The 144,179-nt window shown below is 40.3% G+C and overlaps 1 protein-coding gene across 1 annotated transcript; it reads left to right on the forward strand.

The window, feature by feature from the left end:
* Nucleotides 1-55,726: 55,726 nt before the first annotated feature.
* Nucleotides 55,727-89,269, forward strand: FGF9 (fibroblast growth factor 9). The gene is made up of 3 exons (XM_008692136.2): nt 55,727-56,843; nt 65,301-65,404; nt 85,872-89,269. The coding sequence occupies exons 1-3, from the start codon at nt 56,567-56,569 to the stop codon at nt 86,115-86,117; spliced, it is 627 nt and encodes a 208-aa protein (XP_008690358.1). The 5' UTR covers nt 55,727-56,566; the 3' UTR covers nt 86,118-89,269.
* The last annotated feature ends 54,910 nt before the right edge of the window (nt 89,270-144,179 follow it).

Below are 144,179 nucleotides of genomic sequence, written 5' to 3' on the forward strand. Positions count from 1 at the left end.
TTTGGGAAACTTGATTATTTTCAAGTCAGTTACAGCATCTCCAAAGTTCTGCATATCTTACCAAGAAAGAAAAATAACACTTTTCCTTCCTTTGCCCCCTTTTAACTGTAAACCATCTATTTCCAGCAAATCAAAGATAACGAGTGGAGGAGTTAAGAAACATGGCATATCCAGATGAGCAAGGGGAAGAATGTGGCAGGAACTAAAAAACCTGATGAAATGTTCCTTGATCCCAAGGTTTCAGTAGAACTTTTCAAGTCCATGATGTAGATTCATGTGCATCAGGACATCCGGAATATATTAGCCTCTCTTCAACTGTGCAAAAGATGAAGGCATTAAGTCAGCACAAAACTTCACATTTTCACTGTTTCTTAAAAAAACAAAACAAAAAAATTTAATTTCCTTATGCTTTTCTTTCCCCCAAGAGTAATTCTGTTGGTTCTGTCTTTAGGCCACCAAACCATGTGAACATGTGGTAGCAGCACCAGTAACCCAAGGTGATTTGTGGAGCGGAGGCCAGCAGGGCTGGTGGCTGGTCAGCTGGCAGCCGAATCTGAGTTCCCTTCAGAAGCTCCTTTTTCCAACCGACCGGGTTGCCCTAGTTTGTTTTGTGCTTCGGGGACCATGAAAAAATACTTTGAGATAGTCACTATTCAGTGGCTCTCCCAGAGACAATGATGATCGTGAGGTGTCGAGAAATGTTGGCACTCTGGCAAGAAGGGTGAGGGCAAGGTGTGATAGGGGACCCTCTGATAACTCATAGGGTGGATACCTGTGCACCTTGTACACACGCAGAATGATGGCTGGGATGTTGGTGATCTGCTGCTTGCTTGGCTTGCAGGGAAGTGATGCAGATGGCCTTGAGGGATGAAGGATTCAGTGTGGCGTACTTCCTGGCCACGACCTCAGTGGCCTCTCCCAGTTGTGAGGCCTTTAGCAGCAACCTTTGGTGCTTGGGGATTGAAGGTGGGACTTCAGATGAAGAGAAAAGCCTACAGGCCCAGAAGTTGTTGTCCGTGACAAAAATGAGCTGTGCAGAAGCTGGGTGGCTTTTGAAAGCCAGCAGTTCCTGCCGCACAACAGGGGACTTGTTCAGAAGTGGAGCCAGTACAGGCAAATCTGTGAAGTCAAGTGCAGAGTGACATCTTGTTTGGGGGTGGGCTTCAGTAGGGGGATTTGGGTTTGTAGACAGTCCAGTGGAGTGATAGGGCTGCTTCTGGACTACCTGGGGTGAAGGGGTGACCACTGGAGGTCTGTCTTCAAGGAGCAGCCACATGGCCCATCTGGCCTGTTCCACCTAAGTCCAAAACTCGAGCACTCGGCCTTAGTGGCCAATTTGCAGGTACACTTTGGAAGTCCCCTAGGCCCTTTCAGGAGCTTGAGATGTTTTGCAGGGCTGGGCTGGCTGAGTGGGCTGGGAGGGCTGTTCCCCTCCAGTAGGAAAGCCTGAGTGGAAGCCATGTTTAGAACTAAGAGATCAAGTGAATGGAAACACCAGGAAACGAGAGTGTGAGCACTGAGCAGGGGCCTGAAAGGTTTGGAGGCCACTGTACCTGCTGCTGGTTTGTGGAGTATTGGTGAGGATGGGAGCGTCCTGCCAGGGGCAGGCAATGCTTTTGCAGCTTCTTCCAGGGCTGTGGCAGGGTTGCTGGCCATTGGCTGATCTCTGCTGCTCACACGCAACTGTCCCATGTGGATGAGCTGTGATCCCATGTCCTGGGCGTGGGGTGTGGTGAGAACAACAGGCAGTTGCATGACTGGCACTTCTGACTGCAAGTCCATAATACTGCCCTGATATTTATATCAGTTCTAGCCACCAGTTAGGGGAAGATTTTGTTAGTTTGACGCCTGAAATCTCTGACTTCCTTGATGTCATTCCCTTGTTCTTTCAAACTAATTGAGTTTGAAACTTGCCAAAAATATTCACTTCAAAAAATTTGAAGGGGTAAAGGGATGGGCAAAATTGGTGAAGGGGTGTGGGTGGTATAGGCTTTCAGTTATGGATGAATAAGTCATGGGGATGAAAAGTACAGCATAGGGAATATAGTCAATAATGTTGTATGGTGACTGATGGGAGCTACACTTGTGATGAACACAGTGTAACCTATAGACTTGCTGAATCACTGTGTTGTACACCTGAAACTGATATAACCTTGTGTTTCAACTATACTTCAATTAAAAAAAAGATTTTCATACGGGTTAGAAAATTTTGTGTTCAGGCTTTGAAAGTGTGTAGATAAAAGAAATTTCCTAGGTCACACTTGCATCATGATGCACTCATCTCCAAATATGGGTTTCCAAAATGTACTTTCCAAGGAAAAGTGTCTTTCAAACAGCAATCATTTTCTTGGTCAATGTTAAAGACATCACTTTTGCCTTTAAAAGATAGATTAATATATTTTTTAATTAATGGTATTACTAAACAGCCACTTGCAGAAGTGGGCAACAAATCTGGAATGCATCGTTTTGTAAAAGAAAGATGTGCAACTCATCTTTCCATGTGACAGTTGCTTAAATTACTTTGCTGTCAGTTGACTAGCCAACTGTTGTGTGATCCAAAAGTTTCATGATCACTTTCTATCTCATTTCAAGAGTATAGCAAAGATTCTATGATATGTCAAACATCTTAAGAAATTCAGCCTTGGGGCGCCTGGGTGGCACAGTGGTTAAGCGTCTGCCTTCGGCTCAGGGCGTGATCCCGGCGTTATGGGATCGAGCCCCACATCAGGCTCCTCCGCTATGAGCCTGCTTCTTCCTCTCCCACTCCCCCTGCTTGTGTTCCCTCTCTCACTGGCTGTCTCTATCTCTGTCGAATAAATAAATAAAATCTTTAAAAAAAAAAAAAAAAAAAAGAAATTCAGCCTTGGTGGTTTCTCCGTTTCAGCACCATTGACACTTGGGGCCAGATAATTCTTTGTCGGTGGTGCCTGTGCTGTGCACTGCAGCGTGTTTAGCAGTGTCCCTGGCCTCCACCGAAATACCAGGAGCACCCCCCTCCTAGTTGTGAAAGTAAAAATGTCTCCAGACATTGATGAATTGTCTTCCAGGGAGCAAAATCTCCCCCAGGTGAGAACCCATGCTCTAAAATGTCAGCTCCAGGAGGACATTGACTTTTTCCTGTTTTGTGTAACCATTCCATTATTCCTGGTCCCTAGAGCAATGCCTACCACATAGCAGGCATTCAATAACTACTTATTAAGTGAATGAGTATTATTGTAGTCATTTTTATTATAACAGCAAAAAGAAGGATTTTCTCATTGGGTTTTGGGGTTTCTTTGTTTTATTTTTAATTAAAAACTTTTTTTAAAGATTTTATTTGTTTATTTGAAAGAGAGAGCACAAGTAAGGGGAGTGGCAGGCAGAGGGAGAAGCAGGCTCCCCACTGAGCAAGGAGCCCCATTCAGAACTCGATCCCAGGACCTGAGCTGAAGGTAGATCCTTAAGCCACTGAGGTGCCCCATGGGGCTTCTGTCTTTGTGATTAACAAATCTCAGCAGGACCTCATGAACATTTATCTTTAAATTTAGTAAAATTTTGTTTAACTACTAGATTGAATATTGCGGAAAAAATTTTATTTGTGGAGGTTTACCTTCATGTTCTGGATAGTTCATTTTGAATTCTTATTTCGGCTTCATACCATTGATAGCTAATTATCTCAAGACAATATATATTTAGGATTAGGTTCATTATTAATGATAATGGATATAAATCCATTTTCAAATATTCTTCTTGATAATTTGTTTTGTCTTTACTGACTTTGTCTGATTAGATAGTTCTTTTCATCTCATTATAGGAAGGGAGAAGCCTGAGCCCTGCTATTTTTACCTTGTTCACTGGTATTTTAGTATTATCTTCTATTTTTGGCTTTTGCAGGAGTCTTTTAAAGCCGGTTATTCATTATCATCAGGCTTATTTTTATTAATGCTAGATAATGTAATCTATCCTGGATGTACAGACACCTGACAATGATCAACTATGGACATCCAGCACATTCCTTCAGGTCACAGAACTCTTAGTCTTTTGTCAAGATATTTCACATATTGTGATATGAGGCTATCTTACATAGTGTATATGTATTATTTATATATGGGTGTTACCGCTTATATGTATTGCTTCTATGTGTATGTTTTCTTTCACATAGAAGCTGTAATATTTTGTTTGTGTGTTATTTGTGGTATGTACATTCACCTGTGAGAATCACAGGTCTAGTACATTTTGGGGCAAATCCAATCTCCCAGCCTCACATTCTCAGTTGTGGCAAAGACAATGTTATAAATCAGTCAAATCTCATTGTATTTTCCACTTTCAGGGCACACAAGAAGTTGCATTTCCCAGCTTCCCTTGCAGCAAGGTGTGGTCATGTCATCATGTCTGGCCAACAGTATGTAAGTAAGGGGAGGTGACCTGATTTCATTCTGAGCTAAGGCAGTTGAGAGTCGGCGTACCTTCCTCCATGCTCTGCATCGATTATCTTCTGCAGTACTCCTGGAAGCCATGCATTCTGGATGGTGGAGCTAAGAGAAAGAGATCCCCTGCTGGAGGAGAGCTGCCAAGGAGAATGCACAGTCTACATTTGGCTTTGACTCTTCTTGTGTTAAACAGCCTAGACTTTGTGGTTGGATGTTAGAGTAGCTGGCATGAGTTGCCCTGTCTGATACACAGGTTCTCTGTTAATATTCCCTATCTAAATTCCCCAGTGTAGCTCTCAATTATTGACTTTCATTGACATCACTCCGAAGAATACAGCAAAATGAAACTCTCTGTCATATTGTTTAAAGAGTGTTGAAGTTGTAGCTCATGAAATCATATTGTATCTCCTAATGAGAATCCTGAGGGGAAATTTCTCTTAGTTCCAGCAATAAGAAAAGATCCCTCCCCGGTGTACCTGGTCTTCTTTTATCTCACAGACATGATCAGTGTCTGGTAACTGATCATGTTTTCTTCAGTGCCAACTTTGTGGCTTATGTCTACTAACGGTATAATATATATTATTCTGTTATACATTATTCATTTTTGTGATATACATTTTCCTGATTTTCTACCTTTATTTTCCTGTGCCACTATACTTTCTTCTATAACATAAAAATAAATGCCTCTTTTAATGTTTCTTTTAATGCCTCAAATATTTTTTGGCAAAGAAGCAGCTATGAATACATGTAAAAATATGTACACTTTTATTGTTATCTCTTTGGTCATATTTTTCAGTTAGAATACAAATTCCCTGAGAGTTTGTAACATGTCTTCTAGATTTTTGGTAGCTCTCCCAATTACATTTCATAAATATTCCTTGGTTGATTAATTAATAAAGATATTAGTTTATGTGTTGATTTAAAACCGTTATAAATTTAAACTGAATTAGATGCGACAATGGCACAAAGTTAAGAGAAGGGACATTACAATACTAAACAGTTAGAAATCAGACATAAAGTATAGATATACCTATATGGTGCACATGACTTTTATTACATTTATGCCATCTCATTTCAGTTCAAATGATCTCAGTGTGTATTGCACTCTTTTTGTAGGAACTATTTCATTTCTCGCTCAAATGTAGATATCAAATAGCTTATGATTTAGGCAGGAATATAGTGTTTACAAATTTCGTTAGAAATCTTTTAATGAAGTCAAAGGAGAAAAGTACTGAGGTAGCACATGGGACATTTTTTGTTAATATAAGAATTGCTTAGGTTTATTTTCTCTAGTGCAAATATACAAATTATCATGGCTGCAGTAAAACAGATACTGGAATACAGCATTGTGATTATCTTTAGAAGATGACAGCAATGATGAATTACATGTCATTGTGAGTGAAGATAAGGTGCTCGCGGTAGTGGTATCAGACAACGTCAGGTGGGAAGGCAGCAATGTTGTGCTAAGGTCAAGACTCACCAGTGCAGACTGTAGACCATTTCCATACTTCCCTAGATGTCTGTGCTTGTCCTCTGGGATAGGCTTTGAAAAATCACTGTGGCTCTGGGTCCTTATTAACTGGTAACTCCTCAAAGAACAGTCTGCAGCTTCAGAAAGATATACTATGTTTGAAAGCCTGGTTTTTATGGGTGAGTTGTCAGAAGATAAATATGTATGGCTATGTATATGTGTGTGTGTGAAAAAAATTGCTTATTTGTGAACAAACAAATGTTTGAATTTGTATAATGTCTCTTTCATAATATGATAATATGATATGTCTAGAGGGTGTAAAATTTAGGAATAAAGTAAAATATTACTAATCCATATGTAATACAGTATATAAAGTATTAAATTATATAGCATAGATCTGAAGCATTCTTGAGAGGAAAAAAAAAGAAGGTGGTCCTTTGTTAAAATTTCACAGTGCTTCTCTCTTTGTGAAGCCTTATCAAAGTTCTAAATCCTTTTCTAGCATGTGAGACTCTTCAAAAATACTTTCCTCAGAGATCAAAATTCTAAATTTCAGATTGGGTTAAATACATTTTATATTTTGTCCTGCAGCTGTTGGAGCTATAATGGAGTAAATTGAGAATTGCCTTTTAGGGCATATTTCTCAACAGAGCAGTTTTGAAAATGAAACCAAATCTTCATGCTCCACTTGACATTGGAATTCAAAGTTATTTTTACAGGCTGCATTGCAGTCACTATGTGAAACATTTAAAGGTATTAGAATATAGTAAGTTATTGTTAAGATAATTTTCTTCTAACATCTCATTCAGTAAATAAAAAACAGGAATACAAATTATATCTTGCTATCATGTTTCACAGGTTTTCATATTTACGCTTTGACCAAATAGCACATTTTCTTGTGTAAAAATTTTCCTCCCTTTTAATTATTGCCAGATTTGCTGCCTCGGCAGGTAGAGCTTTTATGAACTTGAAAAGTATGTTTGGTTTAAGTAGGGGATATGGGAGCAAACCCTTCAAGGAAAATCACATTTTGTCTGAAATGTGGTATAATATCTAACTATAGCCTTGACTAAGTCCCTAGAACATTGAGGTACCGGGAATTTTCCAGGTATTGCTACTGGGGACAGATCTACCTTCAATTTTACAAAGTAGTGACTGTATGAAGTCACTGGAGCTGAACAGAAAAAAAGGCTTCAAATTCATAGTAAAGCCCACAAAAGAAATAAGCTGAACAAAAGTGGGAGCAAAGGAAGAACTGTGTCTGTCTTCCTTTTCATATTTGACTTGAAAGGCCTTTGACCTTAGGCAGGACTGTGGAGTAGACCACTTTTGTTTTTGTCTTATTCCACTTCCTCCTTCCATTACACGCCCCTGCAAGTAGCCCGTGTATCATTCCTGGAGGGTCTTGTCCTGAGCTAACTGCCAACTAATCCTTGGTAAAGTAGATGTGAAAGGTTTCTTTCAGAAAATGGGGACTAGCTGTCTCGAATCTCCGCTGACTTTAGGGAACCAGGCTCAAACTACAGCTTAAGGATAGGAGGATTTAGGTTCATTTACAGTGGAGACTGGTAAATATCAGTTCCATAGTAATTCCGGAAGTCTTTTAAAATGAGAGAATTCCTCATCTGAGACAGCTTAAATCTTGATGTTAATCTGGCAGGCAATGAAGATGTGGTAGCTAAAAAGCAAATTCTGGATAACTGTATTATGGTGGAATGCATGATTCCAATGTTAGGCTTTTTTTTTTTTTTAATGTACAAAAAGCTATTTTAGGTCTGATCATTACTCATTTGTGAAATTCTGAAGATCCTAGGTTGGGAGCAACTAGTAGAAAAACCTCAATTTTATATATTTAAATGAATAAGTAATGAATAAAGCAGAAACAAAAACAAAATAACTGATACCTAACAAAATTAATAGCTTGCTGGAAGTTATATCACAAGATTATGACAAAGACAAGAATGGAAAATTCAGATTTTCTAGTCTCACTTGAGCACTCTTTCTATAGCAGTATACTACTTCTCAAATTTAAATTACGATAATTAATTAACAAGCTCTTCCCAAATAATTTAAATATCCCACAGAACATAATACCAGCTGAGGCCCAGCCTGTTACTATCTTTCTAACAAACACAAAATATGTATTGGAATCAGTGTGCACTATTCTGAATAGTTTAGATCAGTGTTTTTGAGACTGTAACGTGCAAACAAATGGCCTGGGCATCTTCTTACAATGCAAGTTGAGTTCCATAGTAATGAGGTGGCACTTGCATTTCTAACAAGCTCCCAAGAGATTCTGATGTGGCAGCTGGGGTTCAGAATAGGACTGGAAGACCCTCAGTGCCCTAAGAAGGGCACGGTTTCTGTCTTTAGAGAACTTGCACTTCAGATCCCAGGTGAAAAAAAGAAGGAAAAGCAAGATGACAAATAAATATATCTTAAATAGCTGGTTTTTAAATATGTATATTATTCTTTGTGAATGTTAGATTTTTCCAGTTACAGGAAAACCCCTCCTCATCAGTCTCTTTTTTACTTTTCATACTGTGTAGAAAACCACTCAGTACGTAGTGGCACTTAAGAAATGCCGAATGACTGTCATTATCATGGGTCACTGGAAATATCCAGGTGGAACCGGAACATTCAGTCTTGTGATAAAATCCTTTCAGTAATGGATTCTCAGAAGGGCTGGATGGTGGATTTCTTTGCACCTTCATTAATTCCCCCAAATTCTTGCCACTTCACAAAGTAGGGGCAGGCAGTCTTTTCAATTCCTGGGGCGATCCTGCAGGTTTCAAGGCTAAAGGACAGAGTGTATGTAGATGGATGGCTATTAACTGTTTCCTCATCAGACCGTAGTTTGAGGGTGATAGAGAGGGAGGTGGAAGCAATGAAAAGACTGGGGTTTCCTCAAAAATATCTGGAGCTTGTGCTGTCCCATACAGTAGGTGCTAGCCACTTGTGGCTGTTTAAATTAACTAAAATTAAGGAAAAAATGGGAACTCAGTTCTGGAGTTGCACTAGCACCATTCCAAGTGCTTGGTGATGTGTGGCCAATGCCTACGGCACTGGGTCGCCGTGCAGAGGCAGATTGTTTTTTATTGTCGCAGGAAGAGCTAGTGGACACGAGGGGCACAAAAGGACTGCAAGCTCGGTTTGAGTGAAGGCTGGAAGTTATTGAAGAAACGTGTAATTAGACAGTGATTGCTTGAAAACAGCATTCAAACTGGAGGAGAAGACTGATGCGAGGGAACGTTTAGTTTGGGGGAGGGGAGAGGAAGGGTAAAATTAGTTGCTCACATCATATCACATCATAACCAATTCTTTTGATTTATTCCTTTTTTTTTTTTAAATGAGCAGTGTGTACACACTACATTACTTCACAGATTCATCCCAGAACCCATCCTCTTAGGAAAACATTTTATTTACCTGATCACATAGTGCTTTCTGCAATGCTCTATACATATTTTATGTTATGCAAACTACTCTTGATTTTATGTCTCCCTGGTGGTAGACGTGTATTCTTGTGTTAGCTGAGTTTGTGAAAGTGCTTTACTCTGGTACTCAGATATCAGGATCAGAGGTTCTGCTTTTATATCTTATGACATTGTTTAGTAATTCTGTTTTCATTCATTCATTCCCTCAACAGGTATTTATTAAACACCTACTAGGTGCCAGGCATTTGTTGACTCTTCCTCTTTCTTCTCTTTTTCAGTGACAGGTTCTTTCTTCTAGTTGAGAGCTTTAACATAATAAAATGAAATTACCCAGGCTGATACCTCAAAATGTTTTCTAAGTAGAGCAAACCACATTGTTTAGGAATCTGGGCCAGATGGATTAACTTCTATCTTGGGAGGAGAGAACTTTTATAGCTTTTTCTTCTTCAGTCTTAAGATCCCCTCTGACTATTCAATAGCCTTCGACCTTGTGTCTGTTTCTTGGGGCTGCCATAACAAATTATCACCAATGGAGTGACTTAAAACAATAGAAATGTGTTCTCTCACAGATCTGGAGGCTAGAAAGCTGAAATCAAGGTGCCAGTAAGGCCATGCTCCTTCTAGGGAAGCATCCGTTTTTGCCTCTTCCCACCATCTGGTGCTTGCTGGTAATCCTTAGTGTTCCTTGGCTGGCAGCTGCCTCCATCATCATGTGGCTATCTTTCGTCTGTGTGTTTCAGTGTCTCTGTGTCCAAATTTCCTTCTCCTTTCTCTTATAAAGACAGTAGTCACTGGATTAGGGTCCAATTTAGCCCCCTATGACCTCATCATAATGATTACATCTGCAAAGACTATTTCCGTGTAAGGTCATGGTCACTAGTACCAGGTGTTATGATTTGAACATCTTTTTGGAGGACATAGTTCAACCCACAACAGCCACTATAAGTATATAAGCACACGCATGTATACACAGGTCATTGATTTTAGCCCCAAGAAAAGTAGCAAGGAAGCAGGACTACAAGGAGAGCCCGAGGCTCAACAAGAGAAGAAATAACATTACTCTGACCCTTGGTCCTTACAGCTTCTTCAGGGAGCAGATGGGGTGAGCCGTGAGAAAGATCAAAGACAACCCGGGACCAGAGGGCAGAGTGATGAGTATACTGGACACCAAACGGATTATAAATCACTTCTAGTCCTTTTAAGTTACTTCTTATGCCTTTTATTCTCTCCTACCACTCTTCCTTCTATTTGCCTCTTTTCCCTCTCCCCCCGCCCTTCCATTTTCAATTCAGTCTCTCTGTCATCCCTTTCCTTTGAGCCCAAAAGCAAAGAAGAAATATATTATGTGATCAAAGAACTTCCAAAGGACACTTGCATATTCCCCATTAGGTTATAGATGCTTTATGAAATTTTATCTTTTCCAAACAATACAACCTAAATCTAGCATTCTGAGGACTAATGATAGGACAAGGTTTGTAAATTTCTTTTGCTTGATGTCAACAAAGTTTTGTTGAATCGGTTTTCTAAAATCCTTTGTCTGTTTTATTAATTCCCAGGGCACACAGTAAAAGTATATAATATCTTGTTAATCAATATGTAGACATAAAAACAAAGTAAGAAAACAGGTAGGACATCTCTTAACATTTCCTAAAGAGCCGACTCATGTTATAGGCTAATCTACTCTGATCTTCCTGAGACTATTGTTCATTCTTACTGCAAATATTTATAAAGTACCCACTACGAACAAAGAATTTGCCTAGAATTGTAAATGATGCAGAAATAAATAGGACACAATGCCTGCTTTCAAGAGGTTTCCAGTTTGGTGGGAGAAAGACTCATATATAAATAACTCATAAGGTAACGTGAGATAAATGCTGCAGACAAGTTCAGAGTATTTGGGGAGTATTTGGGGAAAGAGGGATTAATTATAACTGGGAGTGTTCTTGGTAGAGGTAATGGAGTTTGCAATGGGAATTCAAGAATGGACAGTTAGGTCAACTAGCAGATATTCCTTGAAGAACATTACCATCAGAATACTGAGCAAAGGTGTTGAGGTGGGACACAGTAGTGTATGTTCTGAGAGGACACCAACAACTATAGGGTATGGTTAAAGGGAAGTGAAGTAGAAAATAAGGCTGAAGAGAAGTTTAAAGATCCAAAAGTGAAGGGTTTTCCTTTAAATTCTAGATTGCAGTGTTTGGACTTCATACTGTGTTTAATGGAGACTCATCAAAATTTCTCGTTGGAGGACTGAAAGAAAGATCAGTTACGAAGCAATTGAAATCATCCAGGAGTCAGAACATAAAGATCTGACCAAAGAAAGGAGCAGAGGACGTAGAGAATAGGAGAATTTGAGGCACGAGTTACCAGGAGAGTTTAAAGAGCCCGCAGCTGATAGTATGTTGAAGAACATAGAGCAATGGGAATCTTGCCAGTGCCATGAAGGAGGCAATAGCAGTGGAGAAGGTTATGCAGGGAGAAGGGATGTGGTGAGGAAGGGAATAAGAATTCTGTTCTGCTCTTGTGGTATTTGTGAAACGTAGATGTAGGGAAGTCCAGCAAGTAGTGAAAATGCATGTTTGGAGTTTTGAAGAGCAGTCAGAGAGAGTATTTTTGAGCTCAGGGATGAATATTGTTAACTAAAGAATGGATTTTAGAGAGAAAGGGGATGACTAGCCCTTTCTCTGCTATGGACATACCATGTGTCCACACTTAAAGTACATTTATCATATTGGGAAACACTTAGAAAGAAAAACATTAGCATTTACTAAACATAACTGTGTCTAAAGAGGAAAACATATATAAAATAGAAAAACACCACATGGGATAAGAAAAGACTTACAGATTCCAGGGGAAAAAAGGGCCTAATTTAAAAAATTGTTTGTTGATTGAAGGAAGTCTTGTTATTGACAGATTTCATATTTTATAAAGGGTCATTGAAAGGTTGTAGAGTATATTTACATAAAAGTGTTAATATTTGAATGGGGCAGTCAGAATAGACAGCTGCGTGGGCAATTAACTGGACCATAATTTTGTCTGCTATGCTTAAGTCCTAATAAATTAGGAGGCATTTCTAGTTTTATTTAACTTGAAGATGAATTTCCCCACAGTAGTAAGTGTCCAACAATGGAACAGGCCTTCTCAGGAGGCCTTAGACTTCCCACTCAGGAAGTGTTCAAGAAAAGTATGATTGGCCATCTGTTGAGATATTTCAAAAGGCATTTTTACTTTGGGAGAGAAAGTTGGCCTAAATGTCACCCCAAACTGTATGAGCTCAGGGTTAGAAGTTAAAGATTGCGTTGGGCGCTTCTGGGTTAGAGCCTGGTTATTGTCTTCTGGTTCCGATGGCATTTCTGTCGTTGATTCTCTTGGAACCCAACGTCGAAAGGATAGTAGGAGATTGTAAATAATCTTAGTGTCTTTTCTCTTTCCTCGTGATTGTTTTCTAACCTTTTACCATTTTTAGTTCTTGGGTGTGGAGAGGAAGAATGGAGTCTTGTCTTATGGGATGTTTTGTTTTGTTTGAATTTTGAAGGCAGCCACAAAGAGAAGCTTTACTTTAAAATAGTATCTTAAACATTTTATTTCAAGTCAATTCTTGGAGTTTAAAGGGAAAAATTATCAAAGTATGTTTAGGTTGGTATAGTTAAAGGTTTGCTATTAATACAAAAATAGTTGTGAATTGACTATAACTGACAGTTTTGTCTATACAGAAGAGATGCACTTCATTATTCAACTTACTTGTTTTTTCATTTGAATCTTACACTCTTTTCTGTACTTGGAAAATGTGCTTATGCTTACTATGATTATAAAATTGGTCCAATTAACTATGGCAGAGAAGGGTGCCTCGGTGGCTTAGTCGGCTAAGCATCTGCCTTTGGCTCAGGTCATGATCCCATGGTCCTGGGATCAAGCCCTGCATCACTGGGCTCCCTGCTCACTGGACAGCCTGCTTCTTCCTCTTCCTCTGCTTGTGCCCTCTTGCTCTCTGTCAAATAATAAATAAAATCTAAACAAAATAAAACTATGTCAAAATGAAAATAGTGTTTGTAAATCTTAAACAAAAACAAAGATAAAACATAACTGCTTAGTATCCTCTCCCACTACATTAGTGTTTTTGTCATAAAATTGTGGTTCTATCATTTGGTAGTCTTAAAGCCAATTTTAATCCAATTTCTAGTCTCATTAGCCAGTCATATTCACATATATTTTTTCAACAATAGGTGGCACTAGCATACAAGCGTCTCATGTGTATTCAACCCAACAAACATGTTAATAGGTGGGAGGGAAATATAAGATATTCAAAATACCTAAAGAGCGGAAATTCCATTCTGATGAACATAGGTATTTTGGGGAGTTGTGTGAGATACACATAGTTCTTGAGCAGGGAGACACTTCAGAACATGAACATAAGCGCCTAAATGTATGAGGTAGTCTGGTCCCTTGTTGAGGAGAACAACAATAAAAACCAGCTCTCTTGGAGAATATCTAACCAGAAAATCTATCTAATTTCTCAATTCTGAAGAATGAAGGAAACCGGAGATCGTATTTGCACATCCTACTGCAACACTAGCAGGAGTAGAAGTGTAGAAGAAAGAGTGGAAGGAAAAAGAGGGAGAAGTTTAGAAATGGGATGATGATAGAATGCCTTAGGTATTTGAAACTTCAGAAAAAGGTACTGGTTATTTTTATTTATTTATTTATTTTAAGATTTTATTTATTTATTTGACAGAGACACAGCCAGCAAGAGAGGGAACACAAGCAGGCTCCCAGCAGAGCAGGGAGCCTGATGCTGGGCTCGATCCGAGGACCCTGGGATCACACCCTCAGCCAAAGGCAGACCCTTAACGACTGAGCCACCCAGGCACCCCTACTGGGTACTTTCTGCCTATCTCTTCCTAAAAAGTATAAAAAATGTGATGAGCACATAGAAACCTAAGAAAATGTCCTCTGGGGAGAAAAAAAGCAATGAAGATGATGAATTGACTGTAATTATTATAAGATGTTTGTACAGTTTACCTTCGAACTATGCAGGGGTTAGAGGCACCAGCCCCTGCGCAGTCAACATCCCTGTATCATTTTGGATTCCCTAAAACTTGACTGCTAATAACCTACCATTGACCAGCAACTTTACTGATAACATAAACAGTCAATTCCTACAATTAAGTAAGCTGGAGAACAGAAAATGTTATTAGGAAAATCATAAAAGAAAATACATTTACAGCACTGTACTGCAGTTATCGGAAAAAGTCCATGTATAAGTGGACCTGTGCAGTTCAAACCCATGTTGTTCAAGGGTCAACTGTAATCACATAATAGTTTTCCATTTGCAAAGCTAGCACACATGAAGCTTTACTTTTATTAAATTTCACTTAAGGAGCATTGCAATCTGGGTGTTTGTTACCAGACTGCTGCCAACCATAGTCAAACAAATGCCTCTTACTTAAATAAGCTAAATTTAATTTTATACCACCACATAAAAATCTAATTGCTATTAAGGCTTTTCTTTAAATTAACAACTTTATTAGAATAAGAGCACAACTATTAATGTGATCACATAATATCTCTGGGTCTCCTTTTCCTTACTGGTAATATATAAGGGCTATTTTATTTTTAATATTTCCCTACTGGTCTATGACATTGCATATAAGAATGACATATGATTTAGAGCAAGATTTAAAGAAATATAAACACCCAAATACTACTAAGTATTTATTATTAATGCTCTAATAAAATTAATCCTTTAAATTTTTTCCTTGTGGTAATAAGTTGATAAATTTATTTTGAATCTTTCCTATAGCTACAGGCTATAATATATTTCAGGTAGTTCCTGGATTTCCATGGTCTTTGGAGTAAAAGTATATTGCTTTGAATATATTTGCATTATTTAATATCTTCTGCTAATAAAATATTTCTCATCTACTTTTCCTGCTTGACTACTAAGTTTATGAATATGTTTAAAATTCTAATTTGTATCAAATACTTAAGATTAACAGTTCTCCTTAGTAATTCAATAGGCTACTTTGTAACCTACCTTTGACACTCATCAATGATAAAAACTACTTTGGAAGAGGAAGCATTAAAAAGGAAATTAAAAAAACCAAACTCTTGCCACTCATAACATATGGTGGTTTTAAGAATGAAGTAGAGTTCCACTTTTGTAAAATCTTTCCTTACATTCCTAGCTACCCAGCTTGACAGTGTTTGGTGATTGTTGTCTTCATATGTATATGTATCTCTCCAAGTAGGTCCTAAGGTAATTGAAACCAAACTATTTTCTTGTGTATTTGTGTATATATATATATACACACATACATGCAGAGGGAGAAGCAGGCTTCCCGATGAGCAGGGAGCCCGACGTGGGGCTCAATCCCAGGACCCTGGGATCATGACCTGAGCTGAAGGCAGAAACTCAACTGACTGAGCCACCCAGGTGCCCCAAGATTTTGCATTTCTAACAAACTGCCAGGTGGAGTGAATGCTGTTGGCCCAAGGATCAAACTTTAAGAACCACTGGTCTAAGTTAATGTCTTTAAACTCTAACCAAAATAACCATAAAGGTGCTTTTACTTCTAGTCATCGAAGACAGATTACATGCATACATTTACCTTCTCTCCATTCTGAGACTCTGCTGAAATGTAAACCCAAGTAATAATGAGACCAAGAGGAGTCCATCGGCAAGTAAGAAATCACAACAATATTCTGGAAGAAAGCAATTGGAGTAATGGTAGCAAAGTCCATGATGAAGAAAACTACAACCTTTGTGAAGTCAAAAGGCTGCTAATTATTCCTGATAAACCCTGGACAGGATCAGAATCTATCTAGCATCTCTGACATCAGACTAATCAGAAAAAAAGAGAGAGAAAATAGGGCAAATATATATATATATATTAGATTGAATTAATTTGGACTCTTTTTTTATTGCTTCTTTCTTTGTAACTTTTTAATCTTTTTTTCTTCTTAGTAACTTCTTAAGTATACACTTAAATTTCATTTTTTAAAAAAGATTTATTTATTTATTTGGGGGAGGCATGAGCGGGATGGGCAGAGGGAGAGAAGAGAGAAAATCCCAAGCAGACTCCGTGCTGAGTGCGGAACCCAACGTGGGGCTTGTTCTCATGACCCTGAGATCATGACCTGCACCAAAACCAAGGTTCAGACGCTTAACCATCTGCACCACCCAGGCACCCTTGTCTTTATTCTTTTCTAAAATAAGCATCTAAGTCTTTAAATTTTCATGAAGTACTGTTTTTCCTATACCCCTACAAGTTTTCAAATATGGTGTTTCTTTTTTTTTTTAACTTCATATTTGTTTTATTTATTTTTTTTAGGTAAACTCTACCCCCAGCACAGGGCTCAAGTTGCATGCTCTACTGACTGAGCCAGCCAGATGCTCCTCAAATATGGTGTTTCTATTATTCATTTATAAATATTTTAAATTTTCCACTTGATATCTTCTTTGACCCATTTTCAGAAGTTTTTCTTTAATTTCCAAATATAGGGACTTTTGTTTATCTTTTTGTTAACACATTGTCTTGTGCTTAGAGAATGTGACCTATGCGATATTTCTGTTAAATGTAGAGACTTGCTTTATTTTAATTTTTGTAAATATTCCCTTTGTGTTTGAGAAATTGTTCATTCTCTAATTATTGGATCCATTCTAGATATGTCCAGTAAGTCAAGATTGTTTGTATATTTTCTAATTCTTTTATAGCTATAGTTGCTATTTTTTTTTGTTTATGTGACTTGTCTTATTTCATGTTTGGGAAAAATATATTGAACTCTCCCCAGTCATACATATCTTATGATGGCAATTTGTCACTTTCTTCCTGCAGTTCTAGCAGTATTTCTTTGTTTTTTCATTTTGAGGCATATACATTTTGGAATTGTAGTAATTTGTTGGTGCACTGAATCTTTTTATCATCATGTAGTGATATATTCTTATTAGTGCTTGTGGTCAGAGAATTTCTTTTGTCTTTTGCTTATTAGTTTCCTGGAATTCTTTTTCCATATGTAAAAGTGAGTTAAAATTTACTTTAAAATTTTCCATATCTGTATGTTTTGCTTTTTTGTGAACACCATATGGCTGGGCTTTGCCTGTCTTTTATCTGAAAAAGTTTAGTTCACTAACTTTTATTGTGATTATACACATATTTAAATTTGTTTAAATATCTTACTTGGTGCCTTCTATTTGACTACATTTTCCTATGCTTTTTTACTTCTTTCTTGCCTTTTAAGTATTGATATTTTTTTAAAAAAGAATTGTTCATTTAATTCACTTTCTGTCTACAGGTTGGAAATGACACATTCTATTTTTGTATTTGAAATCTTGTGCATACTTATCAACATTAAAAGTTAATATTTTATCCCTCTTCTTTTGAACAGTTCAGGTCCTTAGAACACTTTAGGTCTGATCACTTTATCCCAATTTATGTGATATTTTTATTCAACATTTTATTCTAGCCTTATCTCTCCAAATCAAACATTATTATTGATTCAAAAGATTTTCCTGCATTCTAAGCAAGTTATTTGCCCACTGTTCCTTCCTGCATCTCAGTCCCTCCTTCTGAGATAATTTTCCCTTTTCCTGGATACATTTTTTATAAGTTCCTCTAGTGTAGTCTATTACTAGCAAACACTTGGCTTTTTCAATTATCAGGACATTATTTTAACTTTGTCTTGAAATACAACTTTTCTGGGTACACAATTCTGGACTGATAATCATTTATTCTTAGATTTTTAAAGATATTCTACTGCCTTCCTACTTCTATTATTGCTTCAGAGACCAGTTGTGGTTTCTTGGTGATCTGTCCTTTTGCTCTTAAGATACTCTCTTTATCTGTGTCAAACAATAATTTACTAAGATGCATCTAGCTGGGGATTTTTAGAACTTCCTCATGTTCAAAACATGTTTTGCTTCCAATGTCTGTGAATCCACGTCTTTCTGGAAAATTCTGTCATTACCTTTCAACTTCTGTCTTTTCTCCATTCTGACAGGTTTTGCCTTTTATTAGACTTTTACTTTCTGTTCTTCTATATCTATTAATGCTTCTTTCAAATTTCCCACTTTCCTATCCTTCTATATACATTCTGAGTTTTTTTTTTTTTCAGATCAGTGTTCCAGTTCACTGACTTCTCTTCAGCTTTCTATGCTGTTTTATTTTTTGGGTTTAAAATTTTTCAACAACTGTTATTAATGTATTTGTTAATTTTTTTATTGTGGTAAGATGCACTTACCATAAAATTTACCATCCTAACCACTTTTAAGTGCACAGCTGAGTGGTATTAAATACAGTCACATTGTTGTGCCACCATCACCACCATATATCCCCATAACTCTTCATCTTGTAAAACTGAAACTCTATACTCACTAAACAGCAACTCCCCATTGTCTTTTCCCCCAAGCCCTGGCACCCACCATTCTACTTTCTGTCTTTACGATTCTGCCTACTCTACATACCTCATATAGTGTATTCATACACTGTTTGTCTTTTTGTGACTAGCTTATTATTACCTAGCATAATGTCATCAAGGTTTATCCATGTATAGTGCATTGCAGATTTTTTTTTCCTTTAAGACTGAATAATATTCCATGGTATGTATAACCATATTTTGCTTATCCATTCATCCATCAATGAACACTTGGGTTGCCTCCACATTTTAGCTGTTATGAATAATGCTTATGTGAACATGAGTGTACAAGTATCTCCTTGAGACCCTGCTTTCAATTCTTTTGGGTGTATATCCAGTATTGGAGTTGCTGGATCATATGGTAATTCTGCTTTTAATTTTTTGAGGAGCTGTTTTCCACAGTGACTGTACCATTTTACATTCCTACCAATAGTGCACAGAGGTTCCAATTTCTCCATATTCTTGCCAATGCTTATTGCCGCCGTCGTCTCCTTCTCCTTCTCCCCCTCCCCTCCTCCTCCTCCTCCTCCTTCTTCTTCTTCTTCTTTAAATAGTAGCCATTCTTATGGGTGTGAGGTGATATCTCATTATAGTTTTGATTTGCTTTTCCCTGGTAATTAGTAAAGTTGAGCATTTTTTCATGTGCCATTGGCCATATCTTTCTTGGAGAAATGTCTAAGTCTCTTGGCTTTGACCTTTGAAATGTTTATTCAAGTTTCTATATATTCTAGATATTAATTCCTTATCAGATACATGATTTGAAATATTGTCTCCCATTCTGTAAGTTAACTTTTTACTCTGTTCCTAGTGTCTTTTGATCCATAAAAAATTTTAAATTTTTATAAATGTAACTTGTCTATTTTTAATTTTATTACCTGTGCCTCTGTGTCGTATCTAAGAAATCATTGCCAAATCCAATGTCATGAAGTTTTATTCTATACTTTCTTCTAAGTACTTTTTTTTATATCTTATGTTTAGATCTTTAATCCATATTGAATTAATTCTTGTATATGGTATTAGGTAGGATCCAACTTCATTGTTTTCATGTGGATCTCCATTTTTTCCTGCATCATTTATTGAAGTCCTATCCCCATGAAATGGTCTTGGCACCTTTGTCAAAAATCATTTGACCATATACATGAGGGTTTATTTCTGGGCTCTCTGTTCGACTCCAGTGGTATATATGTTTGTCTTTATGGCAAACATATATGTTTTAATTACTGCAGTTTTGTGGTAAGTTTTCAAATCAGGAAGTGTGAGTCTTCCAGTTTTGTTATTCTTTTTCAAGATGGTTTTGAAATAATTTTGAGATCTCTTGAGATTCCACATGAATTTTAGGATGGGTTTTTTTATTTCTGCAAAAAAACATTGAGATTTTGATAGGGATTGCATTGAACCTGTAGACCATTTTGAGTATTATTGATTGACACTTTAATACTATTAAGTGTTCTAATCCTTAAAGGAGGAATGTGTTTCCATTTATTTACACCTTCTTTAATTTCTTTCAGAAATGTTTTGCAGTTTTCATTGTACAAGTCTTTTGTCTCCTTGGTTAGGTTGATTCCTAAGTATATTATTCTTTTTGCTGATATTGAGAACGAAATCAGTTTTTGTAATTTCCTTTTCAGATTTTTCACTGTTCACGTATAGAAATGCAACGAATTTTTGTATGTTGACTTTGTATCCTGTTACTTTACTATTAGCTCTAGCAGTTGTGTGTATGTATGTGTGTGTGTATGTGTGTAAAATCTTTAGATTTTTTAAAAGATTTTATTTATTTACTTGAAAGAGAGAAGTGAGAGAGAGAACAGAGGAAGAGGGAGAAGCAGACTCACCACTGAGCAGAGAGCCTGACCTGGTGCTCAATTCCAGGACCCTGAGATCATGACCTGACTGAGCTGAAGGCAGACGCTTAACCAGCTGAGCCACCCAGGTGCCCCAAATCTTAAGTTTTTTTTTTTTTAACATATAAAAAGATATCACCTGGAAATAGACATAATTTTACTTCTTCCTTTCTAATTTAGACACATTTTATTTCTTTTTTTGCCCAATTGTTCTGGCTAGAACTTCCAGTACTGTGTTGAATAGAAGTGTGAAAATGGACATCTTTCTCTTGTTCCTAATTTTAGAGGAAAAGCTTTCTATCTTTTTACTGTTGAGTATGATGTTTGCTATGGAATTTTCATTTATGTCTTTAATTATGTTGAGGTAGTTTTTTTCTATTCCTAGTTTGTTTCATGTTTTTATCATGAAAGGGTGTTGAATTTTGTCAAATGCTTTCTCTGGATCGATTGAGGTGATCATATGGTTTCCCCACCCTCATTCTGTTGATGTGGCACATCACATTGATTAGTTTTCATATATCGAACCATTCTTGAATTCCATAAATAAACCTTACTTGGTCAAGGTGCATAATCCTTTTAATATGCTGCTGAATTGTATTCGTTAGTATTTTGTTGAGGATTTTTGCATCAATATTCATAAGGGATATTGGTCTGCAGTTTTCTTTTCTTATTGTGTCTTCGGTTTTGGTAGTGCTGACGTCATAGGATGAATTAGAGAGTGTTCTCTCCTCTTCAATATTTTGGAAATGTTTGGCGAGGATTGGTACGAGTTCTTCTCTAAATGTTTGGTAGAACTCACCAATGGAGCCATTAGGTGTAAGGCTTTTCTTTGTTGGGAGATTTAAAATTACCAATTTAATCTCCTTACTAGTTATAGGTTTATTCAGATTTTCTATTTCTTTGTGATTTAATGTTGGTAGCTTTTGTGATCTAGGAATTTATTTATGTCCTCTAGGTTATCCTATTTGTTGGTGTACAATTGTTTATAACACTCCCTTAAAATCCTTTTTATTTCTGTAGAATTGATAGTAATGTTCCCACTTCCATTTCTGAGTTTAGTAATTTGAGTTTTTTCTCTTTTTTCTTAGTTTATCTAGCTAAAGTTTTGTTAATTTTGTTGATATTTTTGAAGAACCAACTTTTGGTTTCATTGATTTTCTCTATTGTTTTTCTATTCTCTACTGTGTTTATCTTTGTTCTAATCTTTATTATTTATTTCCTTCTGCTAATTTTGGGCTTAGTTCTTTTTTTACCCTAGTATTTTAAGTTGTAAGTTTAGGTTGTTGATTTGATATTTTTCTTGTTTTTTAAATGTCAGTATTTAAAGCTATAATTTCCCCACTTGGCACTGCTTTTGCTGTATCCCATGTTTTGGTTTGTTGTATTTTCATTTGCATTCATTTCTAAGTATTTTATAATTTCCTTTGTAATTTCTTCTTTGACTCATTCATTGTTTAACAGTATGTTGCTTAATTTCCGCAATTTTGTGAATTTTCCAGTTTTCCTTTTGTTATTGATTTCCAACTCCACACCACTGTAGTCAGAGAAGATATCTTGAATACCTGTTTATAAAAATTTACTGAGACTACTTTTAAAACATGGTATATCCTGGGAAATGTGCCATATGCGCTTAAGACGAATGTGTATACTGTTCTTGGGATGGAGTGTTCTGTATATAAATTTTAGACCTAGTTGGTTTATTGTGTTATTTAAATTCTTTTTTCCTTATTTATCTTCTATCTGGTTGTTCTATCCATTATTGTGAGTGGGGTATTGAAGTTTCAAACTATTATTGTAGAACTGTCTATTTCTGCCTTCAATTCTGTCATTTTTTGCTTTTATGTTTTGATGGTCTGTCATTAGGTCTGTCACCCCAAAGTGAGGTGTTCATAATTGTTATATCTTCTTATTGATCGAACCTTTTATTAATATATAATGTCCTTCTTTGTCTCTTCTCATTGTTTTGATTTAAAGTCTATTTTGTCTGATATTGTAATAGCCACACCTGCTCTCTTTTGATTACTATTTACATGGAATATCTTTTTATGTTCTTCCACTTTTAACCTGTCTGTGTCTTTAGATCTCAGGTGACTTTCTTATAGACAGCAGACTTTTGGATTATGTATTTTTATCCATTCTGCCAATCTCTGTCTTTCAACTGGAGAGTTTAATCCACTTACCTTTAAAGTAATTGCTGATAAGAAGGGACTTACTACTGTCATTATGCTATTTATCTTCTATATGACTTATGGCTTTTTTGGTCCCTCATTTCTTGCATTACTGTCTTCTTTTGTGCTTAGTTGTGTTTTTGTTGTTTTTTTTTTTGTAGTGAAATGTTTAAATTCCTTTCTCATTTGCTTTTGTGTAAAATCTATATCTATTTTCTTTTTGATTACCCAAGAAGATTATATTTAATATCCTAAAGTTATAATATTCTTACTGAATTTATACCAATTTACTTTCAATAACATACAAAACTGCCTTTTACAGCTCTGTGCCCCACTTTCAATGTTTATGTTACAAAATTACAGCTTTATATGTTGTGTGCCCTAAAGTGTAAACTAATAATTCTCTTAAATACATTAATGTCTTAAATTAGCAATTGTTAATTTTAATTTTTTAATACTTTCTTTTTAATGTTCTCTTATTGCTTGCTCATTTTGGTGATTCCATTTAAACATTAAATACATAAGATTTTATAGTCTATGGTCCAGTCTATACTAATTTAGATATCTGAAGTCCCTAAGTGTCAAATTCTGTTGTTTGTTGTTTCTGCTGACTCTCATTTGTGGTGATTTATCTTTTCTGTTTTCATTTTGTGATTTTTGATTGAGAACTCATATTTGGTTGGTTAATATGTGGGAAACCTGGGGACTTCAATTGAGGATATTTGTTTCGTCTGAAAGATCAGGGTTTCATTGGACTCTTGTTGAGTCTCTGGCTAAATCTTCATGTGTTTATTTCAACTCCCATCCCTTCATGATGGCTAGGCTGATATTAATATTATTGCCATGCAATGCAACACTTCCCCTATGTTAATAGCTTGCTGCTTATTTTTCTTCCTCGTAAGTTTATATTACAAATCAGTTAGAATAGACTAGGCTACATTGTGCTAACAAGCAATTCCAAAAGCCTCAGTGGTTTAAAACAGTAAAAGTTCATCTCTCACCCACTTAAGGCCTGATGCAGGTCACAGTACCTGCCAAGGCACTGTCCTCCATGCTGTGACTAAGCAGCCCACATGACTTTGTTCTTATGGTTCCACCATCTCAATGTGAGGCTTCTGCTTTCATGATGTAAAAGGAAAAGAGAGCATAGAGAATTATATATGAAACCTTTACTCTATCAACTCAAAAGTGACACTTGTCATCAGCTCATATTTACTGGGGGAGTTATGTGATTCCTCCAGCTACAGGTGACCAGGGAAATACAATCTTCCATAGGCTCAAGAAGGAAAGGAGAAACATATTGGTAACCCTTAGGATTGATGACCACAACTTAATTCCAGAAAGCCCAGCGATGTGGCAAAAATGGCTTTTTATGTGGAATTGATTTGTTGCGTGGTGAGAGGGCCTTTCAGACGGTCTACACTGAAACTCTTCTGGATTGGAAGCTTCTAGCCCATTCTTATGTGCACTAAGATTTGAGAGCCACTAGATGTCACAAGTCCTACTATGAGTTTTTAAAAACTCAATTGACTAATTTTGTTAAGGTGTATGGAATAATGAGATATTGCCTAATTTTATTTACCCCAAAGCAAATACTTGTGTTCTTTAAATGTAGTGAAACAGAATATAGTGGATATGAGTTTGGATAGAGGTAGCACAGAGTATATGTATTTATATATAAAGGAAGATATTTGAAAAAAATGCAAGTCAAACAGGGTTGATAGAGGTGAATGATTTTTGGAAAACTTTATAAAGCACATATGCTATCATTTCACCAGGATCCTTTGAAGTAGTTGAATACCTTCAGATTCCTCTCTGGTAAGTACTGATAATGGTATTCAGGTGAAATGATCAATTCTAGAACGTTTAGGATGTGTAACATTAGTGGAATTGGGTCTTTTAATTCTTATTAGAATTATTACTTTTGTTACTTCTTTTATTGATAGCTTTCTTTTAAAGATGGTGTTATAATATGAAAATTATATATATATATTTATATATATATATATATATATACATATTTGTCTCTAGGCTCTGAAATAAGCTGGATTAAGAAGCATCATAAAGCATGTCAGGATCAACAATGTTAACTGATACATTTTACTCCAAACTCGAGTAAGATTTACCAGCATCTCTGTATCTAAGTCTAATGAAAATTCCAGAGTTTTGAATAATTGCAGTGTGTGCAGCTGGAAGAAACAATTTAAATAGGAAAGAAATCTATTACGTCACAACACTATTAAGGAAACAAATATAGAATTACTAGTGTTTAAATCTATTTTCAGTATTTTAAAATTATATGTTGCATGAAAATGCTAAACTCGAAGAAGCTTATTGAGTCTCTAGCTTCTCTGAGCAGCTGCCAAGGGCTAATGGTTATAATTATTATCATTACTGATAATAATAATAATTAATAGTAAAATCTACCTTAAAATGTGATGCTTTTAAAAATAATATTGAAGATGACAAAGTGTATATAAATTTTCCCTAATAAAGTTTAAAATTGTAAAACTACATCATAATTATTATTTCCTATAAAGCACATCACATTTTAACTGGGATTATTTCCTGTAGTCAAGATATTTAAAGAAAATACTTGGGAAAAATACATCAAGCTCTTTGGGAATAGAAGTGTTGTCTGAATGGGGAAAAGATATTATTTTTCTTATATTTGTAATAATGACAAGGGGAGAAGACCCATTTGTCCCTCATATACAGTAATATTTGAATGCCGATTTAATTGACCTTATAATAAGATGCTCTTTTTAATAAGTTTTGGTATGAGATTCTGCAAATTTCTTGTATGCTAACAAGAAGAACAAGTTTTTTCTTAGAAATTAAGTGTGGTGTGTTAACGGCCAACATAACTGATGCCACAGTGCCTGACACCTGACATCATGCTCAACATGTATGAACTCATTTAATTTCCCAGCAGCCCGAGGAGGCAAGTCACTACACTTGACTGCATAGGGGACAGAGAGTCAGAGATTTGCCCAAGGAGAGTCCTATTCTAGTCTTCCTTCTTAACTCTCGTGCTGTGCTCCCTCCCAGGGAGGAAGTCAGCCAACCACCCTACTTATATATTGCTTCTTTTAAACCTAACCCTCCACCAACTATCAGTGGGATAGTAGTTGATTTGTATACACACAATGAAAACAAGACAATATACTGGTAAATAAACTAGTGTTAATAAAAGTAAAAGGCGAAATTTGAAATCTCTTTTTCAAATAAAGGAATTATATAATTTTGGATTGGGAAGAAACTTTTGAAATTATTTATTAGCTCTTTAATTTTACAAAGGAAATCAAATGACCCCAGAGACTTGACGTTTTTGTGCTGGATCTAGCAGTAGAACCCAGGTCTACTGACTCCTAGATAAGTACTTTCTTCTAGGTAAAAACTTTTTGTGTGTTTTTTTAAAATACCATCTTGCTATTAGGCTTTAATAATTTAGCCTTCTAAATATCAACTAGAAAAACCAAAGCCTGCCATGTTGGGTTTAATGTTGCAAGTCTTGTTTACTTCTTACCAAATGATGATGAAACTACATTTCCTGCCTTCAACTCTTTCTTTTTTCTTACCTGTCTTTATTGATTAATTCTTATGTAACGTCCATCCAGTTTCTACAGATGAAAGGTGACCACAGGATGAATCTGCTGCCTTTGACTGACAATAAAAAATAGTGACATAAAAATAAATGCTCTATGTGTTCATGAAAATATCTTCAGAAAATGTTTTGCCTTGTGCATATCCTACTGGAAGGCAGAGCCAGATCAACTCCATAGCCTGTGGGCACCAACCTGGCATGGGCAACAATATTTCAGGGGCCAGCCTACACCTCAAACCTCCGTGTCAATCTAGTCAGTAGTGGCATTGCTTCTCTGGGCAGTATTGTTAGCAAATCCTCAAAGTGACCGTCACTGTCTTTAGCACCTGTTGCACACTGTTCTGCTGCAGCCCATATAGCTGCCTTTCTCTAGGACTGGTCTAACTCGCCTGGGACAGAAAGGTCTACGGTAATAGAAGCAGTAAGAGCAGTGTGCCTTGGGAAAAGGCCCAACTCAGATCTTGGGCATTACTAATGTGTGGACCAGTTATTTCCAGTAGTTTCGGAGCTGTGGGATCTCAGGAAGACCAATAGCTTTGCTAGCAGAGGACCAGGTGAAGAGAGGGAAAGTCATGCTTATGAGGTGCCTACTCAGTGCCTGGTTTGTGCTAGGGACTGCACACATTACCTCCTGCAGTTATTCAACCTAGATGTAAAATCTTCATTTTCTAGAGGGGGTCAATTCCATTCCTGAGAGGTCAGGTAACTTGACCACAGTTGCCCAGCTTATACGAGAAGACCCAAGACTTGCTGATGTCCATGTGGCCTGTTGGGCCTTTTTACACTCAGGTCCTCACTGCTGTGCTGAGCCTTGCAGGCTGCATTTCCCAAGCTCCCATGTCAGGTGGCTTCCACCCTGTTTGGGCCCTGGGTTCTGATAGCACACTTTCCCCTTTTAGTTCAGGGTATTGTTGCCAATCTCCAGATTGCTTCACTCAGCTCTTCCAAATGACCTCTGTAACACCTCTATTCCAAGTTTATTTGACTCTAAAGTTAACATCACACACAAAAAATCTGATTTAAGCCCAAGAGCTGTCACTAATTACTTACCTTCTTTTCTCTAAAATCCAGTTAAAACTTTTGCCTTCTTTCTCTCCTAGGATTGTTGGAGGCTCACATGAGACAACATAAGGGAAGATTCTGCAGTAAAGAGCTGTTTTATTATTGCGTGTTTCAGTCACTGAAATGGATTACTTATACAGGCATTGGGCCCCAGGATTTGGCAAAGTCTTTCCATCTAGAAAAGGCTTTCTGTCTGGGTGGGGTGTGGGAGAGGGCTTTAAAATTACTGCTGCTTGGGTCCCACCCACATGTATTCTGATTTCAGTTGTCCTGGGCAACCCAAGTTTTCAAAAATCTCCAGGTGGTTCTAACGCACAGTCTGGGTGAGACTCAAGCATAGCTTTCCATCAGTGGTTCTTGAAGTGTATGATCCTTGAACAGACAGCATCAGCATCACCTGGAAACTTGTTACAGCTGCACCTTCTTGTGCCACACCCAGACCCACTGAGTGCAAGACTCTAGAGGGGAGCCCACCAATTGCAAGTAACAAGCCCTCCAGGTGCGTCTGCTGCCCACTCAAGTTTGGGGGCTGCAACATTAGGTGACCTGGCCATACTTCAACCCTAGATGTTTGGCTGTCCCTGGCATTTTCTCTCATTTCACCTTTGCTCTCCTGTGGCTGGAAAGGGGGGACGTCTTGAAATCCTAACCACGACTCTTTGTACTTTCTGTTACCATGTGCGTGTATTGCTTATATGGCTCTCTTGCCTGCTGCTTCTAGCAAGCCACCTTTGGGCATTGAAATGGAATTTATTTATGTACACCTAGTTATTAAGCACACAGTATAGGCCAGAAGCCATGTGAGGCCCTGAGAGTGCCATGGTCGAAAGAGGAGGTGGTTGCTGACCTCATCACACAGTCTGGGGAGAGACCGCCAAGCAGCTCAACAGTGAACATCTATCATAATAAATGCTGGCAAAAGAGCTCTTATCCTAGCACGTAAGAACAGCACTATTATTTCTCTGAGGACAATGATTGTAAGATTTATTCATATCAGGTGTTCTTTTTCACATAATGAAGATGAAGTTAACGCACAATGTTTGATAAAGAGAGGGACCAGTTTCACTAGATGTGTATTTATAAGGCTGTGATGGCTTCAGTGTGTCCCAAAAGGGGAGGAGCTGATGTGAAAGCAGCAGGCGTCTCTATCAGCCAGGCCAGTTCTAGCTCTTATCTGAAATTCCAGCAGAGGAGGCACCTCCTATGTAGCCCCTCGTGGCGTTCACGGGGCTAAGGTAATGCACAGGTGGGCCTGCCAGAAAGTATTTGGGAGGCAAGACCTTTGCTTGTACAGAACATGAAACTCTGATGCCCCTGCCTAGTAGGATAAGTGTTTGCTTGAGCAATAACTAGGAAGGTGAACGTCTTTAAAAATGTATGTATGTATAGGTTTGGGACCCAGTTTGATTTGGATGAGTTTGAAGTGGTAGTGTTGGCTCTTTCCACAAGAGGGAGCCTATATTCTTTGTTTTTATTTTCTATCTGGAAGCAACAATTTATATTTTCCTATAGGCACACAATAAACAGTAGAGTGACCTATGTTTTGCTGTTTGCTGAGCTGATTTCATGTAAATTTTGACAGTTGTATTACATTCCAAACGGTTATAATTTTTTCCACTGGGACTTGGGGATATCAGATTAGGACATCAGAAAAACATGGGCTATGCATCTCCTAACAATATCCTTATAATATATAAGGTCTATTCTATTTGGATTATCTGTAAAAACATCTCCTTCATTAGTGCCTATGAACAAGACCTGTCAGTAAGATACTAGTCTCCAAAATATGTTTCTGCATATTTGAAAGAATATTTACATAACACAGAAAACAAGTGGTTGATTCATTTAAAATGGTGAAACAATTGAATGATACATTTTCTTATTATTCAGACAGTTACAGCACTATGGAGACGTTGCCATTAATAAGTTCAGACATGAGTAACATGACACTTTTGCAGATCGCACGCTGGAATAAGAAAGGGGCTGGCCGTCTCAAAGAGGGCTGCAGAGGAAGGAGGAAACATGTATACAAATACATGGTCCTTTCAGTGACCAAAAAGGGTGAGTGAAGATATCTGAAAATAAAAATCTGTGGCCTTTGATTTTATTGTGAAATTGCAAATAGATAGTGAAGTCAGCAGAGAAACGATCGAGGAAATAGAAGTTAAAATTTGATGATACGAAACAAAAGTCCCTGTAGCTCAGGGGTCCTGCTATGCCTAACGGTCTGGTACGCAGACACATGGGTGCAGATTCCATTTTTAAGTAGATTTGTGCGATTTTCTGCTCTTCTGCGAAATAATTCCCTCTCTCCCTCTTTGCTTGCCTGCCCCCACCTTTTTAACTCCTAAATGAATATGACTTGGGGAGCTGGGAAGCCCAGGTTAGACTTTATGTTCATACAGCTTTCTACAAAGGTCAGAGATATTAAAACTTCTGGGACTAATGAATTTGCTCACGTCACTCTGAGATTTTTCTTTCCTTGTAAGATGAAGAAAAGCTGGGGCGGGGGTGGGGTGGGGAACCCCTTTCTATACTACTCTGTTATGTTCAGCATTTTCTCAAGAAGACTTAAGTGTAGATAAAAGCTCTCAGCTTTTAAATTACTGTGACCCAACGTTCACATGGGCTGATGATGTGGACATGCCTGCCTGTGAGGAGATTTGGGGTCTGGGGTTGATTTCTGTGGATGTAATCAACAGAGAGCATGAATGGGAGGGATGGTTGGGAAGCTCTGAAAGTTTCTAGTGTGCTCCATGTTTTGTCATTATCTTGGGGTAATTGGAGTTGAGAGGGTAGGACCTCTAATGAGCAGCTTCTCTCCCCTAATGGATGGGGGACTGGAAATTAGCGCGGCTCCCGCTGTTCTACATGAGTGAACCGTGGCTGCCAGAGCCGCCAGCGAGTCCCTCCAGGAAGTTTTAGGCAACTGCCTAATGGTAGCCTCGCTAATGGCAACAATTACAGAATAGCCTTTTCAGTAAGACCCGTGTGCATCAGTTGGAGACTAATCTCATTGAGCAACAACAGGTCATGACAATGTCCATTCAGTGACTAGGACTTCAGCGTGGCTAGCTAGAAGTGGTTTTCGTGTCTCCTGAGAAAGCCACAACAGACATAATGTGACACTAACCTGTTCCCCTCTGCAAAACCAATATTGCAATAGCGAGCGAGGAAGGCAGCATGCCTACTGCCTAAGGCACTCTATTTAATAAGCATGGAGCAATAGTCAGAAGACAGAGCACTGGCTGCCCCCCAGCCTGGCCCTCAGATTGACCTGTAAACCTCTTGGAGGGAAGATTCAGAGACAAGGGGCAGAAGAGTGTTCTCGCAATGAGAATCCGTGAACACGGGTAGATTCCCTCTAGCTGTGAGTGAGAGCTGGTGAATGCTATTTAAAATATACACTGGAATATTACTCAGCTATCAGAAAGAACAAGTTCTCAACATTTGCTGCAACATGGACGGCACTGGAGGAGATAATGCTAAGTGAAATAAGTCAAGCAGAGAAAGACAACTATCATATGATTTCTCTCATCTATGGAACATAAGAACTAGGATGATCAGTAGGGGAAAAAAGGGATAAAGAAAGGGGGGGTAATCAGAAGGGGGAATGAAACATGAGAGACTATGGACTATGAGAAACAAACTGAGGGCCTCAGAGGGGAGAGGGTGGGGGAATGGGATAGACTGGTGATGGGTAGTAAGGAGGGCACGTATCGCATGGTGCACTGGTTGTTATACACAACTAATGAATCATCGAGCCTTACATCGGAAACCGGGGATGTACTGTATGGTGACTAACATAATAAAATAAAAAATCATTATAAAAAAATAATAATAAATAAATAAAATAAAATGACCAAACCGGTTTACTGCCACAGGTTTTAACACCTCCGGTGACAGAACTAGGGCTCCCAGGCCTGGCTGTGAGAGCCACCATATTTTAAGGTCACATGGCTTGACTTTCCTTCATCTGTTGGAAAGACCAGCCTTGTGCTGTTGTGGCAGCATTGACTTGACCCCAAAAGGACCCGGACTCTGAGAGTGAGCAAGGAGGCACTCCCCTTGAGGTCCCCTCTGGTGCAGGGTCAGCTCGTCAGAGTGAGGGACTCTCAGACTCTGTATCACAGGCCCCTTGTTTGCATCACCCTATGCTCAGCCTGAGAAGAACCATTCCACTTTTCTTGAAATGATGTTAATTCATTTATTTTTACTGAATTTATATGTTGGTAAATTTGGCATAATATGAACACAAATACTCCATCTCCTGTGTGGAAAGACATAGGTATTGAATGAGTTGCAAATGGTTTTGAATATAAAAACTGTATAAGGAAAAAAACTTAAGACAGCAATATGTGTACTGGGTAGATTTCAAGGTAAGCTAGGTCTTTTTCATCACGATAATTTTTCTTGAGCATCTTCGATTGACTCAAATCTGGACAGTTTTGTTTGGAAAAAAACCCGAGAGGCTTCAAATTTGTCTTAGCTTTCTGGGGTTTATTCGCATATGATAGCTGTTGATTTATCATCATAGAAAAGTGGAGATGAGAGAAAGTAACAGATACGTTTAGCATACTGAGTTTTAAAAAAGAGTTCTTGCTGTCATTTCCAGGGTTAAAGCGTTTGTTTCAGCCATAGCATGCAGACACAAAAATTGCTCGTAAAATGTAATTTCACTAGAAGATGATCCTTTATGCAGTCGGAATGAGGAGACAGTGCTGAATTCAGCTCACAGGTGACCAATTTAACTTAACATTATTTGTGCATGAAAATAATTGTAGGTGCAAGCAGGGAGGGAATCTTTTGAGCAACTGGCCTTAGGTGTGCTGGCGTAATAATGCCTGGTCAAGTTGAGTCCTGTAATATTTGTTCTCTGCTTTGGCTTTGACTCTGCAGTGACTTGCAGGGTTTTTGTTTGTTTGTTTGTTTTGGTTTTGTTTTTTTTTTGTTTTTTTTTAGAGGAGGAGCACAAGGAAAAATCGCAGACTTCACCTAATTTAAAATAAGAGTTTCCTATTGACTGATTTGACTCTTCTCATTGCAGAATTTAGAGAAAGCAAGCAGTTCACGAAGCACCTAATTCTGGTTTGCAGTGCAGGTTGTGGTTTCCCACTCGTGAGACATTGGCTGTATTTTTGAGACACTTTGCCTAAGAGTTGTAAAGTGCTTGTAAAGTCATGGTTGTTGGGAGTGTTTGAAAATCCCGTAGGAACTAATTTGTTGTTGTTTTTATTCTCCAACTAGAATGGGAATTGGCCTAAGATGTCAGCGACTTCCTGCAGTGATTTCTGAATCGGAAGTAGATTTAAGGTATGAAGTCACTTTTTTGTGTGACCTCTGGGTTAAGAAGGAAATTTCTCACTTTTTTTTTGTTTTGTTTTGTTTTTTTAACTTACGGCTTATTTATTAGGTTTTGAAGTAGTGAAATTTCTACTCTTTTAGGGGCCATGAATGAGTATATGTAAGTATAACATGCTGTTAATTTAGTGTCCTACAGGCAAAACATTTTTTAAAACTCAATAATTTTTTTATGGACCATATATATATGTATATATATAATGTTTTTATTTTAATTCTTTAGTTAATATACAGTGTTATATTAATTTTAGGTGTGCAATGTAGTGATTCAACAATTCTATACATCACCCGGTTCTCATCAAGATTAGTGCTCTCCTAAATACCCATCACCTATTTAAAATTCCTCAATTTGAAGGTTCAAACAAATGTTTTTCTTTGGAGAAATAGAAAAAAGAAATCCAATGGACTTGGCAAACGTGTTTGTCCCGTATTGATTCCTTCGTAGAATGGAACTTGGCCCATAACGAAGTGGTATCAGCGTGAGGTGGTGGAGTTAGGTGCCATCCTTGGCCCACAAAGACCTCAAGCGTGAGCAGAATGGTGACCGCCGGCAGCCATCAGGCCGTGAAAACAACGTGCCAATTACTAGGGAAAACAAACAGCCAGCAGTTTCTACACACCCATCCGGCAGATCTGAATAACAGAGTACATACATTTTTAAATTTAGCACATTTTTCCTGCTCCATAAATGCATAATCATCATCATCATCACGTTTTTATTAGACACTGTGCATTTATGAGCGAGCTTGGTGGTCTCTTTGGGCCTCTGCCAAGGTGTAATGGAGCCTTCAGAGCTGTTCAGATTCCTCTTTCAGAGCTTCCCCTCCTTTCTGCATAATCTAGGGAACAACAGCAAACCTACCTGGAGTAAAGGGAAAGTGGAGGAGGTAGCTTTTACTTTATCTGAGAGTCAATCTACCCTGGCTTTTCCAAGCCAAAGACGTTCTTCTAGAAACCACTGTGCTCTGTAACAAAAGTTGAGCAGAAGATAATCACTCACAAAGGAAAAGAAAAATGTTAGCATCAGACTTTTGTTCAACAATTGGTTTCTGATCCAAGTGTCAACATACATTGACCTATAATACCAGATACTATGCTTACTTACCAATAATGGCGAAGGTGGGGCTTGGCGCAAAGCCATCACCTTGCTCTTTAGAGACCAGAAACGAAATACAGTTGAAGGCAAAGTTAATGCTGTAACATCCTCTTTATCAGATATAATCTGACTTGGAACATAGAAAGATGAGACAAGGACATTCATTCAGGCAATCAACAAATCTTTATTGAGCACCTAAGATGGAACAACCCCTCTTCCTGGGACTTGGCTATCTTGGTGAATGGAACAAAGAGCCCTGACTTTGCAGAGTTTATAGTTGGGTGCTCTTGGAGCTCATGTCCTACTGAATATAAAGTGCAGAAAAAAAACCACACTTATAGCAGAAGTTTGGACGGTGAGGAGAAAGAAAGCAAAATAAGGAAACCAGTGTTAGGTAGCTTTGGAAGATGCAGTTGAAATTAGACTTTTCGGTGTGATTCAAGTATATGATGAATTGCTATCTTGGAGAAGATGGGGGCCATCCCCACGGAGATCGATACAGGAAGAGCCAAGCCAACTGCTAGGAAGGAAATCTAAACTCAAAGATGCGGAAGAATGGCAATGAGAATCGGAATGCAGTGCCAAAGAAAGGAAAAACAATGAGGTGAATTACGTGTGGTCTTCTCAGACCTGAGCATGAACTATCTATAAGCCTTATTTATTCTACATTTAAAAATTCAAAATAGCTGTAAATTTATTGGACATGAATAAGCGATTAGTTATCTGAGGGGGATAAACACAGACTAATGCACCATCCATAGACCCGTATATTTAGAGAACAAATATATTTTGTGTCCAACTTATAGGTAGAGGAGTGGGTTTGCACAGAGCAAACACTTTTCCTTCCATCTGAGGTAACATCCATGGAGGAGGCTGCTTCACCACTTCTAGACACTCCACCCCCACACAGTGCATGTGTGTGTGTGTGTGTGTGTGTGTGTGTGTGTGAGAGAGAGAGAGAGAGAGAGAGAGAGAGAGATTTGTATGTTTATTGTTGTTTGGTTTTTTTTTTTCTTTCCAAAATCTATATTCAACATATGTCCCAGAGGAGAACTATTTGAGATGTGCTTGGGGTGCGTTCATCTCTTGAATATCAGACAGGTACTAGGAGAGCAAGCAGGTGGGTTTGTCTAGGGGGCATAATTCATAAAGGTTTAGAGCAGGTGAGAGCAGGGCCGAGTGAGTGTGGTCATTATACCTACTTCCATTCTCCCTTTGCCTTGTGTTGCTATTACTAGATTGGCACCTGACACAGCATATAGTGAGACCCATGAAGGCAGGAACCACATGTTGTGCGGCATTGAATTCCTAGCACCTAGCACAGGGCTGTGCACTTAGTGGGGGCTCAGTGCATGTTTATTGGCTAGACTTGAATATTATAAACAGGTAAGGAAAGCCTCATCAGTGAGACTGGAATCCCAAGAACTAAGTTAAAGGAGCGCTTTGGGCAGCTCTTTCTGCCCAGCCCCAGGACATAGCTCTCAGCATCTTGAACTCCACTCCTGCAGCTGGGCATGGAGGGGCACTGGCTTCAGGATGAACTGGGTCTAGTTGAAAGGATGTTCACTGTGGCATTGTGAATGAAAAACCATTGACAAGTCAAATATCCATTGATAGGAGAAAACTGTTGAATTATGGTGTATTGATGCTGTGGAAAATGAAGTGGCCTTTAAAAAGGAATGAGGTAAGTCTGCATGTTCTGACAGAGGAGACATCAATGGTAGAGTACTGGTTTTTGAAAAGCAAGATGCATGTCAATATGTGTAATTTGTTCCTATTTAAAGAAACACCCCTGTACATATATGTAGGTACTTAGAAAAAGATCTGGAAGGATGCACGTCAAGTACTATTGAGTACCTATGAGAGGACAGGAGAAATTTTGAAATTTTACTTCATGAGCTTCTGAACTGTCTGAATGTTTTATAGCAAACTTGTATTACTTATGCAATAACAAATAAATATATTATATGTGTGTGTGTGTATATGTAGAGTCCCTCTCCTTCATGAGAACTGTTTTGTTTTAGTAGCCTAGAATAAATATATAAATAAGCATATATATTAAATATTTGTTGCTTACTAATTTACCATTTATTTATTGATTTAATCTTGGCTAGAGAAAGCAGAACAATTCTCACAAAAATAAGAAAGTCTTATTTTTCATGACTGAAAGCCCTATCATTTGGTTGGGCTTATATTTCTTTAAGTAAGGGGGAGTGTCCCCAAAGGCCTTCTCTGGAATTGTGTGCAGGCTGGGGAGGCTTCAGTTTAAGACTTCTTTCTGCTTGACATGGATGTCTTTAATTTCCATACCCTAGTTATCCTCTGGATTTGGGGTTCCGGCCATAGAGACTGGAACAGGCAGTTCTCTCAGGTGCTCACAACTTGGTGATGAGACTGGATGGATGGGCTAGTTGGTTTAAAGACCAGCGAGCATATCCTCAAACTGGACCATCACCTGGGAGCTTTACAAAAATGTGCCCAGTTTGGCTCCCTGCCCTCCCCCCGCCACCGCCTGGCCAATTTTCTTACAATCTTTGAGGGCGGGACCTGGCTCTCAGCAGATTCCAATGCTCAGTTGAGATGGAGAATTCTGAAGAAAACTAGATAAGGGAATGAGGATTATGAACAAAATTCACTGGGGGAAAAATAAACCAGAGGTTATTACAGAGTTCCTCCAAGGGCAGAACTGGTTACCACCCAAAGTCACTTGGGGTATGCATTAAAATTGTGGATGCTTTGGGGCCACCCCAGACATACTGAATTGGAATCTTTATGGGTTGATCTCAGGGATGTGCAGTAGAGAAGGATTCTGAGGGATTTCCAGGAAAAGTTCTGGAACTCCTGGTGCATGGACTTGGTTCACTAGCAACATCTGCATTTGGCAGCCAGTGATAGGAAGCTGCTCCCTATGGGAAGGAGGGTCCTTTGACAAATTATTGAGTTATGTTTAAGAAAAATCAATTTATCGACCCTCCTAGAGGTAATGCATTTCAGTAACTGCTTTTGCACAATGAAAGAGAAAATTTCTGATTATGTTGATTATGTTTATATGCTACAATAATGCTATAGCTTCAGATTTTGTGTCTGTGGCACCGTTTATGTAAGGATCTTAATGTGTTTTATAGGCATTCTTCTAAAAATGGTTTTGATAGAATTTGTAAACGTTACTGTCCTCACTTTTCAGTTCAAGAGCAACAGATTCATAATGAAAAGTCACATCTTTTTTTTTTTAAAGATTTTATTTATTTATTCGACAGACATAGAGACAGCCAGCAAGAGAGGGAACACAAGCAGGGGGAGTGAGAGAGGAAGAAGCAGGTTCATTGCGGAGGAGCCTGATGTGGGGCTGGATTCCAGAACACCGGGATCACGCCCTGAGCTGAAGGCAGACGCTTAACCGCTGTGCCCCAAAAAGTCACATCTTGAAAATAAAAACCAGTGTTTCTCTAGACTTCCTTGCAGTTCACAGACATGAATGGTACAAGAGGAATATTTTTGTCATGAATATCAGAGCATTAAACTCTAATGGGGTGGCATTCAGATGTTTAAATATTGTTAACAGATGTATGTATCATAAATTTATAACTGAATTTGGAAAGGCTGGTCCCAGATATTTATCTAGTTAAATTCGATACTCTATATTTTTACTTTTTTTGTGTGTGATTAACTTCAGAAATGACTGTAGTTAAGACTTTCTCTGATACAGAACTTTATTTTAGGGGTGGGAAAGAGTAGTTGTGAAAATACTGTTTCTCAAATTGTGGGCTTTAAGAAAAAATCACAATTTGCATGCCTAATACTCCTTTCTGTTTTTTGTTTTGGGCATGTCTACGTGGAGTAAGTCAAAATTTAAGTAAAACTCTAGATTAGCATTCTCACCAGAAGAGGAGGGAAATCCTAGCAGTAAGTCTGAGATGGGTTCCAAGCAACCTCATTTTTATGTCACTCCACACGTAATCCTGAAGCATAGGTAGGACTGAGACCTGCTTGTGGGGTTTCCTTTGAGCGTAACCATATTTTGCAGAATAAAAAGCAATCTCTCCAATGGAATCTTGACATTAATAAAAAATTGAAACAGTGACATATTACCTTGCCAACCCAGGTTTGAACTTTCCCCGTTTGTTTGAGTGGTCAGCATCAAATCCTACTCTGATATTTAAATGCTTATTATTTTAAAGTGTCCGAAATTGAGGCTCTGTCAGTAATTCAAGAAAAATCTAGATCACCATCTCGTTTTTCTTTGTCACTATTGGGGGGACTTGGAGATTAGCACAAGGTTTCTGTCCAGTTATATGATTCCATTTAATGACACTGATAAGTGAGTACTTGAGTGTACGAAATAGGTTTACATTTTTAGAGCTGGATGAGTTATATCTCAAGGCATTGTAAGAATTCATGAATATCATGGCTGAGACTGGTCAATGGTATTTAAGAAACTTTTCCATGACATTAAACAGTTTTCTACCACACCAGAAAAATAATGGTTTTATTGTAGGACTGAATGCATGTATTTAACTGATTCATTATTATTGAACATTAAGTTATTTCCAATTAAGAAATTTTTTATTTGATTATAGTTGACACACAATGTTACATTAGTGTCAGGTGTACCACAGTGATTCAACATCTCTATCCGTTATGCTGTACTCCCAAGTGTAGCTCCCGTCTGTCACGATACAACGCTATTACCATACCATTGACTACATTCCTACGCTGTACCTTTTATTCTAGTGACTTATTCATTCTGTGACTGGAACCTGTATCTCTCACTCCCCATTTATCCATTTTGCCCAACCCTCTACCCCCTTCCATCCGGCCACCATCAGTTTGTTCTCTGTATTTATAGGTCTGATTCTGCTTTTTATTTATTCACTTGTTTTGTTTTTTAGATTCCATACATGAGTGAAATTATACAGTATTTGTCTTTCTCTGACTGACTTACTTCACTTAGCATAATACCCTCTAGTTCCATCCATATTGTCGTAAATGGCAAGATCTCATCTTTTTTTATGGCTGAGTAATATTCCAGTGTGTATAGACGTATCTTGGCTGTTGTAAGTTATTTCTAATTTTTCCCCTTTTCCAGATGTCTTTTTCTTCCTGAGTAGGTGCGATGATTAATTTTATGTGTCAATTTAGGTGTTAGATATTTGGTGAAACATTATTTCTGTGAGGGTATTTTTGGATGAGGTTAGCATTTATAACAGCAGACTGAATTGAAGCCGACTAACCTCCATAAACTCCACTCAGTTTATGGCCTGCATAGAACAAAAGGCTGACCGTCTTCTCCGAGTGTGAAGACTCTTTCTGCCTGATGCCCTTTGAACTAGGCATTGGCTCTTCTACTTGGCAGCTTCCAGCCTTCGGACTTGAACTGGGGCATCAGCTCTGCAGATCTCAGACTTATAATAAATCTCTTCATATAATCACTCTCTATATAATAATCTTTATACATATATAATCTTTATATATAAAGTCTAATGATTTTATCTGTAATAAATCTCAGTATATATGCATATTTATATACATGTATATATACCATATTGACTGTTTCTCTGGAGAACCCTGCCTAATACAATGGGTGATGAAAAACACATGGTTTTCAGTGTCTTTTCAACCTTTTTTTCCCCCCAAATATATTGGATTCTTAGCAGAAAAATATGTTGTGTTACTTGTGAATTACATTCATTGGGCATGAAGGTGCTACAGTTATAATTTAGAAAACTTCCTCTTATTTTACTTTGATGATGAAATAGATGAATAGATGAAATAGATTTTGAAAAGAGCGAATAATGTTTTATATAAATTCAATTAAAGAATAAATGAAAATTGAACAAATCATTTGAGATATGTTATTTAAAAACTTAATGTAAATTATGTTTCATGAGTTATGTTTTAGTAGCGTGGTTGACATGTCATACATCCTATTATATTTAAATTTTAATAGTGTAGAGATTTTTTTTAATTTTTAATTTTTTAATTTTTTTAAAGATTTTATTTATTTATTTGACAGAGAGAGACAGCCAGCAAGAGAGGGAACACCAGCAGGGGGAGTGGGAGAGGAAGAAGCAGGCTCATAGCGGAGGAGCCTGATGTGGGGCTTGATCCCATAACGCCGGGATCACGCCCTGAGCCAAAGGCAGACACCCAATGACTGCGCCACCCAGGCGCCCCTAGAGATTTTTATTTTTAAGTAATATCTACATCCAAAGTGGGGCTCAGATTCACTACCCTGAGATCAAGAGTTGCATGCTCCACTGACTGAACCAGTCAGGTGTCCCGAACATTTTAATAGTTTAACTACAATCAATAACTTTCAGTAACACAGGACATTAGTATTTTCAGCCATTTAAAAAATGAACATATTTTCTTCATTTTACCTTCCAAAATCACTAAAAACTCTGACATGATCTTAAAGAACAATTCCAGCGAAGTCTGGAAACTAAAGGTTAAGAGGCTTTAACAAGCTTATTTTCTCCATAGATCTAGTTTTTGAGGAACTTGATTGGAATTTGTGGCGGCACTGATACTCACATGGCCATACCAGGGTTTTTCCAACATTGGCACTACTGACATTTTGGGTTGGATAATTCTTTGTTGTGGGGTCCTGTCTTGTACATTGTAGAATGTTCAGCAGCACCCTGGCCTCTACTGTGTACCCCCAACTGTAGCAACCAAAAATGTGTCTGGACATTGCCGCAAGTCCCCCCGTGGGGCAAAGTCACCGCAGTTGAGAACCACTGGTATAGATACATATGGCATGAGTAAGGCTAGTTGCATAAATAAGTAAGGGACCATAGCGTAAAATGAATTTAAATAAGAGATTGTCTAATAAAAATAAAGTTTAATAAAGAACAACAGTCAAAAAATCTTTGGAACCTACAGTGTGGGAATCAGCTGTTTCTTCTGTTCTCCACTTTTTGTCTCCTCCCATTTGACATTGTGGTTAATAGGGAGTGGATTTAACTTTTCACTGACTTTTATAATGCCTCTCTACCTTGGTTTTCACCAAATTTAAAGTAACAGCCTATCCAGAATAAGAATACTGTCCTAATTTGTGAAGGCATTTTCTAGTGAGAGAGCTTTTAAACCTCTGTGATGATTTTGTGTTTAATGATGGTTCAGCAAAGTAATGAAGTTCCCAATCAACCAAGATTGTGTTAAGCTGGCCTTGGAAGGAAGGCGGGGGTGTAACAAGTGCATGATTTCCAGAGGGTTCTGTTTTGGGTGAAGTCTGAAATGAGCTGAGAAACTAGTGGCTTTAACTAAATTAAGAGGTAGGAGAAAACAGGAGAAATGTTGGGTGAGTAAGAAGGTCAATTTGATGTGTCCACTTGTTGAGGTTACAGTCCCCAGTTATTTGACCAAACCCTCATTCAGGCATCGCTCTGAGGTATTTTATATACGTGGCTACCATGTACAATCAGCTGACTTTAAGGAGAGGAGATTACCCTGGATAATATGGGTGGGCCTGATCCAATCAGTTGAAAGACCTTACGAGCATAACTGAAGTTTCCCTGAGGTAGAAAACATTTTGTTTACCCCAGCAGCTGCAGCTTCTGCCCCAGAGTTTCTAGCTTGCAGGCTTGCCCCACAGATTTTGAATTTGCCTTGCCAGCGCTCAAAATTCTTTGCAAACTCTCTGCCCTCCCTCTCTCGCTCTCTCCTTCTCTGTTTTGCCTCAAGCCTTAATGTTTAAGCTGGGTTACAATAGGAGAACTACCAGCATTGTTATTATCAAGGGACAGAATGAGAACAGGCCCCTATCTCATTTATTATGTTTCCTTCTGGAGTCTGGCACTTGGCTCTTAATAAATGATGAATTGAATGAAGCATGTTATTAGCAGTTACTGCGAACAGCTATGGAGTATCTAAAGCAATATTTTAAATGTCTCTGCTGGGAAGTTGGTGATTTCTATGAAAAAAAGGCATCATTTCTCTTTCAAAGTTCATAAAAAAGTATTTTCATTATATAAGTAACACTAAGCACACTATTGAAAATCTGGAAAATAGAGGGCAAAAATACCTTATGTTCATGATCATAACATAACGAGCGTTAGCATTTTAGTACATTTCCTTGAGGCCTCCCTCACCCAGGCTACCCCACCCCGAGCAAATGTCGTTTTTGTCGAGAGGCAATCATGCTGTGTTCAAGATTTCCCTTGCTTTCTCCTTTGTTATTAATTTTCATAAATCGCACTTTTTCCTTTAGTTATTTAGTTTTCTGTTGAAAATAGCTTTACTGTTTAAGCAAAATCAATTTACACTCACTAATAAGACGTACCTTTAGTAAGCCCCTTTTAGATGTGCGACATTTTCCGCCCACTGTATCTTTCTATCCCTCAAACAAGCCTGGGGCCGAGTATTAGCATCCCCACTGTACAGATGAGGAAATTGTTCCAGGAGGCACTGAAGAGCTTGTCCAGTCTGCCAGGTGGCAGAGCTTCGGAAAAATACACTCTTTCTAGTTTGCCATGCTGTCTTGTCTGCTTATTTTACACCATCTTCTCTTGTGGAGAAAGGGATTTATGGATGGTGGGAGAGCGCCCCTTTTCATCTTGTTCTATGTGAAAGAATATGTGCAAAGACTCAACATCTGGTTCAATCTTATACAGTGTCGGCATTTTTCTAAAATTCGACAAGGTGGAACACGCCTTTTTTTCTTTTAGGGACATGACTATTGATGTTTCGCTTCTACTTATGTTTTCAAGTTTAGTTCACGTTCCAATAAGTTTTACCGAGGAAAAGTTAACGATGGAAAACCATGGTTTTAGGCTTTGGGTTAGTCGCTGGTAACCCCGTTCCATTTGAAATCCATACAATCAGATACATGCTGAAAACTGACAGAGGAAAATGCTACATCATCATTCAACTCAATTGGAATGACGTAAAGTAAAATGAATAAATAAATAAAAATAAGTAAAATTCAGCTATGATTAAAGAAATATTCAAAGATTAAGAATGAGCATTGTCAATTGAATCTCCTTCTCATGTGAAGGAGTAACTCAAAACACAGCATTCTTTCCATATTGGGTATACTTAGAAATACTAAGAAACTTTTGTTGCCTTACTGTGTGTTCAACACGTTGAAGTAAATAATGCTACATTAGAGTAAACAATCACAAATATGGCTGACCGATGAAAACTAATTGCACCTGATCAAATTATAGCATGAAAACATGACTTCACTTCCTTGCCCTCAAGTAGCTCCTGTATATTGCAAATAAGAATGCCTCCCCAGCATTAACTATTTATAGTGATGTTGTATGATGAGTGTGGCTATATTTTTTACTTTTCTTTGAACCCATGCTATTTAATTATTCTTGCATAAAATACACAGGTTGATATTAACTGTGTGTCTTCTGGCCAATCTATGAATAAGACTTGCTCTTCTCCACCCCTCTGATTTCTAAAAAAAAAAAAATGGCAGTAATGCTGGGGGAGAATTTCTGATTATAGGGACTTTCTGGATTTCCTTCAGAGAATACCAGATAAGTATTTGCCGGTCACCATGTCAAAGACCAGCTCAGCTGTATAGCAACTTCTCTGCTACAGTGAAAGGGACTTTGTTGAATTGCAAAAGCTATCTAGAAGGTACTTAAAGACGTTGCACATTCCACTTCTTTGAAAGGTCAGCTTGGTAAACCTATCTACAGAGATACTAAGGATAAACATATCCTCCCAGCTCTACAATATTGAGAAGTAAGCATGGTTATCTAGAGGTAAGTTTACATACCAGCATAATTCATGACATATATGTGCCAGGAGGTTCATATAAGTGAGTAATATAATTTTACTGCTTACATATGCTTAGAAGATTTTGGAATGTTATTTATGATTTTATATTTTCTCTAATCTGTAACCCAGTGGAGAATGCTGTCTGAGGTGATTGTTTCATAAATGCTGCAAACCCACATTTATGAAGATTTAAGGTGATTCACTAGTAACCTTAACTCCCACCCTGAATCTGTCTGCATTTAAGCATTCCTGTAAATGAAGACTGATGACTATAAGTCAGTTGTTGAAGACTTTGCTCTTTAGCCTCATCAAAATCTCCCGTTTATTTTTATGTCCTTAACTTGGAGAGACTGTAGACAAGCTAAGCCTCAGAAGAACTGAGAAGAGCCCTCCTCTGCTTTCCCGTGGGCAGTTGTGCCCAGGTGTTGTGTCTTCAGAGACTTCCTGCCAAGTCAGGTAGCCTAGTTTACCTGGGCCACAGAGTCGGTAAGTGTCTTGAACCAACTGAGGTGGTGGATATGTAAGATCTTCACAAAGTACTAAACACCATGACATACAAAGTAGAATCCTTATAATAATCACCTTCTCATCTTCAAGAATAAAATGTGAAACTTCTACTTTTGGATAGAATGTAGTTGTTTAAAGCAGGCCAGTGCTACTGCAGCAACTAGGAAGAGCTGGAGGAATTACAAAAATGAGATTTTGGAAGGCACCAGGAATCATGGAAGAAATGAGTACCAGATGAACTAAAATTACAGAGAGGGAAGAATTATTCCAAGGTGAGCTGAAGACTGATAGCTGTTCTGGCCTTAGTGGTCTTTGTAGATTTGGGGCACAGGTTGAGGATCAGACGTGGCTGAGGCAGACGGTCCTTGTGAAGGGAAGAGAGACCAGCGAAGCTCTAAACAACACGGGGCCTAGTGTGATAAACTGGAAACTTAAGGGGCTTCACACTCAAACTTAAGGGGCTTCACACTCATAACTTCACAAAATATTTGCTGAGTTCTCGGAATTCAGAGGATGCTGGGGTATGGGGCAGAAAGTTTCTAAAGGGCAAATGAAACCTCCCACAGGCTTATGTTCTTAAAAACACAACACAAGAAGCCTTTGGGGGATAGGACCTGCTTCAAGCACATGGCTGTTTCCTCTTGGCCCTAAGACTTTTGCCAGATTTTGACGCTTTGTGGGATGATGAACCTGGAGAGCTGGTTTGAAAGCGTCTGAAATCGTCCCGAGTTGAGGGAACTGACACCCACTGGGCTCTCCATCAGAAGCAGGTGAGGGCTATGCCCAAGGAACAGGGTGAACCAAAGGTCTGTCATCTTCCTAAAACTGCCACCCAGCCCCAACCCAGTTCAATTCCTGGTTGGATTCATGTGATCAAGCACTCATATTTAAGAAGAAAAGGGACACACTCTCTAGCGGAATATAGCATCAGCAGGAACCTCCACTTTTCTATATGCAACATCTGGCATATAATCAACAATATCTAGACATGCATGGACATAAATGAATATAATCTGTACAAAAATAAACATTTTCTAGATATTTTCTCCTATTGTAAAGAGATTCTGATCTAATTGGAAAAGCAATTCTTTAATAAAAGTAGGAAGTTTATGTTGGCTGATAGATAATAGGAATCAGATGCCTACTCTTTTTTGTTCACCCTTCAGCACATTTGAAATATGGCTTCTAGAAATGTAAGTCACACCTCCGATATTATTTTATTCTTCTTAAGATAATTTATGCTTCTATAGTTTTTTTTAAAGATTTTATTTATTTATTTGACAGAGACAGAGACAGCCAGCGAGAGAGGGAACACAAGCAGGGGGAGTGGGAGAGGAAGAAGCAGGCTCATAGCGGAGGAGCCTGACGTGGGGCTGGATCCCAGAACGCCGGGATCACGCCCTGAGCCAAAGGCAGACGCTTAACCGCTGTGCCACCCAGGCGCCCCTATGCTTCTATAGTTTTTTCTATTCTTCCTATGTCTATGTTTTTAGGTACTTATTAAAAATAGTAACTTGTTAATTATCCACTAAATCACTAAAAACATTGAACTATAAGAAATGAAACAGATAGATGTTCTGTTAAATTTAGCATTTTTGTTAATAATAACAAAGGGCAGAGTTAGAAAAAAATGGAGAAGAGAGTATAGACAGATAACTCAGTGGGAGTCTGATTACAAATTAAGCCTAAAGTCAGAAGAAGTAGGAGGGGACAACCCAGGCTTTTGTGTTGGAAGGTCTGTGTTAGAATCCTGCTCCATTGCTCCCTCGCTGTGTGACTCTGGTCAAGTGTCTTAAGCTCTCTAAGCCTCAGTTTCCTCAACCTGAACAAGTAGAAATAATAATGTCTAATCTGTAGTGTAATCAAGTTCAAATGAAATGGTGTATATGAAGTTCTTTGCATCTACTAAGTGATAAATATTGTTAGTATTGTATTTATACAATAAATACTATTGTATTTATACCCCATCTATATTCTAAAAGTAGGGAAATAAAAATAATAATAAAGTAAGGAAATGGGCAAGAAGTTATAATGGGTTATGCTGGAGTGACCAAAAGGAAAGTGGAGAGCAATGGGGATGGAGAGGCAAATAAGGAGGGAAGGTCACATTAGGAAGTTAGTGGCCATGAGAATGAACTTGGAGTGGAAGGTAGTACATTTTGAATCAGCAATGTGATCCAATGTTTATAAGTGAAGATCCAACAATTATAAGTGAAGGAAGTCCCAGGACTTTGCCAGCCATGTTTTATGCTGGAGAAATAAGGAGAGGCAACAGGTAAATGGAACAGGAAAAATGCTGAACACTGCTAAGGAAACACAAGAATTATGCTGAAAGAGATGGAAAGGATTTGGCTCTGTTACATTTTCAGACATATGTTAATTCATGCACCTGGGTTGTGTGGAGGAAAGTGGTCCCTGATCACATATTCTGCAGTTTCTCAAGACCTTTGCATCAGGCACTGCACGTCCATTCCTTCCAAAGAGGAAGATGTAATGTTTTTCAAAAGCTAAACTGTGCTTATGTTTTTGTAAATAAACACTACATTCATATGGTTAAGAAAGTGTATAAAGTGAAAATTCTCCCTCCTATCCATTGTCCCCTAGCTATACAATTTCTTTTCTTGAAGGCAGTCAAAGCTACTGTTGTTGTTTCTTGTATGTATTTCCAGAGATATTACTTACATGTATAAATATAAAATGTTTTTCCTTTAGGACACAAATGATGCCATAACATATAAACTGTTCTGGATTGTATTTTTTTCTGCTTAACAATATTCTTTGAGATTAGTCCATAGCAATGTTCACAAAGCTTCCCAATTTTTTTTCCTTTACCAAGCTGTTTAAGATTCTATTTTATGGATTTATTTAAATTCATGTAACCAGTCATTCTCGATGGACACATGGACTGTTTCCACTCTTTGGCTCTACAGAGAGCGCTACAGTAAGGAATCTTCTGCACACATGATTTTGTACATGTGTACATAGATGTTGAAGATAAATTTCCAGAAGAGAGATTGCTGAATCAAAGGATCTGTGTATTTGTGATTTATAAGTAGATATTATCAAAAGTGTCCTTCTTAAAGGCTGGTCAGTTTCATCTCCACAGTGATGTATGAGAGCATCTGAAGTCCCCAAACTATAACACAGTGTTTTATACTATTTTTTTAATATTTTTCAAATTTATAGGTAAAAAGTGGTATATCTGCATAGTTTTTTTGAATTTCTTTTATTATAAATGTAGTTGAGCATATTTATTAATGTTTAAGAACCATTTGTATTTTCTGTAAACTATTTTATTCTATTGTTAGTATTTTTGTTTTTGTTCCCCAACATTCTAAATATGTCATTCCACTTTCTTCTTGCTTGCATGGTTTCGGAAGAGAAGTCCAATGTAGTTCTTACCCGTGTTCTATGGGAAAGGTTTCCTCCCTCCTCTCTAGACTTTTTCAAGATTTTCTCTTTGTCTTTGTCTACACTGTAGATATGAAGTATGTGTTGAATATGGAATGAACATGGAATATGGAATAAGATACACTGCAGATTTTTTGTTATTTATCCTACTTAGTATTCTCTGACCTTCCTAGATCTGTGGCTTAGAGTCTGTCATTAATTTTGGAAAATTCTTCGATGTTATCACTTCAAATATTTCTTCTGTTTTTTTTTTTTCTCTCTCTTCTTCTCCTTCTGGTATTCCCATTAGGTGTATGCTACTTCTTTTGTAATTTACCCACAGTTCTTGGATATTCTCTTCCATTTTTTTCTTTCTTTTATTTATCTTTATATTTTAATTTGAGAAATTTCTATTGATATATGTTTCAAGCTCACCTGGTTCTTTCTCTGGCTGTGTTCCTTCCACTGATGACCCATCAAAGTCATTCTTCATTTCTTTTGCAGTGTTTTGGATTTCTCATATTTCTTTTAGATTCTCTCCTTTAGTCTTCATCTCTCTGCTAACATTACCTATCTGTTCTTGCATGTTATCCACTTTGTCCATTACAGCCCTTAACTTACTAATCATAGTTATTTCAAATTCCTGGTCTGATAATTCCAAAACCACTAACTCTTGCTTTGTCTTTTCATACTGAACTTTTTAATTTTTTTTAAACTTTTAGTATGCCATATAATTTTTTGTTGAAAGCTGGATATGATGTATTGGGTAAAAATTACTTAGGTAGACAAGTCTTTAGCAGAGATTTTATATTTATCTGGTGAGGGATTAGGCTGTTTTTATTGTTTACAGTAGCTCTGGGGCAGAGGCTAAAATTTCTTATGGTGTCCCTGTTTTTGTTTCCCTTGTTGTCTTTGGGTTTCCCTAGAGATTTCTAAAATAGGGTCTGTCAGCTACATGCAAAAGAATAAAACTTGACCACTCTCTCACACCATACACAAAAATAAACTCCAAATGGATGAAAGACCTCAATGTGAGACAGAAATCCATCAAAATCCTAGAGGAGAACATAGGCAGCAACCTCTACGACATCAGCCACAGCAAACTTTTTCATGACACATCTCCAAAGGCAAGAGAAACAAAAGATAAAATGAACTTGTGGGACTTCATCAAGATAAAAATCTTCTGCACAGCCAAGGAAACAGTCAAAAAAACTAAGCGGCAGCCCACGGAATGGGAGAATATATTAGCAAATGATACTACAGATAAAAGACTGGTATCCAAGATCTACAAAGAACTTCTCAAAGTCAATACGCAAGAAACAAATAAATCATAAAATGGGCAGAAGATATGAACAGACACTTTTCCAATGATGACATACAAATGGCTAAAAGAGACATGAAAAAATGTTCAAAATCATTAGCCATGAGGGAAATGCAAATCAAAACCACACTAAGATACCACCTTACGCCAGTTAGAATGGCAAAAATTGACAAGGCAGGAAACAACAGATGTTGGAGAGGATGTGGAGAAAGGGGATCTCTCTCTTACACTGTTGGTGGGAATGCAAGTTGGTACAGCCACTTTGGAAAACAGTGTGGAGGTCCCTTAAAAAGTCAAAAATTGAGCTACCCTATGATCTAGCCATTGCACTACTGGGTATTTACCCCAAAGATACAGATGTAGTGAAGAGAAGGGCCATATGCACCCCAATGTTCATAGCAGCATTGTCCACAAAAGCTAAATTGTGGAAGGAACTGAGATGCCCTTCAAAAGATGACTGGATTAAGAAGTTGTGGTCCACATATACAATGGAATATTACTTAGCTATCAAAAAGAATGATTTCTCAACATTTGCTGCAACATGGACGGCACTGGAGGAGATAATGCTAAGTGAAATAAGTCAAGCAGAGAAAGACAATTATCATATTTCTCTCATCTATGGAACATAAGAACAAGGAAGATTGGTAGGGGAAGAAAGGGATAAAGAAGGGGGGGTAATCAAAAAGGGGAATGAAGCATGAGAGACTATGGACTCTGAGAAACAAACTGAGGGCTTCAGAGAGGAGGGGGTGGGGTAATGGGATAGGCTGGTGATGGGTAGTAAGGAGGGCACATATTGCATGGTGCACTGGGTGTTATACACAACTAATGAATCATCGAACTTTACATCGGAAACCGGGGATGTACTGTATGGTGACTAACATAATATAATAAAAAAACATTAAAATAAAAAAAAATAAAGAGGCTTCCCAAGGGAAAAAAAACAAACAAACCAGGGATGTACTGTATGGTGACTAACATAATATAATAAAAAAAATAAAATAAAAAAAATAAAATAGGGTCTGAGTCTTGCAGTTCTTTCAGGTCTAATCCCTCTTATTATACAGGAGCTCTCTGGATGTCCTGGTAAGAGTAGGGGCGGGGGAAGTGTTCTTCAGTTCCCTGACTAGGTCTCAATCTTTTAGAAAGCCCTAGCTGGGTACATCCTTTTCCCCACAATGAGGTCTGGAGGGGGCTGGAGGTGGATATTTCCCTTTGTCCAGGCTGGTTAGGGGCTGGCAAAATATCTTCCTTTGAGGGCAGGCTTTGTTAAGGAGAACAGAGAACTCTGGGCATATTTCAAAATGGTTATTTTTTCCCTTCCCCTGAAGGATGCAGCAAGGAATTTTTCTCAGATCTTCTCAGTGAGAACCTGCTAGAGCTCCTGGAGGTACATCTCAGGAAAGTGTAGGGGCCCTTCTAAGACCAGGCCTTTTCTGAGTTTTTAACTCTCAAGCTTGTCCAAACAGCCCCCAGCAATTAATTCATCAACTACAGTTTAGTATTCCTACTAATACTGATTCCAGATGTGGGTTTCTGCTCCAGTAAGGTGTGATTCTCTATCTCTATTTGTCTCTTTAGTTTTCACTGCAGCAGCTTGTCCTGTGACCTGAATTTTTTGAGGGATCTAAGAATAGTTGTTGGCTTTAGTTTGTCCAACTTTTTTCTTGTGATGTGGACAGGAGTAATGACTACCGAGTTTTTACATGTCAGACTGGAAAACAGAAGTCATATTTTTCTTATTGACTTATAGGAGCTCTTTATATATTATGGAAATGAGTTATTTATCTTGATATGAGATGCACATTTTTTCCATTTTGTCATTTATCTTCTGAATTTGTGTTTTCCCTCCACACAGTTAAACAAATGTTTTGTATGTGGTAGAATTTGTCATTATCCCTTTTTTGGGTTTTGTGATACAATTAGTAAGACCTTCACAACTGAGATTATAAAGGAATTCTTCCATTGTTTCTTTTAGTACTTGTTATTTTTTTTTAAATATTGAAATATTTGCTCCATTTAGGTTTTATTCACATGTAAAGTATGAGGAATAGATACCACTTATTTTTTCCAAAGTGTCTATTCAGTTGTTTAAAAACCCTTCACTCAATAGTTCATTTCCCCCCATCATGATTGCTTATCATATATTAAATTATACCATGTATTTAGGTCTATTTCTGTGATTTCTATTCTGTGTTATTGCTTATTCTCCTTATTCATATGCTAATATGAATAATTCATATGAGAACACTACTCTTTTGAGTATAATAGCTTTATAATATTTAAAAATATTGTATGGCTAGTTATTCTCCTATTTTTCTTGTTAATTTCAAACATTTTGTTGTCAATTTAAATTTGATTTTCTATATTAACTTTAGCATCAGGGTTAAGTTTTTAGATTAATTTAGGAATGATTACATATTTATGAAATTGAGGGATTTTTTTAAAATCTAAGAACACTGTATGCCTTTCTATTTGTTCAAGTCTTCTTTTGTGTCCCTAGAGAGCTTTAAATGTATTTCTTCATCCAGATCTTGCACATTTTTGTTAATTGTATTCCTTGGAATTTATCTTTCTTCCCCCCACCCCTATTGTAACTAGGGTCTTTATTTCTTCATTATGTCTGCTATTTACTCCTATATATTTATTTTATGGAAACATGCCATTTATAAAAATTTAGAAGTATATGCCTATTATAATAGAAGGCAGTGTGCATAATGGGGGTCTGAAGTCTATGAACTTGGCTCCATCATTTATTGACACTGTAGCAATAGGCATGTTACTTTATCCTTTTTTTTTTAAGATTTTTTATTTATTTATTCGACAGAGATAGAGACAGTCAGCGAGAGAGGGAACACAAGCAGGGGGAGTGGGAGAGGAAGAAGCAGGCTCATAGCGGAGGAGCCTGATGTGGGGCTCGATCCCATAACGCCGGGATCATGCCCTGAGCCGAAGGCAGACGCTTAACCGCTGTGCCACCCAGGCGCCCCTATCCTTTTTTTTTTTTTTAATAGAGGGAGGGAGAGAGAGCAAGCGAGTGAGGGTGGGGGAAGGAGCAGAGGGAAAGGGAGAGAGAATCTTAAGCATGTTCCACACTCAGCGTGGAGTTCAACGCAGGGTTTGGTCTCACAACCCTGAGATCACGACCTGAGCTGAAATCAAGAGTTGAACACTTAACTGACTGAGCCACCCAGGCACCCCTTACTTAATCTTTATAAGTCAGTCTTCTCATGTGTAAAATGGGATAATAGTACTGATTTCATAGGGCAGTTTTGAAAATTAAAAAGATAAAGCACAAAACCACTTAGTAGAGTGTCTGGAACATAACAAAACAGTCAATAAATGGTGACCACAATAGTTCTCTCCATTGAAGCTTAAATGTAGTCCATGGGGATCAGACTAGGAACAGACTTCAACCTTCCCAAACACTCCTCTCCACTCCATACTCATCACAGTTCCCAAACAAAAGCCCCTGACTGAAGGGCTGTAGAGTGAGGTGGAGAGAACTGGGGAAATGGAAAATGGAAGGGTGGAGGCCCAATTACCCCTTTATTGTTGTAGGAAAGGAATGAAGGTATTCCTTGGTGATGTGCATTTGGGGGGGTCCAAAGAAATCAGAGGAGGAGACACATGTTAATGAACAAAGCAGTAGAGGTGGACAGAGCACTTTTGTCCAGTGGTCACCTTAAATTTGTAGGGACTTCATAGCTTACAGGCCATTTTTACATACATATATCATAAACCCATATTTACAGCAGCTCACCTGGGGCCCATGAAGGGGATATCAGTAATCACAGGGAGCAGATTGTGGTAGTGCGGGGAGGGCTGGAGAAGCTTGTGCCAGATCTGCTGACCTCTATTCTAGAGTTCATTTCTTGTCATCTCTCTCTTCATTTACCTCATCATGATTCCCATCTGGGTCTAAGCACTAAACTATCAGCAGAAAAGACAGATGACAAACTAAAAGAGGAGAAAACCAGAAGGATTAAAATATTTTAAGAATAGAAAGCCTGAGAGAGCACTGGGATTGAACTCAGTAATAGTATTTGCTGAATATCTCATGGGCAGATTCTAGGGGGAACTACATTAGGACCAACATAATAATAGCTACTATGTCTTAAGTGCCTATTGTGTGCTGCCTGTTTTATGTGCATTTTTCCTTTTATTCCTAACAGCAATCTTCCAAGGCAGGTGTTATTAAGCCAATTACACCACGTGTCTAGAAAGCAAGGCCTCATTCCTCTTGGAGCTTAACATCTACGTATTAATTGAGGAACACTTGTAAAACATGCATACAGGCGTGGACATAGGAACTCATGATCATGGCAGAGCTGGGAGGGAATCATGAGGAAGCTGGCCAGACAGAGCCAGTGGAGTGAGTTCTGGAGAAAATGGGATATGATCAATGAAAGGAAGGATATTTTTTGCATTACTGTAATAGGAAAACAGCACCAAATAGAAGAAGAGAAAGAAATCTGCTGCACAGGTTCAGGGGGCAAGAAAGCAGCAAAAACTTCCTTCAGGTAGAGTTAGGGATGCAGATGAAATGTGGACTAAATTCACTGCAGTAGCAAAGAGATGCTTGAGCAGGCAGGCTGCTTCTAACTGGGAAAGTGCGGTATCAGCTACTTAGCCCTCTCTCCCACTGCTGCATCCTTTTTAAAGTGACAGTCACGAGGCTGCAGGATTCGGAAGCGGAAATGGTCTTTGCTCATTGGCTCACAATCTAAATTCAGACCGAAAGAATGTGGTTGGAGACAGCTGGTGGTAATTGTCCCAGTCCTGTCTTCAGTGTAAATGTCCACGTGCTGCTCATGTCTTCCCTTATCAAGCGTCTCCCTCTCTCCATCTCTCCCCGTCAGCCTTTCTCTATCGGGTTTTATAAAAAAGTAACCCACCCGGCACACTGTACCCGAGTGGTCCAGAACTCCCCTGCTTAACCCAGAGCTGCCGGCTGCCTCCGTGATTCATGCCAGCTATTCGGGTGGTTTATAAGAAGTGACACTTCCTTCCCCTGCTTCTTGTATCTGCCACCGAGCAGTTAACGTTAAAGCCCACCGTCGATGTGACTGCTGTAAATACCACGGGGCAGGGCTCTGGTGCTTCATAAACACGTAAGCACGACGCACGGAGTCAGCCCGCGGACACCCAATGACCTGGGACTGCGGCAAAGGGGTGTGGGAATAGCAAGAAGGGAGGACCACCTCGCCCCTCTCTTTCCTCTTTGCTGGGGCCCAAGCACGCCTTCCACTCCGGGAGCAGAGGAAGGTCGCTCCAGGTCGCCGGCACCTCCTGCACCCGAGAAATCTGCAAATTCATGACTCCTTTTCGTCTTAGGGCGAAACCCTTCCGTCCCGAGTAGGGCCAGCCCCAGTTCTTCACCTCCAGCCTTTAGCTGACTACTGAGGAAGGTCCCTCCTCCTACCCCCCTCCCAAAAGGCTGATTCCCTTTCCCACCGCAGGGGTCCAGTCTCTGCTTGGACTTCTCTTCCCACTCGCCTGTCCTGCAGTCTGGAGCTGTGCTCAAGTCTTGGCAACTTTCACCATTTTGACCCAAGAGTCGGGCCATTTCTAAGACAATGTGAACAAAGAGGAGCAGGGAAGAGAGGGGCCCGCGGGCTGGCTGCCGGGCTGCCGGGCGAATGCGTGCGCGCGTGGGTGTTGGGGACTGGGGGCAGTGCAGGCTCAGCGCAGGGGATTCCAGCGCCTGCGGGCTGTCCCGGACACAGAACGCGCCGCTGCTAGGCTCTCGGGTCTGCTTGGCCCCGTAGGGCCGCTCGCGGCCCGGGGTGGCGGATTTCTTTGTCCCGGCCGGTAGCTGGGCGCGAAGGCAGCCGGCCTCGAGCAGAAAGCCGAGCCTGGGTTCTGGAGCTCAGGCTTCCACTTGCGGCCCCGCGAGGCAGAGCAGGAAGGAGCTGCTGAGGGCCCCAGGGCGCCCCCCACGCACCTCGCGCCAACTCTCCCGGCTCGGCTGCAGGCTTCAGACCGTGGTGGGGGGAGACACTGGAGCTCCTCTTTCGCTTCCCCAACAGCGAAACAGCCTGAAACAGCGAGGGGTGGCACAGCTCCCCCTAATTAGCGTGGCTGGGGAAAGAAGGAGCCCACTGGCGCTCTACCCCGACTCTCCAAAGATGCGCGCTCTAGTCGAACTCGGGGACAGTGGCGGTTCTCTGGCGCCCCCCCTGCCGACTGCACCGCCGCGGCCCGGACCCAGGCGGCGGGGCTGGACCTAAACATAGCCCCAACCGATGCCATCAGGAAGCCTGGAAGAAATCGGTGGCCACATCTGCCTCTGTGTTTGCGTGTGTGTGTGTGTGTGTGTGAGAGAGAGAGAGAGAGAGAGATACAGAGAGACAGAGAGATACAGAGAGACAGAGAGACACACAGAGAGGACACACACACACACACACACACACACACACACACACACAGGCTGGGTTCACATCCATCCGGCTTACCTGCAATACAGTTTGCGCTTCTGTGTATGTCTGGCAGAAGAATGAAAGAGAAACTGCTGTATCCATTCAAGCTCACTGAATCAATCCCACTTCCCTCCAACTCTTTCAACTAAGTTTTATTTTATAATGCAATGCAACATTACAGAGTCCATGTGAAAACTAGTTTCCCAATTGTAGTCTGAACCTCCATCAATGTATCGAGCAAGATTTTAGGTTACCAGATTCAGCTCCTCAGGACACCAAGGGTTTCCGCCGCCTGCCTCTCTCCATGCATCTTTCTTTGTAAAGCAAGTATACCTAGGCTGTCCCCCAGGAAATCTCGCCCTCTGGCACGCTGCGCCGGGCCTGCGGCAGAGCGGCGCGATGGTGAAGGCGGGCGCTAGGACCGCGGGGAGCCCGGGCGGTCGCGGCGCTACCTTAAACCCAGCCCAATGCCGCTGCCTGCGCCACTCTGCGCGCCGGCGGGGGCTGCGCAGGAGGAGCGCTCCGCCCGGCTACAACGCTCCGCAAGCCGGCGCGGCAACACCTGTTCGCGGCAGCCAGGGCGGCACGCGAGCTCCCGGTCGTGGCTCTCCTCGCTCGCCGCTCGCCACCCGTTTTAAGCCAATGGACATCTGCCGAGCCTCTGGAGAATTCTGGATACTAGCTTTGGACGCCTAAAGTTTTTTTCTTCTTTTTGTTTTTGTAATTATTATTATTATTTTTAGAGGGGGGACCAGGAGGGGAGATTTTGTCGCCGCCGCCAACGTGAGATTTTTTTTTTTCCCCTTGAAGGATTCATGCTGATGTCTGCAGAGTCGGTTAGAGTAAAAACAGCGCATGCCTTCCTGGAGTCGGGATCCGTAAATTCTGACGTAGCCCGTGCATCTTAAAAATCCCTATAATAACGCCTAGGCATTTAAGTTGCTATGGTCATTCTGATCTCAAACCAAATGGAGAAACTACGGATTTTTTTTCCTTATTACGGTCGGATGGGATGAAGACCTTCCTGCCTGCTAAGAGCTGGGGATCTATCTATAGAGATACATAGATATGTTTATCAATATGTCAGTGTGTGAGTATAAAGTGGTGGTTTCTTAGACTATCAGTGGTTTGACCTTGAACCTGTGCCAGTGAAACAGCAGATTACTTTTATTTATGCATTTAATGGATTGAAGAAAAGAACCTTTTTTTTTTTCTCTCTCTGCAACTGCAGTAAGGGAGGGGAGTTGGATATACCTCGCCTAATATCTTCTGGGTCGATACCGTCATTATTGTTTATTCCTGTGCTCCAAAAGCCGAGTCCTCTGATGGCTCCCTTAGGTGAAGTTGGGAACTATTTCGGTGTGCAGGATGCGGTACCGTTTGGGAATGTGCCCGTGTTGCCGGTGGACAGTCCGGTTTTGTTAAGTGACCACCTGGGTCAGTCCGAAGCAGGGGGGCTTCCCAGGGGACCCGCAGTCACGGACTTGGATCATTTAAAGGGGATTCTCAGGCGGAGGCAGCTATACTGCAGGACTGGATTTCACTTAGAAATCTTCCCCAATGGTACTATCCAGGGAACCAGGAAAGACCACAGCCGATTTGGTAGGTATACCATTAACCCTTTAGTGTCCGTGCGATGACATGTTCGGGTTATAACTACCAAGAAGGTGGTGGCCGGGCGGGGGATGAGGGAAGGGATCTGTTCCTCAGTTTCTGTCTTGCCAGCTTAAAAAAAAAAAAAAAAAAGAGAAAAAAGAAAGAAAAAAAGAAAAAAAAGAAAGAAAAAAGAAAAAGCCTCGGGAATTGCAGATCTGCTGCTGGCACTGATGCAAATCTACATTGAAAGCCCCCCCCCCGACTTTTTTTGAAAGGAGGGCATGATTTATAAATATAACAAAAGTCTCTAGTTCTTTTGCATCAGATACTCGGGAAGATCGGGTTTAGGAAGTTTCTTTTGAATGGACTGATTCCACGAGTTTAAAGCTTTAATCATTAACTACTGAGAACTTGAAAATGCATTTTGCTGAAAGCAGTGGTTATCATCTTGTGCTCCAGTGAAGTTTTTGCTCCTCTTTTTCTTCTAATAAGTATACTGCTTGAATTGTAAATTAAGCGTATTGTTTATTCCCACCGCGAGGGTCTGAAAACCCCGTAGGCGAAGGTTGCTGACTGATTGTTCTGTTGGGAGGACTAAAGTCATATTTTAGACTCCGAGAGCAGCAGAGGCAGAGGCGCTGGGGGAAAATGACTTGGGAAGGGGCAGAACGCTCACCAGGGGCGTTTGTCCTTGCAGCTATCAAGTTATTACCTATGCTCCATTTTTCTGGTGTGCAGCCCTGTGCTGGTTTCCTGGGTGGCTCTCTGGTGTGAGTGTGCGCGCGCGTGCAAAAGCTGCGAGCTAATTTTAAAGGGCATTCCGAGGATTTCATTTCCCAAGGAGGGTACTTGTGACTCAGCATTGAGGGCTGCAGACCCGACTGCTGGTGACTCTGCTCACTTTAATGCCAGCACACACGTGCCTGCGGGGCCACCCTGAGCCCAGCAGCACAGTGTCAGCGAACACAATACCGTTGGAGGGACTCTTGGGTGTTTTCCTTACTTACTAAAAAGAAAGCGCCAGTTGGACAACCAGACTGTTGGAAGGAGTTAACTTCTCAGTGAACCCACCTGACAACACTTAAACTAGGTCGTAAAAAACAAAGTCCTGTGGTGATTTTTCTTCCTCATGCTTTAATGCCAGATGTTGAACACAGCCTAAACTATCTGTTTAGGCTTGTGGGGCTGTAGATGATGCCAGAAGGTGAGGAAGATTCAGGCCTGGGATGGGGATGGTCGCATGGGGATGGTCGCAGATACACGAGGCCCAGGATTTTCTCCCTTTGCTCACCACGGAGCCCAAGCCCCAGGCTGAACCTACTAGTGTAAATTTCTGGCACTCTCCCCTCTCTGATTAAAAAAAAAAAGGAAAAGAAAGAAAAGGCAAAGCTGTAGATCTTTGCTTTGCAATTATTCAGTTGAACTATAACTGCACCCCCCCCCACTCCCCGAAATAAACTCAGCTCTGGGTGTTGCAAAGCCAAGACTAAACTTTACTAGAAGTGCTGTTCTATCTGGCCGCTTTAAGGGCGGCTACAGTGCCTAGTGTTCAGTACCCGAACAACAGGCAGTGGGCGGCGGTGGGTGGGAGAGCCGAGTGTGTGCCGGGCCGCAACGGGCACTCGCTGGACGTCTGCACCGCGCAGGCTGATGGCTAGTGGCGTGGGCGGGCGGCCTAGGTGAGCTGGGCGGCGGGAGCCCCAGTCCTCCCGCGCTCCCAGCCGGCAGGTGCCGAGTCGGCAGCCCAGGCCCCCCGGCGCAGTCAGCAGCGGCCGCCGACCCAGCTCCGCGCGGTCCTAAACACGCTCCGTTTCGGTCCCCCTTTCTACCCGGCTGGAGTGCGCCCTTCGGCGCTGCAGGGACTCCTTGTGTCCGGGGGCGACGGGCAGGGGCTGACACACTTCTGGCCGTGTTTAGGGAATGAGATTTTTTATTGCCCAAGTTTAGTCCCTTCGCTTTCTCTTTGTGTGTGAGTGTGGGTCCAGCGGGGCTGACAGCCGCCGCCCCGGGCAGCGCGGTCGTTTGCGGTGTGGGAACCGCCGGAGGCGCGCACCGCGGCGGGAGAGTTGGTGGCGGGGACGGAGGACAGGCTGGAGGTCGTACCCCTGACCTCCCCCGTGCCATGTCGGACCCATCTCCCCCATCTGAAGCACGCAGCCAGGTCTCGGAGAGTCGATGGTTCCGCTGTGCCCGGGAGGTGGGTCGGGGGCCCCGGCCGACAGGGCCGGAGCCACAAGGGAAGGGATGGGGGTGGGGGGACAAAGGGCCGTGGAGGCGGGCGGAGGGGGCGGTGAGCTATTGTTAACGACGTTCCGGGAGCAGAGCTCGCGGCTCGCGGGCCTGCGTTTCAGCGCCCGGTCTTGGGCCCCGGCCTCTGGGCCGGTGAGGGTGGGGGTGGGGTGGGGGTGGAGCGCAGCGGGGTACACCGCTGCAAGGTCAGGGCAGCTTCATTGTGTGCATTAGCCGAGCCCTGCCTTTGAGAGAGCACCTCGGAACCCCGGCGCAGCCCGACTGGGCCCCGGCGTGAAGAGATTATGGGATGTTCCAGTTGGGGTTCCTCCATGTCCCCAACCCCCCGGCTTTTTTTTTTTTTTTAATGCAGTCAGCTTTAGGGTAGGATGTTTGCTTAATGCAGTTGAGTCATTAGAAATCCAGTAAGTGCCACAGGATAGAGTGAGGTTTCAAGGGTGATGGAATTGTGGGGACCACGAGGGTGAGAGAATCCAAGAGGCGAGTTATGGGGTCAGCGGACAAGGACTGCAGGTACAGCAGCTGAGTAGAGATCAGAAAACAAAAACTAGACGTCGTCACCCCCTACCCCACCCCCAATCCTAGAGGTTGGAGAAAGGTGTCGCCAAGGAAGTGACATCTCTACTCCTTAGAATCGCTAGGCACTGTTGGCTGGATTGGTAGGGGCAGTGCGGGTGGGAGGGGAGGAGAGCCCTGGCCCGGGTTGGGGGGAAGGGTCGCCGTGTAGGCGAGCTCGGGGGTCGGCCGGGAGCTGGCTGCGGGGGAAGGGCGCGCCTGGCGCTCCGCTGTGCCTCTCACCCTCGTTCGGATGGAGCTGAGTGGGTGGCTGTGCGCAGTGGGGGTGGGGAAGGAGGCTGAGGCAGGAGGGTTATTTAAGTCTTTCATCCGGTTGCAGAGAGAAGCGGCCCCCGTGGTGACAGCAGTGCCGCGGTCTCCCGCTGCTACCGCTGCGGCAGGTCCCAATATTAGCAACCTCTGCAGAGAGGTGCGAGTGCCGGGAGCCTCTTACCCTATGCTTTCTCAGCCCCTCCCGGAAGGAGGGCTGGGCTCGTCGGCGCTAGGACCCGGCGGGGAGCGCGAGGGGAGGGCCGGGAAGCCAGCGGGCTCCGGGAAGGGGCCGAGGGGCTGCGGCAGCTCGCCACACCTGGCGCTCCAGCTAGCTCCCCGCAGCCTCTCCTTCTGCCCTCCTCCCTCCCTTTTCTGCAGCCTTCCTCTCCCCATCCCGGCTCCCTTCAGGGGACTTTGTCTTCACCCCGATTCTCTAGAAAAGAGTAGCCGTAGGCAGGGGATGGGGGTAGGTTTACACCTTGATTAAAATAGAAGGTGCATTTCTACGTGCAATGAACCGGCAGAAGGAAACGTGCTGGAAAAATGATTTTTGCCACCCCCATGCAGCCGCAGGTTACTGCAGCTGCTGGCAAGCTTGGCGGTGACACAGCAGCGGCAGTGCAGGGGACGTGGGGGCGGGGGAATCTTACTGTTGTCCCAGCAGGAGCTGCGGCAGTGACAACTTAGGTGGGACCTTAAGAGAGCCCTTTGTTTTTTCCTTTGGGGGTGGTGGTGTAGAGATAAAGTTGAGCATGGAGAAAAGGAACGAGGAATCGTTATCTCTGGGTAATAGGCTGGGGGAGCGAGAGGTTTCATTTCATATATATATATTTTCTCTTTAAAGTACTTGCTAGACAGAAAAAAGTAAGGAGAAAATCAATTGAGGAAATGGTAATGCCGAATAATAAAAAAGTGAGCGTTGGTAGTGAACCGCTATTTAACTTGGCACAAGGAAGCCTGAGTGGATTGACCACTTGACTTCGTGGAAAGATGAGGTGCTTCTCTGCTGCTATGCCTTTTGGCCTGAAGTGGTGGCTCTAAAAGGCCGGACTTCATCAAGACCCTTGATGAGCTTGACCTGGGGCTTCCTGTTCAGTATCTCACTAAGGGGAAGACTTGCTATTTAAGGTGTTATTTTCTGGATTGGTTCAGATTCTTGAAAAATTGGAGTTGTAAACTCCCATTTAGTCAGTCATTTCCTAAGGAAACTCTGAGATTTGCTCAAGTTGCTGCAGACTCGGACTTAGTCTGTCCCAGGCTTTGAGATGATTGATTTGGCAGCCCTGGTGTGGGATTCTCTGGGTGAGCAGGGAGATCTGTAGGAAGGGGGGTTAATCTATTTTCGAAAGCTTCATGTCATGCCTCTCTCCACAGTCTGCATACATTCTTGTCCTCTAAAGAATGCAGCTCTGTTAAGTGTTGGGGGCTTTTAGGCTAGAGGGTTGTTTAGCATGGGCCAGAGTGGAACAGCTTCTGCCTGTCCTCCCATTTGCCATGGCTGGCCTTATTATGGCCTTGGAAGTGAGGCTCAATGCAGAGGGTCTCTTGGGAGCTGGGCCAGCTTTGGGTTAATGGTCCACTTGAACAGAGCTCTGGGCTGACCACTAATACCTAGCGAGTCTGGAGCAAGGATAAAGTCTGGTGTGGTCATTTTCCTAAAGTGGTCCCAGGAACTGTCCTGGCCTCTTGTGGACCAGAGATGACCTCAGACGCCATCAGACCCTCTTGGGCCTAGTGAGCACATCCCCAAAGGAACTGTTGGCTGCTGTGAAAGAGAAGAGTCAAATGCCACTAGCCACTGACTCTGTGCTTCCCCTGTTACTCATCACTCATCACTACCCATGTCTGTGGCCCTCCTGAATTGAGGATGTTTTGGTTGTGTCTGCCGAAGAGGAGAGAGACCCACCATGGTACGCATGTGAGGGTCACAGTTTTAACATTAGGCACAATTCCACCATTCTCTCCCTCCCTCTCTTCCAGTCTTTTTTCTTGTCTTCCTTGCTCTTCCCTTCTTTCCCTTCCTCTCCTTTTGCTCATCACAGAAGCCTTCTCCTGGGTTGCTATGGATCCATCAGCCCTCTGTACTACACACTCACGCAAACGGAGAATGTGGGGAGTTGGCCGTACTCAAATGAATATGGTTAAAAGTACGTGCTTGGCTCAGGCCCAGGGAGAGTTTCGTTGACTTCGTGGAGGTTATGGAGTTTCTAATGGACAAGGTAGTACCAGGAATGATGAGGATTCCATTCTGGGCGTTGGGGATCTTGTTACCAGGCTGCCAGGTCTTTCTGACCTTACAACATTGGTGTTCTCTCTGTGTGGGGGGAATGCTTGACTCACGTTCAAGTGTTCTGCTTGCCCTTGGATCACTGAGGTGACCTCATAAAAGGCTGGGCTGTTCTTTTGAGGTCTCTGTTTTTCAAGGAGCTATAGAGATACGGATGGTGGTGTGAGATGATGAATCTTTTCCACCTAGGGTTACTACATAGGTAGTTCCTTTTCACAGGAGAGCCCCTCAGAAACTTGTCTCACTTTCAGGAGGCCCCCTCTGACTCCCCTTCCCAAACCTGAGTGACTGTACCCTAAACATCTCCTTCTTACTGCCTTTACCACATTGTTAATTTATCTATTTGTCTTTCCTTCCACTAAGTGGTAAGCTCTTTGAGGATATAGGGCTTAGCCTATATTTTATTCATCTTTGTGTATTTAACAGATGGCATGTTTCTTGGCTTATAATGGTCACTCAGTAATAGTTTGTTGATCAAATAAATCAGTGCATATGAATTAACAGCTCTCTCATTGATGCCAGAAAAAGAAACAAGATAGATATCTTAATACTTTCATTTCTAAAATATATAATAAATAATTTCAGTACCTAAGTCTTTTAATAGACGTCAACTCTGTGCACATAAACAATTTGGGTAAATAGTCTACCTACATAGGAGATGCCCACCTTCCCAGATTTGGCGTGATGAGAGAGCACAGTCCCAGGAACTTACCTGCTCTTATTTTCTCTGCTGCTTCTAGTCCTGCTCCCTGGGTCTGTGGAGTCTGATCTAGGTAACATCTTCTAGTCACTAGTAAGGGAATGACTATATAAAAATGATACAGAAATCATGGACACACAAAGAAAGGTAAAAACAGTGATAAGATGTACATAATCAATAAGGATCTAGGCTTTGGTGTCTGATTGCTTGGGGGCAAGTTATTTAACATTTTTAAACCTCAATGTCCCCATTTGTGAGCTGGAGATTAACGTATTGTAATGCGGAGGGTTGTTCTGAGAATGGAGTGAAAGAAGGCCTCTCCTTTGGCACAGACTAAATGCTCAAGTGTCAAGCTATTTACCATTGTCATTGTGGTTTATTGATAGTCTTCTTGTTGTTCTGGAGACCAGCTAGTCATAAGGTTTTGTAAGATCGCACACACCCTGTTGTTTTGGGGCCTGATGGGCAATGATGATGATGAATATTCATGATCAGTTCTCTGAGGGGCTTCCCGGTTAGGGGAAAACCGAGAGGTCATCAAAGACCCTGTTGGAAGATACAAGTGCCTTTTAGTTTTGTGATAAACTCTTCCCCCTTGACGTGGGATATTAAAGTGGTCAGACCTCAATGGGGCAAAATGTGTCCTGTCATTCATTTTATAAGGAAAATTGGACATTGATGAATTCCTTACACTAATTTCAGGATCACTACGACCCATATTGTGTGTTTTCAGGTAGCTAAGAAGAGGTTCATATGCATATGGCTCCTAATGGTAATAAAATGCCACAATGCAAGTTATTTTTTAATTCGAAGAATTAGAAATAGTACAATGAATGAAATAATTGCATCAATAAGGGAGGGCATCTCATGTGAAATGAGTCTCATGGAAATATCTCCTTATTTATCTTTCCATTTGATTTCTGAGGTAGGGAAGACTAGTAATAAACTAGCCGCTTTTAGACGCATCTTCCAATATAGAGTTGCAGATTATCAGGTCCAAAATGCAACTTGTAATTTCTCTTTATATTTTTTCCACATGCTATTTCCCATTTTATGAAAATAGTTTCACATATCCAGGTAGATATTCTATAAAATGCGAACACAAGATATTTGTTACATTTTGTGTTTATCAAAGAATTAAGAATACCCCTTTATAAGAACTCTCTCTTCTTTTTTTACATCACCTTGGAGCCCTTTGCTTCATCAGATTTATGTAGTGCATGTCTTCTTTTGATTGCCGCACAGTCTATTTTGTGAGAGTTGCAAAATTAATTGTTTAAAAATCCATGTAAGTGCTTTTTTATTAGTCACATGAGACTGCCTATAGCATACTGTTATCCTTAGTTTTTTCCTAAACTCTTAAATATGAGTGAATTTTTCAATATTTGAAGATATTTTTAAAATAAGAACTTGGTATTTGGTATGTGTTAACTCAAGGTCTACACAAAATGTAGCACTTTACAACAGGCTTGAGCAAGGCTAAGCACAAGTAATACTAGCATAGTCCAAATATACAGTTGGGTAATCATCTTAAAACGACAATATGGTTAGGGAAATTAAAGCTGCTGTTGTATGGCCATAAAATTCTGGATTTATAGCCAGCTTAGGTGTTATTATTCTTAGTGAGGTAAGCAAGGAGAAATAAGGGGGAAAAAAAAGAAGATCATTAGTTAGTTTGATTTTAGGATAGTCTTCATGCCTATTTTAAATCAAGAGCATTTTGGTATCAGCTTTTTCCACCTCCCCAGAATATTATGTTATCTTAATTGCTTAACTAGCTCTTTGAGGCTTAGATAAGTACAGCAAAAATCAATACTTTGTTTAAGCAGAAATATTTGGGATGTGTGTAGGCTATTTTAATTTTCCAGATGGAGCTCAATAAAGTTATACGATAACTTTATCTTGGTTTGTTTTTCCACATAAGCCATTCAGGTCTTTGGTTAGCACCTGGTACTCTTGAGGGACAGAAGACCATTCTCTGAATAGAATGTTTTCCAATATATGCCCATACACAAATACTTAGTTTCATATTTACAAAGTGTGAGTTGTTTTTCTCTTAAATTATACTCTTATAAGGTTAATTAGAAGATATATTTTCGTTTATCTGTCATATCACTTCTTAGGATATCTATAAATACTAGTTTTTTCATTTTTAAAATGTTTCGTTATGAGTTGTGTTGGTAAGTATTTTTGTATCATTATTATAAGATGGAGTTTAGCTGAAAAATCAGTTCTTTTAGGAAGTGGTTTTAAGAGAAGAAACTTCTTTAATGAGTGTGAGATTATCCAAGTTGGGAACTGGGCTCAGTGTCCTCTCAAAAAGTCCTAGGGATGCTGAGACTAAGGAATTGCTCTATGCTCTGACCTGTCTTTTGCCCTCTGCCATTTTGTCTCATAGGCATTCTGGAATTTATCAGTATAGCAGTGGGCCTGGTCAGCATTCGAGGCGTGGACAGTGGACTCTACCTCGGGATGAATGAGAAGGGGGAGCTGTATGGATCAGTAAGTACTGGGAGAGACTTTGCCAATCTTTATGCCTCACATCTGATTTGAACTGCATTTTCTCTAGATTATAAATATCTAGAAATGAAACTGAGTCTGTTTGGAGAGAGTGTAAGTTCTTGCTTTTTGAGAAAAAGCGTTTTGTTTTTATTTATAGATATCAGCCCTGGATCTTCACTAGACCAAAGTTTCTAAGAAATTGCTTTATTTTTATGCCAAACCATTTCATTATCAAGTAAATAAAAAATTCACAAGTGTGAAAAATCCCATCTTCTTGTATTGAATGGAAGTTATTTTTGAAATGAATCGAAATGATCTCCTAAGCTTTGCAAAGCAGTGTAATTAAAACTAGAAATAGACAACTGTGCAGTGAGTATAAACCCTTTCTCTGAGCTACATAAGACTTTCATTATGTAGAGAGACAAGGGAGATGGAAATTATTGTCAGATATTCTTGTATGTGAATAAGAATATAGAAATATTATAATTATTTGCAAGTATTATGAGTTTCTTTTTTTTTCCCCCTGTCTCACTTCTCATCTCTCCTGGGTTGTAAGCTCCTTGCAGGAGGAAGTGAAGAAGTGTTTATTATAGCCATAAGTTACCAGGTGCTTTTCCATGTGCTCAGGGACAGCAGCGAATGAGACAAAGTCCCTGCTTCTGCTTTGAGAGAAGGGGACTGACTTTACATCTTTGTTATCTCTTTACTTGTGCTACCAACCAGAATTTCTAAAACACAGTGCATGCTACACAGTAGGAATTGATATATTATTGCTAAATGTATGTGTGTGAATCAAATTATTAGTTACTATAGACTAACTTGAGTTTTTAACAAAAAGCTTGTAGTGAAATCAGCCTTTAGTTTTTCCTTGCCATTATTGGTGGCCAAATGAGAATTTAATCCACGTTACCTACACAGGAGAACTTTGATTAGAATCTATAAAAAGTTGAAAATTAAAGAAAACTCAGAATGGGAGACGAAATGAGGGGCATTTTCACATATAATTAGGAGAAACATTTTCTAGATCTACTCCTTTCCTGCGCACATGTTAGTAAATATATGTGCACACACACAGGCAAGGGGTGGATTAGTGTCAAACTTTTACTCAGACCCTCCAGATACAATAAATGGCCTGTGTAATTTGAATATAGCACACACCAGGGTGCGAGATTGGTTTTTCTGCCTTGGTAAAATTTGAATCTAGATTGATTGATTTTGTTAGCTATTTAAGTCTCTTTTAAAAAAGTGCTGCTTTGAGAGAATAGATTATTTTAAAGTACGTTTTTAAGCATAGGATTGGGTTTAGCTTTTTGAACACAGTTTGTGCTTTAGATAAAGTTATCTACTGCCTAAATGTTCTTTGTCGGCACTTTTAAGTGCAAAGCTACAAGGTATAAGGAAGCTTTCACGCTATTATTATTATTGTTGTTGTTGTTATTATTATTGTTAGAGAGTGAGACAGGGAGGAGAGAGAGGCGGAGGGAGAGGGAGAAGGAGAGATCTTAAGCAGGCTCCACACCCAGCACAGAGCCCAACCTCAGGACGCTAAGGTCATGACCTGAGCCGAAATCAAGAGTCTGATGCTTCACTGATTGAGCCACCCAGGCGCCCCTGCTTTCATACTTTTAAAACATAAAATGGTGTTCTCCTTTTGTCACCCCCTCAATTTTTTTCACTTTTAGGTATATAAAGATTTAATTTATGGATTAAGTTAAATTGGCCACAGTTAAACTCGACAAACCGCTTCTCGTGTGTAGGGCACAATCCAACGGTTAGTGGGTGGAAGGTTCCATGGTTAATCACTATGGTCTCCAGACTTTTTTGATCACATGGTACCACCAAAACAATTTTTTTGAGTATGAGTCTCAACAGTGTATACTTAATTCCTTAAAGGTTCTATATCTAAAATATAGTTCTATAGATTGTTTTATTTTATAAAACTCATATTAAGGTAAACATTTTAAAAGGTTGTGACAAATGAGTAAACACAAACAGAGGCCATTTTTGTTCGCCGCTCCATGGACCACCTTGCACACCCCTGCAGAGTCCCCTCCCCTGGAGAAAGATGACCAGTCTTTCAGATGAAATCACCAGCATGACAGCCTCCCGCAGTTTATCAGTTGACAAGGAGAGTGGTGGAACTTTGTGTTCAGCACAGTGGCCTCTATGTTTGTTGTCCAGCTGAGCCTCTTCTCCCTGTCTGGACTCTTCCGATGACTTCTTGCTCATCTCTCCTCTCTGGCTGCTCCCCTGCCTTTGTGTGCTCCCGTCTGCAGCACAGAGTGAGGGCTCTGGAAGGTATCCTGAATGTAGACCCAGTGATTATCAGTGACAGTACTGCCCGAAATGGTGGCCAGGTGGCAGAAGTTGGAGAACCCCATCTTGGCATGTTTTCTGGGAAGCCCAACTGCCTNNGCTTTTTGAGCACACAGAGTGTGTGGCTGGGAGGACGCTTCCCACCTCCACTGCTGCATGGCTACGAAGCCCCACAGTTCCAATCACAGAGCCCCAGCTAGGCGGAGGGGCGAGTCTGAGAAAAGGCCTCCGTTTCCTCCTGTGCTTGAGAAATGCGCAGTGTCTCACGTGAAGAGTATCTTCAGGCGTGGAAACTGCTCGGAGGAAAGTATAATGAGTGCTTTTCCAAATTGTGATTTCCTTTGTGGAAGAGTATCTCCAGCGCCTTCTCTGTATCCAGCTTCTCCCCCTGTCGCGTCCATTCTCCACACTCACAGGAGAATTACCTTTCAGAACTCACATATGAGTGTCACTTCTCAGTGTGGATCCCTTCAAACGCTTCAAATGCATTCCCTTTGAAGGCAAATGCCCGTGTGCTTTATCCTAGCCCGCGGTACTTTTCACCAACCACTTTGCCTGCCGCTGCACCTCGTAGGTGCTCAATAAACACTTGTTGGATTGAAATGAACTAACCATTGTGATTTATTTTGATGCTTCATGAAACACATGGGTGTGGAGCTCACTGTATCTGCTTGTGTGGTCAGGGGTACTTAGAACTTGGCTGCAAGGGAGAATCCGCCTCTTCCATTCCCACGCTGAATTGGACTGTGATATGTCGTCCCTGGTGTGTCCAGCCCAAGGGGGATGGGGCTGGGGCTGGAAAGAGATAGTGTAGTGGTGAAAGCATGGCAACAGGAGTCAGGAGACTTGAGCTCTCGTTCTGTCTCTGCCGCTAGTGAGGTGCTGGGCCCTCATTCTCCTCAAATGTGAGATGAATAGCTTGACTTCGATGTCTGGAGTGTCTTTTCCTACTCTGGATCTCAAGAATTTATGCTTTGGATTTTTTAGGCTTTACTCCTGAGTCTTGTCTGCCTCATGCATGATGTTCTCTACGTACACAAAGTGTTTATGCAGCGAGATCTTTTTGCCTCTTATGTACAGAGCCGGGAAGATGGTTTCTGGGTAGCCAGATGGTTTTCCTTTTGGATGTACCTAAGGCAGGAGGGGGGATTGAAGATGGGATCTGCGCTCCTCTGTGGCTAGGAATCACATTTCCCATCGGGTTTGTGGTTATCGCATCTGGTGTGGCAGTGGACATGAGGAGTGACCAAAACAGTATGTTTTCATTGTGATGAGATTGGGAGAAGGAAAGAAAAGAAATAGGCAATGATTCTATTATTAAATACAGTTGACCCTTGAACAACCTATTTTTGAACTGTGTGGGTCCACTTCCAGGCAGGTTTTTTTTCCCCCAATAAATACAGTACAATACTGTAAATGTATTTTCTCTTCCTTGCGATTTTCTTAACATTGTCTTTTCTTTAGCTAACTTTATTGTTAAGGCTATAGTATGTAACACATATAACATACAAAATATGTGTTAATTGTTCATGTTATCAGAAGGCTTCCAGGCAATAGTAGGCTATTAGTAGTTCAGTTTGGGGGGAGTCAAAAGTTATATGCAGATTTTTGACTGTGCAGGGGGTCAGTGCCCCTAACCTCTGCATTGTTCAAGGGTCAACTGTACACTGAAAATTGTAGCTTAAAGAATTTTTACCTATATGAAGTTGTGTAAAGCTCAGTAAACTAAAGTGGAGAAGTTCCTAAACATTGGGGAAAACTTGAGAAGACTTATCTTATTATGAAAGAAGGTAAATAGGAGATCTGGGGAAATAGCAGATTTCCCTTCAAAAAGTAAAGCAAAATACAGCAAATACTAATTTAAAATGTATTTTGGGATAAATTTTCTCCTCTCATCTATGTAATTCTTTTGTTTCCAAGTTTGTGTTAGGAATGTATCTAAAAGCCCAGAGGTGAATGGGGTCATATTTCTTCAGAAAAATGCGTGGAATTCTGGTACTCTATTAGAATGTGGCAATAGGAAAAACCATATTGCTGGTGTGTATCATAATATGATTTAAGGACAACCTGAAAAATTCTCGCTCTGGGTGGAGTTTGATTCTCATATTTATGTGTTAATTCACCCCCGCATCGATTACTTCTTTGCTCATTCATTCACAAACATTTATACCCACTATGTGCCTAGCACTGTGCTGAGTGCATACCAGTACGACAAGGATCTCACAATCTGGTAGGAGAAATATATTTATAAATAATTCAGTGCAATGTGAAGTGCACTATAGTAGGGAAACACAAATATCTTGGGGGTCCAAAAGAGTGTTTAAATAACTGCTTGAGGAAATTGGGTGGTAACGTTTAAACTGGACATTGAGGGATGAATAGGAGTCTGAGAAAAGGCAGGGCAGGCAAGTTAGGGCACATGTGCTTTCAAATGTAAAGATTAGAGTACCCTGCCTGAGTCAGGGTACTCTGTCTGTTAGGGTACAACCTAACAGACAGGGTGTTAGGTTGTGCGCTTGTGCGTGCACACACACACACACATACACTCATACACATACGCATACACGCACACACATACACACACACATACACATACACAAACACACATACACACACATACACATACACTCACACACACATACACACATATACACACACACATACACACATATACACACACACACACACATACACACATACACACACACACACACACACACACACTTGGCCAGAAGATTATAGTTTATTAGAGTATTAGTTTACATTTGTCACTTTTGTTCTTATCAAGGAGACTAGAAGTAAGGCTTGGATAGTTACTTTTGGAGTCTTACTCTAACTTTTCTGAATGTTACCAAGATACTTTATTTTTTTAAAAAAGATTTTATTTATTTATCTGTCAGAGAGAGAGAGCACACAAGCAGGGGGAAGGGGCAGAGGGAAAAGGAGACTGTCCATGGAGCAGGGAGCCCATTCAGGGCTCGACCCCGGGATCCTGGGATCATGACCTGAGCTGAAGGCAGATGCTTCACCCACTGAGCCACCCAGGCGCCCCTGTTATCAAGATACTTTAAAGCATCAAGAATAATTGACTAAAGTAAATATCTCTTTTAAAAAAATGCCATGAAAAAATTAATCTCCTTCAAGGAGGTTGCAGTTAATGAAAGATATTTCACCTTTTCATTGAAAGGTAGCACAATCATTGAAATGGCAGTGATACAGGAAAGTAGAGCATAGAATCTGTAAAAGCGATGCAAAAAGATGACGTGCACATTGCGGGGTTGTATCCCTGTTACAGCACTTAATTTTTTCTGTTCAGAATTTTAATTCCTGGTGGTCTTTTCCACTAGACTAAATTTCTAGGAGTCAGATTCTCTGTCTTTACAACCTTTCTGTTTTTTAAAGGCCCGGCAGTACACGTTCTGTGCAGTCGACATATGGTCAGTGTAGAGCGTGCCTACGACCTGCATAGATGCAGAGCCTCGCTGTATCTGGGCACCGGGTGTCAGTTGCACTGCCTCGTATGTGGCTGCCTACTTACGGAGTCCTCTTCTTCCTTACTTAAAGACCCAGACCTTGTCGATGGCAGAGTGATTCATGCCTAGTTCTTGCAGTCCTCAGACCAGTGCTTTGGAAGCTGACCATCATCCTGATGGAGATTTTTATAAAACATGTGTTTCCTAGTAGATTTGGTTGTTATGTTTCCAGAGACATGATTGGGCCGTGGTTTATATGAATCCATGTAATAACAAGGTGCGATGGATTTTTGACTGTTTCCTATGCACATATACTTAAAAAAAAATACATTGGTTGGGGCAGTTGTCTCTACTGGGTTAGAGGTATGTGAGTCAAAGAATTTCCCTTGCCAGGTGTCTCCATGGTGTGGGGTTGAGGGGGAGAGACCCTGTAGACCCACCTGTCCCAGACTGAAGGAATATATCAATCTCTTTAAGAGGAAAAAACAAAGTATCGCAGATCCTTTGAAGCCCATACTGATTTAAATGATTGTGACTATGTCATTGGAACATGAACCAACACAAACTTCTTATACTTCTTTAGCAGCTCCAATTCGAAACAGATTAATGTTAAAATTTACACTAAAGTCTAAGACCAATAAAATCCCGATGGGCGTGATTGATTTGGTGTGATGGAAGAGGTTATCCTTCTGAGGCTAAGATGCTGCTTCACTGTCAGTGTGGCCCTAAAGCTTTTTAAAGCTGAGCCCTCCTGTTCCTTGGAGCACCTCGGGAAGACAGTTGTCCCCCTACTACCCAAGTCTTCCTATTCTAATTCCTGGGGACCAAATGATGTGCTAGTTTTGTCTTTTTCTTTTGCTATTAGTCCTGATGGTGAAAGTAGCACTCGTTAGCATTACTTAGCACAAATACATTCTTGGGTGGCCATATCTGGTTACAGGTGGTCATCTGGAGGGTCCAGAATAGCCTTAAAACAATCCCTTTGCTTTTTCATGAAATGAAAAGACCAGGCGAAAACATTCATGTAGAAAACTTGCAGTCCTCCAAATTAGGTCCTTTGTCTTCCAGGGGTCTGCAGATGCCAGTGTTGAAAATATCCCATCACAGCAGGTGTGAAGTCCGGCAAGGAGGCTTAGTGGTATGCTGGAGAGGCAGCTTGACCCCGGCAATGTACCGAGGCCTTCTTGTCTCCATTGGGCATTCTGCATTGGCAATCGTGAGCAACTTTTGAGCGAGCAGAATAAGCTAGTGTGTTTGTGGAACAGGATACCATACCAAATGGCAAGGCACCACTCAACTTAGCCATTTGTCAGTGTGGTTTGTCAGTTCAGATTACTTTGATGGTAGATGTTTAGGCATGTTCTGTAGGTAGTCTCCAAAGAATGTAATTCGTATAAAGGAAGTGAAAAAGGTCATTTGTTTAGTAATCTACTTGATAGCAGTATGCTGTGGAAATAGGTGGTTGTAAACGGATGCTTCGGGAAAAAGAGCATTGCCTTATACTGCATAAGTACATTGCCAATTTTCAAAGGATTGAGTAATAATTCCTTGATGATAAAGAAGGCAGCACCTCAGAAGAGCATCTTCTACTGTATTATTTGGTTTAGTTCATACACTGTCCTTGTTTTAGAGATGGGGAGAGTGAGGGTTTAGTGGCTTATTGGCTTACTCAAGGTCACATAGATAGTGACAAATTACGATTTGAATGTAGGTGAATGAATAAACTTTGTCTGAAACATATGCATAAGAATTGCCATCCACTTTTGTGAATACAAAATAATTTTACCAGAATTAACCATGTATTAGAGAAGGATTTAGTATTTGCTTTACAGATAGGATTTTGGAACATTTTTTCCCTTTCTAGTAGCCTGGTTTTTATTTTGTGGTTGGTTTGTTTCCTTAGCATCTGTACCGATGGCTGTTAGTTCATGGAAAATCATCTTTTAACAAATAGATCTATTTGTTTATTTAATTTTAGTTAAGTATATGTTGTTTAGTGGATTAGCTTTACTGATTTACTGAGACATGTTTAAAACATCCCATATTAGCAATGACCAAAGTCCCAGAACACAGGTCTGGAGACTTTAAAGGCCGTGGAAAGGATTCAGTTTTAATCATTAATAGCTCAGGAGATTGCTTTCATCTCCTCTGGAGGAGGATGGTCCTGGGTACCAGGCAACATGCTCAGAAATGGTCTTCGTTCCAGCTCAGGAGTCTCACAGTGGAATCTTCCTCATGACAGGTGCAGGCTTCACACGATTGCTTCTGTCTTCCTGCCCTCAGTTTTACTCATACTCCCTGCTCCACACTGCTGCTTCAGTGTCTGCTAGAGAAGGCTGAGGAGGAAGGCTGGAGAGCGTGGTTGTTTCTTGGGCCAGGGCCTCCACTGGCACCCAGTTCATCTGTGTCCCTGCTAGAATCCCGTTTCGTAAAGGGGAGCTCCATGGAGGCAGGGACTTTGTTACTTTTGTTTCCTATGGCACTGCTAGTACTTAAAACAGTGTCTTGCATGCAGTTGGCAATATATTCGTCAGTGGGATCCCAAATCACCTGTTTCTTTCTTTTTTTTTATTTTTTATTTTTTAAAGATTTTATTTATTTATTTGACAGAGATAGAGACAGCCAGCGAGAGAGGGAACACTAGCAGGGGGAGTGGGAGAGGAAGAAGCAGGCTCTTAGCAGAGGAGCCCGATGTGGGGCTCGATCCCAGAACGCCGGGATCACGCTCTGAGCTGAAGGCAGACACTTAACCGCTGTGCCACCCAGGCGCCCCTCTTTTTTTTTTTTTTTTTTTAAAGAAGACCCTGCTGATCCTGGCTCCTAAGCACCTAATTCATGAAGATTAGAAGGGTTGATGTACAGACCAGAGGGTTCCTGACTGGTTTGTGTATAAGGCTCCCTTTTTGATAAAAAATGTTAGGAGTCCCACAGAATAGAAATTGTGCTTGTGCCTTTTTTTTTTTTTAATTTATTTATCTATTTCTCAGGGAGAGAGAGAGAGAACACAAGCAGGGGGAGTGGCAGGCAGAGGGAGAAGCAGACTCCCTGCTGCCCCCCCCCCCCCCCAATGTGGGAATTGATCCTAGGACCCTGGGATCATTATCTGAGCCAAAGGCAACTGCTTACCTGACTGAGCACCCAGGCATCCCCCCCAGCCTTTTTTTTTTTTTTTAAGATCTATTTATTTCTTTGAAAGGTGGGTGGTATGGGCAGAGGGAAAGGGAGAGAGAGAGAATCTCAAGCAGACTCCCCACGGAGTACGGAGCCCAAGGAGGAGCTTGACCTCATAACGCTGAGATCAAGACCTGAGCCAAAATCAGGAGTAGGAGGGCTTAACCAACTGGGCCACCCAGGGGCCCCTGTGTTTATGTCTTTTGATTGAAAAAAATACATTATGACAAAAACTGAATTCATTAACATTGTAAAATGAATTTGTTACAGAGCAGTTCACATATACATTTGAAAGGAGCAGCATATCTGTGCAATGACTATTTCACTTACATAGTTGACTGGCAATGCTGACTAATGGTTTTCTTGTCCTGAGCCTCCTGGCACTCATGAAATCTTGTAAATTGGAGAACGTGAGGACCACCAAGAGAAAACAACACTGGGGATGCCGGAGGCACAAGCTGATCGCCTCCACGTGCCCCCTGCTTCTTCCACTCCTCACTTACCTGCTCCTTTCCCTCTCCTGTCCTCCGTCTCACCTCTCCAGCATCACCTCTCGGTTCAGAATGGATTGTTGGTCACACAGAACCTGAACTCCTCCTCACTGGAGCTTGTTTCACAGACACGTTCCGAACTGTAGAGCCTTTTGCTTCTCTTTTAAGTTTATCAGTCTCTCCAGTTCCTTGAATTAGTGATGCCGGACAGGCTGATCAGAGTTGGGTCAGTCTCACTCATTCACGCTTTCACTCCCGCATTTGCTCACTCACTCACTCACTCACTCAGACACACACTCACACCCTTACTGGCTCATACCCTCAACTCACTTGCTCACACACTCACACCTCACTCATTCACACCCTCATTTGCTCACACACTCACTTGGTCACACCCTCACACCTTCACTCACTCACATCCTCACTTGCTTACACACTCACTCACTCACTCACTCACACCCTTACACCCTCACACCTTAACTGGTTGATGCCTTCACTCATTCACACACTCACTCACACACTCACACCCTCACTCACACCCTCACTTGCTCACACACCTGCTCACACTTTCATTTGTTCACACCTTCACTCACACCCTCACTCACATCCTCACTCACTTACATACTCACTCCCTCACACCTTCGCTGGCACATGCCTTCACTCACACACTCAGTGGCTCATACCTTCACTTGCTCACATCCTCACTCGCTCACACAGCCACTTACTTGCTAACACTAACACCCGCACTCACTCACATCCTCACTCACTTGCTTACACACTCACTTACACCCTCACTCCATAATACCTTCATTGGCTCACACCTTCACTCACACACTCACACCCTTATTCAGACTCACTTGCTCACACCCTCACTTGTTCACACTCTCACTTGCTCACCACTGACTCACTCCTCTATTTACTCACACACACCCTCACTCACTCACACTCTCACGTCTCTCTACTTACACCCTCAGTCTTTCCTGCTGGCTTTCACGAAACCAACAAGAATCACTGATACCACCTACTGCTAACACATGCTGGTACTGGCTAGGAGCTGCAGAAACACCTGCTCCTCATTATTTACAGATTGTATATTTGCAAATTCTGTCTACTTACTAAATGTCCTTGTGACCCTGAGATCATTACTGGTGGCACGGTCATTTGCAGACATTCAAGGAGAAGCAGAAGGGAATGGCCTGCTGGGCACGTTTCCCGCAGGGGTCCTGCCAGGTGATGCTCTGCCTTCTTGCTTCACTCACACTATGAACAAGTGTCCTTCGGGGGATCTATTTAGTGCCACGTTTTTCCTTTCTGTGCTTTTTGTTAGTGATTTTACTGTTTAAAATGCCCCCCAAGCATAGTGCTGAAGTGCTGTCTGGTGTTTCTAAAGGGAGCACACCAGATAAATGAGATAGTCTCGTGTGAGCGTGAGCCACGGTGCTGTTAGTGGTGAGTTCACTGTTAATGAATCTACAACATTAACTTCAATAGAAAACCACAAAAAACAAGCTTATGTATTGATTGTTTGACCTAAGTGTTATGACTGACTTGCGTGGAACCTAACCCTGTGTTTCTCTTGGGAGCAGGGCGTCAGTATTCGCATCAGCGTTCGCAGTGGCTTTAGAGAACAGAACTACTGCGAATAATGGGATCAACTGTACATACAAATGCAAATGGTACTTCCTCTGCTGGGTGAGCTTAGAACTGGACCAAGAACTGGCAACTTTGTGGGCAGTGGGATATATACAAACCAAGAATTATAATTTGGTCTGATACTTGTTATGATAGAATTATGTACAAAAAGGGCTCAGGGAACTTAGAGAAGAGAGCTTAATTCCAGGGTAGGAGAGAACTTCAGGATTATTCACAGAGGAGGTGGAGAAAAATAGGCAGGTGTCCTGAAGAGAGGAAGGCTTGTGCGAAGGCAACTTTGCTGCAGGGTTCAGAAATGTGGTGGCTGCTGGATGTATCCTAATTCTATTATCTTTACTTTGGTTCCCCCTGCCATGGTCCTGTCTCTGCTTCTGCCAGAGGCTACACTGCTGACATTTGGAGCCTCTTTTCCTGTCATTATCATCAGCCGTGGCATGGGAGGTGCCCTCGAGCCTCACAAAGAAAGCTGCCTCCCACCCCAAGCCAAGGGGGAGCTGCTACCCTGAGGGCAGCTACAGTGGTGGCCGGGACACCTCATCCCTCCTACAGCCCCCCACCCCCCATGCCAGGGGCTGACTTGTACTTGTGCACAGACATCATTTCTCAGTCTGTTGACCTGGTACACCTCAGCGGCATCCTAACAGGTGTCTGAGAAAAATGTCTGCATTCCTGACACCCCTGCTGCGGAGGGCTCCCCGTCAGGATTAAAAGGTTATGGTGTTAAGTGGGAGAGACACATACAGAGTTGTCTTCCTTTGTCCTCTTTATAAATGCTTAAAATCCTGACAGAAATTGAGCCCCTCTTTTCTTATTGTTTTTTTTTTTTTTGGTGTGTATTGTAATTCATTGACATCTCCATCGTGATTTGCTTTTCCTTTGTAATGAAGTGCTCAAAGCTCAATGCCGTATTCCAAGAACAGACTTGCCAAGGTCAAACCAAAGACATCCTTTTCCCTGTGGTGCATGATGTGACTGCTTTGCATGGAATGATTTTTGCCCATTTAGCTGCCGTGTTGCATTGTATGTTCTCACGTAATTGCTGTCCACCCTCGGCTCTAGATTTCATCCTTCCATCCATTTTCTGCCTGAATTGCTATGTTTCAGATAATTTTCTCTTGGCTGTGTTAACTTGGCCTGTATTCTTTTTCTTTCTCTATCTTTCAAGTTGATTTTCAGTTTGCAATGTTTTGATGGAATGTTGAAGCCTGTACTTGCATTTGGAACGGTTCGAAGTTGGAGGCAAAACACGGAAACACAAGACTTAGCATCCCAGCTCTATTGCTCACTTGCTGTGCGACCTTGGGCAGTCTACTCAAACTTGCTGAGCTGTAACTGTGAAACAGGGCTAATAACAGCCGCATCACAGCATTGCTGTGAGGATTAGAGGAGACGAAGCCCATAAAACAGCCAGCACACTGCTTGGCTCGCAGGGGCTCGTTAGTACAGGCTTGTTGCCTTAGCATTTTTCGTGGATGGGCGTGGCAGTGGTGGAGCGCTGCCCGGGTACAGCCTCTCATACTCCGTACTGGATGCGAGATGCGCAGAAAGTGTGTTTCTCGCAAGTCTGAATTCTGGAATGAAGATGTATGACATAGTCTATGAAAATCAATATAAATTGCCTTCATTCCTGCATCCCTTGAATCATATGTTAAAGTGTTAACCATAAAGCCTTGCTTCAAGATTAAATTTAGATACTTTATTTTTCTATGTAGCTCATTATTATTTTATCCACGTAAAGAAGTTTCTTTCCTTGGGATTGAATTTGCTTTTGTATTATTGTAATTCTTTTTTTCTAATGTTCACATATTAGTGGATTCACCAGGCTGTCACAGCACCCGAAATGTCTACCATCAGAATTGGTTTTCCAGGATTAAAGCACTGTTTTAAAAAAGGATCCATATCAGCATATGAATTTGGTTTTGGAGCAATGGAATTATTAGTTGATGGTATTAGCCCTGATTACTGTTGGAAGTGGGTTGTTCCACTCTAGCAGAGAGAGGGGCCCTGAGAGAGTTAGACACAGTCTCCTGCGTGTTACAAAGGGGAAGGAACAGCAGCGCCGGTCACTTTCTAAGAGAGCAGGGCCATTTATATATCACAAGTCCAGGGGTGGGAGGAAAAGTTTGGTTCCAGAGAAATCTGGGCTGGCATGAGTATAGATGGAGCTAGGAGCTGGGGACCCAAGAAGTAGGGGGGATGCCAGAGACAGGCTTTATCTACCTTGCTATTTTACGTAGGGTTTCTCTGTGGGCTTTGGGTGGCAATGGGGGTGTCAGGGCCCATGAGCATTTGCTGGGGGTGTTGAGAAGTTTAAGAGTTCTGGTATTATTTGTCTTCAGTGTTGCATTTTGTCTGCCTTACGCATGCATCCAGCTTTCCCGGTGGGTTTGAGTGCTCTATGACATTGCTGACTTTTTGTTTTCTTGCAAGACTTGGTTTTTCTCCCAAGTAAGTTCTCCAAGGGAGAACTTACAATGTAGGGTTTGTGGGTCAGGCAGGCATTCGTTAATGAGCCATGCTTCTGGTGGGCAAGATGGCGAAGAGGTCAGTGGAAAGTTCCAAAGTGCAAGGACGTAGTAGGCAGGACACCTTCCAGGATGGGATCATCCTGATGGTCTTCCAGGGAGAAGAAAGAAGGGGCCCCTTGTGCCAAAGTGATGTCTTCTTCCTTGTCCTCATTTCTTCCTTGAAATAGCAGCCTCATTCCCTTGGCTGCTTCTGGAAGCATTAATTCAGTCTGCATTTCTGATCAGCTCTCCCCACCCTCTCCGCAGTGGGCTTTCCCTATTTTCCTCCACTGCAGTTTCTTTTTCCATTTCCTGTTCAGTATGTCCTTCCAGAGTTCTTGTGGATAGCTCTGCTTTCCCCATTTTGATGTTCCAAGACTGAATCACTAGAATCTTAGACTCAAAGAGACCTTAGGAATGTCTTAGTCCAGTTCCCTCATTTTACAGATAAGGAAATTGAGGCCAAGGATTATTAATCAACCTGCCCACTGTTCCCAGATTGTGTGTGTGTGTGTGTTTGTGATGAAGTTTGGCATTCCTTTAGGTAAGGAAATTCCACGAATCTTTTAGATCTTCAAAAATAATTTTTGGGCTTCTACTGTCATTGCATTGGTTCATTTTTCGATTTCGCTTAATTTTATTTCTACAAACCAAGTTCTTGATGTAACCCATTTTGTCTATCATAGAAAACCTTTGGCACATTTTCATTTTCCGAATCCCTATGGTTTATCCGATGGCTCTCATGGAAAGAAAGTAGTTGGATTCAATTGTCTTTGTCTTTTTGGATCCCTTATTTCCTTCGTTTCCCCTCCCAGCTGTTCAGCTTTAGGGGTTTCCGCCATCGTGTGTCTGTCAGATTCTTCCGGGGCGTTCCCTCTGCTCTGGGCTCTTCCGTCTTGCACTCTGCACCGTGAGGTCTCTTCAGCCTTTGCAGGTCTTTGATATATATTTTAAGTGGTCGCTGGATGACCTGCTGCTCTTACCAAATCATCATCTAACGTAAGAAATGTTACATGTGATTTCTTTTTACTCTGGTGTTCTAAGATCCTAAAAGGAGTTTCATGAATTTTTCCTGTAAGGTTCTTAGTGGAAGCATTAAGTGTGCATTGTCTACAAGGGACACAAGGAACAGTATTTCTTAAAGTGAATACTGGACTACTCAAATTGAATACTGTGTACCTGGAGCAAGGTTTTCTTTCCCCTGCGGGACTCATCTTTGGAAATGGATTACAAGTTGACAAGCTAATATGATTTGCTGAACAAATATCTACGTCTAGAGGCGGTTTCTAAGGAAGGCCCCTGAATCGTCTAGCCTGTCTGTGGCAGGTTCTGTCCTTGGTAACATCGTTGCTGCCGCAAGGCCGGTGAGCGCACAGCATAGGAGTGTCCATGTGTCCCTGGATTGAGACTGGACCCCGACCTTTGAATCCCCAAATGCCCAAGTAAGCTGCTTTCGGAAAGAAGGTAGTTTGTGTTTGTTTTGTTTACTGTTTAGTGGGGAAGAAGTGGAGAGAATGTCGGAATTCTTAATTTTCTCTATATTTTGATGAGACCAAATGAAAAATTGCCTGCCTCCTTGCTTCATTTTGTTTACATTGACCAGGCACAACTGATTCAGTTGTTCCCACAATTCCAGGATCATGGATATGAAAGCAGACCCATCCGGAATAGTGGGGATTTGAAAGGGTTTTGAAAGATGGGGTACAGTGAGCCATATCGAGGGCACAAGGGGGTTGACCTTGAATTGGAGTCTAATAAAATAAGAAATAGTGCCCTCTTGCCTATTCTCCTCTGTGTTTGTTGCTTTCTTTCTATTTGGGGACTTCTCCCGGGAGAAAAATGTTAGAAGACCTGGGTCCTTATTAATGGTCCTTTAGTCATTATATTTAATCACCCCAATCCTTGCAACAACTCCCATTAAGACTTTACTGCTAGATTATTAATGAGGAAGTGTACATCTGTACGAGTAATTGTGGTTCAGGGAGGTTTAAATACCATGACTGTAATAAATGGAAGATATGAGAATGAGTGATTACATCAAACCATTAACTTACAAAATGTTTGGGAACTCTACTATCAAGTTAGTTTCTGTATAGTCGCTGACCTCGGACTTACGGATTGGGCTAGTTTGTGCAACTAGTTTAAGTGACCCAATGAGCTGAATAAATGCAACCATTTTGGGTAGTGTGGTTAAAGCTACACCATATATATTTATAAATAAACATTAATATGTTAATATATAGATATAAATATGGAAATAATGTTTTAAAATGGCAGCACGACATGAGCCTATATGTTTTCCATGAGTACTGTTGAGCCTCAAATTTTGAAAAATTCTGATTTCAGTTTTTAAGTGGTATAGATATGAATTGGGCATAATAATGCCCATGTGGATTACACATTTTCCAATTGTCTAATATTTTAAAGTGGTGTCTATATGAGTTTATGTCTTATAACATTCCTAAGCATTCTCTAGGGTGTGCTGTAATTTTCACATTATTATCTCATTCTTTGGTTTTAATAGGATTCGTAAAAGTTTTGAAGTTTTAATTTTAGTTTTTCCCACTGCTTAGAATTTGATGATATAAAATGAAAAGAGGTTTCCATAGTTGCTAACATTCACCAGATTTTGTTCCAAAGCATGGACTTTAGTAGATTTTTGAATTAAATCCACATTCTCCACCCAAGCCTAGTGATATAATCCAACAGTTCAAAGATAGGTATGCCATAAACAGCTATAGTTAAATAATCTAAAAAAAAATTAAAACATGGAAATACAATAAAACAAGAATTGATCACTTTATAGTGGAATACTCTATAAACTGTCTGCATTGGAAACATGTGGTGAGTTTTAAAACATCTGAGTTCTATAATTCTAAAGTGTATAGTTGATTTGAAGGCAGAAACTTTTTTTCCTCTTCTACATATATAGAAGAATATAGGCCAGTATGTTTTTGCTGTCCCAATTTTCTCTCGTTTGCTTATTTTTAATTTAGAAAAATCACTGCGGAGTACAAATACATAAGCATAGTCACCTTGACTAAGTGTTTTGTCACTGAGTTCTAAAGTGTGATCATAAAGAGAGTAATTCTGTAAATCTTGCTATTTTATTTGTCTGTCCAAAGCAAAAGTCACGCATTAATATAATCCCCAGTAAGAGGAAGAAATTATTTAAAAGCATATACATGGCATAAAAAAGTAACAGGGTCTTTAATTTTTAATGATCGTTTTAATTTTTAAGGTATGTCAGTTTATCTGAGTAGCATTACACTAATTGTGTCATAATTACAGGAGCTGAAATGTAGCAGCACTTTTGCAATGTAATGTCTGTACAATCTCATTTAACTTGTTAACTGAAGTCAGAAACCCTTCCGTGTAGGAGGCAATTGAACTCTTAACCATCACAAAAAGTGCTGGCTATAGGTGATGCTGTTTTAAATGGAATAATTCACTTTATCTTCTGGGTTGCCTAGAAAGTTCTATAATGTGTAAGTAAAAAATGCTATAATAGCCTGGTAGGGGGAATAGAGCAGTATTTTCTGAGCAGTGAAAAGGCTAGTTCAGTTTCTTAGCTTATAACTTTTTTTTAAAAAGTTTTTTTATAAACTAAAAAAAAAACCCTACAAAACATATACAATGAGAATCTTTTCATAAATTCTGAAAACAAATGTGTTCCCTTGTTAGATTGTGATGTCCCAACCACTTTAGAATTTTGTTCATAATCTCTACATATTCCTCCTGCAAAGTGAATAGTGTTTTCTAACAATTACATTTTGTTAAGGTAAAGACGAAAGGAAGCATATATGAGTCTTAGAATAACAGTTGCTTCATGTGATTCCTGAGCATGGTCTGTGAGCCCTAGCCTTTCCCCTGCACAGCCCTCTCTAGTGCCTGGTCCTTTGGAAACAGCACCAGAAGCCTCCCTGGAGGAGGGGGTCTGGAGGAATTACAGTGCTTAGTGAAAAGCAAAGAAACCCAGAAGGGACTGGTCTCCAGGGTGTGGTGCTTCTAGTAGGGCTCCTGGAAACTTCTTGCTCAAGTGGCTTCATTCCCATAATAACGAGATCCAGTGGCATAGACCAGGGGCAAGTCATTTCACATCTGGGTCTCACTGTCCCATGTATTTAACAGGACAAGTTGTATTAGCTGTTTTCAAAGTTCTCCCAGTTGTGAGAGGTTAGGACGTTAACATAACGTCAACAAACGCCCTTGTTTATGGAGGGCTTCCTCTGTGCCAGGCATGGTCTCCGACTGTGTATTTGTAATAGCCCCGTCTCAAGATACTAACCTGCTTTAAAGGTGAAGTTACCAAGGCTTGTGAGGTTAAGTACGTGGTCATAAATGTCCCACAGCTAGTGAAGGGCGCAGCTGGGATCTGCATGGGCCCTTGAAGCCACAGCTGGGCTCTTCACCAGCGTGCAAACTACCTGTGTTCTGCTGAGGTGGCGTGTCTGTGTTTCTAACCCAACAAAGGCCATTGTATTATAGGTATGGTAGCTCTATAAAGCAAACAGGAACCGTACATAACTCATGGTTCCAAAAGGAGAAAGAAGTGTTCTATTTTTTAGGTAAAACGTCTGTCAGGTGATAAGATTTCCTGCTGAGAAAAAGAAAGCTTAATTTGAATTAGTTTTTCATGTTTTTTGAGGAACTAAAGGTTCAGCATACAGTTCCATATGCTGGTTCATTTTATTAGTTAAAAAAACAAAAACAAAAACATTATTTGTTTAGAAAATTAATCACAGCAAACTCAAACCAGACATTTTTAGCCAGGAATAATCTTGTCTGTGAGGAGAATATTTATTATACAGATGGAAGTAGAGACTAAAATAGCTGGTAATGTCTTTAACACACTATTTTTATTTCGTCAGTCTTAATAGAGATGAAAGCGAGATCACACGCAGCCTCATCCTCGGGCGCAGGGGAGGGTAGAGGCTGTGTTCTCTCAGAAGAATGCGCCTCTAGGTTTCCGTGTGGAGCGAGGGGAAGGGCTGCCTCTCCACTGCCCACCCCCTCCTCCCGAAGGTGGAGCATCTCCTGGCACCCCGATGCTGTCACCCAGCTGAGGGGGGGGGGGCCGCGGATGACTTCTCACTCCTCGCAATTCATTTTGTCCCTGCAAACCCGGCATCAGCCTTCCAAAGTTTCCCCATCATTTCTGTCCTTGACAGACGCATTGTTTTTTCTTTTTGCTTTGCCGTATTTGATTTAAGTTAAACTTGTTCAGTGAGATAATATTGTGTCACCAACCCCTTCAGGGCTTGGAAGAGCACCCATCAGGAGGTGCAGGCAGGTCTTGTGTGCTTTGGAGTGGGTGTGAAGCTTTCAGTTCATGAAAGAAGTAGGGGAGCCGGCCTGACATTGGACTGTGGATTTTGTCAAATTCTCTCCCTTCCTCCCTTTACTCTCCTGACTTACTCCATTGCGAGGACACAGTAGATGCTGCCCAGCTGCTGTCTGTGAGCTCAGGGTACTGAATTGTGTCTCAGGTGTGTGCACGTAAGAAGGACATCCGTACTGTGGTGATGTCTAGTTTGCCGTCCTCTGGGTCTGAATGTCAGAAATGGAAGAACGTCAAATGCCCTTATCTGTTCTGCTGTTTTAGGTCAGTGCATGGACATGTGTTGTTTTTTGGTTTGTTTTCTTATTTATGTAAGGTGCCAGATGGGCAAGAGCAAGGGGAGTATTTTTCAAGGTCATTTTGTGTTCATTTTTTTAAAAGTACCGCTGAGGAAGGTATTGATTGATTTGAAAAGTTGTGGCCTAGTGATGAGGAGAGCAAAGAGGCCGTTCAGTCCCAGTTGCCTTGTTTCTCCCGGGGACAGCTTTTGTGACTTGGGTGTGCTCTTGGTTTTGGGATGGGACGTGTGTGTTGTTTTTGGTCGTGACTACTGCCCATGAGACGCATGGCTGCAGGAGCCCTGGGTTGTGGGGTTGAATGGGACCTAGAGTTTCATGAAGCTCAAGTGGAGGGAGAGGTGCGACACACCTGTGACAGTGTGGAACCTTTGAACTTTGGGAATGTAGGAGTAAGTACAGCTTTTCTCTTGGTAACTCTGTGCCCGAGAATGGGGCTTTTTAAGTTGGGGGCTCTTTCTGTCTGAATTCAAGGATGTAGGAGGGCTACAACAATTGTTTTTACTTCTTTGTATTCAGGAAGACTCAGTCACATGGAAAGCTTCTATCTTGAAATGTGGACCATGGATTAACTGCATCAGAATTTCCCCAAGGGCCTGTTAAAACTGCATATTTCCAGACTTTCTGGATCAGAATTTTAAAGGATTGGAGATGACAAATTTGCATTTTAAAGAAGCATCCCAGGTGATTCTTTTGTAACCCTGAAGTCTGAAAAGCATTCTTATGGAGTAATAAGTAAACTCTCAGAAGATATCTGACCTCGGTGCTAATGTTGAGAATGTTGGTCTACACTGCAAGTACTTTAAAAAGCATATATTAAGATGAGGCAGTTATTATCTAAACTTTTGGCTTCAGCTAAAGTTCTCCCTCACAGGATGGTCACCGTCCTAATTGCTGCAGTAGAAGTGGGAACAACTCATAGCATTGGTTGTCCTTTGTCTCTCTGGGTCATTCAAATAATTGGCATACGCAAAAATCTAACTAGAAAACGTTTGGCATCTTTTGCACTTCAGTAAGCATGAAAAACAATTAGAATGTAGTTAAATTTATACAGTCAGGCACTTTTTGCAAAATACGTCACAATGGGTAAAATGGGTTAAAATCAGTATTTTCTCACCAGAGTTATATTGTGTCGCAATGGAATATTGCTTTAAATACAGAAAGTAGCTATTTTTCAAAACACTTATTTGTTTGTTTGTTTGTTTGTTTGTTTTAACAGGAAAAACTAACCCAAGAGTGTGTATTCAGAGAACAGTTTGAAGAAAACTGGTATAACACATACTCCTCGAATCTATATAAACACGTGGACACTGGAAGGCGATACTATGTTGCATTAAATAAAGACGGGACCCCAAGAGAAGGAACGAGGACTAAACGGCACCAGAAATTCACACATTTTTTACCTAGACCAGTGGACCCTGACAAAGTACCTGAACTATATAAGGATATTCTAAGCCAAAGTTGACAAAGACAATTTCTTCACTTGAGCCCTTAAAAAAGTAACCACTATAAAGGTTTCACGCGGTGGGTTCTTACTGATTAGCTGTGTCATCACACCAGCTCCACTGTTGCCAAACTTTGCCGCATGTTTAATGTATGATGGAGGCTTGGATGGGAACATGGTGTTTTTGTTCTGCACTTACAGGCTGGTCCTCCTGGAGGACGGCCGCTGCCCACTTGCTGGATTTATGGTGAGAGGAGGAGAGGGAGACTGAGCGGGGGTGTGAGTGTGTGTGGATGAGTAGCAGGGGAGGTGGAAGAGCGAAGCAGAAGCAGAGAGGACCGCGGCCTGATGCATGCTGGGATTTAGACGCGCTTTTACATTTTTGATCAGTTGTACTTCATCTTGTATCAGCACAGCTGCCATTCTTCGACTCATCAGGATTTTGGCTGGTGGCCTGCGCAAGGGTACGCTGCATTTTCAAAGGCATGGAGGGTGCAGTCTTACTTAAAAGACTTTTTCAGTTAATGCTCACTGGTGCCATCCCGGTGAATTTAAAGCAAAGACCTCTTAGTAAAAAAAAAAAAAAAAAAAAAAAAAAAGAAAAAAAAGAAAAAAAAAGAAAAAAAAGAAAAAAAAGAGGAAAAAAAGTTAAATTTATTTATAGAAATTCCAAAGGCAACATTTTATTTATTTTATATATTTATTTATTATATAGAGTTTATTTTTAATGAAATATGTACAGGCCAGATAGGCATTTTGGAAGCTTTAGGCTCTGTAAGCATTAAATGGCAAAGTCCGCTACGAACCTGTGGTAAATTCATGCAAGTAAATATAACGGTGCATGGATATGAGAAATTCTAATGACCCTCATGTACTAAAGGCGACAATCTCTTTTGTGCCCGTATTATTGTAAACTTATGCACATCATTCATGACACTGAGTATTCACTCTTCAGACTGCTTGTTTCATAGCTTATCCCAGAGGATTAAAGAAAAACTGGGTCTCAAACTTTTATTCTGTGTCTGTAATATTTCCTCTCTCATAAGTGACTTATTCCATCATTGTAACTTCACGGTTGGAAAATATAAGGGTTGGTATATATCCTACGTGTTTAAATCTATTGCAGAATATACCAAAGCTGAACAATAACTATGCTCTTATTTTAGTTGATCTCCAGGACAACAGGACTAACATCAAACATTGTACTGATTTAGAATCTTCAAAAAGAAAAAAAAAAAAGCTTACATAGCACAGATTTAAAAAAAAATTTTTTTTTTTAAGGGACAAGAGTCAGATTAAACAGGATCATTCTTGGAGACTTTTTATTTGTGCACTTGGCTATCAAATATGACATTATACAAGCACCATAGGGGTCATTGTAACATCTTTTATAGAAAATTGCTTTTGGTGTGAACTGTCATAATACATGGGAATAGCACCCTTCAAGTAAAACTTGCAAAACGAAACTAATAAATCTTCATCAATAATAACAAAGAGGGAAAGTATTATACTTGTTGACTGTGTTTTGTTTTTAAAAATGGTCCTCACAAGCGCTCAATTTTTTTAGAGGGGAGGTTACTATATAGAATATCTTTTACAAGGCTTTTATAACATTTTATGCTGAAAAGCGTAAGAATACATATTTCTTTAGTAGCAATAATTTTGGAACTTGCCCTTGGGCGAGGAAGACTATTTCTTACTATATACTAAGGAGAAAAGAGCCAAATTCTTAAAGCAATATTTAAGAAAAAGGAATTTATAACAAATTCTCATACCACATATAACACTTTCTAGCCAGTTATGTTGGGAAATTGAAAGTGACAGTTCAAAAATGTGTTGGGATTTATGTAACTAATTTTAAAATTTAATATTCCAACTTTGTTTTGCTCTGATGCACATTCTTTATGAAAAATAAAAGTATGTCACTGTTGAGTTAAAGCTGTTTTGAAGTGGAAGCGCATGACTTATTGCCATGAGCACATGTGGCCCTTCTATAGTCCAAGTTTGAGTATGTAGCAGAGCCCTCCTGCTGACGTGCATTAAGGAAAAACTAAGTCTAACGTTTGGAATTAAGAAATATTTGGGGGGAGGGGACAGAAGCAATGTAAAATAGTTGATTTATGATAAACTCAGAATGTCCTCTTCATTTATTTTCTTGGGTTTTTTTTTTTTTTACTTTCAAGACTGAAAGTAAAAATTCCAAGATGTAGTATTCTTATTTATTACTTAACCCTTCGCTGCTGCTAAAATGTGCACATATTCAGACTTTAGTTTTTCCAAAAGGCATTTGATATTTTTGGCTGAAAACATTAAACATCTGACCACAGGGAAGAAGCAAGTTTCTAGGATGTCATAGGTACAATACTTAGCACTGAAGAAATGGGTTTTAGGAGTTAGCCAAAAGTAATCTTGAAGTAGCATGAGATGCTAGATAATCGGCCTAAACGAAAGCAACCAATTTGTGAAAAAGATTAAAATCTCCATGCATTCCTAGAAAATGCTACTTTAACATCTACTTTTGGAGTGATTTTGTTTTGGTACCTTTTTCTTTTTCTTTTTCTTTCTTTCTTTCTTTTTTTTTTAAAGAAAAAATGTTATATGCTTTTGGCAATGGATACAATAAACTGTAATGGTCTGTAAATAAATAAATATTGACTTATGCAATTTATGTAAATAAGTGTTCTGGGAGAGTAGATGGCTCAGGGTTTTGGCGTGGGCATTGTCCTGTTGGGCGTTAGAGCGAGTGGGTTTGCCTCCGGTTCTTGTCGTAAGAGACCCGAAGCCCATTGGATGGCAGCTCTGAGCCACTGTGGAATGGGTGGTTCCAGTTTTCACAAACAGATGCTCAGATAGCCAAACCACTGTCTTATTGGTGCCAGCACTTGCACCTTGGTCAGAGACTTAACGGGCACGGACTGAACCACCCTCCCATCTGTCATGTGAACGTCCCCAGGCAGTGTGAAGGACATGCCAGGTCAGTGTTGAGGAATCTGTCCCTGCCAGGTCCTGTGTTGTAGATAAATGAATGGCTTTAGTTTATGGTGTTTTCCTTCTATTTCATCTCATTAACACTACAACATTGTGTTATTTACTTGATAATCTGTAATTGTATGTAAATACATACAGGATTATGTAATTTGTGTAAATACATAATTACAGACTTTTGAAAACTGGTATTTTTTACTTGATGTCCATTTTGGAGCTGCTTCAGATTATGTGCCTACATGAACCAATGGAATTTTAAAAACATGCTCTCCTTGCTCTTACAGCTGTTGCGTGTGTGTTGAGGGGATGGGGGGTGTGGGGGCTGGAGGGGCAGGAACAAACATATCCAGATGTCTTTTCTTTTCTGTAAGCATTAGATGAAGAAATGAATGATCTGGGATAAAGATTTATGAACTCACAGCAAGCAAAACGCAGTGTGTGCACACATTTACGTGGATGGGTGATTGGACAAAGGCATATCGTTTGAGGTCAAATTCTGTTTGCTGTATCATTTGACCTTGAAATTTAGATCCATTGTTTGTGGTCACTTGCACGAAAGAGCAATGAAATCGCAGGGGTGGGGAAATATGCCGGATGGATTCAAAAGGTGTGTGAGCCACCCGGCCCCCCAGGTGTGTGTGTGTGTACATGAGCTATATATGCCACATAATGCCCGGTGGGTCTGTCCATAGACGTTTCACATTTTACAGTTGATATTTTATTGTTAAAAGTGGAAGGGGGAGGGATTATGAGAATAAACAATGCCTACCTCCTTCAGCATGTAGCCCCAAATTCTGGGATTCAGCTTTGCACCATGGCCCTGGACACAACAGGTGTGATCACCAAAGTGTGAACAGTGGCTGGGAGTGTGATTTCTACCTTTTACTTACAGTGTGCTTTGGTGAATGCTTTCTCTTAGGTCTGTAGGAGAATTTTGTCCCCAGTTTTCGTAAGATAAAATGGATATGCATCATCGTATAAGTTTAAAGTGTACAGCATAATGATTTTACTTACATCACCACAATAACTTTAGTTAACATCCATCATCTACAAGCATTTTTTTGATGTAACATTTTCTTCACCAGACAGGATTATGTGGAAATAAGAAATAACCTCTTGTTATGTTTTCTTTGGAAAGAAAGTGAAAATGAGTATTCTTAATGTGTATTCTCCCTCTTGCTTCTACGCTGGTTTAGTCATCAGGTTGAGAGACATTTGGCTCTAAGGTTGGATGATTATTGTGACGGCTACCAGGGAGGCAAATGAAACACCAAAGTGAGGTCTCTTTGTTATTTTGGTTAATGGTCAAAGAAAATTCTTAGAGTTGTTATTACCACCAATTACATTCCATCTGATATCTTGGAAAACATTTTTAAAACTTAAAATTTTAATTGAAAAAAATTGTAGGCATACCAAATATCTCAATAGCCCTTCACAAGCTGCACTTCTAACTGGCTCCTTCCCCCCCCACCCCGGCCTTTCTGAGGATCCTTCTACTGATATATGCATTCTTGGTTATGATTTTCATTGTTATTAGTGGACTTAGCCAGAAACATTTGATACTGGGAACTAAAGAGTTAAAAAGTGTAATGAAGACATTCGAAGGTGAACAATTGGTCCTGCCCTCCTCACATAGAGGAAGGATAAGCATTATTGATGGTGTTCATGGTCCAGCTTTGAGACACTTATTTTTAAAAACATTCATGCAGGCTTTTTCCTAACCATTTTGTGGGATGTTGCGAAACATTCTGTAAGCCACCTGGCTGTTGCCTCTGGCTTCTAGTGTATGCATATGTACAGGCTAAATGACAGCTTTGTGAGATTTTTGTTTCCGACTAATGAAAAGAAGGCTTTTCCTAGTCTGTGCCAATATTAGAATTATAACTCTTCTTTTAGAAGGAAGCCATACTCTGAACATCTCTTTACTCTGTGGTTCCCTCTATTTTTCTTTTCCTTCCCTGCCCCCCCACCCCCTTCCTTTGTTTTATTGTACAGAGCAATGAATAGACCCAATTCCTGATGGCACACAAAGAATTTCAACAAACAGGCATCCTGGTATATTGGATGAACGCATGGTAAGGAAGGTACCAGGGGCTGTGGGGCATAGTGTGCCCAGTACAGACTTACGGCTGGTGACGTCTAAGGTGAAATGTGAAAAATGATAGGAGGTACAGAAAAGATAGTTGTAGTCACTGGCATTCTAATTGGGTCGAAAAAGTGCTTTGTACTTGGAGAATTTAGACTCATCATATCTTTTACTGATGTTTCCTGGGTGCCTGTGATTGACTGAGCCTAAGGATGTAAAAAATGCTGGCTGACTATCCAGTGTTGGTCTTGGAGGGTTTCCTAACCCTTGTGGAGGGGCATTGGTTCATGAAGATGACCAGAATCAGTTTTTGAATTGGAGGCCATGCTCAGAATGTTCTTTTGCTGGTTACTGTTGGTTTTTATCCAGAGGAAGGTGACTCTACTTGTTTTTGTTCATATTACTCACTTCAGTTTTCCCCCTCACATTTGCCTTACATCACAGGCAAAACCCACAACATAATAGCGATGAAAATATAGGATAATAAAAGAGGCACAATATAACATAATTTTTAAAAAAGGTTGAGAGAGAGAGAGAGAGAGAGAGAATGGGGTGGGGAGGGGCAGAGGGAGAGGGAGAGGAAGAGAAGCTCACGTAGACTCCCTGCTGAGTGTGGAGCCCGACCGGGCCTTGATTCCAGACCCTGATATCAGGACCTGAGCCAAAACCAAGAGTCTATCAGTTAACTGACTGTGCCAACCAGGTGCCCCATAACATAATTTTTAAAACATGCACTTCATTCTTTCAATAAATATGCACTGAACAACTGTGATATAACATGGGACAGTTTTGAGAATATAATAGGGAAAAAAACCTGACAATCTGATCCTAAATACCAGGCTAGGTTCTATGTCAATGATTATACAAACATACAGTACTTGTGTAAGATACTATAGGACTGGAATGTCCACATGACAAGGTAATTAGGACAACATTGGCAATTTTCCATGAACTTCATTTTCTTCAACTATGTCAGTTTACACTAATATGTAAAAACTCAGAGGCAACCCTATTCAAATCCTATTGTTTTAAGCATTTTAAGAGTGTTCTCAGATTTGATGATACAGATTCTTTTAGGAGATGAGCTCCTTCTTGACAGTAAATGGATTTCATTTGAAAGAAAAACCAAAACCAGAACAGACACTGTTTCATTTTTCCCTCTCTAGGGAAATCCAAAGGAAAAGACAATGGAATTCTAAAAGTTTATTAATTGTAGATTTGTGAGGTCTTTTAAGGGTACCCGAACTCAGTGAAGCTAAAATAACTAATGGAGTTTTGGAAAATACTTTATTTCCCATAGAATTCACCTCACTGAAATATAAATGGGTATATGACCATAGCTTCGATAACAGAGAGATGAAATTATACATCTTTCATTGTTTGTCTTCATCAGACTTACATATCTGTGGTTAATCAACTTCTGATTTCCTTGTTGCTTGCTTCGATTTCCTCTTCTGTTATAGAAGTACTCTGACCTCCACTTGCTTGGCCCTCCTCCCTACTCCACATTTAAAGAGTACACATGTTTAGGTGCATGGTACAGAATACATAGAACTGACAGAATGTGATGGATGGTCTTTGGAATTTTCCCGGAAGAGTTTTATGATCCCAACTTTGGCTTAGGAAATAAGGGCTAATTGAATTAGGGCAGTACTCAAAGCAAGGCATATTGGCAAGGGGAGAAATTCTCCACCCTTCAGGAGATAACATTGTGACCGTCCCTGGTTGGATAAGATCTAAGGGCAGGATGTTTCCATGATGCTGCATTCACCCGATAACTGAAGTGAGACAGATTCAAGTTGTAATGAATGACTCTTGGGTAAATGGGTGAAAAGTTAGAAATCAGGCTATTTCTTTTGATGATCAGCTTCAGAGAAGCAACTTTAAATTTTGTGGTGACTCTAATGTGCCTATATATATGCTTCCTGTTTCTTCCTCCTGGCGTATTTCCAAGCAAGAAGACTGAATTCTACTACGCTTGTCTCAGAGCTTTCATTTGGTTCCAGATGCAAAATGCTTATTTCTTTTAAAATATAGATATTTTGTGGTAGAGTTGCATTATTTTAACAATGCTTCCTGTTGAAGGAAGGGAATTAACCTGCCTGAAAATACAGTTTGGTCACATCTAGTTCATATCCATAAGCCATAGTCCTATTCTGTGTTCCATGTGGTCCTGAATGTGTTCTCAAATGCATCAGTACCTTGATATGGCTAAACTGCATCTCAGATTAGTTGTTCTACATAATTATCTGGTTACTGCAGACACTTGGGACATATGATTTTGTTTTTGTTTTTTTGAAGTAACAGAAGCTCAGAGTATAGGACAACTAAAAATAAAATAGAAATAATGAAAGCATTACTGTAGTTTGAATTACTAAAAGTTATTTTTTGTAGTCATGGCTCACATTTGGTGCTTTTATTTTTAACAAACTTTAAAAAATTGTTCAACTATTGAGTTTTATTTTTAGATAAACCCATGGTTTTTCAATATGTCTATATAATACCCAATGGATGATTTAGAACCTGACCAAAATTTAAAGGAAGGGAACTTTTCATTGAAACTCATTAATTTATTCAGGAAGCAATTTCCGATATATACTATATTCTAGGGATTATGAAAATAAAAACAGAATTGTTAAAATTTGTTTTCATATACAATATGACTATATATTGACTCCCTTGGCTTATGCCTACCCCTTGTAAAAGTGTGATAAACTAATTCTCATAAGTTTTTCTTCTTATATAAAATACTACTTCTTCTTTGAGAAGAGGACTAGGATGTGGTTTGAAGCAGAATATCATCTCTTTAAAGCAGGTACTTTAAATAATGGACTTAAGCCATCTTAAGATCTTCTTTTGTTTTTCATTCAACTGGGTGCTTGAAATTGTTCCCAAAGGAATTCCTTTTTGGTTTGACCTTGAATTAAAAAAATGTCTCTGAAAAATAAAACATGCATAAAGCTAATATGATGTCATTTAGCATACTTTGTTGGCATGTTTTATATTGATTATATTTTTAGTTTAGAACAACAGTTAAGTTTCAAAATTCCTGTGTGACTGTTTTTATCTCAGGAACATGTGATGGCTTGTCATGAGGCTATCTTATTTGGGAACCACACCCAATGGTTCTGAGCACACTCAAGGAACTATATTAAGGAGCATGTGACAAATGTATGACCAATTTATAAATACATTTGATTAGTTCCTGCCCTCTAGAAAGGGGTTGTACACTGATTAGTACATGAGTGTAAGGAAATAACCTGAGGATAGAGAAGGGACCACCCTAAAAGATGAGAGGTAACAGTGCTTGGAGCTTACAAAGAATAGTAATTCTTCCTACCAGGCAGACTAGAAAACCTCAAGATTCATAGAGCACTGAGTAGTGTACACAGAAGGGTCTTGCCTCAGTTGTGAAGAATAATGAGCTTCAGACTAAATATAATTGCAGTCCCACCTAAAGTATTTTATTTATTATTTTATTATTTTATTTTATTTATTTATTTATTTATTTTCACCTAATGTATTTTTTTTACAAGATTTTATTTATTTATTTGAGAGAGAGAGAGAGAGACAGAGAGAGACAGCATGAGCTGGGGGAGGGGCAGAAGGAGAAGGGGTGGGGAGCCTGATGCAGGGCTGGATCTCAGGACCTGGAGATCATGACCTGAGCCAAAGTCAGATGCTTAAGTGACTGAGCCACCCAGGCACCCCACACCTATGTATTTGAAAAGAAACACCAAAAAGGATCAAACTATTTTAAGCCAACTTCATCCCAGAACAAAGCTCAATAAAATCTACAGAAATAAAAAATATCTAGCACCCAGCAAGGTAAAATACATGTTTGTCATCCAATTAAAATCACCAGACATACAAAGGAGCAAGAAAATAAAACCCATAATGAGAAGGGGAAAAAAAAAACTTCAATTCAACCTGATGTAGAACTGACAAATATTTTAGAATGAACAGAAAAATAAATTGAAATAGCTATTATAACTATATTCCATATTTAAAAAAAATTTTGGGACAGGGTAGGTGCAACATAAGATTAAAACTTGACTTCTAGAGATAAAAAGTACAACGTGTGATATGAAAACTACATTAGATGGGATTAATGGCAGGCTAGACACTGCAAAATAGAAGATGCGTGTACTCAAAATTATAGCAATAAATAAAATCTTAAAAAAAAACACAAAATTATAGCAATAGAAACGATCTAAAGGAAGACAGAGCAAAAGGGAATTAAAAAATATTGAATAGAGCAAAAGTGAGCTGTGGGACAACTTCAAGCAGCTTAATATACATATAATTGGAGTCCTCAAAAGAGAGGAGGGAGAGGAGGAAACAAAAATATTTGAATAAATTATGGCCAGAAAGTTTCTAAATGTGATAAAAACTACAAGCACAAAGATCCAAGATGTTTTGTGCACCTAAACATAATAAATGTGAAAACAAAAACGAAAACACTGCACTGAGGCACATAATAACCAAATTGCTGAGAACTAGTCATAAGAGAAAAATCTCAAAAGCAACCAGTTGAAAAAAAAAAACAACGAATATTACATACAGAGGAACAAAGTTAAGGATGACAGATTTCTTTTCAGAGACAATGTAAGCAGTAAGACAGTGGAGTAACATCTTTGAAGTACTGAAAGAACAAATCTCTTGAACAAGAATTATATACCCAGCAACAATATATTTCAAAAACAAAGTTGAAGTGAAGATTTTTTCTGACATACAAAAACTAAAGAATTTATCATCAGCTGACCCATACCACAAGAAATGTTAAATTGTAAATATTCCTTGTTAATGTTAAAAATTGTAAATCTTAAAATCCTTCAGGCAGAAGAAAAAAGATACCACAGGGAAATATGGATCTATACCAAGGAATGAAGAGCACCAGAAGTAACTACATGGGCAAATATGTAAGATTTTTCATATTTAAATCTTTTTAAAAGATAATTGACTATTAAAACAAAAAGAGCAAAAATGTACTGTAGGGTTTATCACATATGTAAAAGTAAAATGCATGACAGCAATAGCATAAACCTAGAAGGGGATAAATAGAAGTACATTATTGTAAGGTTCTTATACTATATATCCATAGAGTGGTATAAGAAGTTAAATATCACAATAAGTTAAAGATGTGTGGTATAAAACTCTAAATCAATCACTAATCATAGAGTTGAAATTATCCATACTTATCACTATGAATCATAGGTTTGAAACTATCCATACTAATAATCACATTAAAAGTAAATGGTGTAAACATCCCCAAACAGAGATATATTGGATTTAAAAAAGCAAAATTGAGTTATACAGTATCTATAAGAAACAAACTTTAAAGACACAGATGGAAAGTAAAAAGATGGAAAAATAAAAAGTAAAAGATGGAAAAATATACCATACTGACATCTTACAAAACAAAGCAGGATAGGCTATATTAACATCAAACAAAACTGATTTCACAGCAAAGAATGGTATCAAGGATAAAGAAGTTCATCTCATGATGATAAAGGAGTCCTTCATCAAGAGAACATAAAAATCCGAAATGTTTATGTACCTAATAAACAAAACTTCAACATACATGAAATGAAATGTGTTAGAACTGGAAGGAGAAGTAGTCAAATTCACAAATATAATTTGAGATTTCCATAACTTTCTTAAATAATTGATAGAACAAGTAAACAGAAAATCATTAAGAATATAGAATATTTAAGCAAAACTATCAACCAGTTTGACCTAATTGACATTTATAGAACACTCCCCTCCCTGGCTCCCAGAGCAGAGTATATATTCTTTTTAAGTGCACAAGGAATATTTATGAAGATATTCTGAGCTATAAAACTAATCTCAATAAGTTTAAAAGGATTTAAGTCATACAAAGTATGTTCTCTGATCACAATAGATTTTAACTAGCTGAAAGGTCTCTGGATGATCCCTAAATATTGAAAACTAAAAAACACACTACTAAATAACCCTGTTTTAAAGAAGAAGTTGGAAGTGAAATTATAAAGTGGTTTGAAATGAATACAAATTAAAACACAACATATCAAAAAGTGTGGAACACTGCTAACTTAATACTTAGAGGGAAATTTATAGCACTAACTTCCTGTATTAGAAAAGAAGAAAGTTCTCAAATCAATGATCTCAACTTCCATCTTAAGAAACTAGAACAAAAAGAGGAAATAAACCTAAAGGAAGCAGAAGAAAAGAAAAATAAAGATTGGAGCAGAAATTGATGAAATAGAAAACATAAAAACAATAGAAAAAAATCAATGAAACCTGAAGCTGTTTTTTGACAAGATTAATAAAATCAATAAATCTTAGCCAAACTATTTGGGAAAAAAAGAAAACACAAATTTATAGATATCAAAAGGATTAGGTATTGCCCCAGATTCTACAGATGTTAAAATAAAATAAGGGAATATCAGAAACAATTGATGCTACTGTTTGATGTTGGATAAATTAAACAATTAGATTAAGTGGACAAATTCCTTGGAAAATGTAAACTACCAAATAACAAAGCTGACTCAAGAAGCAGTAGATAACATGAGTAGCCTATTTTATTAATATTTAATATAATATTTAAAATCAATATTAATAATATAATAAATTAATATTAAAATTAAATATAACTATAGCAATATATATTAATAGTCATTATTAAATTCATAATTAATGTTAGTAGTTAAAAACCTTCCCACGAATTAAACTCTGGGCTCAGAGGCATCATTCTAAAATCTACCAAACAACTTAGGGAAAAAGAAATGCAATTTTAAGGTAAACTCAGAAAGTTGAAATAAAGGAATTATTTTAAAATTTATTTTATTAATTAATCCAGATAAAGACATGACAAGAGGAGAAAATGACAAAAAATATCCCTCAGGAACATAGACATAAACATTCTAAATATAATTTTAGCAAACTGAATCCAAAACAATATGTAAAATGGATCATATATCATGTCCAAGTGGGATTAATCACAAGAAAACATAGTTGATTAACCAATTAAAAATCAATCAATGTAATTCATCTTATTACCAAGCTAAGAAAGACAACATTATCATCTTAATAAACATCAGAAAAAGCATTTGACAAAATTAAAATAGCTCTTGATAAAAATCCTCAGCCAATTAGAAATAGAAATATTCTTCCTCAATCTGATAAAAGGTCTACAAGGAAACCACATAAACTTCATACTTAATGAAAGACCGACTGCTTTACTTCAAAATTCAGGAAGAAGACAAGGATGTCCAATCTAACCACTTCTATTCAACATTGTGCTAGAGATCCTAGCCAGAGTCATAAGGCAAGAGAAAGAAATACAAGGTATCCAGATGGGAAAGTAAGAAGAAAAACTTTCCTTTTTTTTTTTTTTTGGCAGATGACATGATCATTTATGTAGAAAATTTGACCATATCTACATAAAAGCTACTAGACTCAAAAAATTAGTTTAACAAGGCTGTAGGATACAGGATCAATATAGAAAAAAAATCAATTGTATGTCTATAAATCCTTAAGAATAATCAGATATTGAAATAAAACAACATTTAACAGGACAAAAATATTTAGGGGTAAATATGACAAAAGATAGTTGAGATCAATTCACTGCAAACTACAAAACAGGGTTCAGATAAATGAAAGAAGGTCTAGATAAATGGTAAGATATACCATATTTATGAATTGTTAAGATGTAAATTTTTTGCATATTGATATCTTGATCTAAGGTAATTGCCAATGAAAATCTCTCACACTTTTCTTTTCTTTCTTTTTTTTCTTTTCTTTTCTTCTTTCTTTCTTCCTTTCTTTCTTTCTTCTTTCTTCTTTCTTTTTAGCAATGAACAAATTGATTCTAAAATTCATATGGAAATGCAGAGGATCTAAAATACCCAAAACAACTCTGAAAAGGGACAAAGTTGGAGGACTGACACTATTTGAACTCAAGACTTATAAAGCTACAGTAGTTAGGACTGGAATTGGTAAAAAGATAGACAAAGAGAAAATAAAACAGAATACAGAGTCCAGAAATAGACCCATATATAAGTAGACACCCAATTAAAAAAATATATTTATTACTCTCTATTTTATCTTGGAAAACAAATACCCATAAAGAAAATATAAGTTAGCAACAAGATCACTGAAAAAGAGATTTGGCATGCTAAATTTATCATTTTTCATCTATATACTTTCAAAAAATTAAGCCTTTTTTAGAGCAATTTTAGGTTTACAGCAAAATTGAGGGAAAGTTTCAGAGATTTCCCATATACCTTCTGTCTGCACACATGCATAGCCTTCCCCATTATCAACATCCCTCATAAGAGTTGTACATTTGTTACAGTTGATGAACCTACACTGACACTTCATAATCAAAGTCCATAAATTAAATTACAGTTCACTCTTGTTGTCGTACATTTAGTGGGTTTGGACAAATGTATAATGACATGTATTTATCATTATGGTACCACACAGAGTATTTTCCCTGCCCCCTAAGCCATCTGTGCTTGCTTATTTATCCCTCCACCCCATAAGCCCCTGGTAACCATTGATGTTTTTACTGTCTTCATAGCTTTGCTTTTTCCAGAATGTTGTAAGTTGGAATCATACAGCAGGTAGTGCTTTCAGGTGGGCTGCTTTCACTTAATATTGTGCACTGAAGTTTCCTCCATGTCTTTCCATGGCCTGATAGCTCACTCTTTTTAGCACTGAATGATATTCCATTGCCTGGATGTACCACAGTTTATCCATTCACCTGCTGAAGGATATCTTGGTTGCTTCCAAGTTTGGGCCATTATGAATAAAGCTGCTATAAATATCCAGTACAGGTTTTTGTGTGGATATAAGTTTCAACTCCTTTGGGAAAGTACCAAGGATTGCAATAGCTGGATCATATGGTAAGAGTATGTTTAGTTTTGTAAGAAACTGTCAAAATTATCTTCCAAAGTGTGTACTATTTTGCATTCCCACCATCGATGAATGAGAGTTCCTGTTGCTCCACACCCTTGTCAGCATGGGCAGCTAATTTTCAACAAAGATGCAAAGGGAATTCAGTGGAGAAAGACAACTGTTCAACAAATGGTGTGGAACAATTGGATATCCATATACAAAAAATTAAATTCATACCTTGCATACAGAAATTAATGCAAAATGGATAATAGACCTAAAACATCAAACAAAAAAGTATAAAACTCCTAGAATTAAACAAGGGAAAACATATTTGTGATATTAGGTAAAGATTTCTCAGATACAACACAGAAAGAGCACAATTTCTTTCAAAGATACTATTAAGAGAATGAAAAGAAAAGTCATAGTCTGGTAGAACATGTTTGCAAAGTATGTCTTGACTTGTAACAGTCCAGGGACTTATATCCAGAATGTAACTATCAAAACTCAAGAAAATGGGCAAAATATTGAATAGTTCACCAAACAATTTATGAATGGCAAATAAGTACGTTAAGATACTCGACATAATTGCTCATTTGGAAAATGCAAAATAAAACCAGAATGAGGTAGATACCATTACACACCTATTAAAACGGCTAAAATTAAAAAAAAAAAAGACCATTCTAAGTGTTGGTGAGGATTTGGAGGAACTGGAATTCTCATTCACAGCTGGTGTATATAACATTTTACAATCTCTTTGGGAAACATTAAACAAATATTTACCGTATGATGCAGCGATTCCACTCCAGTGTGTGTACCCAATAGAAACAGGATACGTTCATAAAAATACACAGTTTCTTAAATAATAGCCACAAAACTGGAAAAAACCCAATGTACACTGCAGGTGAATGAATAAACTATAGCACATCTATGCATTGGAATACTGCCCAACGATAAAAACTAGTGAATTACTGAAATATGCTGCAGCATTGATGAATTTCAAAATAGTTATGCTGAATGAAAGAAGCTAGACAAAAAGGAGGACATACTGCATACTGTATGATTCCATTTAAGTAAAATTATGGAAAATTCAATCTAAGGTAGAGTTATAGAGAGTAGATCAATGGTTGCCTGGAGATGAGTAGACTGATGTGGGAGGAGGAACTTCCAAGGCACATGGGGAGACTTTTGGAATAATGGATACATTAATGATCTTGATATACTGGGTGTGTAAATATGTCAAACTTATCAAATTATATACTTTTGTGAAGTTTATTGTATGCCAATTACACCACAATAAAAATATAAACAATGTGAAATGATTACAAACAATACCAACCTTCCAGAGCCATTACACAGATAAAAGGATATAATGGATGCTAGTGTGACCCTGGCACATAGGGAATCCAACTACAAGTCAGCTCCCTTTACTTACAACTATAGTCTGATGTTTTCCCATAAGGAAGAGCTCCTAAAATTTGCCAAATAGCAGACAAAGGGAGAATTCAGAGGAAGGGAAGGAGTATTAGGATATTTGTCCTTGACGACCGTTTTGGACGAAGTGATCTGCCAGAGAGGGGCAGATGAATCTGGGGAGGAGCATTTCCTGATGAGTGATGGCTGAAAGTGTGCCCCACCCCAGTTTTAAACGAAGCCTTCATGTAGGGACAGCACGCTGTTAACTTAGGAGAGAGCGACTTGACTTACAACGTGCAACAAAGGAGATGTGGAAGTAAAACAAAAAAACCAACAAGAAAATCAAGATGTATATGTTATATCATATAGAGTACTTTTTTGGGGATGCTTTGTAATGATTAATTCTATATTTTTAGCTCAGAACAAGAGTTAAGTTTCAAAATTCCTGTTTAGTTGTTTTTATCTCAGAAACACGTGACAGCTTGTCACGAGGCTAAATTGGGAACCACACCCGATGGTTCTGAGCACACTCAAGGAACTATATTAAGGGCTATGCGACAAATGTATGAACAAATTATAAACCCATCTGATTAGCTACTGCTGTCTAGAAAGGGCTGAGCATTTGAAGCAAATGGCAGAATTCAGACTATGCTGTGAAGTTTGTGAGAGATTAGGGGAAAGAATTAATACAAGGTGTAATCCAATGACAGAATTATCCTTTTACTTTATATTTAAGATAAAATATTTTATATTTAAGATATGACATGAAGGTCAAGACAGTGGGTTATGGATTAATGGTCTGAAAACAAGTTATATGTACAGGAGAGGAGACCCAATCAGAGCCTCAGTTTTGTTTTCAACACCTAGAATGAGAACTTTTCACTTGGTGGGCAGTAAATAAATCAACTATGGTTTGTCTCAATAGAAACTGAGCCAATTTGTGCCTTGCAGTGTATCACGTTGTGCCTACACCAAATGGGAATCTACTGGACTTAAGAATCACATGTTGCAACTATGCTGCTTAATTAATTATTTGTAAAAAGAGATTGAGAACCCAGTGAAGTATTAATCATACTGGTGTCAATTCACATTTGGGTAATATCAGTTTGTAAAGAATATTTATTTGCATTTTCTCAGGGGGTGGAAGATTAATGAGACAGATAGATATTTTAAGAATAGTGGAATTGCCAGTAGTATCATTTTCAACATTTATTAAAAAACTATTCCCCACCAAGCCACTTAGCACGGTGTTTAAAAGTATTGACTTTGTAATCAGGTTGCCTAGATTTGAATCCCCTTCTCCACCACTTCTTCCAACTTTGTGGCCTGGGATGAGATTGCAGACTTCTTTGTGTCTTAGCTTGGTCCTCTCTCACTATCTGTGTAGGAGTTCTTGTCAGGATTAAGGACATGAGGATTTGTGAAGTATTTTCATTAGTGCCTGGCACACAGTAAGCACTCATCAGATCTTGGCTATCCTTACGTACCTTACTTTTGAATCCTTAAAATAACATAGCAAGGAACTTATTATCCCTGTTTTACAGATAGCAAACTAGCTAGTTCATGCTGTATCTGTGTTTGCACCTAGGCTTTCTGACTTTCACTCAAGCTTTTCTCCTTTATACTGTATTACAACATAGAAGGGGGCTGTCTGCTAAGGTTCCTATGTTTTGGAAATTCCCACCTAGCATTTTTCTTAAATCATAGTGGATTTGCATGTGCTCCTCCTGACTCTGCTTTGGCAGTCCAAACTTGCAGTCTGTACTGTCCTTTGCAAGCTGCAGTCCCTCTTGGAATGCAAAGCAGAGGGCAGGCACAATCTCATCTACCTTCACCACATTCCAGAGTGGTGAAGCGATGACCCCTCATTAGTTTCTTCTCCTCCTCCTCGTCCTTTTTTTCTTCTTTCCTCCTTCTCCTCCCTCTTCTTTTAGTTTGAAACAAACGTAAGCTAGGGAAGTGAAGTGCCTTGATTTTGTTCTGTTTCCACTGGGAGTGAGAGACAGTCCACTTTAGAAGACAGTGATCTAATTTTCCCTTTATGTATCCCAATCACATGCCCCCTTCTTTCTGTTTAATTTTTTGAATGTGTTTACTTCATCTCCATGCAGAGGAGATCTGGCCTATGGGTAGTCCAGAAACCCTGAGACAGTATCTGCCTGGGCTTACCTTGTCACTGGGCTTGATGTGGGAACCACAGATAGGTGGGGACCACTGTCAATTCCAGTTCATTCTTCCCCTCTCCCAGCTAGTGGGTAGCTGAGTTCATCACTACACAGCTAGAGACTCAATTGCCCAGCCTCCCTTGCAGCTAGGTTTGACCACCTAATTTATCTCTAGCCATGGATGCGAGTAGAAGTGATTTATGGCTTTTTTGGACCTGGGCTGCAAATATCACATGCTCATTCCCCCATCTTTCTCTTTCCCATGATTTGAAACACATATGACCTTGAGACTCAACTTTGACCGTTGAAGACAAGCCCAATGTCCTAGGGGCTGGTGGGATGGCAGAGATTGACAGGAAGAAACCTCAGTTCCTGAAATACTTTCATAGAGTGGAGCATCCAGCCCACATACTCTGGGCTGTTAAAAGAGAAATCAAGAAAGATATTATTGTCACTATATTGTTAAATCCCTTTATTTCATATTGCCTTTTTTTCTATCTAAGACCGGGTTCTTCATCTCTAGCAGCTTTATGCTGGGTGTTTCACAACAGAGTTCTGTCCACTTGAAATGAGTAACAAATTCCAATGACAAAAACAGAAAATGGCTGTGCTACCATCTATGTTCATTGAATGAGAAGACTTTGTGTCATAGAACATGATTTTGCAGTCATTGGGAATTCCGTTGTTTATTTTCTATTCCAGGATTACCCTTTTCAATAAAGCCACCTTGTTGGTGACTGTTTGATGGGTACACTGTTATACATTCTCTCTGGCTTGGAATTCAGTGGTTTATTACTAGGAGACACATTTGTGTTTTACAAATGACTTTTGAAACCATTTCAGAGTTTACCAAATAAGACTAAAAATATGTATACAAGTAATCCAGCACCAGGGAAAGTGTGGTGGTGGAAGGATATATGATTATCTTATTATTATATCTGCCTATACTTGATGAAAAGTCAGCTCAGAAGATTCTGTAACTGTTTATTGCATCAATTTCCGAAGATGCACAAACCCACATTCTTCCACCTCTATAAAAATAGAACAGAAAGCCAACAACTTGTCTCTATTTTATTGCCATTTAATGGTGTTTGAATTGCTACCGTGTTGTTTGCCTGATAACTCGTCTCTCTGGAATTAACAAAAGAGGACATGGGTAGTGACCACCATTGAAGAATAGGGGAGGCTGTACAGGGAGAGGTGTTTTGGTGCTAATGGGACCCAATGGGAGCAAGCAGCTTTGTACATGATCAAGCCAGCACAAGGAATGCAGGAGAAACAGATTAGGGCAACTCGAGAGCCTTTTCTCTGCTTTCTTGCACCTGCCTCAACTGTACCTGACAGACTTTCTTTACAGAGTTTCTGGAGAGCCTGGCCAGATGCTCTCTGCCTTTCTCTGCTTGTCAGGTGGAAAATAATTCTGAATTGCCTCTGCTTGGGATTACTCTATCAAATTTTAATTTACCACCATGCATTGCCAACATCTTCCCTGAGCTTCTGACTTGTATATCCAACTCCCTGTCGGACAGCTTTATCTGGATGTCTCACCGGTACTTCAAACTCAGTGTGTTCAAGTGTAACCTATTATGCAACTTCCTAATCCTGCCCTGCTTCCTGTGAACACCATCTGTAAGGTGACACCACCATCCATATGGGCACCCAGCAAAAGCCTTGGAGTCCTTGTCTCAGCCCTAGCCTAACCCTATTGCTCACAGTGACCAAATCCTGCTGACTTCTCTCCAAATCATTTCTTTTTCCTCTATCCTTCTACCATGCCACCATTCAGCCCCACTCCCCCGTCATTTGAACATATGGCAACAACTGATCTGGACTCCCCTCCTCAAATCACAGTCCCTCCCCTCCATCCTTCACAGAGCTGCTGGAATGGTACAGGTCTGCTGCCCCAGTCCCTTGGGGCCTGCCAGGTTTTGGAATGTTCTAGATTTTAAAAAGGCAATACATTATACATTCCTTATATTATGTAACACCCCCAGCAGAATCTGAGGTAGTACCTCAAGTTCCAAAGCATTAATATTTCTGCTCACATTAATTGGATAAATAAAGTCTATATATAGCTTCACACCAGAGCAGGTCAGGTTTTGTGGCCTTAAGATCAGATTGGGTTTGATTTTGTCACCTAAAATATTAAAGTCTGTGTTCTGAACTTTTTGGGTTCCACGCTGTGTGCGCTCCGTTACATTTCACTGTCCTGCTCTCTCACGATAAGAACTTCTACGGTCCCCTGGCCTATGGGACAGATTCTAATATAACTTCCCAGCTTCCTATCACCTGGGCTCCCTGCACATTTGCTCTTCCCTCCCCCTCTGTGCCAGGGCCCCGACATGGTTCCCCAAGTGCACCATGCTCTGTCTTGATTCCATGTCTTTGTTCGTGCTTCCCTCTTGCACACATTCTCAGATTCACTGTAGACGTCACCTCTTTCAGGGTCTTTACCGGCAAGACAGCACCTTTCCCTTCACTGACCACACAGCATATTGTCTTAAAATTGTTTGTTTTTGTATCCTGGGCTCCCAGGGCAAGCTGAGCCTTGCTTACCTCTGTACAGCCCCTGCTTACAAAGTGCCTGGGGCACTTTGTGAAGCATTCAGCAAGTTTATTGAGTCAAGTGAAAAAATGGCTCCCTGTCTTTGCTTTCTCCCTGGAATATATTTACTGTTTTATTGTGGGTGTTAATGGGGGGTTTGGAATTCCATAGATGGATGTTAGGTTTTGAGGTTGACTTTTTCAGAAATAAATTTATGCATCAAGGGCTGTCTGGACTCATCAAGGGCTCAGCTGACAAAGAAAATCCTCTGTTCACTACAAATCTTCACAAACTGGTGCTCTGTAGTTTTGCTTCATGAGCTGGTGCAGAGAAATCTAGAGTATGCAGAGGGGTCCTCAGGAGGTGGGAGAGGAGCAGGTGGGCAGGGGGGCTCTGCAGGTGTCCCTTGTGGTCTCAAACTTAGCTCCATGGCTTGATTGAGACAGTTATTTAACTTCTTGAAGACTCACTTTCCTCATTTGTGAAGAACATAACATACCACATGGCAGTGGGAGGCTCAGTAAATCTCCAGTACAACTATTCCTATAGTTTTGGCTGTGCTATGAATCGAGTCACTTGGGGCAAGTCATTCTACCTAATCCGCAAACACAGTGTTGAGCTGGAGTAGCAGTCTTCTCTATTGCATCTCAACACACAGACAAGGTGTAAGTAATGGAACATGTCATCTTGTTATTCAAAATTCAATAACTCCAAAAATGTTCTGCTGCACCTGGGGATGGTGTGGATTTGTGTCAGAGCTGGTGCTGCCCCTGCCCACATGGAGGCTGAAGTCCATGAGAGGAGGCAGGCTGTGAATAAGTACACAGAAGGATCTTCAGGGGAGGGTTACTAAAAACAGCCCATGAATTATTTACTTTTTTGTGTTTAATAGATTAGAGTGGCTTCAAGGTTACCCCTGTGACAATGTCACTCTCACTGAGTAGCATTCCAATAAGGATTTTTTACTGTGGAAAGAAAGGGGTGGAAATATATTAGTGTGCTGGAGATCGTGCATAAAATCTTGGGTGTGAACAAAAAATGATAAATAAAAATATGTATTAAAAATCCCTAAGTACACACATGAACTGGTTTGGAAAAAAATTGAGAATGAAATATAAGACTTTTAATAGAAAGGCTCTTCTAACACTAAAATTCTATATCCTACCATCTGTAACAATGACCCTGCTAGATCTTTGGTGCTTTCACATCACCATTATTACATATCATTTTTGGTAATAAAGGCTTTATTTCAATCTATTTCTTTGCAGACTGGTCATTCAGTCTTGCATTTAGCCAATATTCGTGGGACAATGACCATAAGGCAAGTCACTGCGTTGGGTGCTGGGAAGTTACCAGTGAGCAAAACCGATTTCCACACTCACTGGGCTTCCTGGCTAGTGGTAATGGGGAATGAAGATCCATTTATTGACGTTTGGGTAGTAGATGTTTAGGTAGTAGACATTCAGGGTAGACTGGAAGCCAACACAATTTAGAAAAATGGGATTTCCTCCCTCTGAATTGGAATATTATTCCTTGCTATCTTTAATTTCTCTCTCTCTCTCTCTCTCTCTCCTCTCTCTCCGTCTTCAGAAAACCCAACACAACTTTTTCAACGTTCTTCATAAATTGTCCTTTCCTTCATCTTCCCCTCATTACTTGGGGTTGTGCCTCCTTGTACCATGCGAAATAACTTCCCGCGGGTGTTTACATGTTTCCATTATTTATAGGCTGCTATGTTTTCTCTTTTGCTCCTCACCAGTCACCACCCAGACGTGCTGTACATAGTTAGTTATTTTAATCTTTCCTAGTAAATCAATTCTCCCAACCTCCCCATCATTTTTATTACTCTTCTCTGAACTCCCCTCAGCTTTTGTATGTCTTTATGGTATTGAAGTGCCTGGAATTTAATGTAATTTTCCAAGTGGGGTTTGAGAAAGGCTATTAGAGAGGGACTCTCACCTCTGTTCTCTGCTGATGAAACCATTGGGAACAAAGCCCAAAACTACATTAGCCTTTTTGCTGCTGTATCAGCTTTACTAACTCATATCTAATTTTCTTTTCACCATCACCTGCCAGCTCTTTCTCACAGCCTTAGTAGTTGCTCGATGGAGAGAATGGGCTTTGGTATCCCTACGGCGGTTTTGCTGGTTTGTAGCTTTTAGTCAGGAGTCAGCACCAAGAATCAGAGGGAGAAAAATCACTAATAGAACCTCGCTGGGCAAATCTAGCCGTGTAATTAATGGTAGCGGAAGCAGCTGCCATGTGCGGGATACTGTGTGTGTGCGGGGCTGTGTTCCATGAGACTTACTCATATATTCTCCTATTCAGGACCCAGAATAATTCTGTCAAGTAGATTGAGGAAACCAAGGCCAGAGACATTAGGTAAGTGTTGGGAAGTCACCCAGCTAGAGGTGGCACAGCTGGGTTTGAATCTGAGTCAGCCTGAGCCAGCTTGACCACCAGGCCTTTGCTCTTGGGAACCAGCACCTCTGGTGAGGAGGGAGGAGATGCAGAGGGGCAAACAGTGTTGCCTGGAGCACCTGAGGCGTGTGGTGGAACACTGGAGTGGAGCACTTACTCACTGAGCGTTTCCTCACTGAGAAATCACCGCAGGCATGGGCTGCGCCTCATGTTATCATCCTGATCAAATGTGGCTCAGCCTAGGACCACTGAGACTTTGAAATAAGTGAGTGACCATTAAGTCCCTGCAGGTAGTAGACACTCAATAAATGTTATCACTTGCCTCCTCCCTCAACTCCATTGCCCAGATAGTAGCTTTGGGAGTTACCAGAACTGGAATCAGACACACAGCTCAGGAAGACAGACCCTCACAGAACAGATCTTTAAAAATTTTAATTATGAGGAATGGAATTAACTAATCTCTGAGACCATTTCAGGAAAGATCTTTACTTGAAGTATATCCTAACGGTCACCTCTCCACTCTCACCAGTAATGCTGTTTCTTGAGACCTCACTTCTGAGTTTTCTCCTTTTCGGATCGAAGTTGAAATTGAGTAATTTCACTTTATTTCTTCAAATGCTTATGCAAACCTTGATCAAGTATATATGGAAAATGGAGTCTGATGGGGGAAATTGGGGTGCAAATCCTATATGTAGTGTGCATAAAGATGGCCTTTTTTTCTTAAAGTCTGTGTTTTGGAACCATTACCACATTGGAAAATATTTCTTCCCCCTCTTTATCTATTAATTCTTTAAAGGCTTGTCTAGTAGCATGGGATAGCAGAAAAGGTATGGTTTTTGGAGTCACACAGATCTTGAACCAGGCAGTGTCATACTTAGTTTTGCAAAATCGGGTGAGTCTTTTAATTTATTTGATCCTAATTTTTCTCATCTTTAAATTAGAATTTCTGCCAATGAGTTGTTGTGAAGTATAAAGGAGATAATATACTCTTCACAATGCTTGATATCTGAGCAAGTTCTTCACAGATGTCGACTTTCACTTCTGCTTATCTCTATCTCTTATTCTCCTTTATATTCATGTGGTGTATGATTTGCCAGATGACCCACCTGTTAGTGAAAACCCCTAAATCATCTACTATATGGTTAGAACTGTATGATATATTTTATTCATCATCATCACCAGCACCACCATCATCACCACCACCAACACCATCTCCGTCACCTCCATCACCAGCACCACTACTACCATCATCACCAGCAAAACCACCATTTCCACCACCACCTCTACCAGCACCATCACCATCATGACCACTATCACTGCCACCACCGCCATCCCATCACCACTACCAACAGCATCACTACCATTACTACCATAACCATCACCACCATCACCACCATCATCACCGTCACCACCATCATCACCGTCACCACCACTACCACCATCAGGACCACCATCATTACTCCCACCACGATCACCACCACTACAACCACCAACATTACCACTAGCCTATCATCACTAGCATTACTGTCACTGCCATCACTTTCTTCACCAGCATTTAATAGGATGCTTATTGTGTGCCAGTCACTATGCCAAGCACTTTATAGACATGTTCTCATTTATTCCTCACAATTAACCTTTAACATAGGTACTATTATGAGAATACTGATTCTTGGAGAGATTAAATTACTTGTTCAAGGTCGTATAGAACATGACAGATAAAAAAGAAATAAGAAACATGAGCCATGAGCCCTGCCCTGAGGAAGGTAATGGTCTGTCGGGAAGCAAAATTAATGTATATGCAAAATTAGTAACCTTGAGAGACATTCCGTAGTGAGTGCCAAATTACATGGTTCAGGCTAGAAATGCTGCAAGTGTTTGGAGAACAAGGACTGGTGGAGGTCACTGTGTGTGTTAGGTTCTTTTGTTTTTGGATTTCACACTTAATCAAGTTTCCGTACATATGTATGGACACATGTGGACCACAGGAATCTCCGGCAGTGGTTTGGACTTCGCAAGCACCCCGGATGAGGTCTACGGACACTGTTCTCAGACGCTGTGTTAGACCTGCCCCCTTGAAATGGGACTTGGGAAGTTGTATTGCTCCAAGACTGTTCTTGTAATGGGGCAATCTTGTGGCCTAGCAGCCATGGTATTCTGGCTCCTTCTCTAAGGCTCTACTGTTAATGTAAGCTGACCACTTGATGTTTTCACTCCTGCGCCTCCAAGCTCTTTCTCTCTCTACCTTTACCTGCTGTTCAGATTTCTAGGAGAAGGGATCTCATTGGTCTGCCTATACCTCATCAGCCTTATTTCAGCAGAGCTTCTGCACCTGGCAAATTTGTCTGCCACTGGCCAACCTATTGACTGTCCACACTAAATTAGGAGCCCATACTAATCCCATCGGCTTTGGAAAGGATCTTAGTCATGCAGAAAGTGGTCCCCTATGCAGAGCCCCTAGGGATGGCTGTGTCACTAGGATAGTGATCACAGTTTTCTGTCACAGGGGAGCTCTGGGTATGGCAAGCACCTTGACTGGGCTGTTGACTGCAGCTGGGGAAGCCTCTATGAAGGAGTGGAATTTGATGGGCAGGAGTTTTATAAGGGGCATTCCAGTTTGGGAGAATATTATCTTAGAAAAGGCTCAGAGGATGGACTGAATTCAGCTTTTGTTAGCAGAGACACAAGGAGAGGAACGGTGGGAACCAGGGGCAGTTATTTAGACTCGATCAGGGGCCTTACAAGTCAGGCACAAATGTTTGGACAATAGTTGAAAGGCACTGGGGGCCATTAGGGGTTCTGGAGTACAACAGAGATGTGAAAATGGTACTTCAGAAGAACCTACATGGCAGAGATAAGAAGCAGTTTGGAACAGACAGGATCAGAGTCAGGGAATCCCAACAGGAGGTGGTTCCATTCATCTAGATGTGTGGCCAGAAAACAGGAACACAGAATTCCTGCTCGGAGAGATTTTACCGTCTTGTGCTTAGGCACCTTTTAAAATTTCTAGCCCTCTTGCAGATTCAGGCAATTAACATGTTCACATGACACTCTGTTATTACATAACTCACACAGTCCGGTTTAAACCACAACAAAAGACCTATTTGAATGAACTCGAATCATAGAGTAGGTTGGTAATGAGTCACAAGTTGTTTTAAAAATAGCTATTTTGTTTGCTGAGTTCACCTGTTTGCTAAATTCCTGAATTAAACTTCCATACCTCTTGCTGTAGTATTTTCTGTTATATTTCTTACCCTTATTTTTGAAGAATGCCATGCTCAGTTTTTGCAGAATCCGTCTCAGTTTTTATTCTTTAATTTGTATGTGCTCTTACGTGCTGCTGCCTGAACACCACCAACTTAGCTACCTAACCCTCTGAGGTCCCCCTCGAAAACACAGTGCACTGAATACATGAGTGAGCTTGATTAGCTTTTCTTCCAGAAAGTACTTTACAGTCTCTAAAAGCTTAAGGTGCAAGATTTAAAAATATGATCAGTGAACAATATATACCAGGGATGGTTTGGTTGCCTCTGAACCAACATGAATAATTTGATTTTCTATGATGTTTTGAACACATGCTGTTGATTGGAAGAGCCACCATTATTTAACGTACTGCTATTGCTATGAAATAAATGTACTGCCAATTAAATGGAGACACAAATGAATATTTGTAGATTTCCTAAAGGTAGAGATGTGAAAAATAAGTTTGAAAAATAGATGCGTAAAATGTGAAAAATAATGTCTTAGAATTGGTGAATTATGGTAAGATTATAAGAATCTTTTGAATGTTTTCAAATGGGAGGTAAACCAGTGATAGTCTTAATTCTAGGCCAAACCTTAATTTTAATCTTAACCTGAATGCTACCTAACCCTATGGCTAATCTGTTCTTAACCCTAACCAACTCTTAACCTCTCTCCCACTGATCACTCAATTCTTATTTTTATTTTAATGTGTTTTTATTATGTTAGTCACCATCCCTGGTTTCTGATGTAAAGTTCGATGATTCATTAGTTGCTCATAATACCCAGTGCACCATGCAATACGTGCCCTCCTTACTACCCATCACCAGTCTATCCCATTCCCCCAGCCCCCTCCTCTCTGAAGCCCTCAGTTCTCAGAGTCCATAGTCTCTCATGTTTCATTCCCCCTTCTGATTACCCCCCCTTTCTTTATCCCTTTCTTCCCCTACCGATCTTCCTAGTTCTTATGTTCCATAGATGAGAGAAATCATATGATAATTGTCTTTCTCTGCTTGACTTATTTCACTTAGCATTATCTCCTCCAGTGCCGTCCATGTTGTAGCAAATGTTGAGAACTCGTTCTTTCTGATAGCTGAGTAATATTCCATTGTATATATGGACCACAACTTCTTAATCCAGTCATCTGTTGAAGGGCATCTCGGTTCCTTCCACGATTTAGCTATTGTGGACAATGCTGCTATGAACATTGGGGTGCATATGGTCCTTCTCTTCACTACGTCTGTATCTTTGGGGTAAATACCCAGTAGTGCAATGGCTGGGTCATAGGGTAGCTCAATTTTTGACTTTTTAAGGGACCTCCACACTGTTTTCCAGAGTGGCTGTACCAACTTGCATTCCCACCAACAATGTAGGAGGGATCCCCTTTCTCCACATCCTCTCCAGCAATTGTTGTTTCTTGCCTTGTCAATTTTTGCCATTCTGACTGGTGTAAGGTGGTATCTATTCTTTTAATATTATAGTAGAGACTGGTCATATCTAATGACTTCTCAACTGTCTTAGTTTGGGAATTACAACAAATTACCATAGACTGGGTGGCTTAAGCAACAAACATCTATTTCTCACATTTTTGAAGGCTGGAAAGTCCAAGATCAAGATGCTGGCAGATTGGTGTCTGCTAAGAGTCCTCTCCATGGTTTGCGGACTGCCGACCTATCGACATTGAACCGGATCCCCACATGGGGGGCGCAGAGAGGAAGCAAGCTCTGGAGTGTCTCCTCCTGTAAGGGCACTGATCCCATCATGAGGACCCCACCCTCATGACCTAATCACCTCCCAAAGACCCTGCCTCCTAATTCCATCACACTGGGGGTTAGGATTTCAAGGTACGAATTTTTCTAAGACACAAACATTCATTCAGTCCACAGCACTGACTTTTCTGCCCTTCCCTTTATTGGGATCTTTGTCCGAATTTGCCTGGGCTCTTGTAACAGCTCATTGTTTTGTCTCCTTGCTCTGATCCCACCTTCTTCTCTCCTGCCATATTGAAGCCATTTATCTTTCTAAAATTAAAATCTTATGGTACTGGTTTTCTATTCAGTAATTTCTTTCGTCTACCTGGAATGTACTTTTTTTCCTTCCTTGTCTGGCAAAGCCCCAGCTCATATGTCACCTTTGTGAATTCTTTCATGACACCATGGGTAAATTTTTGTTGCCGTGTTCTTTTATACTCCCATTAGCACTTGGTTCAGAAATGAAAGCTGTGGCCCGGCACCGGGTGGAGAGGAAAGCCAGGGCATGTGTGGGGTCAGTGCTGATAACAGATGACAAAGAAAGGGTTCAGTCCATGGTCTGACTGATTGGGTTCTGGGGGATTCTTGAGGACCAGAAAATGTGGTTCCTAAGAGCCTCAGAAGTGAGTAAAGAGGTTCTCTAAGTCTTAGCAGGTTGGGAGTAAGAAGGTGCACCTGATCGGAAGGCTGATGAGATTAGTTCCCTCTCCTGCTTCTTTTCTTGGGTTCTCCACATCTGGATTAGCTTTGATTTAAGGCAGGAGCCAGCAAACTACAGCCCACAGGTCAAATCTGCTTGCTGACTGTTTTTGTAAATGAAGTTTTACTGGCAAACAAACATGCCTATTTGTATCTGTACTGTCTGAGGCTGCTTTCACATGACAATAGTGACAGCAAGTAGTTTTGACACAGACTCCATGGCCTGCAAAATCTCAGCACACTCACTGCCGAACAAGTTGGCTGACCCCAGATCTAAGACATTTTAGAGGCACCATCCAATGCATCTGACACTTTAAGCAGTCACTTCTTGTTCCCTCTAAAAAAGGAAAGAAGCAAAAGAGGAAATCAGTTAATAAACATAAGGAAAAAGTTTAAAGTAGCACATAAAAAGAAAAACAGAAAAAAATAATAAAAGCAAAGGACTGGTTAAGAAGCAACAAACCCAAGGTCCAAGCCAAGGTCTTGGTCTGCATTAATCCCTTTGAAAGTGCCTGGAAAAATGCTCTGTGTCTGCAGTGACAGCAGAATCCATGGCCAGGATCAGAGGTTTGCTTTGAGGAGTGAGAGAGCCACGGGCAGGTTGACCTTTGGCACCTTAGGGGGAAGCTTGTTTTTTAACTTATGGAGACCAGCTCTTCACCACTCTCCCCTTCCTATGCCCTGTTCCTTCTTCCCTGCTCAGCCCCCCCTCAGCGTGCCAGGATGTCTCACATCCAGCCTGTGACATGGACATGGTCTCCTTTCTTCCTATCTGTCGTCACCCCTGAACACTACATTGTGCTTAGGAAATCTAAAACGTGCAGTTGGGAGGATTGAGGCCCGGGCAAAGGCATCTCTCCTTTCGGAGGTGGTGCAAACTTCCTGCCCAGCCTCTGAAGAGCTGAGCGGCTCCTGAGAGAACATATGTCACTGGGAGAGAAGTGAGGGCAGGTTCACTCGGAAGTGAGCATCTGACTCCCTGGCAGGCTCAGTCTCAGAGTAGCCTGGGGCCTGGAGAAAGAGGATATTTCTGTCTTCTTTCCTAACTCTTCTCTTTGCTGTTTATATTCAAATGTCATCTCTTGTCAGAGGTATCTAGCGAGAAGGGGGAATGAGGGGTTCTCAGGTAAGCAGCTCACAGGCACAAAGACCAGCCCTCTGGATAATCTGACAGTGTGGCTTGCATCCAACAGGGCCATATGTCATGTAATCCTAACCAGGACCCTCTGCCAAACCAAGCTATTCTTATTGTCATTCAGAGGCAGGTTCCAAAAGAAAAATCTAGAAGGGTTTGTGGAATTTAGGTGCAGCAGAGACTATGACAGAGTCAGAAGTTTTCAAATGTGCTTCTGATCAGATTCAAAGTCAAATGGCCCATTAATCAAGTGCTTCATCCAGGGCTGTCCCCGACCAAGGGTTGGTAGGGAAGGAGCAAGGCAGAGGGGGAAGCCATGGAAAGTGTGGTGATTTGATGCCATTGCTTGGTCCTTAGATTTGGGGTAACATGGCTCTAAGAAGTGTTGTGGAGACGGTTTTTCCAGCTGGTGTATCAAACACCAACTCCAGCTCATATGTACACAGAGCCTACCCATAAAACCTCTCTGTCCCCAGTCATCTTAAGACCTGCGAGGAGACACCTCTGACACACTCCTTAGCCACTTGTTATTCTCTTGTGGGTGAATTTTCTTCAATTCAACTAAACATATTGTATCATGGACTCACTGTTCCACCTGCCCAGGGTAAGCCACGTGTGTGCACATGTCACAACAAATATAATATGAGAGGAATAAGTACGATGCTGACAAGATTCAGAGAGAGAAGTCATGTGCTATTGGGGGATGAAGAATGATTTTATGGAAGTGAAAGATGAGATGCAAGATGGGTCTTGAGACTGATAGAGTTTCAATAAGAGAAGAACAATCTGGCATAGCATGAGGAAAAGTAGAGGGGTAGGGAAGTAGGTGCGCATGTGGGAACCATGTATAGCTTGGTTTGAATAATGGATAGGCTATGGTTAGAGGAGTGAGAAGGGGCATGTTAGGTGAGATCTCTATTAGTGAGAATTAGGCTTGGATGAGAGCAGCAGCAAACCAAAAGTAACAATGGCTTAGCAAGATATAAATGTGCAAACCCAGCAGTCCCCAGGGCTGATATTGTGCCCATATTTCTTCTCTCTTGTTAACCCACAGAGTGGACCTTTAGCTGACGGTCCAAGATTGCAGCATCATGTTGTAGACATCAGGATGAAGACAGGGACGAGGATGCAGGGGGTAGAAGGCATGTGTGTCCTATCTCTTAGAGAGCGTTCCCAGAAACTACTGCAGAGGACTTCATGTTCATTCCATTGCCTAGAACTTAGTCACGTGGCCTCTCCTAGCTGCAAGGGGTCCTGTGAAATACACTCTTTATTTTAGGTGTCTACATTCCCAGCAAAACACTGGGGGTTCTATCGCCATAGAAAGAGGAGAGAATGGATATTCAAGGACAACTGGTAGTATCTGTCCTAGATTATGGGGGATCTCGAGTGTCAGGTTGAGAAGGGTGTACTAAACTGCAGAGGTTATAGGAAGCTGCAAAGATTCTGAGTAGGGGCGTTACATGAAAAGGAGTATTTTAGGAAAGTTACTCTATAAGTAGTGTGTAGATGGATTTACATGGGGAGAAACAGAAGGTGAGGACACCAGGAAGTCTATAGCAACATTGCAGTGAAGAATGAATGGTGACAATGGGAATATAAATGGGGATATGGATTCATGACTCATTGCAAAGATGATATACCAGAGCTGGTCACTTGAGAGGGAGGTGAAGAAAAAGTTGAAGATGATGCAGAGGTTTCAAACCTGGGCACTTGGGAGAATGGAATTGGCAATATTTGAACTGTAGACCAATAAGAGAAGCTGGTTCAGGGATTATGGCGGCTTCTGGATCCGTTAAATTTGAAGTTCCAGTAAGGCTTCCAAATGTCATTTCAAATGAGTAGTTGAATTTGTGTGTCTAGAATAATATGGAAAATTAGTTGCTTCATGGGCCACATTTGGCTTTCAGGTGTAGTTTGTTTGATATATTGGGTTAACCTGCATGATTTAAAAACAGTTAATTAGTAGTTATTAACTGCTTATTAAAAAAATCCTCATTTCTGAATTGTTTTGGAAAAATCTTAAGATTTGGAATCACCGGGCCCTCATTCTTGTGAGACAACTATTGGTTTGAGTTGAGAGTGAAGTATGAGCTCCCCATTTTGCTGCAGTCTCCACCACTTCCCCAAGTCCATTCTGGTGTAGTTATTTCTATTTCCTGCCTGGTCTCTGTAGGTATTTGGGTATTTAACACCTACTGTAGGTGACATGAAAACATGTCAGAGCCACAGATACAGATTTGGGCCTTGATTTTAGAAAGAGAGAGTTGAAGCCATTGAAATGAATGAAACTGACATAGGAGAGGGTGGAGAGACTGGAAAGAGGAGAGTTCTAGAAACACTGGGGGCATCCCACATTTGTGAATCAGAAGACAAGTAGAGCCTATAATGTAGACAGGAGGGAAGGTATCATTTAGGCAGGAGAAAACCCAGAGCAGTATCATATCATAGAAACCAAAGAGAAAAGGATTTCGAGATGGAAATCAGCCAGTGTCAACTGTTACCAAAAAAGTGAGGAAAATGAATCTCAGCCAAGGGCTATTTGCTTTGGAGATTAGAAGGTCTTGCGGAGTTTCAGGAGAATGGTGAGGGCAGAAGTCAAACTGAGATATTGCTTTGATGTTCCTAATAATCTGGGTTCATCTGTATGAAAATATTGGGGTATGGAGGAGGGCAGGGCACACCTGTGGTTGGTTTTGCTCTAAACTTCTCACTTACCCGGGAGAGCCCCAGGTGGGGACTAGACAGGAGGGGAGCAGGCTGTTTTCCAGGGAGGAAGGTGCTTCTTGTGTTCCACATCTATTAAATGCCAAGTTCCTTAACTATGTTCCCTTATTAATTTAATCCTCACAAAAACCTTGGAGTTAGGTCTTATTATTTGCATTTGTACAGATGAAGACACTAAAGTGTACGGAGGTTGGGTGATCTGCTCAAAGTGATTTACACAGCGACAAAGCTGGAGCGTTAAGATTTGAAAGTGGGCTCTATCATCACTGTTCTTTTTGCACACCGGCCAATTACATTGTCTTGGGGTGGGGGGAGAGCTGAGGCACCTTTTGTTCTCTTCTCCTTAGATCTTACCATACGATCCAGCTTCACTCACGCCTACAGGCAGCAAAAGACCTTCCTTGTAACTCTTTAGCATTGTTCGGTTCAAGAGCTAAATCTTGCTCTAAGTGTGTTCTGAAATGGTTAAAAAACATTAAAGTTTTAAGGCAAAAATCACTTGTTTTGAGTCTCTTATTTAATACATGAAAGGACTTTGCTTTGTTCCAGTTACACTAACATCTCAGTTGTTTCTGAAAATTGTGTGCCATGAATAATTTCCCCATAACCATCCTGAAGAAAAATGATCTGTGTGAATATGATCAATCAATTAGTGGACTGGATTTATTTTTTTTATAATCTTTCAATATGGTCCGAATACCTAATCCCATTTTGTGAGAGGGAAGACGGAGGCAAAGCCTTGAAACTTACAAAATACATAATGCACAGTAGGTATTCATTTCCTCGTTGAGTGGCTGAATAGTACTTTCAGTGGTAAATTGGTAGACAACTCTGTACTCTCCCACCTACCCTGCATCCTCTGGCTTTGAGGTGATGAAGGCAGAGTTCAGAAGTCAACATCTGCAAAATCTCCCTATTTGTGTCCTTCTTTTTTCCCTTTAGGGAATCATCAATGACTAGCATAATAATACCTACTATTTCTTGAGCACTTATATGTGCCAGTCACCATGGTAAGTGCCTTGACCCACATTCTCTCTTTGTATTTTCATAACAACTCCTGGTAGATTCTTATTACCTCCATTTTACAGATGAGGAGCAGACAGCCCGAGGGAGCCTGCAGGGTTCAGCCCAAGACCACACAGTAAGTGACGGGGCTGGGGTTAGATTTACTCTCATCCATGTCACTGTGTACCTGCTGCAGGATCAGCTGTCCTATCACGAGTCAGAATCAACTAGTGTACTTATCACTCAGTTCTCATTCTGAGACAACGTGGTACCCTGGTGACAGTGCTTCATATCAGACCGAAGGGTTGCTTCTTGTGTGGACTGGTTTGCTCTCCTTTGGGGAGATGTCTCTTCATTTTCATTCTCAAGATAGGGGAATTCAAACCAACTGATGGGTCTGGATTTCTGGCTCCAGAACCAGGGTGCACAGTCCAACAAAGGCTTGTTCTCTGAATCGTGCCATTAACTACATGGAAAATGTTGCTGGGGAGCAACCATGAAAACCGAGTAAGCTCTTTGCTTCTGTATTTAATGATTTTGCTATTCAAAAGAACAAAATGACTAAACAAAATCGAGATCCCCCTGGAAAATGGGGGGATCCTGCTTGCTTAGAGGGCCCTTCCATCTCTGTGAACGGTTTTGTCAGGTTGGATCGGGCGCAGACTGCTGTGCGGCTCCGAAATGCAGACGGCTTCCCCTTTGGGAAGGAGCAATGCTTGGTAATGGAGCCCTCGTGTTAACAAGAAACATAAGGTGGGGATGGGCAGGGGGCTTAACAAGGTATTTATCACAGTGATTGTGCCCAGGGGTTTCTCACAGTGATTGCTTCATAAATTTTAGTAATCTTTCCTCCTCTGATTTATGTGGCTTTTCTGAAGGGCATTGTTCGGCAGTACATTAATGCGGTTGCTAAATATAGCTGGAAAGAGCCCAATCCCTGATGCTCCAATGCCCACTGGAAGGCAGGCATCTGCCAGTCAATAACCTACTTTTGTTCCAGTCTTTCTTGCTAGAATATATCATGCCATAGAGGCTATTTATATCTGGAAAACATTCTGGAAGTTGTTAGAAATCTTTCCTGCTGCAGCGCACTGCCCTCCCAGGAGCTGCTGAAGTGTAAATGTGCAGCGAGCCGTCCCTCCCAGCAGCGCCTGGACTGAGTGACCTTGATGGGCTCCATCCTTCCTTTGAAAACAAAAACACCAACTTAGAATTTTAATTAAAAGGCAGTGAGTGGGCTATCAAGCTCACAGCGTTGGCTGAACCGCTGTTCATCGCGGTGTGGATTTGAGGTCACCATTGTGAAGCCTGTAACATTAACTTATCAGGGAAAACACATCAGCTGAGTTTATCTCCAGCTTCACCAGGAGGGAGAGGATCAGAAGAAGAACTTTTTGGTGCATGAAACAGTGTGGTTAAGAACACAGGGAATTCTATTAGACAATGCCAGCCACTGTCCTGAAGCCAGGGAGACAAGGCTACATAAATCGTGCCCTTTTGGTTGGCACCATGTGGAAGCTTTACCTCACAGCCCTGGTCACCCATGTGGGGACAGACGAAATGGCTCTGTGTTGTGACTCGGTGAGGCTCTCTGAGAGCTAGTGGTTCAGCTGGCCCATAAAATGAATTAAGTCTGCCCGGGTGGGTTGTTTTGCATTGAAAAAGTTATTTAAAGCCTTTTAAAAATAGCATTATTGGAGTCTGTTATTGGTTTACATACTTTGTTAGGAGGCACATGCTTGTTTACTACAAAGATCTCCTGATTCTCAGATTGAAAACAACCTCTAAATAAAGCGACCATTTCTATCTTTGGACACTGGCCACCTTGAGTGGTCATGGCGACTGGCCTCTGGAGCCCGGACATGTGGGGCAGGGTCTCCCCAGCCTAGGTCAGCAGTGGGTTCCCCAGGGAGCTTTCAGAGCGAGCACATTCCTGGGCTTGCCAACGTACTCTTCTTCAGCGAGTCTGAATCTGGATTTCAAGTGGTTTCCCAGAAGATTTTGATGATCGAGATGGTTTGGGAGCTCTTGGTTAGGGGAGATTTTGGAAGTCCAATCTAGTCATGGGATAAAAAGAAAAATAAGAGGAAGGAAAGAGAAGGCTCAGATAAGTCCACCATTACTTCTCATGCTCCTCTTGTGAGGATATTGGGAACGTCCAGCAACAAGATTGGCAGGGGCTTACTCTGTGCCTGGCTGTTACAATGCTCCATACATTATATACCTTAGTCCTAACAGTTCTTGAGCATATGCTAGTATCCCCATTTTACAAATAGGGAAAAGGAGGCATAGAGCCGACAAATCTGTGCACTTGAAGGTGCTGGAGACATTGGTTTGGCCCCTGCTGCCCACCCTGTCTCGGTTTCTTCTTGGGCTGTGACAGACCAGCCTAACCCCTTGCAGTCATGTCTTCCTCACCACCTGTACCACAGAGCTGAACACCCTCACCCCCCAACACTTCTAAGGCTGAGAGTAGGGGGGGCAGGAAGCCAGGACCCTCCCATCCCAATCCTCTACTGTTCATAGCATCAAGCCCCAAACCTAACCCAAGGTGTTACACAAAGTTTGCCAGACTCTCTGAAGAGGCAGGCTGGTGTCTTACACTCCCTCTGATGGATCCCAGACCTAAGGGAGAGGAGAAGGGGCAGGGATTATACAGATTTAGGGAGATGGGTGAGGTGATGGGATGGGAGAAGCCTGGTTTGTAGGATTGGCTGATTTCTGTGGTGTAAATACTCTCATCATGGCTGATTTCCAACTACTCATGGCTTAGCAACTGGCTTCAAAAGTTCCTGAACATTCAACCACTGAAAATTGCATATCAATTCAAAGTGTGCCTGGTGTCTGTGAGCCAATGTCTGTGCCAAGCTGGTGTGTCCCTGCCCAGCTGGTTCCTCTCTCTGCCTCATTTCACACTCCTTTGTGGTGGCCTCAGTTCCCACTCCTGCAGATATCCTGATGCACCTGTGTGTCCTACCCCCACTGTAGCAGTGTGGTAACTTGCACACAGTAGGTATTCCCTAGATATGGCCTGAGGGAACAGACCTGACCATTAGGCCCAAGTGCCACCACACCAACAGCTAAAGCTACACACTTAGGCAAGGCACAGGGACCCCGTGGGCCTTTCAGCAATGGAAGTCACAGTTTTCGTGGGTCCTCTGTATGGGGACTGATGGCAGAAGTCCAATGCAGGACAGCATGGACACGGGAGTGAGGAGCTAAAGGTGAGAGACGCAGATGACAAGCCCTCAGACCTCCTGAAGCCCAGGTCCTGTGATGTGGCCCCAAGGAAAGCTGCTGGGCTCTGGGTGGGCCAGGAGCAAGCAGAGCTGAAGGATGACTCCTTGGAGCCAAGGCTCTCTGTGGAGCGAGTCTGGGGCAGGGTGACAAACAGAGCCAGGTGCTGGCGGGAGCAGCTGCAGCTGCACACCAGAGAACAATATTTATATGTGCGCCATGTGGAAAGCATTGAGAGTTGTACACTGGAATTTTTAAGGCACTTCTGCCTCCCTCTCACACACCATGCCCAGAAGCTTCTTAGAACAGGAAAATAGTGACGTGAATGTGGTTATCTCTTGCTTAACTATTATCTAGTAATATTTAAACCTCCAGTGCTTACCATAATGTTCACTCCACATCCGACTGGTCTCCAAGGCAGAGCTCAGCCCTGGCGCTCCACCCTTGCAGTCCCTCAGTCCAGGCTTCGTGAGGCCTTCTCAGATTAGGCCAGCATCTCTCTAGTGGGTCTTCCAGTCTCTGTTCTTATGCTCCTCTAATTTGCCCTTTACCCTCTGGGGAATTTTCTATGACGCGAATCTGACCATCGCCTTGAGTAAAAAGTCCGCTGTCTTCAGGGTGGAGTCAGCACTTCTTGGCAAGGCATCTGGTCCCCACTTCGATCTGGCCCGGGGTGGGGGGCTGTGTTTCTAGTTTCATCTCCATGGCCATGCCCACACATCCTGAGCTCCAATCTCACCACATGCACTGGGGTTCCATGCATGGGTTTTGCTTCCCTTGTTCCGGCTCCTTGGTCACTCAGCTGGCTTCTGCCTGTTCCCCTGGTCTCAGTTCCCCTCTATCTCCTTTCCTAAACTCATCCTCAGGGCCGCCTCCTCCCTTGAGTTGCTCTGTGTTCCCTCACACACGCTGGCATCAGCACCCTAAGGAGTAATGGTGACAGTTCCTTGTGGCCTCTGCGCCTTGTTCACTCTGATGCCAATGATTTAACAAAATGCCCAACACGTCGCAGGAACAAAAAATATGCTTTTAAAGTGGATTTATTTAAATGGATTATTCATCTTTTGCATGTTTGCTTTAATCATGGCAAATCAGAATTCAACCTCAACAGTTCTCCTGAGGCATCACTGGGGGCAGAGACATGCAAAACGAGTAGTGGGTAGAGTGGGGTGATGAAATCACCAAGAACACTCACAGTGCCTCTGCCCCACTTTTTCTATCCCTAAGACCAAATAATTGACAACTGACTGCATATATGAGCATGTACAGCATTTGATTATAAGCCCTAAAGGGTGGAGAACACCTATACCTAATTTACTTTGCACACTGCCCTGCACAGTGCCACCAACAAAAGAGAGCTTGAAGAATACCTGACAACTGAGGAAGCTAATGCGTGTCTGGTTTAACCCTGGCATTGAGCCTACATCTCTGGTTGTAATGCATCAGCATCCACGGGCAGCCTTATTTCAATAAGGGGGCATTATTTTGAGCCAACATCAACCAGGGAAATAAACATCTGTGATGTTGTGTAACCGGCTTTCATCTTGCCCCCAACAGAAAGTGGGTCATTGAAACATGGGTAGAAAACAGCCTAGGTGATGCCTTTGCTTGGAAAAGGACATGATTTAGGTCCTTTCTGCTGTTCTGATACCAGAGGCCATGGCACCATGACGTGGATGGCAATGTTAAAAGGATGAGACGCAAGCCTTCTGGAAGACCTTGGTCCTTTGTCTGATGTGTCAGTTTTGATTTTTATGATTGATGATGCAGTGAGTCAACACCATAGCAACACCCACAGCAGCCCGTGTGGACACTGTGCTGAGGGGCTATTTGACTCCATTCTATACACATTTCTCGAACGCCTGGCCTATGTAATTTTAGATAACAAACAAAGCAACCGAAAGCCTTTGCAACTGTGTGTTTCTTGATCATAAGTGGCAATTTTCTGTTTAGTCCAGCTTCTTTTTTTTTTTTAAATTATTTGTTTTAGAGAGAGACAGAGTGAGAGAGAGAGAGCACATAGCGGGGAGAGACAGAAGGAAAGGGAGAGAGAAACTCGAGCAGACTCTGTGCTAAGCAGGGAGGTCGTTGTAGGGCTCCATCCCATGACCCTGAGACCATGACGTGAGCTGAAACCAAGAGTTGGACGCTTAACGGACTATGCCGCCCAGGCCCCCTCCAGCTTCTTTTTAACCTGGCAATGTGCTGACTGGATTCTACTGAGTCTGGGGTGAAGGCAGAATCCCAGAAGAGTCTCCCTTTTTCAAAAGCAACATTGCTATTTTGTCTTAATATGTGTGAGTAAATCATATTACATTTCATGGGACATTTAATAAAACTTTTCAGTAAATAGCAATTTTTAGTAGGCTACTGAGAGTAAGATGAACACATATTCTAAGACCCAGCCATTCCTCTATAGTCCCCAAGGAGACATATTAGTGATTTGGTTTATCAAGAAGTCTCTTCCAAAACACACTTTGTAGCCTCGAGATTGTTTTGACTTGATTCATTGATATCAGAGGAAAGTTTTGGTTCATACATTTTTAGGTTTCAAGTTACAGAGGCTCATGGAGGAATAGCGCTAATAGCTAGAGCTCCAAAAGCCAGCTGCCATCAGGTACAAGTTTGTCAAAACAACCATGCTAGAGAAGCTATAGAAAGAATAACTCACATGTATTAAATGTTGATTATATGACAAGAGATTTCCATGTATTATCTCATTTACTCCTCTCAGGTAGTTATTATTACTATGTCCATTTTACAGATGAGGGAACTGAGGCTTATGTACCTTGCCTAAGATCTCTCAGTAAGTGGCAGGGCCAGGACTTGAACTAGGTGATTTGACTCCAGAGCCTGCAAACACATTCACTCCCTGAAAATGTCACCATGAGCACAAATGAGTGCAGGTCCATTTTAGTCTATAAAATAGGCAGGGTTATAAACTAAGATCCATATTAGGAGTGACTTGCATTATGCTGAAAAAGACCTCTGCTTCTGGTTTCAATTCAAAGGTAAAAATAAGATGTCTTTTCTTTGCTCTGTGGATTTTTTTGACCCTGTCCCTAGGAAAGTACATTGGTTGTGCTGCTAGAAAACTGGTAGGTTGATCTGAAATGTGGAGCTCATGGCCCTTGTGTATGTTCCACAGAGAGAGTTCCATGTGTTTCACCTCCTGCCCACACCTCCTTCTCCCTACCCTCCCCATTCCCTCAAGATCAACCCCAGCATTTCAAGATTTTATCTATGGAGCTGTGGCGGACTTGTGCTTTAATGCTATCTGTCATCCAAATTCCTAGATGCTCCAAGTTTCATGTGTCATAAAACTTATTGGGAACAACTGTGGGTTGAAGTGTGTTCCCCCAAAAGATACGTTCCTAACTCCTAACCTCTAGTGCTACGAATGTGGCTTTATAGAAGGTAGGGTCTTTGCAGATGTTAGTCAAGTTAATAATCAAGATAAGATCCTACGGGATTAGAGTGGGTGTGGCTGGTGACTGGTGTACTTATAAGGAGTTTGGACACATACAGGGAGAAAGCAGAGACACAGAGGGAAGACGCCATGGGAAGACGGAGGCAGAGATTGGAATGATAAGGCAAGGAATAGCTTCTTCCCAGAAGCTAGGAGAGAAGCAAGGAAACATCCTTCTCCAGCACCTTCAGAGGGAGTGTGGCCCTGCCGACACATTGATTTTGGGCTTTTAGACCCCAGAACTGTGAGACAATAGCTTTTTGTTGTTAAGTCACCCAGTTTGCGGCATTTTGTCAAGGCAGCCTGAGAAAACTAAGATAGGAATCTAGTTTAAAATGCAGATTCCTGGCCCCACACGTGTAGATTCTGACTCATGGGTAGGGCTCATGAAAGGATTTTTTAAGTAAAAATGCAGGCGATGCTAATGTGGAGTAAACTCTTCTCCATCAGCTGGACTGGACCGAAACTACAGAGTGTTGTGCAAGCTTATTTCATAGAACAAAAGGATGCTTGTCACTGTAGTGATAAAGAAAAAGACAAAAAATGCATGCTCCCGGTTTTATAAGAGAGGGTGTAAAAGGAAAGTGTCTCGAGACAGTGTTATAGATACGGCCTTGCCATCTGCACACCTGTCTGGGCTCTGAGGCCAGCTTTCAGGTTCACACCCCTTCTTATCTTTATTACCTTCTTTATCTTTAACATTCTAATGTTGACCCACTGGGGGCTGTCATTTCCAAGCTGAAGATACAGAAATAGCTTTACATAACTTCAAGCTTGCCTTCTGGGCCTCCACTCCCCCAGTCCACTCTGTAGCCAGAACAATCTCTCTTATTCCGAGAATGACATTGTCTGACTCTGGTTAAGCAGCCCCTTTCACGACACTGTCTTCTTCAGGATCATGACATGGGGGTCTTTGCCACTGGGGCCCTATTCACGCCTCCAGCTTATTTCCCCAGCTTCACCACGTGATCTTCTCCCCTGTAGCTTATATATTCTTTTCTATTCTCCCTCTGCTCCTGGCCATTTCCTGGTTTACTCTTCATGGGTTCTCAGTTTAGAAGTCACTTCCAATGGGAAAGCTTCCTAGATCTCCAAGGCTGGGTAAGGGGCTCTGTGCTTCTGTAGAATCCCTGTTCACCCCACCTGTAGCATGCATGTGTCACACTGGATGGACATTGCAGGCTTGCTTCTGTCACCGTCCTCCAACCTGTGTGTTATGGAATGAACTGCGTCCCCTCCAAATTCATATGTTGCAATCCTAATGCTGTGGCCTCCTTTCATCTTCAAAGATAGCGGTGGCCAGTAGCGTCTTTCTCATAAAGCATTTCTCTCGTTCTCTTTCACCTTATGTGACAAAAAATATAAAATATGCCATCTTCACTCTTTTTAAATCTACAGTTCATAGTGTTAAGTATATTCATTTTGTTATTGTGAAACAGAAGAATCTCCAGAACATTTTCATCTTGCAAAATTGAAACTTATATCCATTAAGCAACTCCCCCTCTTTCTCCCCTGATGATTAGTATTCTATTTTCTGTTTCTATGAATTTGACTTTTTTTTTTAAAAAACTTTATATAAAGGAAAATATACAGCATTTGTCTTCTTGTGATTGACTTTTTTCACCTAGAACAACGTTCTCAAGGTTTATTTATGTTGTAGCATGTGACAGGATTTCCTTTCTCCTTTTAAAAGGTTGAATAATATTCTATTGTGTGTATATATACCACTTTTTGTTTATCCATTCATCCATCAGACCTTTTGGTTGTTTCCACCTCTTGTCTATTGTGAATGTGCTGTTATTAGCAGGGTGGGCAAATATGTCTGAGAATTTGCTTTAAATCTTTTGGATACATACCCAGAAGTGGAATTGTTGTATCATATAGTAGTCTTTTTTAAAAAAATGGAAGTATAGTTGACACATAATGTTACCTTAATTTCAGATGTACAACATAGCGATTTGACAAGTCTGTATACTCACCACAGGTGTGGCTCCCACCTGTCACCTCATAACACAATTATAATACCATTGACTGTGTTTCTTGTGCTGTGCTTTTTATCCCTGTGATTTATTCATTCCATAACTGGAAGCCTTACCTTCCACTCCCCTTCACCCATTTCACCCATCTCCCAACCCTTTCCTTCCTGGCAATCATCAGTTTGTTCTCTGTCTTTATGGGTCTGTTTTTGTATGGTAGACTTATTTTTAATATTTTGAGGAACTTCCAAGCTGTTTCCCATAGTAGTTGTAGCATTGTACAATCCCATCAATAGTACATAAGTGTTCCAATTTTTTTTACAACCTTGCCAACACTCATTATTTTCTGTTTTTTTTCTTTTTATAGGAGCCATCTTAATGGATATCAAGTGGTATCTCATGATTTTGATTTACATTTTTCCTATCATTAATGATATCAAGAATCTTTCCATAAGCTTTTTGGCCATTTGATATATATCATCTTTGAAGAGATGTCTATTCAAGTCCTTTGCCATTTTTCAATCATACTATTTCATTTTTTGTTGTTAAGTGGTAGGAGTTCTTTATATATTCTGGATATTAGCCCTTTATTAGATATATGATTTGCAAATATATTCTCCCATTCTGTAGGTTGCTTTTTCACTATGTTGATTGTGTTCTTTGATGCACAAAATATTTTAAGGTTGATGTAGTCCCATTTATCTATTTTTCCTTTGTTGCCTGTGCTTTTGGAGTCACACCCAAGAAATCCCTGCCAATCTAATTTCCCTTTTGATTTGTTCTTTGGCCCAAGGGTCATTTAGATGTGTGTTCTTTTGTTTCCAAATACTTGGCAATTTTTTCATATATCAGTTATTGATTTCTTTCTTTTTTTTTTTTTAAAGATTTTATTTATTTATTTGACAAAGAGAGACACAGCCAGCAAGAGAGGGAGCACAAGCAGGGGGAGTGGGAGAGGAAGAAGCTCCCTGCTCTGCTGGGAGCCCGATGTGGGGCTTGATCCCAGGACCCTAGGATCACGCCCTGGGCCAAAGGCAGATGCTTAACAACTGAGCCACCCAGGTGCCCCTATCAGTTATTGATTTCTGATTTAATTCAGTATTCTATAGAGAACATACTTTACATAACTTCCATCCTTTTAAAGTTATGGAGACTTGGTTTATGGCCCAGAACTTGGTCTATCTGAATAAATGCCATGTACACTTGGAAAGAATATGTATTCTGCTACTGTTGAGTAGAGTGTCCAATAAATATGAATTAGGTCAAGTTATTTGATAGCATTGTTCAAATCTTCTATATCTTTATCCTTATTAATTTTTTTGTTTACTTGTTCTATCAGTTATTGAGAGGAGGATGTTGAATCTGCAAATGTATTTGTGGGTTTGTCTATTTCTCCTTGCAATTCTGTCATTTTTATTCATGTATTTCAAAGATTCGTTTCTTAAGTACATAAACATTTTGCATTTTTATGTTCTTCTGATGAATTGAAACTTTAATTACTATGAAATGACCTTCTTTGCTCTTGGTAATGTTGTTTGCTCTAAAATCTACTTTGGTCTGATATTGATATAGTCACTTCATCTTTCTTTTGATTAGTAGAAGCTTGTTATATCTTTTATTCATCCTTTTACTTTCAACCAACTTGCGTTTATTTATTTATTTATTTATTTATTTATTTGAGCATGTGTGAGTGGGGTGGGGGTGAGGGAGAGGGAACAAGAGAATCTTAAGTAGGCTCCTCACCTGGCACAGGGCTGATGTGGAGCTGAATCTTATGACCCTGAGAACATGACCGGAGCCAAAATCAAGAGTTGGACACTTAACCAACTTAGGCACCCAGGCGCCCTTGTGTCTTTATATTTAAAATGTGTTTCTTAAAAAAAAATGTGTTTCTTATAGGCAGCACATAGTTGAGTCTTGCTTTTTTTTTTTTTAAATTCAATCTGTCTTTTAAAGAGGGCATTTAAAATGTTTATATCTAATGTGATTAGTGGTATGGCAAGGTGTAAGTCTACCCTCCAGCTATTTGTTTTCTATTTGTCCCATCTGTTTTTTGTTTCCCCTTCCCCCCATTTTTATGGCTTCTTCTGGATTAATTGATTTTTAAAATTTTGTTTACAACCTTTGTTGGCTTAAGAGCTGTAATTTTTGTTTATTATTTTGTGGTTGTCTTGGGATGCATAGCTCTTTAGCTTATCATAGTCTACATTTAAGTAGTATTATACCACTGCATGTGTAACATAAGAACTTTATAACAGTATATGTCCATTCCTCCCTTTCTGGTCTTTGTGCTATCGTCATACATTTTACTTCTGTTATTGACTCCATAGTGCATTATCATTATTTTTGTTTTAAATGGTCAATTATTTTTAAAAAAGATGTTAAAAATGAGGAAAAATTGTATTATCCACATATCATTTTTGGTGTTCTTGATTTTTTTTTCTTTTAGTGTGTGTAGGTTCAGATTTCTATCTTGTATCTTTTTTTTTTGCTTGAAGGACTTAAAATTAAAATATTTTTATAGTGCTGATTTGCTGCTGATGACTTATTTCAGCTTTTGTATGTCTCAAGAAGACTCTTTTTCCTAATTTTTGATACTTCTTTTTGTTTGATATAGAATCCTAGGTTGGCAGTCTTCTTTTCTCATATTTTCACTTATAGAGGTTTGATTTGAATCTTTTAAAAAAATCTCCCATGTTGCTATTTAACACACTCATCTTTCTTCTAGCTTCTTGAACATACAGAATACAGTTAAGACACTGTTTTAATGTCTGTATTAATTCTATCACTTCTAAGTTTGTTTCTAATGATTGTTTTCTCTTCTAGTTATGGGTTCTTTGCAAGCCTGGTAATTTTTGATTAGATATCAGACATTGTAAATTTTATTCACTGGGTTGATTGATACATTTGTATTTCTATAAATATTCTTGAGATTCATTCTGGATGTGGAACAATTATGTAGAAATATTTTGATGCCTTTAGGCCTTGCTTTAAAATTTTTTAAGGTATGACAAGAGCCATCCTTCAATCTAGGGTTAACTTTTGCCCACTGGTGAGGAAATACCCCACTGAATACTTGACCTGATAATTCATGAGTTATGAGTTTTTCCATTCTGGCTAATGGGAACATGAAATATTTATGATTCTGTGTAAGCCGCAGGAATTGTTCTCTCTGCTCCTTTCGGATGGTTATTTCCTTAGCTATCCTTAGTCTCCTCACATGCATGCCCTTATCAGAACTTAGCTGAACAAAGAAGTCTCCAGAGATTTCCCTCTGTTCAACCCTCTCCTCTCCAGTACTTTGCTTTGCAAGCTTTAACTGCCTTGTTTTTCCCAGACTAACAGCTCCATTTCTTTAGCTCAGGGAGATTGCATGAAGCCACCTGCGTTCCACATCAGTGCACTATGGCCTGGAAAACTCTTGTCAGTAAGCTAGAGCAAAGTACTCACCTCGTGTACTTCCTCTCTCAGGAATCACTGACTTGTGCTGTCTGATGTCTAATTTGTAAAAACTATTTTTCATGTATTTTGTCTAGTTTTTAGTAGTTTCTGGTGGGAGGGTTAACTTGGTCCTTGTTAGTTCACCTTTGCCAGTAATGGGAGTTCCATTAGCATATATTAGTATTATTTTATTTCAATTTTTATTTCAGCTTTATTGACATATACTTGAAATAAAGAATCATAAGATACTTGAAGTGTATACCATGGTGATTTGGTATACACATACATTATGAAAGGATTTCCCCCATCTAGTTAATGAACACATCCATACTTCACATATTTATCTTTTTTGTGTGTGTGAGACTATTTAAGTTCTATTCTTTTAGAAAATTTCAATCATACAATACAGTGTTATCAACTATAGTCACCATTAGCTCCTCAGACCTTATTTATCTTGTAGCTAAAAGTTTGTATTCTTTTACCAAACTCTCCTTATTTCTCCTACACCCAAACCCCTGGCAACCACTTTTCTACTCTCTATTTCTATCGGTTTGACTTTTTTTTTTAATTCCACATATAAGCAATACCATGCAGTATTTGTCTTTCTCCGTTTTGCTTATTTTACGTGGCATAATGCTATCAAGGTACACCCATATTGTTGCTAATGGCACGGTTTCATTTTTTTCTCATGGCTCAATAATATTATGTTGTGTGTAGATAGCACATCTTCTTTATCCATGCACCCACCAGTTGATGGACACACAGGCTGTTCCATATCTTAACTATTATGAATAATGCTATAGTGAACATGGGAGTGAAGTAACTCTGATATCTTGTTTACATTTCTATTGGATATATACCCAGAAGTGGGATTTCTGGATCATATGGTAGTTCTATTTTTAATTTTTTGAGACACCACCAAACTGTTTCCCATAGTGGCTACACCAATTTACATTTCCACTAACAGTGCACGAGTGTTCCCTTTTCTCTACATCTTTGCTGACACTTGTTATCTCTTATCTTTGTGATAATAGCCATGCTAACAGCTGTGAGGTGATATCTTGTGGTTTTGATATACACGGATGATTAGCGATGCTGAGTACATTTTCTATTGTCTTTTCAGTTCTTATTTCATTTATATATGTTATGATCTTTGTTATTTTTTTCCTCTACAAACTTTGGGCTTTGTTTGTTCTTTTTCTATTCCTTGAGGTGTAAGTTAGGTTGTTTGTTTGAGATCTTTCTTATTTCTTAATGTAGATGTTTATCACTGCGAACTTCCCTCTTAGCACTGCTTTTGCTGCATCCCGTAAATTTTGATATATTTTATTTCTATTTCCACTTGTTCCAAGATATTTTTTAATTTCTTTTTTGATTCCTTCTCTGACCCATTGGTTGTTCAGTAGTATGTTTAATCTCCACATATTCGTGTTTTCTTCTTATAATCAATTTCCAGTTTCATACTATTGTGGTCAGAAAAGATGCTTGATATGAGTTCAATCTTCTTAAACTTAGTAAGACTTGTTTTGTGGCCTAACATATGATCTGTCCTGGAGAATGTTCCATGTGCATTTGGGAAGAGTGTGTATTCTGCTGCTTTGGGTTGGAATGTTCTGTGTATATCTGTTAAGTCCCCCTGGTCAAACATGCCATTTAAGTCCAATATTTCCCTGTTGATTTTCTGTCTAGATGATCTATTCATTGTTGAAAGTGGACTATTGAAGTCCCCTACCATTACTGTATTGCTGTCTATTCCCCCCTTGAGGTCTGTTAATATTTGCTTTATATGGTGCTCTTATGTTACTGATGTTATATTTTCTTGTTGAATCGATCTCTTTATCATTATATAATGACCTTCTTTGTCTCTTATTACATTCTTTATCTTAAAGTCTATTTTATTTAATACAAGTTTAACTATTCCTACTTTCTTTTGTTTTCCATATGCATGGAATATGTTTTTTCATTCTTTTACTTTTAGTCTCTCCTTGTCCTTAAAACTGAAGTAAAAAAAAAAAAAGCTCATGTGAGTCTCTTGTAGGTAGCATATAGTTGAGTTTCCTAACTGCACAATTGACACCACATTTGCAGACTCCCTCAGGGCCAAAAAGAAACTCTACCTTTGATAATAGACAATTTCAGGTTTCTTTGGGTGCTACTAAAACGCATAAATCTCTGTGAGGTTGATACTGGTTGATACCAGTTGAGCTTCAGAGGCTATTTGCAATATACAATGGATAACGCATCTATCTCCCTAATAACGCCCAAGTGCTCTTGTTCACTGGGTCACTGAGACCAAGGAACTTGTGCCTCTGTACACCTCATCACTCTGAGAAATGGAGCTGCCATTGATCTTCTCTTGATATGCCTTGAGACGTTAGATTTGCCCTCTCACTTGAAATGCCTTGAAATATCTTCCCTATAGGCCTATATTTCCTTGTCAATTATTCATTTGTTTGTGTCATGAAGGCTTATTGTGTCTGCACACTGTATATTATGTGATCTTAAGACAGGATGGAAACATCTTGGGCCATGCTTCTGAAGTCTAATGTTGCTTTTTTCAAGCCAGCTAGCTTCTAGCTCCCTAATTTCTGCACTTGAGATGCAGTGAAGTATGGCAGAGAAAGCACAAGAATATGGGTTGAGAACGTTGAATTCTAATTCTTGGTCTACTGTTAGTATGCTGTGTGTCTCAGAAAAAATTTAACTTCTCTGGGCTTCTATTTTTTCATTTGAAGTGAAAATTAACAAGCAATATTGATAGCTTTCATTTATTGAATGCTCACTCCATGAGAAGCTCTGTATTAACTGTTTTACATACATCTTGTTCTTTTGATCTTTAGAGCAACACTTTTTGAAGATTAATTGTTTTATTTCCATTTTATGGCTAGAGAAATTGAAGCTCAATGAGTTAACCACTATGCTTAGCTAATAAGTGAGAGAGCTAGGATCAAAACTCAGGTTATCGACTAAGTTATGTGAGTAGGTACCTCTAAGTTTTTTCATTTTATAAATATTCCACAGACATACCAGATTGCAGAAGACCTACAGCAGTCTCTGAGCTCTTGTGGTTTCTGGGGTGCTTGAGCTTCAGAGTTACAGAAGTATAAGAACTAAACTCAAAATCTTCACTACTTCTTGGGTGCCTAAGATGTGTTAGGTACCTTAAGTATCTTGCTTTCAGACAATGTCTCTTTTAACACCAGTCTCCATTTCTCCTTGAATTCTAGTTGGATATTTGTTGGACATTTTCATTTTATTTTGCATGTATTTTAATCCCCCTTTAAATGCTGTGTTCTGTGCCATATCCCTAGGTTTATCTTCAGTTTACTAATTCTTCTTTTGGCTTTGTCTAATAGTCTATTAAAACTGAGGGCTTCAGAGGGGAGGGGGTGGGGGAATGGGATAGGCTGGTGATGGGTAGTAAGGAGGGCACGTATTGCATGGTGCACTGGGTGTTATACGCCACTAATGAATCATCGAACTTTACATCAAAAACCAGGGATGTACTGTATGGTGACTAACATAATATAATTAAAAAAATTAAAAAAAAAAAAACCAAAAACTCATCCACTGAGATGTCTTCATTTCATCAGCTATACTTTTTATTACTATAGGCTCTATTTATTTTTTAGGCCTGCCTATTCTTTTAAAACAGTTTTTAAAGATTTTATGTATTTATTTGACAGAGAGGGCACAAGCAGAGGGAGTGGCAGGCAGAGGGAGAGGAAGAAACAGGCTCCCTGCTGAGCAGAGGCCCTGACGTGTGGCTTGATCCCAGACCCTGGGATCATGACCTGAGCTGAAGGCAGACGCTTAACACACTGAACCACCCAGGCACCCCTGCCTATTCCTTTTTTTTAAAGCGCATCTTGTTTCTTGTATTTTTAAAATTATTTTTGTCTTAAATCATTTACAGTTTTATTTTTTAATCTCTTTGCATTTTTTTAATGGTCAGAATTGCTTAAGAATTGAATCCTGCTGTTTCTTTTGTCTGCTCACTGATGCTGTTTTCTTTCTCCATATGCTATGTGTGAACTTGGGTGTGAGAATCATGTCCCTTTAGAGAGGTTCAGTATTGGTTTTCTGGGTGATCCAAGATTTCATCTTGGGTAGCAGGACTTCTTCAGACTTGTATGAGATTTGGCTGATGTTTTGAATTCCCAGAGGGCACTTTTTTTTTTTAATCCAATCAGAAATAGAATGGCTTTCTCTTTCTCTGCCTGTACTGGAGGTGAATTTTTCCCTAATTCACTGTTTTTCTAAGTTATTTTGGAGACTTGTATCTTTATATGGGAGTTGCAGTTTTACCTCTGGGCTCCTCTGGGCAATGGAAGTTGCTCCTCCCTCCCCACCCTGTGTTGTCACAGAGTGGGCTCACACACTTTTCACTCTGGTTTCTGGTTTCTTCTTTATTTCTGGTCTCTGGAGAATTCTGCATTTTTAGAACCCAACTAGGCATTTAAAAATAATCCATATTTTATTGGTATTTTAAATTATATTATTGTGGGAGTTTTCAGATGATTAAATCCTTAATATTGTTAGAAATGGAAGTTCTATATTTATTAACTATAAGTATCATAATAGTTTCTCAAGGCAAGCATGGTTATCCCCAGTTTGCAAATAGTTATGGGCTTAAGAGAGATTTGATTACTTTCCCAGCATCACACAGCTGGTAAAGGAAGGAGGCTACACCTGTCTTATTTCAGCCAGTGCTCTTCTTAATACACACAGGCCAGGAGCTTGGGACAGGAGTGAGCCCTGAGTGGGAAGAGCGTGACCAAAATGAAGAATGGGATCTTGTCTATGGCATACTCTCCCTACTTCACAAATTTCCTAGGACCAGATCTGAAGCCCTAATCATCTTAGGGCTATGGGGTTGGGGCACCAAAAACGTGTCATCAAGTGATAAACACGGATATGCCCAGAAGAGAGACTGGATCATAGAGGCATGGAGAAATAGTTTATTTCTTAGCTTTCTATTAGATACATCCCTTATCTCTTGAAAAAGCAGACAGCAGATACCTGTAGCGGCACCCTGAAGAATGGGACACAGCAGGGAAGTCTGAATGAAGGTCACCTCAGAAAGCAGGTAGTGGCCAAGGGCAAAGATGCACTAGGAGAGACTATGGACTCTGGGAAACAAACTGAGGGCTTCAGAGGGGAGGGGGGTTGGGGATTGGGATAGGCCGGTGATGGGTATTAAGAGGGCACGTAGTACATGGTGCACTGGGTGTTATACGCAAACAATGAATCATGGAACACTACATCAAAAACTAATGATGTAGTGTATGGTGACTAATGTAACATAATAAAAAAAAAAGATGCCGTCAGTGCTGGCCACGAGGTGGATTCTGATGTCTTCCATGAGAGTGGCTTTCTTCCTTCAGGAGAATCTCACTCACCAGAGACTCTTCAGTTCAATCTACAGAGCAGCTTAGGAAATTTAAAACCAGTGGCGTTGAAAATGAATCCCTCATCTCTATTTTTGGCAATATGTCTTCCTCCTTGTATTTCAGTTTCCCAAGGGCTGAAACTCCCATTAAACCGTCAATTGGTAAAGGCGACAGGTTTAAGCAGCATTAAGCAGTTCTGGCCTGCTAGGCAAGGATGGCAGAGTGAACACCCATATCTGGCTCTCCTCCCGACTGTAGCATTGATGAAGGGACAATAAAATGGTGTTGTTAGAAAGGGGTAAACCCACCAGGTCAAAAAAGAAAAGGACAGGAGTGGATACACATTTTCACTTGGATGTATTATGAGGAGTTTTACCGAACTAGAGGAGAATTGAGAATTGAATTTTTTTTTAAGATTTTATTTTTAAGTAATTTCTGCACCCAGCATGGGGCTTGAATTTACAACCCCGAGATCAAGTGTCGCATGCTCTACCAACTGAGCCAGCCAGGCATCCCCAAGAATTGAGTTAATAAGAACGTAGAGATGTAAATAGAGGAAAAGCAGATAAGCCCCAAGGAAAGTGAATTATTGTGTCAACAAGGAAGAGTAACCATTTTATCACACAAATAATCTGTGAATAGCATTTACATGGATATAATAGTGTAATTCCTGAATATGGGTCAAACGCAAATTACAGGATAACTACTTGGAAAGATGGTGGAAATGAAATGGATGTGTGTGTACGAAAGAGTGAAAATCAACAGATAATATGCAACATGAAAAAATTCTGAGGTAGCAATATGTATAAGTTACTTGCAGACAGGGATGCAAATATGAAAAAAATTAGCTAAAAGATTTGAGAGATTGTCTGGAGGTTCTATCAGGGGAGTACAGCTACTCGTACCCCCCTGACTGAAGAATGGTCCTCCTCTATCGGGGGTGGGTCATCTGTTTCCGTGGGCATGCAGCTTTGGGACGGATGTACGTGGAGCAGTAAGGGAGGAAGGGGACCCCTGCTTGGCCAGCCTGATTAGTTGAATCCACCCTGGTGATCAGTGGGTGACAGATGTGACAGCCAGATAACCCTCACATCCCAAAATATTTGAAAGTGATTGCCTTTGGGGAGCAAAAGATGGGGTGGGGGCTATTAGTGTTGTTTTCTTGACAAGTCTTGTAGATGATTTGACACTGAACTAAGTGCATGTGTAATTTTGATAAAAATCAAACAAAATGAAAATCAATATGCAAATTCATAATAGAATATATTTTTTAAGAAGAAAATAAAAAATTAAGTCACTCAGTGCCTTACCTGAAATCAGAGTATTCAATGGAAATCCTGGTGGGAAGCCCCAAGGAAACTATGGGCATGGGCCATTAGTTTTGCCCTGTCCTGTCCCCAGCCTAGTGTGCTGAGGCCACTTGTCCATATCCACATGTGGCCTCAGGTTGCCTATGTCCTAAGGTTGATTTCTGACCAGATCTGGCTCTTGGTACTGTCCTGTGTTACTCTGTTTTCTCTGCCTAGCTCCTTGTTTCCAGCATCCTCCAGGTTCTGGACCTCCTGCCTAGTCTTTCGACATGGAGTTTTTTCTTGCTTTTTAGCAATCAGCTTCTCTTGTTTTACGCTTGGCTGCTTGTAAAAATCATTAAAATATAACTGAGATACAACATTATATTAGTTTCAGGTCTACAGCATAATAATTCAACATTTGCATACATGGCGAAAGGGTCATCACATTAAGCCCATTTACCTTCTGTCACCACAAGTTACATTTTTTTATCTTTGTGATGAGAATTTCTTAGCAACTTTCAAAATTACAGTACAGTATTATTGACTATAGTCCCCATGTTGTACATTACATCCCCATGACTTGGTGCTTTTTTTTTTAAGATTTTATTTATTTATTTGAGAGAGAGAGAAGGTGCACACGGGTGAGAGGGAGAGGGAGAGAGATTCTGAAGTAGACACTGCACTGAGCACAAAGCCCAACACAGGCCTCAATCCCACAACCATGGGATCATGACCTGAGCCGATACCAAGAGTCAGGTGCTTAACCAACTGAGGCACCCAGGAGCCCTGGTGCTTTGTTTTTAATCTAAATTGCCCTGCCCATCTGGCCTGAAGGTGGTAGATGGCTGCCGGAGGGTCAAATCTTGCTGAAGATGTTTGACCAGGCCAGCAGAGTGTTCCTGAAAGCCCTAACTCTGAGTGCATCGGGCCAGGCATGCACCCCCCAGCTTCCCCACAAGTTCCCTCTGTTGTCCCTCTTATGACATGAATGTCACACAGTTACCTCCCCTTTCTGGTCCTGTCCTATTTATTTTATTCCACTGTCAACGGCTATGGCTCAAAAGCTATACAAATGATTTTGTCCTTTTCTGTTATTTTTCATGGCCTATCAAAAAATGGATATACCAACTCTCCCAAATTGTAACATTAGGTAGATTTTCATCAGGTAAATCACAAAACAAGGGAGCGTTAGACTTACTCTTACAAAAACTCATCCCAGGGGTGTGGTGTGGTGGTGTGAGCCTCTATTCTAGCCGAGGTGCCCTCCTGGTTTACAGCCCTATGCCATTCCTGATTTAGCCATTAAATTAACTTCAGAGGTATCTTGTACGTACATGTTTTGTGCCGCTGTACTGGAGAACTCACCTTCTTGAGCTCTGTGTAAGGCTCTTCTCTATCATGAAAGACCCACCCCACAGGTACTCTCTTCCATATGATCTTGATTGTTCTCTGATCGTCTGTTCTCTGATTGTCTTAAACGTATCAGCCTGTTTTGTCCCTCCAGCGTGATGGTTAAGTTTTCTAGAACGAACTTTTTTTTCTCTTTGATTTCTTCTTTCTTGTTCGTGGAATATGGCCCTGTTTTAGGCATATAGTTTAGGCACATAGGCTCTGGGAAAAAAAAAGGATACTTTCTGATAGACTTTCATTTTTACTAAAGACTTAAGCAAACAGAGATGCGAATAAATTTTAACGTGAAAAATTTCCAAACTTTACAATTACTTAGAGTTTCAAGGTGAGAAAATTGTTGCATATCACCTTCATCACCACTGAGCATTTAATGACGTTCTAACATAAATTGGAATTTGTTTCTTCCAGGCCAGAAATACCGAGAGAAGTCTTAACTCCATCTGGTGAAAAAATTGAAGCAGTAGCAGTAATAGCCCGGATTTGGGAATCCAGAATTGGAAGCTCTAAGGTGATGGATGATTTTCCCTCTTTAGGATAGTTTTAAACCTAAACTTTGTCATGAGTAAAATGACTATGGTCTTTATGACTTACAGTATAAGTGTTGGATCAGTTTCTCAGTTCAAAGGACTTCATAACCATTCCTGTTTTTAGGCAAATATCCCACTCATATTCACTCACAGCCACCACCAAAAGCCAGTACTTATTTATAATTGTTGTATGTTTCTTTGCTCTACTATTTACCTAGGTTCATGCTCCTAGCTAGCTTTTGATTTCCTTAAAAGCAGGATATGGTGTGTGACCTGCGATGACACTTGGTTTTTTTGTTTGTTTGTTTTGTTTTTTGTTTTTCTTTTCTCTCTTTATCAAATACTTATCTGGGCTGCCTTTAAAAGCTTAACACATGTTGATTTATTTAATCTTCATAGTTTCCTATGAGGTAAGTATTCTGTAATATCCCATTCTGCATATGAGAAAACTGAGGCATGGAGATACTAAGTCATTTGTACAAGGTCACACGGTTAGTAAGTAGAATGGCCAGGATTCTGATCCAGGAGGTCTGGCTCCAGAACCTATGCTCCTAACCCATATACTATGTTGCATCTCAAAAATCTTTGCTGTTAATGATCTAAATTGAACAGAATTTTAACATTACAGGCGGAGGGGGAGGGGAGGAAGAAAATGTTTTCCTCCTTTCCACTTTCGAATCAGGGTTGGAATATATTTATAGAACTGTACATGTTTGATTAGGACACTCATGGAATTTAGCTTACAGTAAACATGTATTTGATTCCCAGCTCTTTGCAAAATGCAAACAAACTCTGTACTTGTATGTTTTGGCATAGCCTCCCAGATGGTCAGATGAGAACTTACAAGTCACAGAAGTAATAGTTTAATTGAATGGCTATAAAATTAATAGAGTCTTTCTCCAGTGCCTTCTATCTTTCTTTCTATCTCTTTCTGCCTGAGTGAGGATTAGAAATTGGACTAATATGAGAAAAACAGGAGTCTGTGAAGTGTTGTATCTGATATTGGCAGCATCCTGCTCTGAATGGGGTTACTCATTGCATCACTGACAGAGATAGGGTTTAGGATAGGAAACAGGAGATTAAAAAGAAATGCTATGTTGAGTGTGTACATGGAAGTTAGAGTTCATTTTAAATTTAGAAATGTTTATGGTGATTTGCGAACTTTTTTTTCCTCCAGCACCAAAGAACCAGAAGTACGGTAGCAAAACTTAAATTAAACAACTGTGAGTTTTTTTTTTTGGTAAAACGGACCCTGAGAATATGTATAATTTTTCTTGTATATATCTTAATATTTGGTTGTAAAGACAGTAGATGTGATAACATATGAGATAGAAGAGGATGTTGTTTGAAATAACTAATTGTTAACATGCTGTTGAATTATGAGGATTGCATCCTTGAAAATAGAAGAAACGCGCTCCCATTTTCTAATGAGATATTCTTCTTTATTATAGTCAAACAGGCAACTGTTTATTATTCTGTTTGGTTAAGGCATTAACTGGAGAACTAGCAGACAACTTTGTGGTGGAACAAATCAACTCTCTGTGAAAAATCTAAATGTATTTTAGTTTCCACTTTTGAATATGGGGCCAGAGATTAAAGAGTCAGATTCTAATCAGCCCGGGTAGGACGTGGCCCAAGTATCCATCCACGCCAGAGTGGAAAGGGCCAGCAGCAGTGAGATTTCATTCAGATCTCATCCAAGAGAAGAGTTTTAAAAATTAACTTGAAGTCCCCTTTCTGGTGGGGCAGTAGGGGGATGCCACTGACGTGAGTCACGGAGGCTCACTCCCCACATTTTGTGAATTTGTAGAGAACTTTAGCTACTCCACTTGTCACTCGATACCAGGTGCTCTGGAGTTTTAGCAATGTGACCAGGTGCAAGGACTTGAAATAAAAAGCCGTAGACGCTCTTGGTAGGGGTTTTGACGATCAAGGACAGTGGGGACGTACACTCCTTACAGCTCCAGCAGAAGGGAAGCTATGGTGCTGTAATGTGGCAGTCATCATTTACCTATTATTCTTCATGATCTCTGAGGTTTTTTTGGATTGCTTCCATTCTTCTGGGCCATTCTATAAATATCGGTCTTAAGGAAAGCTTCAGTTAAGTGAAAAAGTGTGGAGTTTGGAGTCAGGCAGATCTGAATTTGAATCTTGTCACAACCATCACCATTTGCTGGGGCCAATTGTCCTTTCTGGGCATTGATATCTTCTTATGTAAAATGCACTCAGAAAACTAGCATGCACAGTTAATGAGAGCATGAGTTAGCCAATGTGGGCGTGGAGTCCAGTGCTTCATGGGATTTAATAAGCTTCAGCTTCACTCCCTCCCCACTGCTTACCCATCGACGCCTGATGCTTTCCTGAGGATGTGAATGCTCTGGCATAGAACTCCAAGGGGAGGCTGGAGATGTGTGAGCTGACTTTTTCCTTCGGGGTTGTCCCATCCCACAGAGATGAAGAATGGCTGATCAGAGGGACTAAGTGAGCATAGTCCAGGGTTGGTGCAACAGCATCCTTTTCAAAGTGTTGCCTCTTTCCCCTCATTAGTTTCACTTACCCCCCGCTTTTTTTTTTAAAGATTTTATTTATATATTTGAGAGAGAGAGAGAGAGAGAGAAATCAGGAGCAGTGGTGAGGGGCAGAGGGAGAAGGAGAAGCAGGCTCCCTGCTGAGCAGGGAGTCTGACTGTGGCCAGATCCCAGGACCGTGGGATCCTGACCTGAGCTGAAGGAAGATGCTTAACCGCTTAACTAACTGAGCTGCCCAGGCGGCCCTCACTTACCGTGCCTTTGCCCCTAGAAAAATCATTGTGTTGAAGACTAGGAACACGTTTTTTAAGATAACAGGCATAAAAACATGGGGTGGAAGCAGAACTTTCTCATGTCTCCAAGCCAGGACACTCACAGCGGCACATTTGCGTGTAGCAAAGATTGCAGTTGGAATGCAGACTGCGTAGTTCATGCAAGGGCTTGGATGTGCCTGGGTTTGCCTGAGAGGCTGGCCTGTGAGTCTGTTGGGGGGTTGTTCTCAAGAAGCCACCTGGAAATCATCCATGCTCAGGGTGGAAGAGAAGCTGACTTCAAGACCATTTAGGATTCTTTCATTTGCAGTGGGCACTGGCCTGTCCCTGGGTTAGCAACAGCATGGGTGTAAATACAGGAGAAGCTGCCTTGCTAAAGTCTATACAGCACCGGGCTGCAAGGGGCACTCACTGATGAGCTCCATCACAAAGGTCATTCAGGACAGAGGCTGGGGAGAGGAATGGCCTTCCCTTGGTAGGGACAGAAGCCAGCAGGTGCAGTGGCTTCTACTGCCACTAGAGGTGAAGCCTGTAGTTTGGTAGCCACGGGGGTTGGCCCTCTGGCACTGACTTCTCTGCCCTCCAAGGGGACAGCGCTCGTGCAGACAACTGGGAGCGTCTCCCCTGTGGCACAGTCTGCAGCAGCCCCAGCAAGGGCACTGCCCTTACGAGCTCACACAGTATTGGCTGCCTCGTGGGCTTCAGAGCCCTTTGTAGGAGCAAGGGTAGGAGGGAAGGGAGGGGACAGGCGCTGTGGAGTTACTAAGGAGGGCTGTGCTCCTGAACACTCCTGTGGACTTCCTGAAAGGGGATGAGTTTGAAGAGAGGTTGGCATCCTGAGGTGGCGAGGCTGGGCAAAGCTGCGAACTGCTGTGTGTGAATCTTCTTGAGATCTCAGCCCTGCCTTCTGGCTGGGGTGGCCTGGGAAACCCGGGCTGGGTTTGTAAATTATTGTGCATCTGTGTATTGATTTATACTGAGGAAACCACTGACAAAGGGAGGCTGATAGGCAGTTGTCTATGAGGGAAGATGTGAATTTATAACCCAAGAACTCAGAAAATGGAAAAACGAAAAACAGAAAAAAAAAAAACCCAAACCCCAAAGACAAGAATGATAGATTCAGTAGAAAAATGTAAGACAGGCTTCAGAGCCAGGAAATCAACTTAGATCTGTGACCTGAAGCAAAAGGCATTTGTCTGGAGGCAGGGTGGGGTGCAGTTGGGAATAACCGAGTAGATGGGGACCCGTGGAAGCTGCAGAAATAAGTGCCAAGTGGGTGTCCTATTGTCCATCATTGCCCAGAGACCATCAGAGGATGCTGGGCCTGAACATCAAGCTGTGTGTGTGTGTGTGTGCACACACGTGTGAGCCCATGTGCCCTTTAGGGCACATCCACTGTGGTAGAAGTGGTACCGCGACTGGGAGATAAGACCGACGTCTGGGAAATAAGGAAGGAAGAGTCTGGGTTGATGATCAACTAGATGTG

Source organism: Ursus maritimus, unplaced genomic scaffold (assembly GCF_017311325.1).
Source record: "Ursus maritimus isolate PB19 unplaced genomic scaffold, ASM1731132v1 scaffold_10, whole genome shotgun sequence".
Classification (NCBI taxonomy): Eukaryota; Metazoa; Chordata; class Mammalia; order Carnivora; family Ursidae; genus Ursus; species Ursus maritimus.

Coding starts and splice junctions, on each gene's coding strand:
- FGF9 (XM_008692136.2), top strand. CDS start 56,567: ATGGCTCCCTTAGGTGAAGTTGGGAACTATTTCGGTGTGCAGGATGCG. Junction 56,844..65,300: donor GAAAGACCACAGCCGATTTG/GTAGGTATACCA, acceptor TTTGTCTCATAG/GCATTCTGGAATTTATCAGT. Junction 65,405..85,871: donor AGGGGGAGCTGTATGGATCA/GTAAGTACTGGG, acceptor TTGTTTTAACAG/GAAAAACTAACCCAAGAGTG.